The sequence below is a fragment of the Nyctereutes procyonoides genome, unplaced genomic scaffold, assembly GCF_905146905.1.
Source record: "Nyctereutes procyonoides isolate TBG_1078 unplaced genomic scaffold, NYPRO_anot_genome, whole genome shotgun sequence".
Classification (NCBI taxonomy): Eukaryota; Metazoa; Chordata; class Mammalia; order Carnivora; family Canidae; genus Nyctereutes; species Nyctereutes procyonoides.
In genome coordinates, this window is record NW_026575144.1 from 13,915,640 (window position 1) to 14,059,818 (window position 144,179).

Here is a 144,179-nt window from a genome sequence, read left to right on the forward strand (position 1 = left end):
CATAAATTTATTGAGACTTTTTTTGTAGCCTAACATGTGATCTATTTTGGAGAATGTTTCACATAACATGCACTTATAAAGTAGTGTGTTCTGTTTTGGATAAGGTGTTCTGTATATATCTGTTAGGTCCACCTGGTTTAATGTGTCATTCAAAGCCATTGTTTCCTTGTTGATTTTATGTTTGGATAATCTATCCGTTGATGTTTCTACTATTATTGTATTACTGTCAGTTCCTCTCTTTATGTCTGTTAATAATTGCTTTATGTGTTTAGATGTTCCTATGTCAGTTGCATAGATATGTCAGTTATAATTGTTACATCCTTTTTTTGAATTGTTCCCTTTTATCACTATTCAGTGCCCTTCTTTGTTTCCTGCTACAGTCTTTATTTAAAGTCTATTTTGTCTGATATAAGTATTGCTACCCTAGTTTCTTTTTTGCTTCCATTTGCATGGTAAAATTTTTTCCAGCCCCTCATTTTCAGTCTGTACATGTCTATAGGTGTATAAGTCTTTAGGTCTAAAGTGAGCATCTTCTAAGCAACACATAGATGAGTCATCGTGTGGCTTTTTTTATCGGAGCATTTAGTTCATTTACATTTAAAGTATTTATTGATAAATAAATACTTATTGATATTTTATTAATCGTTTGATTTTTTTCTTGTAGTTTTCTGTTCCTTTCTTTTTTCTTGCTTTCCTCCCTTGTTTCTTTAATGTTATGTTTGGACTCCATTCTTTTTGTATTTTGTGTATCTGTTGTAGATTTTTAAATTTGTAGTTACCATTAGATTTATATCTTATGTGTAGAACAGTCTATATTAAGTCAATGGTTACTTGAATTTGAAGACATTCTAAAAGCACTAAATGTCTACTCCCCATCCACATTTATGTATATTATATCATGTGTTTATATCTTTTTATTTTATGTATCCATATTGATTTATTTTTGTAGATATAATTGATTTTACTGCTTTCGTGTTTTAATCTCCATGTTGGCTTTATAAGTGATTAATCTGTTTGCTTTTACCTGTGAATTTTTTTACTTTCATTAATTTTCTTCTAGTTACGATCTTTTATTTCAAATCAATTCTCTTTAACATTTCTTGTAAGGCTAGTTTAGTAGTCATGAATTCTCTTAACTTTGGGAAACTTCTTTAAATAAAAAAAAAGTCGGCTCAGGCGGTGGCTCCATGGGAAGGAGGCTGCGTGACCCCGGAAGTGATTCCAACAGTGCAGGCCCCGGAGCCCGGGGTGCGGGGGACACAGCCCAGGATCCTGCGCTCCCCGTGGGACAGGCAGAGGCCGGGAGGGCCCAGGACAGCAAGGACGCTCCTGCCAGCGGGCGCCCCCGAGCTGTGCAGATCGTGGCCTGTGCCCCGGAGCATCCAGGCCCCTGCGGACTGCGGGAGCTGACTCCAGAGCTGGAGAGCTGGCCGCCATCACTGTAGTTCCTACTCCTGGTGTCACCTTGTACCTGGGACTGAGCAGGGATGTCACAGGATAAACAGCTCCCACTGAGCCTTGCACCTGGCAGGAGGCTGGGCAGCTCCCTCAGGTGCACACACCTGAGAATCAGCACAGCAGGCCCCTCCCACAGAAGACCGGCTGGAAGGACAGGGGAAAAGCAAGTCATTGGCCAAGCAGTGCTGGAAAGTTTCAGGGGAAGTCGAGGGATTTACAATATATAGAATCAGAGGATACTCCCCCTTGTTTTTTGTTTTCTGTTTGTCCCCCCTCACCTTTTTTTTCTCTCTTTTTCTCCTTTCTCCAGTACAACTTGTTTTTGGCCACTCTGCACTGAGCAAAATGACTAGAAGGAAAAACTCACCACAAAAGAATCAGAAACAGTCCTCTCTCCCACAGAGTTACAAAATTTGGATTACGATTCAATGTCAGAAAGCCAATTCAGAAGCACAATTATAAAGCTACTGGTGGCTCTAGGAAAAAGCATAAAGGATTCAAGAGACTTCATGACTGCAGAATTTAGATCTAATCAGGCAGAAATTAAAAATCAATTAAATGAGATGCAATCTAAACTGGAGGTCCTGACAATGAGGGTTAACGAGGTAGGAGAACGAGTGAGTGACATAGAATACAAGTTGATGGCAAGAAGGAAAGCTGAGGAAAAAGGAGAAAAACAATTATAAGATCATGAGGATAGGTTAAGGGAAATAAATGACAGCCTCAGAAGGAAAAACTACATTTAATTGGGGTTCCAGAGAGTGCTGAGGGGGCCAGAGGGCCAGAAAGCATATTTGAACAAATCATAGCTGAGAACTTCCCTAACTTGGAAAGGGAAACAGGCATTCAGATCCAGGAGATAGAGAGATACCCCCCCCCCAAAATCAATAAAAATCGCTCAACACCTTGACATTTAATAGTGAAACTTGGAAATTCCAAAAATAAAGAGAAGATCCTTAAAGCAGCAAGAGACAAGAGATCCCTAACTTACATGAGGAGAAATATTAGATTAACAGCAGACCTCTCCACAGAGACCTGGCAGACCAGAAAGGGCTGGCAGGTTATATTCAGGGTCCTAAATGAGAAGAACATGCAGCTAAGAATACATTATCCAGCAAAGCTCTCATTCAGAATAGAAGGAAAGATAAAGAGCTTCCAAGATAGGCAGAAACTGTAAGAATATGTGAACACCAAACTAGCTCTACAAGAAATATTAAGGGGGACTCTGTAAAAGAAAGAGGAAGTCCAAGGAAACAATCCACAAAAACAGGGACTGAATAGGTATCATGATGACACTAAATTCATATCTTTCAATAGTAACTCTGAACGTGAATGGGCTTAATGACCCCATCAAAGGGTGCAGGGTTTCAGACTGGATAAAAAAGCAAGACCCATCTATTTGCTGTCCATATAAGAGACTCATTTGAGACCTAAGAACATCTACAGCCTGAAAATAAAAGGTTGGGGAACCATTTACCATTCAAATGGTCCTCAAAAGAAAGCAGGGGTAGCCATCCTTATATCAGATAAATTAAAGTTTATCCCAAAGACTGTAGTAGGGAGATGAAGAGGGACACTATATCATACTTAAAGGATCTACCAACAAGAAAACCTAACAATCATGAATATTTATGCCCCTAATGTGGGAGCTGCCAAGTATATCTATCAATTAATAACCAAAGTTAAGACATACTTAGATAATAATACACTTATACTTGATGACCTGAACACAGCGCTCTGTATAATCAACAGATCTTCTAAGCACAACATCTCCAAAGAAACAAGAGCTTTAAATGATACACTGGACTAGATGGATTTCACAGATATTTACAGAGCTTTACATCCAAACGCAACTGAATACACATTCTTCTCAAGTGCACATGGAACTTTCTCCAGAATAGACCACATACTGGGTCAGAAATCAGGTCTTAACTGATACCAAAAGATTGGGATTGTACCCTGCATATTTTCAAACCATAATTCTTTGAAACTAGAACTAAATCACAAGAAGTTTGGAAGGATTTCAAACACGTGGAGGTTAAGGACCATCCTGCTAAAAGATGAAAGGGTCAACCAGGAAATTAGAGAAGAATTAAAAAGATTCATGGAAACTAATGAGAATTAAGTTACAACCATTCAAAATCTTTAGGATACAGCAATAACAGTCCTGAGGGGGAAATACATCGCAATACAAGCATCCGTCCAAAAACTGGAGAGAATTCAAATACAAAAGCTAACCTTGCACCTAAAGGAGCTGAAGAAAAAACAGCAAATAGATCCTACACCCAGCAGCAGAATAGAGTTAATAAAGATTCTAGCAGAACTCGATGAAATAGAGACCAGAAGAACTGTGGAACAGATCAACAAAACCAGGAGTTGGTTCTTTGAAAGAATTAATAAGATAGATAAACCACTAGCCAGCCTTATTAAAAAGAAGAGAGAAAAGACTCAAATTAATAAAATCATGAATGAGAAAGGAGAGATCACCACCAATACCAAGGAAATACAAATGATTTAAAAAACTTATTATGAGCAGCTATATACCAATAAATTAGGCAATCTAGAAGAAATGGATGCATTTCTGGAAAACCACAAAGTACCAAAACTGGAACAGGAAGAAATAGAAAACCTGAACAGGCCAATAACCAAGGAAGAAATTGAGGCAGTCATCAAAATCCTCCCAAGACACAAAAGCCCAGGGCCAGATGGCTTCCCAGGGGAATTCTATCAAACGTTTAAAGAAGAAACAATACCTATTCTACTAAGCCTATTCTGAAACATAGAAAGGGTTGGAATACTTCCAAACTCATTCTATGAGGCCAGCATCACCTTAATTCCAAAACCAGACAAAGACTCCACTAAAAAGGAGAATTATAGACCAATATCCCTGATGAACACAGATGCAAAAAGTTTCACCAAGATACTAGCCAATAGGATCCAACAGTACATTAAGAGGATCATTCACCATGACCAAGTGGGATTTATCCCCGGGATGCAAGGCTGGTTCAACACTCGTAAAGCAATCAACGGGATAGATCACAGCAACAAGAGAAAAAACAAGAACCATATGATCCTCTCAATAGATGCAGAGAAAGAATTTGACAAAATACAGCGCCCATTCCTAGTTAAAACTCTTCAAAGTGTAGGGATAGAGGGAACATTCTTCAATATCTTAAAGGCCATTGATGAGAAGCCCCCAGCGACTATCATTCTCAATGGGGAAAAACTGGCCATCAGGGAAATACAAATCAAAACCACAATGAGATACCACCTCACACCAGTGAGAATGGTGAAAACTAACAAGGCAGGAAACCACAAATGTTAGAGGATGTGGAGAAAGGGGAACCCTCTTGCACTGTTGGTGGGAATGTGAACTGGTGCAGCCACTCACGAAAACTGTGTGGAGGTTCCTCAAAGAATTAAAAATATATCTGCCCTATGACCCAGCAATTGCACTGCTTGGGATTTACCCCAAAGATACAGATGCAGTGAAACTCCAGGACATCTGCACCCTGATGTTTCTAGCAGCAACATCCACAATAGCCAAACTGTGGAAGGAGCCTCGGTGTCCATCGACAGATGAATGGATAAAGAAGATGTGGTTTATGTATCCAATGGAATATTACTCAGCCTTTAGAAATGACAAATACCCACCATTTGCTTCAATGTGGATGGACCTGGAGGCTATTACGCTGAGTGAAATAAGTCAATCGGAAATGGCAAAACATTATATGGTCTCATTCATTTGGGGAATATAAAAATTAGTGAAAGGGAATAAAGGGAAAGGAGAGAAAATGAGTGAAAATATCCGTGAGGGTGACAGAACATGAGAGACACCTAACTCTCTTGGGAAATGAACAAGTGGTAGTGGAAGGGGAGGTGGATGTGGGGGTTGGGGTGACTGGGTGATGGGCACTGAGGGGGGAACTTGATGGGATGAGCACTGGATGTTATACTATATGTTGGCAAATTGAACTCCAATAAAAAATTTTAAAAAAACAGTTATTTGGTTTCACAGGCTACTAAAACAATATTCTCATTAATATAAGGACTCATATCTAATTAACGTGTATTATTTCTTTAGTGATTGCTTACTTTAAATCTGCAATTTTTATTTTTCCTGTTTTTCAGATTTGACATTAATTTCTGTGTTGCCCGTTCCACATGGACTAATGCCTGTATCTTGCTCCCAAGCAAAGATAACTCCATGTACATCTCTTATTTAGAACACTGGTCATCCAAGAGGGGTGTGTAGTCCGTAATAGATGTATAATATGCTTTTTAGGGGATCCCTGCATGGCTCAGTGGTTTAGCACCTGCCTTTGGCCCGGGGCATGATCCTGGGGTCCCGGAGTTGGGTCCTGCACCGGGCTCCCTGCATGGAGCCTGCTTCTCCCTCTGCCTGTGTCTCTACCTGTGTGTGTGTGTGTGTGTGTGTGTGTGTGTGTGTGTGTGTGTGAATAAATAAATAAAATCTTTTTAAATAATAAATAAGTTTCTTATTTTTAATTTTTTTTTTGTAATCTCTATGCCCAACATGAGTCTCTAACTCATGACCCCAAGATCAAGGCACATGCTCTTCTAACTGAACCAGCCAGGGGTCCCTAGGAAACTCTTTATCTCTCCCTTTCTTCTGAGTGTTAATCTTCCTGGGTAGAGTATTCTTGTTTGCAAGTTTGTTTTCCTTTTAGCTTTGAATATATTATGCCACTTTCTCCTGGACTGCAAAGTTTCTGCTGAAAAATCAGCTGATATCCTTATGGGGTTTCCTTTGTGTGTAATGGATTTCTTCTCTTGCTGCTTTAAAAATTCTCTCTTTATCATTACTTTTTGCCATTTTAGTTATCACTTGTCTTGATGTAGAGGTCCTTGGATTACTCTTGGTAGGGGCTGTCTGTGATTCCTGGATCTGGATGTCTGTGTCCTTCCCTAGATGAGACAGGTTTTTAGCTATTATTTATTGATATAAGTTTTCTGCCCCCCTTCTCTTTCCCTTCTTCTTCTGGGATCCTTTTAATGTGAATGTTATTGTGCTTGATGATGCCACTGAGTTCCCTGAACCTATTCTCATTTTTTAATTATTCTTTCTTCTTGCTGTCCAGCTTGGTAGTTTTCCATTACCTTGTTCTCCAGATCACTGTCTGTTCTTCTGCCTCCTCTAAACTGCTATGGATTCCCTCCAGTGTTTTTTGTTTGTTTGTTTTTTTGTTTAGTTTTAGTTATTTTTTTCAGATATTTTTTATTTCTTCAAATTTATTTTTCAGGAATGACTGAAAAAAACATAATTGAGTCCCATCAAAATGGAAATGGCTTTACAAGAAAACTGGTCATATGAATATTACTGCTTCACATTTTCAACTAGTAAATAGTTGCTGTTGATAAATAGTCAACAGTCCGTCAAGAATGCTCAAGATATGTTATATAATACAGCATGCCTGTTCACAGGGGCAGGGAGGACCTACGAAATAACTTATGTAAACTTCTTGATTTCATCAGACAAGACAAGCATAAAAGCACCACCATGACTCTGAGAACACTGGCATATGTGCCCTTGAAAAAAGCTTTGGCTCCTTCATCATGAGCAATCTTCCTCCAGTAGTCAAGCTTGCCTGTGTACATGACGTCAGTTACTTTGTACCCTGACTGTATCAACATATGGTGATGAACAATGTCAAATGCATGGGAAGTCAACCCAGGAATCACTGCTAATATTATCTAACTGATGAAGATATGAGTATTCTTGGGACCTGGAAGCATTCCTTTGCAGTGTCATATATACCAAAGTATAGCTCAGTAGATGATAATACTCTGCACAGACACATTAAAGCCTTGGCACAGACCCTTAATCCCATCAGATTTGTAGATCTTAGCCAGACAGTCACAATGGTCTCTGAATTCCCTTTCAGCTCCAGCTTTGCCTACTCAGTAGGGGCAAAATCAAGAGGATACACAAAATGCAAGGATGTGGCCAGTGGCACCACCTGACACTAGATTCCTTACAAAGTAGCACCAAAACTGGGTTCTCTTGTCCACATAACCCTAGAAGATCTGCTTGTATTTATCTTTGAAGGCAAAGTTGAGAGCCTGAATGGGAAGTATCTGATGACACTGGCCAGGTTATCATGTCAAAAGGAGAGGATTACCTGCTCCCTGGGTATATAAGCCACGAAGTCTATAATGCCCTTGTATTGCTTATCTGTGGTGATTTGCTTGCTGGCATACTCCATCTACAACAGCAGCTTGACATACTTGATGGGTACTGCTGTGGTCTTGGAGATGGCCATGATTACTTCACCCACCAGGAAGTCCTTAGCAAAGGACACAGCAGCACCTGTCCTGTTGAAAAAGGAGGTGGGCAACTGCCTAGTTATTGAATTCTTCATGGTCTGATTGGTTCTGTTTTATATTTTCTCTGTCTTTGTTGATGTCTCACTGAAATCTTCCACTGTTTTCTCAAGTCAACCATTACTTTGAATTCTTTATCAAACATATGCCTCTCTCTCACTTAGATATTTGCTGTGATATTGCCCTGTTTTTCATTTGGGACATATTTCTCTATCTCCTCATTTTGTCTCTCTGTGTTTGTTTCTATGTATTTAGGAGGTCAGCTTTGCCCCCTGGTCTTGAAAGTCGTGGCCTTGTGTAGAAAACATCCTATCATGCTCTTAGCATAATGCTCCCTAGTCACCAAAACCAGATGCTCCAGGAAGTTCTCCTAAATGGGCTGCATGCACTCTACTCTTGTGGCTGAGCCACATTTGCATTCAATCCTGTCTTCTAGAATAACTTGCTTTGCCCATGGAGTAGGGTCTGGTCCTTGCACTGTTGGGAGGTCCGTTGGAGACCTCTGTAAGCTCCTCAGTGGGTGGGGTCAGCAGTTGGGCTAAGTGTCTGAAGTTAGCCTTTCTGCTGCAATTGTAGCTAAACCAAACAGCAGGGCTTTCTCTTGCATGGCCAGCTTAAAGGCTTAACTCTTGGAACTGCAGATCTACTGGTGAGTTGAGTTGTCTCTGCCTCTCCCTCAGTCTTTAGGGTGGCACTAATCCCTGCAGGGGCTGCTTGCAGGGTGTGGGATGGGTGCCTGACTAGGTGGGTTGGATGGAGTGGGGCCATAGAGGAATCCAGTGGCAGGTCATATGGTGCTAGCAAGCTCAGTGGAGAATGTTAGGGCTGATTCTCACAAGTGTGTTGCTACCTAGTAGGCTGGGGTAGAAGAGAAAAGGCACCTACCAGCATTCTTGTTCTTGGAGAAGTCTCCTAAAGATCCCTGTCCCTCCAGCACATGTTCTGAAATTAGTAAATAAGTCTCCTTTATGTATATATACCTGAGGTGCTTTTCAAACTGCTGCTTCTGTGCTGTGCCTCAGGCCAGGTTATTTATTATGCTGGCTCCTAAGAGCATGGACTGTTTCCTATCTCACTCTGGCTCTCTTGGAGTTAAGCCTGCTGATTTTTAAAATACCTGGAAGTAAGCCTTGCTGATCTTAAAAGCTTCTGAAGTTAAGCCCCACTGATTTCCAAAGCCAGATCTTATGGGGACTCATCTTCCCGGTGTGGAGCTCCAGTACCTGGGTGGGATCTGCTCCTCTTGCTTCTCTGTTTCTCTGCACCTGCAGTGTCTCACCTGGGATTTGGATCGCAGCTGCATCCTCCCCCCTCCAATGCCCCTTCCTGTGTGGCCTCATCTCTAGGATTAGCTGTGGAAAGTCTGTTCTGCCACAGACTTTGGCTCATTTTCACAGTTTGTTGCAGAAAGTGACTGTTTGCTCAGCGTGTCTGTGGGATGAGGTGAGCTCAGGATTCTCCTCCTCCACCAACCTCCTCCTGTCTCTTGTGAAAATACTTATTTAGAAACATAATTTTGCTGAAATGATGGCAAGAAAAATGTATTTTGTAAAATAAATATCTACTTCTGTATAACTTACATATCACTGAAATATTTATGCCTTCCCTCCCGCCCCAAACTCGTATGTTGAAATCCTAACCCCTAAGAAGTTGAGGCCTTTGGGAGTTGATTATGTCACAAGGGTGGAGCCCTCTTGAATACAACCAGTGCCATTATAAAAGAGATCCCATAGAGCTCCTACCCTCTGCCACGTGGGGATACAGAGGAAGTCTAAGACCCAGAAGAGGACCTTTACCTGAGTCTGCTAGCACCCTGATCTCAGACTTCCAGGCTCCACAACCATGAGAAAGAATTTCTGTAGTATTCTGTATTCTGTTATAGCAGCGCAGACATCCATCCACTGGACCTCCAGATATGTAATAATTTAATTCGTCCATCTTTTTTTTTTAATATTTTTTTTTATTTTTTATTTTTTTTTATTTTATAAATTAATTTTTATTGGTGTTCAATTTACCAACATACAGAATAACACCCAGTGCTCATCCAGTCAAGTGTACCCCTCAGTGCCCGTCACCCATTCACCCCCACCCCCCGCCCTCCTCCCCCTCCACCACCCCTAGTTCATTTCCCAGAGCTAGAAGTCTTTATGTTCTGTCTCCCTTTCTGATATTTCTCACACATTTCTTCTCCCTTCCCTTATATTCCCTTTCACTATTATTCATATTCCCCAAATGAATGAGAACATACACTGTTTGTCCTTCTCCGGTTACTGTGGCCAAGTTCAAAAAGGGTGTTGCCTGAGTTCTCCTCTGGGATTTTGATGGAATCTTGTCTCACATTTAGATCTTTCATCTATTTTGAGTTTATCTTTGTGTATGGTGCAAGAGAGTGGTCCAGTTTCATTCTTCTGCATGTGGATGTCCAATTTTCCCAGCACCATTTATTGAAGAGAGTGTCTTTCTTCCAGTGGATCGTCTTTCCTCCTTTATCGTATATTAGTTGACCATAAAGTTCAGGGTCCACTTCTGGGTTCTCTGTTCTGTTCCATTGATCTATATGTCTGTTTTTGTGCCAGTACCACACTGTCTTGATGAACACAGCTTTGTAGTACAACCTGAAATCTGGCATTGTGATGCCCCCAGATATGGTTTTCTTTTTTAAAATTCCCCTGGCTGTTTGGGGTCTTTTCTGATTCCACACAAATCTTAAAATAATTTGTTCTAAGTCTCTGAAGAAAGTCCATGGTATTTTGATAGGGATTGCATTATACGTGTAAATTGCCCTGGGTAACATTGACATTTTCACAATATTAATTCTGCCAATCCATGAGCATGGAATATTTTTCCATCTCTTTGTGTCTTCCTCAATTTCTTTCAGAAGTGTTCTATAGTTTTTAGGGTATATTTTGAGAACCATTTGAATGGTAAATGGTTCTCCAGCCTTTTATTTTCAGGTTGTAGGTGTCCTTCTGTCTAAAATGAGTCTGGGGCCCCACGGGGTAAACAACCCCCGCTGAGCCCTGCAGCAGGCAGGGGCAGAGCAGCTCCCCCAAGTGCTAACACCTGAGAATCAGCACAGCAGGCCCCTCCCCCAGAAGACCAGCTGGACGGACCAGTGATACTCCCCCGGGTTCCAATACAACTTGTTTCTGGCCACTCTGCACTGAGCAAAATGACTAAAAGGAAAACCTCACCTCAAAAGAAAGAATCAGAAACAGCCCTCTCTCCCACAGGGTTACAAAATCTGGATTACACTTCAATGTCAGAAAGCCAATTCAGAAGCACTATTCTACAGCTACTGGTGGCTCTAGAAAAAAGCATTAAGGACTCACGAGACTTCATGACTGCAGAATTTAGATCCAATCAGGCAGAAATTAAAAATCAATTGAATGAGATGCAATCCAAACTAGAAGTCCTAACGACGAGGGTTAACGAGGTGGAAGAACGAGTGAGTGACATAGAAGACAAGTTAATGGCAAAGAGGGAAACTGAGGAAAAAAGAGACAATCAATTAAGGGACCATGAAGACAGATTAAGGCAAATAAATGACAGTCTAAGGAAGAAAAACCTACGTTTAATTGGGGTTCCCGAGGGCGCCGAAAGGGACAGAGGGCCAGAATATGTATTTGAACAAATCCTAGCTGAAAACTTTCCCAATCTGGGAAGGGAAACAGGCATTCAGATCCAGGAAATAGAGAGATCCCCCCCTAAAATCAATAAAAACCGTTCAACACCTCGACATTTAATAGTGAAGCTTGCAAATTCCAAAGATATAGAGAAGATCCTTAAAGCAGCAAGAGACAAGAAGTCCCTGACTTTCATGGGGAGGAATATTAGGGTAACAGCAGACCTCTCCACAGAGACGTGGCAGGCCAGAAAGGGCTGGCAGGATATATTCAGGGTCCTAAATGAGAAGAACATGCAACCAAGAATACTCTATCCAGCAAGGCTCTAATTCGTCCATCTTTGACATTTTTGCACTTCTTAGTCATATAAAAATCATATCTTTAAACATATTTCATAATGTCACCATATGAGGCTACATTTGTCAAGGTAAAGGATAAAACATATTTTGTTTTTAGCTTGATTCATAACTTTTACTAGCTATGTGGAACATGGGCTTCCATTTGTCCCAAGTGACTAGAAACAGGCCAGGATAGCCTGGAATAATTTAAAATATATTTGTAATCCTTATGAATGAAAATATATTACAGCCACCCATTTAAAAACAGATTCTATGCTACACATAGTAGGTACAATGACGACAAAATGACAGGGGAAAAAGAGGTTAAATATAAACGATTGAAAAAAATATATATATACTGAGGAAATGCTACAAAAAAGAAAGTAGATGAGATAATATTAGTATTAGATAATGTAATAGAATTCAAGGCCAGAAATATTAACTGCATATATATGGACTTTATATTGGTGGAATATATAATTATATACACCTAACAAGACAGCCATCAGCTGTTATAATAGTTTCAAAATATAAGATAAATAGGCAAATTCATAATTATAGTGATATATTTTAATATACCTCTCTGAGTAATCAACAAATAATTCAATAAGAGAAATGTATGGGGTTTGAGCAAATAACCCAGTAGTTTAGCAGTCTAGATGGGTGATAGAATCATAGATACACAAAGAGGTACATTTATGCATATGTGGTAGGTAGGTAGGTAGGCTGACTGATTTACCCAGTGGGGGCTATAAATATTACAAACACCCATGGATTAATTTGAGATCTTACATCACATGCAGCAAGAATGGAATGTTTGAACTGGCATTGGGATAATAGAATGAAGGAGGTAGGGGCAGATTTCCATTTAAATAGGGAGATCTGAGGACTGCCTGGGTGCCTCAGTCGGTTAAGTGACCAGCTCTTGGTTTTGGCTCAGGTTGTGATCTGAGGGTCATGAGACTGAGCCCCAGGTCAAGCTTCACACCTTGCCCACAGTCTGCTTGGACTCTCTCTCCCCCTGCTCTCTCCCTGTTCTCTCTTGCTCTCTCTCATTCTCTCACCCTCTGTCTCTCTTTCTAAAATAAGTAAATAAATCTTTAAAAAATGAATGAATGAGTGAATGAATGAATGATAGGGAGCTCTGAGTAGGATTTGGTGATCAGTGACTTGCAAGGAACAGGTGGTTGAGAGGAGACATTCTGGGCAGAAGGACCTGAGGGACCAGCCTGCGCAAAGGCTCTAGAGTAGGGAAGTGCTTAGTGAGTTTGAAAACAAGTAAGGCAGCGCTTAAATCCCTCTGACAGTGCCCTTCACATGTGGGTCTCTCTGCATGAAATACCCTCTGCCCCCTTCATAGAAAATGTCCACACATCCTACAAAGTAGGCTCAGAGTTCATCCTCCATGAAGGCCCTTGGTTCTCCCAGGAAGAATGTGTCCCTCTGTCCTTCATGCCCACAGCACTTGGCCCATAGCTCAATCTCTGTGTATATCACATTGTGGCTTTTGGTTTTCATGTTTGACTCCCACCACCAAACTAGAACTAATGAAAGGCAAAGACTTAGTTCTGCTTCCCAGTAGGTCAGGCTCAGTACCTAATACGCTCAGTAAGTATTTATGGATCAAATGAAAGATGTCCTGTATTAAACACTACAATTCCTCTTTTTGCTACTCGTTTCCTGTCTTTCATGCAAACATCAGGTGTGTTCCTGAGCATCTTCCATGTCTCTGTATTATGAAGAGCAAATGGAAAATTATCAATCCCTGCTCTGGTAGAGCTGAGAGGATCGATACAGATGTGATGGGAGGAGAAAGGTAATTAACAGCTCTCTTAGGAAAACACAAAATGGATGTAATCTCCAATCGCTGAGATTTCTTGAAGAATCTCCATTGGCTGAGTCTGGCAGGATGTATGGGATTGGCTGCTGAGCCGGAAGGAGAAAGGTATCAGGGTGACACAGAGGTAAGAAGTAGTAAAGCCAGGGCAATGAGGGTGTGGGTGCAGGGCCACAAGGGGCCCGAGTGAAAGAGCAGAAAGGAGTGGGCCTAGCCAGGGCAGCTGGGGTTGGAACCCCCCCACCTCAAAGTGAGGCCCAGAGACCAAAGGGCTGTTTGTTCTCTGGGAATGGAGCCACACAATGCAGTCTGCACTTTGACAGCTTTGTCTGAGGGTGCAGAGTGGGCTTGATGGGAAAGAAAATATGGAGCTCAAACCACACAGGATCTGTTCCCCAAGGCCCTGGGTCCTATGGGGCGTGGCAGCAGCCTGAGGTCAGGTCTGCATCACTCAGCAACCCCAAACCCTACTGAGCACGTGAAATGTGACTAGTCCAAGGTAAAACACATTTTAAGTTAAAATACACGCTGGACTTAGAAGGCTTAGCATGAAAGAAAAGTATCTTATTAATTACAGAGTGAAATGATATATATCATTTAAATTTATTTATTTATTTATTTATTTATTTATTTGAGAGAGAGAGAGTATATGGGGAGGGGAGAGAGAATATCCAAGTCGACTCCCTGCTGAGCATGGAAACGGATCCAGGGCTTGACCTCAGGAGCCATGACATCAGGACCTGAGCTGAAACCAAGAGTCAGTCGCCTAACTGACCAAGCTACCCAGGCGCCCCACTGATAATATGTTAAATCTATTGGGATAAAGGAAATGTATTACTACACTTAGTTTCACCCAAGTCGTACTTTGTTTATGTGGCTACTAGCAACTGTAAAATTACATGTGTAGCTTGACTTATGCTTCTCTTGGATAATGCAGCTATTAAATGGGGATAATTGAGTGCCTACTTCAGTGGGTTGCTATAAAGATTAAATGAGGTCATAATTATAAAAGGTTTAGCCTGGTGCCTGACAAAGAGCAAATAGTCACAAAAAAGAGGACCACCAAGCTATGACTGCACAGTGTATTTCATTGCCGCTATACATCCTAATTTTTGTTCCCACATTTCTGCAGCTTGGACACCAGGATGCACCCTACAGTTGACAGTGGAGTCACCTGTTCCCAGTTATAAAACATATTTGTCCCTGCCTGTGTACCCAGGTGCTCTACACTTCTCTTCCTTTAAATCCAAGATCAAATGACCCCTAAAATATCATAATATTAATGACTAGCACTTATCTTTTTCTTTGTCCTATGACTCTTCTCTATCATACTAACATACAGAATTTCTTTATGTTTGTTGCTTATTGTCTCTCATTTAGACTGAGCATTCCATGTTCATCTAGGTGGTTCTTTGCTGTCTCTCGAGCCCCTAAAACAGTGCTTGGCACACACTGAATAAATGAGCAAATGGCGATGCCTGGGTGGCTCAGTGGCTCAGCAGCGGTTGAACATCTGCCTTTGGCTCAGGGTGTGATCCTGGGGTCCTGGTATCAAGTCCCACATCAGGCTCCCTGCATGGAGCCTACTTCTCCCTCTGCCTATGTCTCTGCGTCTCTGATGAATAAATAAATAAAATCTTTTTTTTAAAAAATGAGCAAATGAATGAAATCCTTTTATGTGATAGGCATTGTTCTAAGTGTTTGGCAGGGATTATTTCATTTAACATTTACAAGAAACCTAAGGTAGATATTACTATCATTCACATTCTCCATTAAGGAAACCAATGTATTCAAAGTTCCGGTCACCTGTCCACGGTCACACAGCTTGTCATCAGGGGAGGTAGGATTCAAGCCATCTGGCCCCAGAACCTACACCTTTATCTGGTACACTTTGCTGCCTTTCCAATAGCTCCTACTCTGGTTCGTTAGAGGACAGTATGGCCTATGGCCTATGTCTTCCACTAGACTGAGCTTCTCAAAGGCTGAGATCCATTCTCATTTGTCCTTTTCCCCCACAGCCTAGCACTGTGCCTGGCACTGAGCATGTGCTTCATGTCTCTGAAATAAGCCAGCTATACGAATATAGAGCAAGAAGCATGAGAGAAATTTCACAGGTTTCTAACTGGCAGACAAAGGACCAGTGAAAAGGAAGAGTATAGAATGGGAAACTCTTATGGAGAGAGGACATTATGGGTCCAGTTTTGAGCTTATTGGAGTAATGGAAGGACAGTCCAAGAGGGATTGGGAAAGAGAAAAGTGGCCCAAAGTTTCCTTTAGGACAAAAACGTAGACTCACAGGTCTTTCTGGCAGAAGTGGTAGCTGAAGCTAGGAGAGTGAATCAGCCTGCCCAGGAAAACAGAGCAAAGGAAATGCAAGCAAAGAAAAAAATGAAGAAGGGAAAAGGATGGCTCCTTGGAGCATAGCTCTAGTTCACGGAAGGAAAAAGACCAGGAGCTGGTGCCGAGATGCAAAGGAAATTCAGAAGGGTCTCTGCAGCACCGCTGAAGTCAGAGGATCTTTCCCCAGTTTCTGTCCCAGTGTAGGTGTCTGTGACACTGTTTTGTAAAACAGTACAGATTATAAATAAAAAGTCCGTGGGCAGCAACCGAAAAAACAGCACCTATATTTTCAGCGCTCCCGGGTCTGTCTGGCCCTGCCCAGCAGTGATTTGAGGGATATACTCAGTTCTGACTGGAGCTGTACCCACAGGAAGTTTTCCTCTGGGTGGCAAGAGCCAGCACAGCCCTCCTCCCACTGACTTCTCCCCGCCTCCTCTCGCCTCCAAGCAGGTTGGGAGACTACACTCCCATGTGTCAAGACAACACATTTGATATCATCTTTTGGCACTCCCTTTCTTACTTGCCCACAGCCTTCCACATTTTATAAGGGGAATCTAGCCTTTGCAGTTCTTATCCAGAATTGTGTTTTTGTTCATTTGCCTTATCGGCATCTCAAAATTTCTCTTTCCTTAGTTGTTTTGGCTCCGTTGGAGAAATCTGTGTTTCTCAGTTGGTGAAGCATGGACTCTTGATTTTTCACCTAGAAGAGCATGTAAGATATTAAATCTATTAAAAATATAGTAGACACATTGTAAACGATCTGGGCAATCATTATTTTTATCTTTCTGTATACTAAAGATGACCTTTTTCAGACTAAACAATTACTCTATTTGTTTAAAAATTGTGACATATAGGAGGGCACCTGGGTGGCCCAGTTGGTTGAGCATCAGACTCTTGGATTTGGCTCAGGCCCCACATTGGGCTCTGAGCTCAGTGGGGAGTCTGTTTTAGATTCCCTCTCTCCCTCTCCCTCTGCCTTTCCTCTCCCACCCCAAATAAATAAATAAATCTTCAAAAAAGCTATGTATCATTCATACAGAAAACTGGATAAAACACACTTGTACAGTTTATTTAAGGAATAATTATAAAACAAACACCCAAGACCAGAAACAAAACTTTGTCAGCACCTCAGAAGGTCCCTGTTCATTTCATCCTGATCATATCCCATTTTCCTTTTGTTAATGATTTTACTACTTACGAATGTATCCAGGATAGCTGAGTTTCGCAGTTTTTGGACCATATGTAAGTGGAAATACACAGTATCTATTCTTTGGTCGACTTGCTCTTTTTACTCCATAGGAGATATATCATATTATTGTAAATAGCTATAAATGCTCCTTTCATTGCTGCATATTTCAGAATATGACTATACCATAATTTATTTGATTGTTGGTGTAAGTTTGGGTTGTATGTTGTTTTTAGCTATAACAAAGATGCACATGTATAAGTGACTGTGCAGAATAGAATTTGAGTCAGAGTGAATGTGTATCTTTAATCTTTAAATGTCACACTCTTGTCCAAAGTATCAATTGTATCAATTTATAGTATCATTTGTGTATGAGGATCCTTCCTCTTCATCCTTCTCAAACTTGTTACTAATTTTTAAATTATTATTGGGTCTGGTTGGTGTCTAACAGTGTTGCATTGTGATCTGAATGTTCATGTTTGTGGTTACTAACAAGGATGTATGTACCTTCTTATGTTGCTCGTTTGTATTTCTTCTTTGGTACTAGCCCATTTAAGCCTTTTGCCTATTGTAAAAACTATATTTGTCTCTTTCTTGTTAATCTCCAAGTGTTCCTTATATAACCTGGGTACCAATTCTTTGTCTTACAAACTTCCACGTTGTGGTTTTGTCTTTTCCACTTGCTTTATGGTATTATTTGGTAAACAAAAGTTCTTAATTTTAATGTAGCTGAATTTATTGATCTTTTCCTTTATGGCTAAAATTTTTTTTTTCTTGACCCCAAAGTCATAAAAATATTCTTCCGTAGGTCCATGCATTTTCTCTGACATTCTTGGAGCCAGATGTGTTTTGTTCTTTGGACATTGGAAAGGTACTATGGAACACATACAACATATTTATGTAACATTCTCAAAAAGAACTGGGAGACTACCTATACTCAAAAACCAATATTTAAACATTACTATTTCTGTAGCAAAACCTATGTTACCTAACTAATATATAAATAATGACTATAAAGAGCTTCCTATCACTAAGCCACATTTTTCACCTAATGAGTTCCAGAGTTTGGTGTTTCTGAAGTGTGGGGATTTTGTAATCAGCACAGGTTATGGCAGCCTCATACAGTAAGGATGGAATTATTTTAAAGTTTAGAGGAAACCGCTGGTGGTGACATGGACCTGGAATTTGCGTGTGAAGATTCTTTCCTACTGATTTAAATTATGGTTTAAGAAGATTCATATTTTCTATTCTTGAGTAAGCCAGTTGCTTTTCTTGAAATTTGTGCATTTGTCTAAATTTTTTTTGTCTAAATGTTAAATTGTTTATAAGATGTCCTAACTTTTTTGACGTATATAGCTTTCATTATTGATAATAGGTTAAATCTTTTATTGTTCAATACTAAGATATTTATCAAAATTGACTAATAGACTAATAAAATTACTAGTCTTCTCTTAAGAAAAAAAAAAAAAAAACTTCCGGATTTTTAAATCATTGTGTGCTGTGGTCTGCTAGAGGATTGGCTCTGAACATACCAAAACAAAACACCAGCCTGTTTGTTGATTTGCATAGAGTGAATATTATCATGGACAACTTCAAGCCACTAATTTCATGTTAGTGGCCATGGAGTAGGGGAAATGTATGCACAGTTGATTCTTCAGAGCCAGTAACAGATGGTTTCCCACACATTGCTTTTGTTACCCATTTTGTTCATTCCTGCTCTTAATATTATTTCTGTCATTTTACTTTTTATTTTCCTTTTTCTGACTTCCTGAAAAGGGATGTTTAGCTAAGGACTTTTTAAGCCTCTTTTCTAATATATTTTGGGCTATAAATTTTCCTCTATGTCTTGTTTTAGCTGCATCCCACAGGCATCACTGTTGTATTTTATTGTTCATCTCTTGTTATCATTATGACTCCTTCTCTGACCAGGATTTATATGGATTTGTTATAATTCTTTATTGATTTCTAGCTTAGTTGTGTAATGGTCAAAAAACATGCTGAATGATTTCAATCTTTAAAATTTATTAAGACTTGCTTTACAGCTAAGGATGTGGTTGATTTGGGGATGTTTTGCTTTCAAAAAACATATTCTAATTTTGGTTGTGTTCTGTGTATATTCATTAGGTCAAGTTTATTATTCATATTCAAATTTTCTGTATCCTTACTGATTTTTCTTGTCTTAAAAATCACTGAGAAGGCTTATTAAGGTAACCTGACAGAATTATACTTTTTTCTTTGTAACTCAGTCAAGTTTTATTTATTTTACATATTTATCACTATGTATAAACTTAAAAATTTAAATATACTTCTTTTTTTCAACTCAGAAGTCATCCAAGACCCTTTCTTTTTATATGTTGATTTCCATAGAGTGAATATTATATCATCATGGGCAATTTCAAGCCACTAATTTCATGTTAGTGGCCATGGAGTAGGGGAGAGGTATACACAGTTGATTCTTCTGAGCCAGTAACAGATGGTTTCTCCCACATTGCTTTTGTTTCCCATTTCATTCATTCCTGCTCTTAATATTATTTCTGTCATTTTACTTTGTTTTTGTTTTCCTTTTTCTGACTTCTTGAAAAGGTTCTTTTTTTTTTTTTGTATATCATCAGTCATACTTAGCAGATATTATCTTTCTATAAACTGCCCTTGGTAGACATAGTGCAAAAGAAATGAGTGACTTTGGTAAAGATAACACATTCTACTATCCTATAGAGTCCACTAACTTACAGAAATACTAGCCATATTGTAGAACATATGTTTGGTGGTACTTAACTTCACATAGCTGGTCTGAAAATCTGCATATATTTAATTTGGAAAGGATCAAACACGAGCACTGAATGCAGAGCTGTACATTGTCATGAGTTTTATAAGCACTTCAGACCTTCAACAGGACTAGATGATGCACATGGAACCTGTTAAAAAAAAGACCAGACACCAGATGACTAACTGATCTTTATCCATAAATGTGCTTTTAAAGATTCTTCTCAGACTTATCAATTTGTTTATATATTTGAAACAACATCCTATAAAAAAGAAAGAAAGAAAGAAAGAAAGAAAGAAAGAAAGAAAGAAAGAAAGAAAGAAAGAAAAAGAAAGAACATCCTTTTGGGCACCTGGGTGGCTCGGCTGGTAAAGCGTCTGCTTTCAGCTCAGGTCCTGATCCTGGGGTCCTGGATCCAAGCACATCTGGCTCCCTGCTCCACCGGGAGCCTGCTTCTCCCTCTCCCCTCTGCCTACCACTCTGCCTGCTTGTGCTCTCTGTCTCTCTATCAATCAATCAATCAGTCTATCTTTAAAAAAAAAAATAGCATCCTTTCAAAATATCTGGAGCAGCTCTTTTCATTCCTTTTTTAAAAATACCTTGGTGTTTGAGGAGTAAAAAAGCCATGAGTAAAAAAAATTTTTTTAATGCAACGATTTATTTTCTACATTCCCCTGACCGACTTGTACTGCCTTCCACAAATTTCAGATCTAAGTCCACAGATCCTGCCTGTAAACTCTCATCAGGCTCCCATTTTAGCTGTCACATCGCTGCGGAATGGAACTTAGGTTTCACATTCTTTCACTAGACCTCTCCCAATCTTCCATCCAGAGAAGCCACTGGAGTTCAAGGTAAGGTGCCGACGTGGAGAAACGAACCAGGATGAAACCTCAACCGGGGGACGAGGAGGTCGAGGCCTCGGGCTCGCAGCTTGGTTCACCTGCTTGCAGACTCTCCGGGGTCGAGTGCCCCCCGCCCCACTTCCTCCGACCTCCCCTCCCGCCCCCGCCCCCGCCCCCCCCCCACGCGCGCGCGCGCACCTGTACGTAGGAAGCTCGGAGTTAAGCTGTCACCTCTAAAACTCTGTCCAGCTCACATCCCTCGGGTGCAAACGTCCACGCCAAGCCGCCTTGTCCAGCAGGGCTCCAAAGTCAAGCCTTCCGGGCGGCGCGGGGAGAGATACACATAGAAAATTAGATTCCCGAAAGCACAGTCCCTCACAGTGGTTAAAAGCCTCGGGGAGGGGATCCCTGGGTGGCGCAGCGGTTTGGCGCCTGCCTTTGGCCCAGGGCGCGATCCTGGAGACCGGGATCGAATCCCACGTCGGGCTCCCGGTGCCTGGAGCCTGCTTCTCCCTCTGCCTGTGTCTCTGCCTCTCTCTCTCTCTCTGTGACTATCATGAATAAATAAGTAAAATCTTTTAAAAAAAAAAAACAAAAGCCTCGGGGAGAAAGGCACCGGCCCACCGGTAAGGAAGAGGCCGCCGGAGCTGCGACGCCGCCCCACCCGGCCTCCACCGCCGCGCGCCCCAGGCCCCGCCTCCCTCGGCCGCCCCGCAGGTCCGGAAGGAAGTCGCCGCCGTAGGTAAGACAGCGGCGCCGGAAGTCCCGCCCTCCTAGCGCGGTGGACGGGGTCCCGTCGGGGTCACCCCGAGCCGGCTGGCGGGTTCGCCGCTTGAAGCGCGCTCTTAGGTGGTGAGTCCTCCGCGGTTCGAGCCCCCGCCGGGCGGGGCGGGCCTCCCGCGCCAGGACGGCCCCGCACGGCCTCCTTTCGCGGTGTGTGGGCTTCATGGCCTTTTCCTCCCGTCGGCGCCGAGGGGAGCCTGGCCCGGGCGGCCGTGCGTGCGGCAGGTGGGCCCGGCCCGGCCCTGCCGGCTGGTCGTGCCCCGAGCGCTTGGGTTCCACCTTGTGAGCGGGCGCCGCGCCCCGAGCCCGAGCCGCCAGCGGCCCCGCGTCGGTGTGGGAGGCAAGCCTGGGACGCGAGCGCCCTTACGGCCTCGTGAGCTTGGACGCGGCTTGGACGCGGCTTGGACGCGGCGGGTTTCAGGTGCATCGTCGCGCCCGGACGACAGGTTCCCCGTTAACGCCAGTGCTGGTTTGGCCGACAGCCCGAGCGCTCGGAAATGGCGGCCCCGTCCATGAAGGAGAGGCAGGCTTGCTGGGGAGCCCGGGATGAGTACTGGAGGTGTTTAGATGAGAACGCGGAGGACGCGTCTCGGTGCGAGAAGTTAAGAAGCTCGTTCGAGTCCAGTTGTCCCCAGCAGTGGGTAAGGCTGTCCCCGCGCGGGGGCTCGGCGCGTGCGGGAGGCGGTGGAGGCGGTGGAGGCGGTGGAGGCGGCGCGCGCCGCGCGGGGGTGTGTGAGCAGCCGCCGAACCCCTGGTGGTGGTGGTGCCTCCGTGGTCAGGCCGGTAGTCGGCGAAACGCCACCTCACAGTTCACAGGTTTGTTTTCGGTGATCTTTAAACAGTAACCAGAAATTCCGATCCTCTAAGTCGGTAGATTTCTCCAGCATCTTAAGAACGATATTTGAACTTGGGCGAGAGTTGGGCCGTCCACTGGCGTAGCGCTACTATCAGAAGTCAAGCATTCCCTGTTGCCCGCCCAAAATCGTATGGGCAGTGGTAACCAAAATATGAGGAGTGGTTTAGGAAGTAGGAGGATGTTCCCATGATGGAACTGCCCCCCCCGCTGCCCCCCGCTGCCCCCCGCTGCCCCCCTGACAGGTGTTCCCCTGCTCTGCGCGGCACGGCACGTCCTTCCTCTGGGAGAGGGCTGGAGAGGGGAACTCACGCTGAGCTCAGGGAATGTCCTGTTTGCAGGGCGTGACACTCCTGTACCCACGTCCTTTCAGGTGTCTGGTTTGCTCTCCGTTTCGGGGGGAGGCCTCCGAGGGTCAGGGCACATCGTGTTCAGTATTGGTCAGAGGCAGAACTGTGATTCTGAGTCAGGCCCGGCTGGCCGACGTAAGATTGAAACCTCAGTTTGTGCTTTTCCTCTCCGTCATGCTGCTGCAGAGTACGCCACAAAGCTGTGAGGGCAGCTCACCTTACAGAGGACATGGTTTAGGGTCTTCACGGTCACACCTCACGTTTTCAGATGAGGTGGAGGTGGCGCGCAGGAGACCACGAGGGGTGGGGGTCATCCTGGAGGGCTGCCCTGGGAGTGAATGCAGTCACGAGAGGTTGCTTTAGATGAAGTCTTCCGTAGAATAGCATAATGCAACCGATCTCATGGGATTCCTAAGAAGATTCAGTGTCTTACTTGACTTAGAAACAGAAACCTGTTAACTATGGGGTTTTGTGATTGCACTGTATAATGATTTAGGCAAAAAAATGTTATACATCCCTGGTTTTCCCCTTAGGATTGATGCACCGAGAACTCGTGATTTAAGAAGTAGGTGGAGAATGTGGGCGCTTGGGCTGACGCAGACCCAAGTCCTTGAGTGGCCTTTACTGCCTGTGCTTTCCTTTTCTCACTGGGCTCTCCAGTCCCTTGGTCACTGAGAGCAGGGCAGGACAGGGGCCGTGGGGGCCAGGGTGTTGGTGGTGGATTGTTCTCACCCCATCCCCACATTTTCCCAGGAGAATTTTGTCCCCGTGAGACTTGACTTTTGCCAGCCTCGCCATGATTTCCCACTCAGGTGGCATGTCATAATTATGTGGAGATTTTTTTAAAGAGTTGTGTGCTAGACCTCACCTCAGATTTACTGAATATCTAGAAATAGAACTTGAGCTTTTGAAACAGCTCTGGCTCTACAGGTGATTCTGATAACCATGGATGGGGATCTCTGTCTCAGCCGCTCTGGAAAGTCACACTTCATCCTGTTTTTAGCCTTTCTCTCTCCTTGGAAACTCCCTGCTTTCTCTGGAGCCTGGTGATTAGCAGACCCTCCCACTCCCCTACTTTCTGGGCAGCTCCTGTTCTCTGTATCATAAAAGATTTTTTACAGCCAGTCAGTTGCTTCCTTATTCTCCGTCCCTTCCACTTGGCACTGGTTGAGTGCCATGCCCAGGGGGCCGCACCGTTCCAGGGTACTCTGTCCTGGGCACAGCTCATTTACTGAGTATGTGCTCTGAGCACTTCGGAGGTGTCCTCCAACTCTGCTATTCCTCATGGTAACTGTCACCTAGTTTTGCAGACAAGGACACAGGTGCATTGAAATGAAGTCACCGGTAAGTGCAGAGCCTGGATTTGAGCTTGGAGGTCTGGACCTCATGCTTTTCCTTTCTCCACATATTCCCTCCTGGACCTGTCATGCAAGAAGAGGATCCATGAGAATAGCCTGCACAAGCCGCATGGTGTTCTAGAAACTTAGTCATAACTGTTAGTTATTTAAATACAAAGTGCTATCTCCTTGGATGCCATTATGATTCCTTCCCCTAGTCTTCCTCCTCCATGTCTAGCGGCCATGCCTCTTGGGGAAATATCCTGTGCATCTCTTAAATGCCAGGGCTCTTCTAAGCTGTTCACTACCTCAAGGCAGTCTGGTCTCAGGTGTTGATGCCTAGCCTGCAGCTCCAGCCTGGCCCTTTCTCCAACCAGAGGCACTTGCTGAGCTAAAGCTGCTTAACAGGTTCAGATGTTTAGGTGCTCACAGGACTAACTTTGACCTCTGCATATATGAGACTGAACGCTTATCCATCCTGTACCCAGCAGGCCTCTCGTCTGTGCTCCTAACCTCAATGAAAGACACCAACATCAGCACAGTCCCAGAGGCCAGGGCCTCTGCCTTTAACTGAGTGAGCATCCTCAGGAGGGAAGCAGGACAACACAGCAGCCCTGCAGTGGGGGCAGGCCCAGGTTGTTTAAGGAACAGCAAGGAGAGAGTAGCAGAAGTTAGGGTCAGAGAGGTGATAGGAGGCCAGGGCCAGTGGTATTTACTCGGAGTGCTATAGGAAGCTACTGGAGAGCTCTGAGTTTGGCAGGAAGGGGACCTGGGAGGATAGAGAGGGAATCCGTGGAAAGGTGGTGGGGTCAGTGGGTTGTCAGCATTAGGGTCCTACAGAGAAAAGGAAGAAGCAGTGATTGGAGAATTGGCTACTCAGGATGGGGCGGTTAGGGATAAGCTGGTGAGGCCAAGACTACACTGTGATCCTGGTATGAGACAGGTTGCCGGACAGGATCACTGACGAGGTTAAGGAGCTGAGAGATCCAAGCTGCAGCACTGACCATGCGGACATGGAGCCATGCAAGCAATAGGACAGGAGTGCTGGTTTAGTGAGCAGTCTGCAAAGATGTAGCAGACCCCAACTGAGGAGGGAGGCAGTGTAGCCAAGTGTTCCAGCTGACTTCTGCAGCTTTTGATAGTGTTGTGTTTGTTGTAGGTGTTTAGAACACTCTCACAGTTCTTCCATAGTGTTCCTTCCTAGCCTGCTCCCACCTCACCTATGAGCTCTGCTCAGAGATTGCCTGTTGAAGTCGTACCCAGTAGGCATACACTAGAAACGGAGAGACTTTTCCAGAGCCAAGTGTGAGAAGGGGGAGGTACGTGGGGGGAAGGGGGGTCATAAAAGTATTGTTTGGGTCCAGTCTGAGGCATTTTTTTTTTATTAGCTTTAATTTTCATTCAGTCTCGTACTTGTGTGTTTTATACAGTAGGAACTAAGGCTCAGACTTTGTTCGAGGTCAGCTAAGCAGTAAGTAGTAAATAAATGTGTTACATAGTAAGTATGCCATACAACTAAAATGCTGTCACCAGAATGAATTTCTCTTCTCTAGTGCTTTGCTGCTTTGATGGCGCTCAGTAGCCTAACTTATGTAACAGGCCTGTTGAAAGTCCTGTTGGTTCTTCACTGAGGAAGGAGCAGGGATGAGATCCATCATTCATCCCAGCATTATCCAAGACACTTGATCCCAATGTCACTTTCAGAAATCCCAGTGTTCTGGCATTGGTGTTGGTGCTGCTTTCTGCCTCTCCTGTAACAGCTCAGGGATACCAGCATCACGTGTATACAGTCCTTCTCAGTCAGTGCTCCTTGGCTCCTGAGCCTCTAGAGAGGTTACATGCCCCATGTTGAGGATCCTCGAATGTTAACTGAGAAGGGGAAAGCTGGAGTAGAGAGCGGTCCAGGCAGAGTGTGGGCCATGCAAAGGCATAGAAGCACGGCGCACAAGAAATAAGCACATCCGGGAACCAGAGCAATGCTGAACGGCCAGCATTTCAGGGGCTGGTGGCAGATTCAGAAAGGACTGACAGGTGGGTAGAGAATAAGCCATGGACAGCCTTGTTTGAGAAGTTGGATGTGGAGCTTAAAGTCTGTAGGGGTTGCCCTGAAACACCTTCCAGCAAGGGACATGACCAGATTTGGGTTTCACAAAAGATCATATTTGGCAGCGGTGTGGCCGGTGAATTAAGGAGGGTAGAGAAACTGGTTCAAGTCCTATTACAACAGTCCGAATGAGAAACGAGGGCCTGTCTGGTGTTACGGAGAGGGAGTGGGATCGAAGCATTTAGGTGGACAGAGGTGCGTTCACTGAAAGAAGTATTAAGAGAAACACATTTGAAAAAGAGCTTGGTTCGGGATGAGTTGGGACCAACGTGCTAATAGGACATCTCCATGGAATTATTGGATAGGCAGTTGGAGATGTGACAGGATCTGTCGCAAAGATCTGTTAACACAAATGTACAGACACTGTCCACTTCTTCCTGTGGTGTCTTTTATGCAGAATACCCATCCTAGCCAACGGGGGGAGGTACCCTGGGGTCTGGTAACCAGGGAGAGTGCACATCAGAGGAACTGTGCGCATCTCCCAAGCACAGGAAAGGAGTCATCAGAGGATTTCAGGGCAGGGTGGAAGTTAGGTAAAAGTGAAATGAAGCCATGCTCTGATAAGCTCAAAGCAGTGCTGCATATAAACAGGTCATTGTCTGCTCTGGACTGAGAAGGGACCCAGGGTCCTATTTTCTTAAAGATGAATGTCATGTTCAGAAATCCCTTATCTGAGATCTTGCTGCTGGGCTGGAAATCAAGGCTGCTTCCTTGTGTTAGATTGCCTTAGATCCCCTAAGCAAAGGTAGGAGATTTCATTTTTATTGATATAATACATTTCTGATAGTCTTTGGTTTTCAGAGGACAAGGTTTCTTGGCCAGCAAGAAAGCCATAGTCAGAGGGGACTGTTAGGACATTCCATGGCTATTGTCTCCTCAGGAGAAATTTTAATTCTATACCTGGCTTATCTGTCCCTCTCATGTCAGCTTGAGACAGAAGTATACATTCTCAGTCTAACTTTCACATGGACTTTAATTCTTAAGTTATTCAGTGGAGTTAAAAAGCTTTTAACAGAAGAACTAGTGTTTTTTTTTTATCCTGACAATGAGAATGGTGTTCTGTCTCTGCCTTGTTTACAAAGCAGCTCAGATACAGAAACTGTGACAGTTTTGTCTGTGACCTTGATTTTCTACGGTAGTTTTACTGTTTCAGGACATGGGGCTTTAAGGTACTTCAAATTCCCTATGGCAAGAGAAGGATATAAAAAAGGTAAAGTCTTTATTAAAGTTTTACCATCCACTCAATTTATAAATACAATATTTAACTATTTGTTACAATGTGTGTTTCTGGATGAGATAAATGATCACAGCTTATAAACTACAAAATTTGCTGAACTTACAGTTGATAAGAAAAACTTGTACAGGGGCAGCCCTGGTGGCTCAGCGGTTTAGCACCGCCTTTGGCCCGGGGCCTGATCTTGGAGACCCAGGATCTAATCCCACGTCAGGCTCCTTGCATGGAGCCTGCTTCCCCCTCTCCCTGTGTCTCTGCCTCTCTCTCTGTCTCTCATGAATAAATAAGTAAAATCTTAAAAAAAAAAAATTGTACAGTGTCTTTAAATCATGAAGTTTTATGGTCTATGAACTCTCTGAGCCCACATGGCAAGGTTCACAAGTCCAAGCACCTTTCTCCAGAAGGTTCATGGGTTATTTGAATTCTCAACAGGATCTATAACTCAGAAAGGGTTAGGGCTCACTGGTCTACACCTTCTGTGGGGACTCTTCTACATCATAGGCATTGATTCAGAATGATTTCTAGAATACAAATCACTTATGCCACTTACTCAACTTATGTTGATAAGTTGTTAACATTTAAGTCAGCTGCAAAACTTGCCCTTATTTCAAACACTTTTTTCTCAACAGATAAAATATTTTGATAAAAGAAGAGACTACTTAAAGTTCAAAGAAAAATTTGAAGCAGGACAATTCCAGCCTTCAAAAACAACCGCAAAGTCCTAGGCTGTTCCTGAACTTTTCAGAATGGTTGAAATTATTATTTCTGACCTTGCAAAAATGCTCCATGGACTATGGGACAGTAGTAGTTTGAATCATGGTGAACAACAGGACTGTTCCCACATATACAGCTCTTTAAAATGATCAACTAATGGATTCCATCATTCATACTATGAAGAATTGAAATGGTATGAAATATGCTTAATTTTAGCAAGAAAGGTATATTTCAAGAAAAATTAAAGCCTATTATAAAAACCCATGTCCTTTTTTTTTTTTTTTTTTTCCGGTTGGAGTAGTAGGTGAATATTACACATCTAAATACAGGCATACCTTGGAGATATTGCAGATTCAGTTTTAGAACACTACAATAAAGCAAATATCACAATAAAACAAGTCAGGTGAGTTTTTTAAATTTCTCAGTGCATAGAAAAGTTATATACTATACTGAAATCTTAAGTGCACAATAGCTTTAGGTCTAAAAAAAAATGCCCACACCTTAAAAAAAATGCCAACCATCATCTGAGCTTTCAGCGAGCCATACTTCTTTTGCTGGTAGAGTGTCTTGATGTGGATGGCTACTCAAGGTGGTGGTTGCCAAAGTTAAAAGTAATGAAGATGGACTCTTCCTTTCACAAGTGATTTCTCTTAACACCTTATGCTGTTTGACAGCCTTTTACCCACGGTAGAATTTGTTTCGAAATTGGAGTCCTCTCACATCCTGCTACTGCTTATCAACTAAGCTTAGGTAATATTCTGAATCCTTTGCTGCCATTTCAACCATCTTCACACCGGGAGTAGGTTCCATCTCAAGAAACCACTTTGCTCCTCCATAAGGAATAACTCATCCCTTCAAATTTGATCGTGAGATTTGCAGCAACTCAATCCCATCTTCAGACTCCAGTTCTCTTACTGCTTCCACCACAGCTGCAGTGACTTCCTCCCCTGAAGCTCTGAACCACTCAGAGTCATCCATCGGGGGTTAGAATTCACTTCTTCCAAACTCCAGTTAATGCTGATTATTTTCACCTCTTCCCATGAGAGTCATGGATGTTCTTCATGGCATCTAGAATGGTCCTGCATCAGGCTCCCCATGAGGAGCCTGCTTCTCCCTCTGCCTATGTATCTGTCTGTGTCTCATGAATAAATAAAAACTTAAAACTGAGAAGTTCCAAGAACTAAGTGAACCTTAGATGGCAAGAAACAAGGTCAGCATACAAAAGAAAACCTATTCCTGTAAACCAGAATGGAATAATTGGAACATAAGATAAAAAATGTACCATTTATAGTGGCACTTAAAAAAAATAAAAGGAATACTTGGTATAAATCTATGTATAGGACCTATATCTGAGAACTATTAAAGCACAAAATACTTAAAGTCAGAGAAGATCTAATTAGATACACTGTAGTCAAGGACTGGAAAACTATTCATAATAAATGTTAAATTCTCCCAATTTGTTCAACAGAATCCTGATCAAAATCCCAGCAAGCTTTTTTTTTGTGTAGACACTATTGACAAGCTGACTCTAAAACTTGCATGGAAAGGCAAAGGACTGAAATAGCGAAAACAGTTTTGAAAAGAACAGACTTAGATGATTCATATTACGTGATTTCAATGCTTATTCTAAAGGTAATCAAAACTATGGTATTGACAAAGGACTGACCTCTAATTTAGTAGAACAGAAAAGAGAGTTCAGAAATATACACATGAATAGAGTTGGCTGAGTTTCAACAAAGGTAACTCAGTGGAGAAAGAATCGTCTTTTCAACAAATGGTGCTGGCAAGTACACATCCATATGAGACAAAATGAACCTTAACACACCTCACACCTTATTAAAAACAAACTCAAAATGGATTATAGCCCTAAATGCAAAATATAAAACTTCTAGAAGAAAACAGAGAGGAATTCTGCATTTTAGGTTTGAAAATAATAAGTTTTAGATCACAATATCAAAAACACAGTCCAGGGATCCCTGGGTGGCGCAGCGGTTTGGCGCCTGCCTTTGGCCCAGGGCGCGATCCTGGAGACCCGGGATCGAATCCCATATCGGGCTCCCGGTGCATGCAGCCTGCTTCTCTCTCTCTCTCTCTCTCTCTCTCACTATCATAAATAAATAAATTAAAAAAAATTAAAAAAAAAAAAAACCAAAAACACAGTCCATGGGAAAAAAAAAAAAAGCTGAACTTTATAAAAACTAAAAATGTTTTCTCTGTAAAAATTCTGTTAAGAAAAAGATAAATTACAGACTAGGAGAAAATATTTATAAGTCAGATGTCATAAAGACCTTGTATCCAATAAAGAATTCTTAAAACTCTTAAAAGAAAATCACCCAGACTTTAAAAAATGGACAAATTATGTGAATATTGTCATATGTCTATTCATAGTACTGAATAATAACTAATATATTAGGAAAAGATCCTCCATATTAGTAGAGTAAGGCAAATTAAAACCAGGATGCTCTATCACTACCCACTTATCAGAATAATTTAAAAAGCTGACGGTACCAAGTGCTAATAGGGCTACAGAGCAACAGAAACTTATTTTCACTGGTGGGAATGAAAAACAATAAAAACCCCTTTGGAAAACAGTTTGGAATTTCTTATAAAGTTAAACTTATGCTTACCTTATGACCCAGCAATCATACTCCTATTCTACCAAAGGAACTGAAAACAAAACCTATGTCTATAGCAGCTTCACACTGGAAACAACCCAGATTCCTACAACAGAGGAGTGGAAAAAACAGCTACATCTAACAATAGACTACTACTCAGCAATAAAAAGGGAATGTGTATCGTGTAGCAACATGGATGAACCTTCTATATATTTTTCTGTAAGAATCCAGACCCAAAAGGTGATGTAGTATATGCTTCATTTACAGGATTTTGGAAAAGGCAAAATAAGTACAGAAAACAGATCAGTGGTTGGGAATGGGTTAAAGGATCAACTATGAGGGGGTCACACCAAGGAATTTTTAGGTGTTTAAATGGTCTTTATGTCACTGGTGGTGAATTTGCGAGTACACACTCGAGTGACTATGATTGCATGTATATTAAAGTAAGATCAACCAGGATTTTGGAGGGATTCTCATTTAGAATGTAGACTGTGATAAATGAATATAATTATATTATAAATACAGGACATGAACTCACGGGAGGTAGATAAAAATGAAGCTGATCTAAATAACTTTGAAAAACGGTGTTCTGACAGGATCCTGTAAGGCTACAGACCAAAAGAACTTATAAACTCTGCTAATTTTTTTTTTAACTCTGTGAAATTTAACAGAGTTCTGGTTCAGCAACTCTCAAAGTACACTAACGAGGAGTGTGTTTAAGTCAGAAAAAGCAGTTAAAAATAAATGTCAGGATTAACCTTGTGGAGCTAAGAATTCACATTCATATTCACATCTAGACATTACACTTGTGCACACATGGGCTGTAGACACCTAGATTCCCTAGCTCCACCACCGAGAAGGCCTGCTTCTCAGTGCAGCAGCAGCAAGCACGTCTAGCAACCAGTGCTCCTTGGAGAACTATTGGATTCTAGAACTGGGGGGGGGGGGGGGGGGGGCAGAAAATGAAAGTGCCTGGAACACTGTATACTACCAGAGAGTAAGAAGTTCTAAAAGAAAAAAAAAAAAAGAAGAATTAGAAGAATGGGAACAGGTCGAAAGGACACAAGATCCAACCATCCACACTCATCTGAACAAATGACTGAATCTGGGACTAGTATTCCTTACAGAAGGATCCAAAGCCCTAAATGTAGAAGAAATGAGGGAAACACCAATTATCACCGTGAGAACACTGCAGGGAGCATCCATGGACGAGTACTAGAATGAGTGGGCAACACAATCAGGAAAAAGTTGATCAGCAAGCTTCCAAGTGTGTCTCTCACAATACTTCTTAATTACTGTGGTACTTTCAGCAACTACCCCCAGTCTTTCATACTCCTCCTTCCAAGAGGTGAAGTTTATTTTCTACCTGTGAGTGTAGGCGAGGCTTAGTGACCTGGCTTCTAACAAAGCATGGAAACTAAGAAATAGCAACTTCATTGAGAAGAACATGGCAAACACTGCCTTGACAAATGACCAGGGGAGTACGTCATGCTGAAATGTGATCACCAGGGGGTCCTTCTGAAAACCCCAAACCTCAGTCTGACCATGAGAAAACAAACATTAGACAAACCCAAATCATGAGATGTTTACAAAATACCTGACTCAAAAGTGTCAAAAGTCAGGGAAGACCATGAAAGATGGAAATTCTGGCAGAGATTGCAAGAGACTAAGGAGACCGGACCACCTAATGTGATGCAGTGTCCTGAAACAGAGAAGGGACATTAGTGGGAAAATAAGAAATCTCAGGATAGGTCAGATCTGTAGACTGCAGTTTAGTGAACAGCACCATTCCCAATGTTAATTTCCTAGTATGGGTTAAGTGTCCACAATTCTGTAAGACCCTAATAGAGGCATCTGGGTGAAGGCCATATGCAAACTATGTACTATCATTGCAACTCTTCTGTCAAACCCAAATTATTTTAATAAACCTACAGAAGACAAAATATATATATATATATATACTGGTAACAGATTCTGAGGTTTAAATATTACTAGAAAGGTCCCAGACATGATTGAAGTTCATTGCTGGATGGTAATAAATGGTCACCATTAAATTTTAAAGTAATCTCAATATCAAAAACACCCTCAGAAGAACAGAAACAATAAATCAGACTTCCTGGGCTCCACTCTTACTCTTGGTGATGATGTGCAAGAATAATTCACTGTCTTTGCGTCGATGTGGACATTTGTCAAAATACAGACTATTTCTAACCATTATCTGAACTCTGAACAAAGGCAGTATATGAAAATTTTCCAAAACTTTGAATGATATGAACGATAATGGCCTATTTCATGGCTTTAAGAGGAAATTAAAACCTATTACCTATTATGAATTCTATAGGGAAGCTGCCTTAACATCTTGCCAAGCGTCTTTCCTCCCTGGATTAAGCACATATAAAGCAGCAAACAGAGGCTAATGACTCCCCTCCCCACAGGACTTTTGCGTCTACCCCACTGTGCCTCCTGAAGATGGAAAGGTATGGTGTTCAAAGGTAACAGCTGCTGTAATTCTCCTTACTGCCATCACAGTCCGCGTTTCTGACAATACCAGTTTCTATGAAAGGAGTTATTTTCTTAAAATACATTGTTTTATTTCCACAATTACTTAAAATATTTTATTAACAAAGCAATGCAATTTAGCTAAAAATATTTATTCAAGGAGACAACATATAGTGATATATTTAAGGCACATGAAAAAGTTTTGGCATTATGTTGGTAAGAAAAAAATACAAATTATCCTAGTAAATTTTATAATCGATTTCATTAGTACACATAGTTTTTAAAAAATGTTTCAAGAGCACCGATAATTCATCTCAGATAAGGCACAAAGTTCATGACTCGGTGTCCTCATGCCTAAGCAGCTGCTGTCTGGTATATTCCCAAATCAGGAGAGCCCCACTCACATGGACGTTAAGTGAGCGGATAATGCCCTGCTGAGGAATTTCCACACAAACATCCAATTCCTGGATCAGATTGGCTGGAATTCCCTCACGTTCATTTCTGATGATGAAAAATGGAAGAAGAATGGTTAGTTTTCTTGTAATAAGTTTTTTTTTTCTCAGATATCCTGAATGTCACTGAAGAGTCAGATTAACAAAATGAAGTAAAGTCTGTGGCACCAGGGAAATAAGTAACAGATTTGTGGGTTGATTTAAGGTTCATGTGACCATCCCAAACAGGTGAAATAAAACAAAAACTAGAGATCTTTCCATAAATGTAAGTCAAAACTCCTGATGTGGCTATAAGATCAGAAGTCACGCTGAATTGTAAAATTTCTGAAAGCATTTTCTACACTGAGACTCCAAATGAATCTTCTTACCCTAACAAGAGCAGAGATCTCTCCGGAAAGCTGTATTGCGTCAGGTCCACACTTTTGGCAGTCTGCTCCACGCCAATGACAGTGTAACCTTCTGCTTTTTTCTGTTGCAGAAAGTCGATGAGCTGAGGTGGTTTCACCTTAAAATGAGTATAAAAAGAGGAGAATAATAAATTATTCATTTACAGCTTTGCTTGGAGTACAACCAGAGTTTCAAAATAACTTTTATGAAACTAAGTCTTTTTAAAAGAATAATACTCTTAAACTCCCCCAATATCAAATACATTTATAAAAAGCATTCCTGAGTTGCAACAGGACAATTATTAAAGAAAAGAATTCTAAAAATACAACAACGTGAAAGATAATAAAAGGAATGAGAGGATAGAGGGAGGTGTATTTTGCTGAGTATTATTTTAAGCTATTAAAGCTGGACAGATGTAGTACCCATAAAAGGATGGATACTGGAAGGCAGCGAATTACAAAAATTTGGGCAAATAAACGTTTTAATAATGAATTACTTTCCACCCACCTCTACTAAAGGAAGCCACTGTTCTGCTGAAACACTGAGGCTCTGGAACTGTTTGTCTCTGACGCACTGCAGGCTGTCCACGATGAGTGCCGAGACCCCGAACACCTCACAGGTCCGGCATAGCCCTGCAGAGGACAGTCCAGGCCACCACTGAGCTCATTTGGGCCATAACCCTCTGAAGCTCCCAAGCAGGGTTACATATGGAAAATGGGCACAGTGGTACTAGACTGAATAGAAAACTTCAGGAGCAAAAGATTTCAAGCAAGCCCTCTGGCAAACTATAATTTTACCTCCTAAATTAGTTGGCTTATCAATGAGCGAGGCCACTACAATCAGTCTGCTAACTGACTTTCCAAGTCTGGCAACACGATCCTGAAATACTACCTCCAGATCTAAATCTGGAGCACTGTTTTTCCAGGGGATAATCTTCTTCTGAACATCAGTCCATTCTGATTGGCTATCTGCCTCTCCTGAGTGAGAGCCTGGGAAGGAAAAGGAAATAATCCCATATATAAAAATCTCGTTGTGTGTATATATATATATATATATACTATATATTACACACACACACACACACACACACACACATTTAAAAGTTTAAAAATAATAGTTTAGAATGAGATTTATTAACTAAAAATTTTACTTAGATTCAGGTACAACTGCCATTTTCAACAGTAATTTTAAATTTTCAAATCCAACTCCAACAACCAATATACTATATTTGATGAAAATAAAAGATACACTTGTTGTCTACATTTTAGCATATCCAAAATTGGGAAGGATCTTTGAATCCAGAAGGTATCCTAGTTTGGTATGATTTTGGCATTTTTTTCTTCAAGGTCCATAAAATAATGGTATATCTTACAAACAATAATATATTCCTGAAAATAAATCTACACAGTCGTTATCCTAAATTATTTTACAAATACTTGGGGGAACTTTCCTAAAATGAAGCCTCAGAAGCAATGATCTCTTAGTCAATGCAACATGTACACAGAATGTTAGTAACCTGTCTAATGCAGGGTTCTGAGCTGCAGCCCAGGACTGAGACTGTCCTTCCAGGCTCTTCCTCAACTGCTCTACTCCAATGTGTTGACTGAGCCATCAAGGGGCACTTAGTTTACCGGGATGGAAGAGACATGCAAACACTAGAACATGGTACCAGTGTGAGGATATGTAAGGTCTGAGGGAGGGTGGGAAGGGCAGAGAGAAAGACCCAGGAAGGCTCAGGGAGGAGTCTGCAAACAGCTCAGGAAGGGCAGTGCAGACTGGAGACAGTATGTGCACGAGCGCAGGATGCAGGAGTGACCCAGGCAGCAGCAGAACTTTGGTATAACTCACAGCCACGGATGAAACGTGATGGCTCAGACCATAAAAAGATAATACAAAACTTGTATATAATAATGAAGAACTGACTCTACAGATAGGAGTCATTAAAGGGTTTTATGAAGGGGGAGAACAGTACTAGTTCTGTGTTTTAGGGAAAAGCCTCTTAAAAGTGAGGTGGAAGACAAGTTGGGGCCTTTGCACCAGTCCAGGCAAAGACAAAAGACAGTCTAAATCAAGTCAAGGCAAGAGCAGAAGCAGCAGCCTGATCCAGGAGACAGAATCACCACAATTTGGTGATGGATCTATGTGGCATGAGGGAACAGAATGACTTCTGTGATGACTGAGGCGCCTCATTAACAGGTTTAGGGAGGAGGCAAGTGTGGGCAGAAAGGGAAATCCAATTTGAATATGTTGAATTTAAAGAGTTTATGGCATATCTGGGTGCAAATGTCCAGCAGGCTCAGGAAAGAGGCCAGGCAGGGATAAAGATTAGAGATTACATTATATAGGTGGTGGTCTCGAGTTGGGGAAATTAATAAAAATGCAGAATAAGGAAATCAGGCCAGTGAAAACATTCAGAGGATGCTAACACTAAAGTCTTGGCATAAAAACCATATTGCAACACCCTTCTCAGTACCACACACCAAACAAAACAGAGACTTCCCCTTAGCCTGTTCCCCACCCAAGTGACACCTGGCTTCTCTGTTCCGCTACGTGGCCCAAGGCAAACCAGCTGCCCACATATGTTGTCTTTCTCTGTTCTGTCTCTGCTCAGCCTGATGTCCTCACCACACTGATGAAATAGCTTTTGTAACCATCTTTGCCCCAAAATCTCCCTGTTTGATGTCCTGTTTTGGGAAAGCTCTTCCTCCAGATCTCTGCTCAACTGCTCTCACTTCACATGGGTCTCTACTCAATGTCAGCTCCTGAGAAAGGTCTCTTTGATTCTTGGTCACTATCTCTACCCTGCTTCATTTGTTTTCATGCTACCACTTATGCAGGAATGAATGTAAGCTGTACAAGGGCATGGACTTGGCCTAATGCTAGTTTACATGAAGCAATCAGTAAGTCTTTGTTGAAAGAATAAATAAATCTAAGGTGATTATGTCTTAAAATGTATTAGTGAACCATCTAGAGTGTTTGATTTAAAAAATGCACTTTCCCAGAACTCTCTTCCAGACATACTGAATTAAAATTAAAATCTAAGTATCTCTACTTTGCACAAGTTGTCCAAGGATTTTTGAAAACATTATAGTTTTAGGGAACTACAAATGTACAGGACAAAGAGGAGAAGAGTCAGACTGAAGAAGAAAATCAGGACAGCCAGAAGCTACCAAGTTAAGGTCTCATAAAGGGGAGGTATGATAAGAGAATACCCACTCAGGCTCTGTGAAGGAGACCATTTCTGATTTTCTGAAAGAATCCTCGGTGGTTCTGGGTCAGAGAGAGCCAGAACGAGGACCAAAGGAGTGACAGCGATGAGGATGATGGTAGATGACCACTACACCATCATTAACATGAGCTGTGGTTTCAAAAACGGGTGGGAGGCTTGGTCCTTGGCTTTTCTGGGCATAACTGGACTGTGGGGATGGGGAGGAGGTGAGCCATAGAAGGAAACATGGGTCCTTAGGAAAGCTGAAGGGAAGCAGTAAGCTACGGAGGGGTGGAGAAACAGGAGGAGGAGGTCCAACAGATGAGTGAGGTCCAACCAGACTCACAACTGATGAGAAACCAGAGTTCTGCTTTATTCCTAAATGGGTCAAGAAATGAGATTTCATAATCTGACCCTTTTTAAAATCTGTATTTTTATATTAATATATGATGGAAGAGTAGTGAATATTAGTTAATAATATTTCAAAGAAAAGAGAAGCTACTAAGCTTTATAGAATAAAGCAGATCAGGCTCTCTTTGGCTTGTTATAGTGAAGCCAACCAATTAGAAGTCCCAAAGTTATACCACATTTTTTCCACGGTCTTTTCTCTAAGTGGAGGAGCAGAGTTCACCACATCAGTGAAGGGAAGTATCAACTCCCAGTTCTCAGTAACTGAAACAACTCAGGCTAATCAAGACAAACAGACGGAGAAAAAGAAAAGTGTTGTACCTATGTCCTGCTGAGCCCAGTCACCTGGTTTTAGTTCACAAAGGTGAGTTGGAGAAAGGTACCATTGAAATCCTGCATCCAAAGGGATATCCGTGAATCTGGTGAATTTACCAATGGCGATCCATTCATCTTCAACCAGGCCTGAAAGGCGTGGAAAGATGTAAAATATGGTCTGAAAAGAGAATTGTAAAATCTGAATGTTTTTCCCTTAAAAAATAACAAAAAAAAATACATGGTAACATGTTTAAGATACAACTTATTTACTGTGATTGATGTATTCTCCCAAACTATCACAATGATTATATTACATACTTTCATTTATATCTTGTAGCAACTATATCTATACATATTTCTCATCTTCTCTAAGCAATCGGGATTAATTGAGGAAATTCTTGAGGCAGGCAGATCGTCTACTTGGGTATTTCTCACTGAATGTAATAAACTACTGTGCTCTTAATAAAAGCAAAAAGTATTTTAGGATTAATCACTATTAATGCTGGGCAACATTTAGGTAAGTGCTATTTGTTGATAACCGAACACCTCTGTAAGCGATCAAGTTCAAGCTCTTTTGATGCCAAATATTTCCTCTTGCTACCATTAGACAAATTTGGAATCTGAACTTTGTCTTGACTGTGTATTAGTAGCTGTGATTCAAACAGCCACTCAGCCTTTCCTGGCTTCAACCTCTTCATTTGTAAAACGAGGATAAAATTGGGTTAAAAGAGCACATCGAGGTGTGTGTGAGCTGCACAGCGTGACACCACTGGACCTGCTAATTACTGCCATTACATAAGCAATCCTCCTGGCCTTTTCTTAACCTACTGAAAGAAACAGAACCAGAAAGTCATCCAAGGTGAAAAGGCACATACAGAAGCACAAGTAACAGGCAATTTAAAACTGAAAATAAACGTGACAACACACAAGTCTTCATAATGGTTTTTGGAAGGAATAATGGCTCTCTTCACACTGGCACTATTTGTGCAATGTAAATGGGTGTGACGATTGCCACGCAGTGTTTACTGTCTAGGAACCAAGTACAGTCCAAATGCAGAAAGAGGCCGAGTCCTTTGAGCCAACATGTTACACACACATGCACCTACAGCTCATATCATTAACAGAGGAGAAAACACAGAAGGGAGGACAGGAAGGCGTCAGGGACAGAATGCAAGGGAAGTGGGAAGAAGGGACTTACTCCTGCTGGACAACAGAACAGAAAGGGCTGACTTAACACTAGAGAACTATGACAAGTCCTTCAGGAAGGCGCCAAAGAAAGCATTCTGGGGCTGAAGAACATGTTAAAATACTTGAAAAATCCTATATTTTTGCAGTGAAGCAACAGAAGTGCACAAATGCCCAACAAAGTGCATTAATATTCTGTAGTGAGTATCTCACAATATATAGATTGGTATTGTTTAAAAGGCTAGTTTATGAGTAACCGACCCCCCAAACTGCATTTGCACAGCAGCTAAAGTTCCTGTGTAAAAGTCCTAGGTCACATGTTTTAAATTCAAAGGCAGAACATTAATTATATTTATGGTTGAAAAAGGGAGAAAGTGATACAACTCATACACATTTTAATAATTTATATATTAATTCACATGCAAATTATAATAAGTATATTTATGGTTCCTAAAATTATATGACACACTCGGATAGAAGGAGGTGATGTCTCATGTGGTATGATTCCAGTCACCCAGAATCCAGACACCAGAAGTAACAAAAGGACAGATCTCTCTGCTCTTTCATTAACAATGGGCTTCATTACAACAAAATCTCACCTGCACAAATGTTCTCACTCATCTCCTTTTAATGTCAGAACAGATTTCTGTTTAGAGTTAAATATTCCCCCTTCCAGGGTTTACAAGCCAGACACTGCCTGAGGAATAGAAAGTGACAATGACTAGCCAATTTTCACTGCTTAAGAGTGAACTGCAAGTCATCTGCACGAAGGAACAAAATTAAACTTAGAACTGTACAACTTGAGGGTGATATGAAATTTACCTAATTATAACCCTCCGAGAACAGTGGCAGAAGGGCAGGCCAGGATTAAAGACATACTCAATAGTTTACAAATGACACTCTCCGCTCACCTCCAGACAGTAATCTTGAAGTGGGTGAAACGTTGCAAAAAAGAAATGCTCTTGGATGCGTTGCCAGTTCTTCTTGGCATTCCTGAGGGTGAAACATACAGTATGAGGTAACAGACAAGTGAGGCAACTCTGGGAGGGGAGGAATTAGCTAGGTAATCACAAAGAGGTACTGCAGAGTTTAGACGGAACAGGAAGTTTGTGAATTTTATCCAAAGATTTATACACCCCTCCCCTCCAAGATCAACATACTTTAAATAAACAGACACTGATCTGACATTTTGAAAAGAAAGTCAAAGATAGAAGTAACTGTTTTACAGTGATAAAACAAACAGTGACTCAACAAGAAGCAAACCCCGGTCTCTAAAGGGATCAATCCAGCAGGCTGTGCAGAGGCCCACACCCCATCAAAGGTGATGGGAAGCAGAAATGGCCATCAACTGGCAACGATGGGAAAACCACAGGAACAGCTTGGGCAATGTATGACTTACATGCTTGGGGAAAAAGAATTCTAAAAGGGAACTATGTAAGAAATCAGGGGTGTAGGGTGGGTGGGGAGCCTAGGTGGCTCAGTCGATGAGCATCTGCCTTCGGTTCAGGTCATGATCCCAGCATCCTGAGATTGAGCCCCACATTGGGCTCCCTGCCTGGGGAGAAGCTGCTTCTCCCTCTCCCTCTGCTCCTGCTCATGTTCTCTTTCTCTCTCTTGCCCTCTCACTCTCTCTCTTCTCAAATAAGTAAAGAGAAAGAAAGAAAAGAGAAAGAAAAAGAAAGAGAGAAATTGATTTGGGTTGGAGTCTTCAAGTCTCCGTCTGGCAGTGAACACTTCGATTCTGAAGATCCACAACACAGAGCCAAACTGTACCAGCATTCCTCAACCAAACAAATGTGATTTGAACGGGCTATAAAGTCTTAATACATCTGCCAATTTTTAAAAGGCAGAGGGGGTAGGGATAACATTCTATAACACGACCAGCAGGCTTCAGTTTAAATCCATGACCAAATGCAAAGCAGTAGTTTCGAGGCATCTTCCTCCAAGAGCGCTCACCTGTGACGGCTGCTAGATCTTCCTCACCCCCAGGGTCCCCAGCCGCTCTGCTCACCTCTGCTGGCTGAGGCCCTGCAGCACTGAGAGGAGAGCCGCCCTCCTGCACTCTCCCCCTGCCCTCTGTCCCCTCGCCTCAGGAGTCTCCTCAAGGGACAATCCCAGGCACGTGCTCTAGATCCCACTTCCTGAACTGTCTCCTCATTGCCTCTAGCCTGTTCAAAGGGCTGTATGTCAAACCTTAAAAAAGAAGAGACTGAAGTGCCATGAGGTGAGAACTAGAGAGAGCTGGGGGTACGCCACCCCAGGGAGCAGCAGGTGGCTGTGGAGAGGAAACCCACTCACAGGAGAGACACCTCTGCTGGAAAGAGGGGCAGGGACGGGGAAGGAGACGGTCTGGCCTTTATGTGACACCTTTCCACACTGTTCAGCTTCCTAATCATGAATCCTTAATTGAAAAACAACGAATGCTACCAAAAATAAAATAAAAGCCCTCCTCTGACTGTACATCCACCACAACTGTTCTTCCTGTGACATTTCACAGAGGAGTTTTCGGAGAGAATTATCTACACCACATGGCTGTGTTTTACCTTCTTCATCGTCCATTATTTTTTTTAATTAAAGACATGAAATATTTGAAATAGTCAAGAAAAGAAATGAATAGACAGCTCTGAGACTATCACCAGACTGAACAGTGATAACACACTGTCCCAGCCCCTAACCCACTTGAATTTGGTGTGGGCCCGCCAACAAGGCTACTGACGGGCTCTCAACGAAATCCAGCAGGTGCTTTTAAGCTCTCATTTAACTTACCTCAAACCTGGTATTTCTCTGCACCCACATAATCTAACACACGATCTCCTCCCATTTTCTACTGCCTGCCTCTGCTCTCTTCTTCATACTTTATTTTTTATTTATTTTTTCTTCATACTTTAAAAAATGGCAAAAGCAAACCAGGCAAAGTCACTCTTGAGTTTCAACAATTACCTCAACAGGAGCTGGCCGTTGCCCTGCCTGCACTCACTGCTCTGGGGCCAGGCCACCCCTTCCCCGGGCTCTGAGCACAGCCTCACACACCCTCGGCGCTGCCCAGGACTCACTGTGCCCCACTTGTCATCTGCCTAGTTCCTGCCCATGCCCTATGTTGTAACACACATATTGTGTTGCTCAGAAAAGCCCTCCCTAGCTCACCCAGCCTAAAGAGTGCACGTTCTCATCATAATCTTTACTTCTCCACTTAGAGTGAGCCACATGACGTCGGGGAATCTACCAGGCCCATGGCTGACGCCTCAGAACTCAGCCTACACAAAACGATTCTGCTGTGTACTTGAAGAGCAGACGTGGTCCAGAGCCCAGGGCCCTTTATTTTTATGGGTTCTATCTCATACCCAGTACTAGGATTTTAAAAAGAATAAGTTACTTTATTAACTTATTTTGTTTTACTGCTTAATAAAAAAAAAAAAAAAGAGCTGAACCAATTGTTTATAGAAATCAAAACACAGGGCAGCCCCGGTGGCGCAGCCTGGGGTGTGATCCTGGAGACCCAGGATCGAGTCCCACATCGGGCTTCCTGCATGGAGCCTGCTTCTCCCTCCGCCTGTGTCTCTGCCTCTCTCTTCGCTCTCTCTGAATGAATGAATAAATAAATCTTTAAAAAAAAAATCAAAACACAGCTACCAAGGAACATAGCAACACTGAACAATAAATCATGATTTCATCTTAGAGAAAACTCTAAACTGGCAAAAGCCTATTTGCATGTAAAACTCTAGTTCCCTCAAACTTCCTTCCACTAAGGGGATGCAGTGGGTAAACACCCACTAAGGAGAAATGGGACGTTTGGGCTTGCCTAAAAAATATCAGGAATTCTAGCTGTCAGAACATACCTGGAAAGGTGGGAATTCTAGGCATTGCTATGGTGAACTACTAATTTTAATTACTAGCTTAGTTGGGACCAGAATTTGAGGCAGCTTTCTATACACCCAACTATGCACAACCTATCAGAGGTGTCTAGCCCCTTCCTTTGTGCTTTTGTCTTTCCCCTATAACCTGTCCTTTGTCCCCAACCTAACTCTCTTCTCCAGTTTTCTCTATCTCATGTAATTATATTTTAGTACTTATATCTGAATTGAGTATCCTCCTCCTAAACTGCCAAAACCTCCTTTACCCACTCAATGACCTAAATGCCTCTTAACCAATGTGCTGAGTAAAAGCAGACAGAGGGGCTAGAAAGTAGTTTGTGGCCATGGAAGTCCTGGCCTCACATGAAGCTTCGTAATGACTCACAGTCTTATTTACACCATCTGTACACTTGATGGTCAAGCAAAGACCTTCTGTATGTTACTGGTTTTCCAAACACTATTTCATATGCTTAATATGCTGCTTCCAACCTTTATCTGTTTGTTTATAAAAACTTGTGCTTTTAGAGCGGGGGGAAAAAAATTCAGCCACCAGGCAACGCTTGGGAGACTCCTGCCTGCCTCTGTGTGGTGAGTTTTAACCAGGGCTGCATGTGGGAGAAGAAGCCTAGACGCATGCTGAGCCACATAGCTCTCCCCTGCTCCGTCCACAGCAGCAGCACCTTATCTGCTTGATTGTGAGCATCTGTGCAGGATTTTGTTTGGGAAATAAAGACAATCTCTAAGAAAAGACAAAGAAAAAAGCTTTCATTTTTAATTAGTACAAGTGAGAGGCCAGATCATTCTGCTTCTCGGAGCTTCTTGGACAACATTGGATAATAACATTCAGCTCTACTGAAGACAAGTATCTAAAGGCATGTAAAAGATTATTTATAAAACAAAGGACCAAAACTAAGAAAGCAAAGAAAGGTCGAGATGGGGCTGACAGCAAATAGAACTGTCATAAAACCACACATCAAGTAGTGCACTGCTTACTCTTTGCCTTGTCTGAGCTCTGATGTCTGCACACAATGGAATAATGAGAAGCAAATGAAGCCAAGGCACCTCTTTGGCACCTCTACATCTCTCTGTGTGCTCTACTGGAAGTAAAGCAAAGGGTATGAGGTTTGCTTACCCTGCTCCAGGCATGTTTTCCACTTCATTAAGACTGGATTCAATAACAGAAGTCAAAGCATCAAATTCTTCCATGTTCAGTGTCTTACACATGCTCCAGATCTTCTTAAGAGCCACTAAGGCATACAGTCGAATACTAAAATTGTGATTAAAACACCACTGCAGGACGATAATAAGGGCTTGCTTCAGAATTGGTTTCTGGAAAGAAAGGGGAAAAAATCCTTCAAATGTACACATGGACCATTCCACCCCTGACGGTGTGACCACACACAGTAGGCACAGAAGATAAAAATGCTGCACAGTCCTGCTTATTTCACTGGATATGCCTTAGCAGGGTTCCTCCTTCCTTCTTAGACACATTAGGTATGCTGGCATTAGTGATTTCCTCAAGAAAAGAGATCCTCTCAGCTCTGTAGTTTCCATGGACGAGGCAGCTGCAGTACACTTTCCCCACACTCCAGCACCTGGGCTAATGTAGACAGAGAGCCCCATGCTAATCACTATGCAACCACAATGTGTTAACAGCAGCCCCTCCACTTACCACCTCACCCCGGGCTGAAGAAGTCAGGAATGTTCCCTGAGGGCCCCACTTCTACCAAAGCCAGGTTCTCATATAATTCTGTTTTCAGTGTGAACAACTGTTTGCCTAACAGTTGCTCTTGGACCTGGACAGGCATGGAGTGGTGGCAGGATAATTAAGTAGGAAGAAAAATAATAAAAGTTTACACTTCCCTGTAGTCTTTTCCTGTGAATTCACAGACTGTTCCATCTTCACAGCCTGGAGATCTCAGGCAATGACAGGCCCTGACTTTCAAACCACACAATTCCATAGACAGCTGAAGGCAAAGGAAGTGACACAGATTCATGTGGAAACCAGATGGGCTGAAACTTTTAATAAAATATCAGGGGCTACCCTGATGCTCGTACCAAATGGCTCATCTGTATGTGTTCCTGGAGCTACACCTAGCAAAGAGTCCTAAAAACAACTGTGATCACAGAAGACTTCACTGATATGCTGGCACGGCCACAGCATGCTTTAATCTCCAAAACTTCTTCAAGAAGGACGGAACACAGACAGAAATGATCCTTTCAGTCCTTGATTCAAAACATGATCAACATTTATCAAGGCCACTGCGCTGTCTGCATCCTATGGACAAGCCTGGGAAACACATGAACACACACACACAACTATCTATAATCTACCTACGACCATCCCTGCATGATGAGCAGCCTGAACCGTGTGTACACAGCAAAGTCAAGCGCAGTAACAAGGCAGGTGGGGCCCGGCACGAAGGCTACAGGAGAAGAACTGTTAACGAGAGAGGCAAGGGAGGCTGAACCAGATGCATACCTGAGAAATCAGGAAATGCAGTACTGAAAAGAGGTATTTACTCAGCTGAAGGAAGATAAAGAGAAATGTCAGGGGTGGCAAAGGAAAGTGGCAACTTCCAAAGGATACATAATTAAGTATTTACTCGTATTTTAGAAGTTGAAAACCAAGACAAGTTATCCAGGACACATGAAAAGAATTTAAAAAGAATTTAAAAGAATTTAAAACGTTATCCAGGACACGAGAAAAGAATTTAAAAATTAAAAAAGAGGGAATGTTAATTATTGATTACTAACCTGTTATAGTCCCTTACAGTTTTACAAAGCATCCCTGTAAGTACTTACATATAAATACTACCGAGAGCATTAGCTACGGACTGCAAGGGCTGTGTACATTGTTTATGAGATGCACAGCGTCACAAGTGGGCCTTACCATCCACGAGCTACACATCAGAGGACATCAGAGGACTGGTGTGAAGATGATGCAAACCAGATAGTGTTAGTAAAAGGACAGCTGTCCCAAACATGACACATCCAAAACCAAACTCCTGATTTCTCTTATTCCCCAGCACCCCCTGACCTTATTCCATGACCAGCACTCTGACTTCCAGGCAGGATGAGAGCACTCCCCTGCAGCCCTCACCTGCTGTTCCCTTGGCCTGGAAAGTCCCTTGGACCTGTGTGTGGCTTGCTCACTTACTGCTTTCAGGATCACCTCCTTGGGAAAGGAACCTACCTCCTGAAATGGCCGTCCTGCCCAGACACCCCATCTCTAACCCGTTGTTCTGCATTTTCTTCAAAACCTGTTATCACCATCTGACAGTATAATGACTATTTGTCATCTGTGCCCCCACCAGAATGGCTGGTGGTGGGATGGTTTTGTTCACTGCAAAATTCCTAAGACCTGGGGCAACCTACCAGGACACATGAAAGGCACAGGACAAATACCAGAGGGAGGAGAGGGATGACTGCTCCCAAGTACCCCTCCAACGGGGCCTGTGGCCAACTACCTGCACTGCACATGCATCTCCAAGGTCAGTGCCTTCTCCCCAAGGAATAAGTGCTTCCTCTCCTCTGAGCAGCTTACACTGTTCTCCCCATCCTTCTACATCTTTCCACTGAGGTTTTGGAGCTGTCTTCCCAAGATGGTCCCCAAACCCTCACTGACTTTTCTCTGGGATCCTCTTAAGTCCCAAGAGTCTGCACCCATTTTATTCCTCAACACTTCTCTGCCATCACAGAAACAGTCACAGCCTTCTGTCCTCTGCCTATGCCAGAGCCCAGGCCTTGTCACAGACACTGTAACTGTTCTTCCTTCTAAAACCTTAACATCAGGTATTCCAACTTCTGACCCAAAGACCCTACGCTCCATCCACATCCCAGCCCTCCTGTTCCCTTCTGTATTCTTCATGGAACTGGTCCCAGTTGTAGCCTCCCTGCTGGACACTATGGATAAAGCCCACCTTTCTTGACTTTTCCGGGGTACTGAACACTCTTGGCCTTTCTCTCCTTGAAAAGAGCTCTTCCTATGACCTTTAGGACACCCCATTCCTAAGGCTGCCCCCTCATCCTGCTGCGTTCCTTCTCACTCCTTTCCTCTCCGGTCCCTTCAATGCTGGCACTGTTCTGGGCTCTGTGCCCAGCTTCCTGGTATTGTCAAGCTGCATTTGCTTCCATGGCTTCAGTCCAGATGAGGCTCCAAAGCTTGTGGGCCACAGCTACTCCTCCTCTCCCCACTGAAATGTTCCTGAGTTCACTGCAGAACTGATGCTGTACTGTGAATTGTCCAGTCGCCCCTCCTGCTAACATTTAACAGATCACAGCACAGCATTTGCACAGCCACCATCATTGTCACGAAACCAGACAGTTCCAATGCTCACGGATCCCTCCTGTTGTCCTTTTATCACTACGCCATCTCCTACCCACACTCCTCTCTCCACAGCCACCTTTTATACAACTGGCGCAGTGTTGTAAAAACTACATGGAATTTAATCTGTCCCAGTTTAGCTGCTGATACAGAATCTGGCAGCTAGTCTGGCAGAAATGGCTTTATCACAGAATCACTGGAAGCGCTGAAGAAATGGATTCTCAGCTGTCAGATAAGTGACTGGGAGCTACGCCACTGAGCCAGGCGACCACCTCTCTCTTCCACGGAAGCTACAGCTACTACGTGCAGACCCTCAGCCACACAGGCCTACTGCGATTCACACAAGCAGAGCAATGAGCTGTATTCTGCTTTTCCGCGTTCACAGGGCCAGGACACTAGACCCCAGCTAACACTGTTCCAAAGAAAACAAATACCTCCATGACTCTACTAGTCAGCAGAGGCCTGCTTCTGCCTTCTGAATCCTATGCAAGTGCAAACTACCTGATGCTCCTGCTACAGAATGTTTTCAAAAGAGGTTTTTGGCGGCACCTGGGTGACTCAGTTAAGCATCTGTCTTCAGCTCAGGTCATAATCCCAAGTCCTGGGATGGAGCCCCACATCAGGCTCCCTGCCCAGGGGGAGGTCTGCTTCTCCCCAGGTCACGCTCTTTCCTAAATAATAAAATCTAAAAAAAAAATAGAGGTTTTTATATTGAGGCTCTCCAGAAAGAAGGTGTGGTAAATCCTGACCCACGGCTCTCTGTATCTTCAGCAGGGGCACTGGAGCACCCAGTTCATCCGTGGTCCCCCACCCCCTCCCAGCCAAACTAACTGCAGCACTCACTGATCCTACATGCCTGCCCTTGAGGTATCAGGAGGTGTGCCCACTTTACATCAGAAGAAAACTGAAGGAATCAAGTCCAAACGTCTGCCTTCACCTTCAAATTCCTCCCCGCTCTCCCAGAACCTTAATCCTCTCTTTATTCAGCCTTCCTTAGTCTTTACTAAGGTTCTTGTCCTGTTCCTCCTCCATCCAGGACATGACGTTACCTCCAGTTATCGTGTCTCTTCACTCTCCTCTTGGCTGTGACAATTTCAAAAACTTTGCTTATTCTGATGACCTTGTCAGTTCTGAGGAGCAGTGGCCAGGTCAGCTGGGATCCAGGTGGTGTCTCTCCCATGACTAGCCTGGGGTTATGGCGTTGGAGAGGGAAACCACAGAGGCCATCTCCATCACATGCTAGCAGGGGCACACACTATGCTATGACTTACCACTGCTGTGGGCGCCCACACAGGAAGGACACTCTTCCCCTTCCAGACTCTATTCTTTGGAAGGCCATCACTAGGGCAGCTCACACTTAAGGACTGGCGGATTATGTGCCCCCTCCTTGAGGCCAGTGGCCACATAAATTATTTGGAATTCTGCACCAGAGGCTTGTTGTCTTTGCCATTTGTTTTTTGTTTTATTTTTTTTAATTTTATTTATTTATTCATCAGACGAGAGAGAGAGAGAGAGAGAGAAGCAGAGACACAAGCAGGCTCCATGCAGGGAGCCTGACATGGGACTCGATCCTAGGTCTCCAGGATCATGCCCTGGGCTGAAGGTGGCGCTAAACCACTGAGCCACCCATGCTGCCCTCCATTTGTTTATTCAGTATTCACTTGTATCAGAATAAACTCATGCATTATTTATTTTATACTTTGGGTTGTAATCCACTATTACTTTATTATGTTATTTGTTTCAGCTGTAGCTACTGAGAGGTCTCTCAGTGGCTCCTGTGGCCCTGTGCAGGTCCCTGTGCATGTCCCTGTGTGTAAAGCTCTTCTTTTCTATTAACTGTGTATATTTTCTGCCCCAGTTCTAGAACCAGCTGTTTCTCCAAGAAGCCCTGGTTCTTTTTATGAGAGAATGGTATTAGAAACCATGATCTGGGGGCACCTGGGTGGCTCAGTCAGTTAAGTGTCTGCCTTCGGCTCAGGTCATGATCCTAGAGTCCTGAGATCAAGCTCCACATCGGGCTCCCTGGTCAATGGGGAGTCTGCCTCTCCCTCTCCCTCTCCCTCTGCTGCTTCCCCTGCTTGTGCTCTCAAATAAATAAAATCTTAAAAAAAATCCAGTACAATTCTCAACAGGGAATAGAATCCTTTCATGAATTCTATACTCAGATGTGCTAGTACTACCTTGGGCAAGACTGAGATAAATACTGTTCAGGACTTGAACACCAGTAACACCATCTTGTAATTGCTGACAAGGTTTAGACACTTGGAACTATATGACACATGCTAAAGAGGAGCCAGGAGCATGCTAAAGAAGATTGTTTTTTCCCTTCTGCTTTCAATTTCATAAAACATTTAGTGTTCTGACCTCTGTCCTGACAGTAAGTTTTGAATCCCAACTACTCAGCACAGACCTGTGCCAGGTTAAGTGCACCTATTTCCATACTTTGAGGAAAATGAAAAGTCTTGACTTTTGAACAGTCTTGACTGTTTCCAGGAAGTCTTTAACAAAAACACGTTTTTTCAGGTAACAAGGGAAAAGGGACTTTACAACAGACGCTGTGAAGGACCTGGACACAGACAAACACAGTAAACTAGTCTGCTCTTAACTTAGGTATCTCCATTTGTTGTTGTTTTCAGAAGATGTTGAAATTGAGATTATTCTGTTCCACTAATCAGTATTCCTTCTTTTGGATGCTTTGAAAATAAAAAATAAATCTAAAATATGTAATATACAGTGAGTACAAATAGGGCTGAATGGAAAAATAATCTGTTATTGGGGCACCTGGGGGGCTCAGTTGATTGAGTGTCCAACTCTTGATTTCGGCTCAGGTCATGATCTCGGGGTTGTGAGATCAAGCTCTGTGCCGGGCTCTGCACAGAGCATGGAGCCTGCTTGGGATTCTCTCTCATCCTCCCCCTCTGCCTCACCTCCACCTCCCCAGCTCTGTCTCCCTCTCATAAGTAAATAAATAATAACCTGCTATTTATTCCAGGTCTAGCAGGAGCATCTTCTAAGATGAATTCATTTTCAGAACTCATCTGAATGGTTCTTGAAGACAGTTCCTTGTCCACCCTACCTCTCTTGGTAGATGACACACAAGCCTCTTTCCTGCACATAGTTAAGACAGTAAAGTAACACGTGATGTTACCTGACGCTAGAGCTTGCCTGATTTCACCAGAAGCTGTGAACACAAGTTTTCAGGGAACTGTAACACACACACTGCCATCTGGCTGACAGGCTCTGTAAGACACTGGCAATCTCAGGATTTTAAGAGCCAAATTGTGGTGGGGAAAAGATCTCGGGTCTTAGAATTAATGAAATAGGTTAACAACTAAACTTTGATTGTTCACTGTTTAAAGACAAGAACACTTTGCGAAATTCTAGGAAACCTCTTCTCCCCTGTACTTTTCTTTTGCTTCCAACATCAAACAACACTTCTTGTCCCACATATTCAGGTTTCTCCTAGAGGTCACAGCTCTGTTTCCTGAATTCTTAACAACTTTGCATAAGCTATTAACCAGAATTAGCTACAATCTCTATTTGTCTGTGGGGTAAACCACAAGGGAAATTGCTCAAAGCCTGAGAAAGGAAAGAACTGGCCTCACACTACAATGACCCACAGCACATCAGCCTTCAATTACCCAACAGCTTGTAATACTCTGACCATAAGAATCCTTTGCACAAGCATGTGTTCAAGAACTAAGTCAAAAAACATTAAATGCAATAAAGGAAGTCTTACTTAAATAATCTTTGTAAATACTTGTATAAAATTAAAAATCTGTCACTAGAAATTGCCCATCAATTTGTCTACAGATTTAGTATGTGCTCAGGCATACAAACCTCACTGAATATGTGTGAAAGTGGGTAGCACCTGCCTGTGTATTTGTATCTAAGTATGTATGTACAGCAGGTGAGCAGTCTGAGGGAAGAGAAGTGGCAAAAATCACAAGAAATACCCCACATTTTAAAAAATTAGTACAAACACATACAATTCTTTTTTTGATAGGTCTAAACTCTTCTACCCATTTAACCTCACCTTTTCTGGAATATTCTGAGTGATGATGTCCAAATGTGACAAAACTGATAAAAATGTACAAATGCTTGTTTTAAGGTTTTCTTCACCCTGAAAAAAAATCAGATAAATGAAACAGTCACTCTAGGCTTACAGGGGCCAAAGGAGAGGCAGTACGTGAGGCAGAACGTGACCCACGGCCTGGGCCGCGATCTGGGGTGAAAGGCAAACAAGGGAAGTAACTTCCTGGAACCAAACCCCAACACAACTCACAGACACCACAGGCAGGAACTAACTGTGAAGTAAGTGGTACAGTGAAGGGTACACTCACAAGAGGCGCGGGCGGCCCAGGGAGCGGGAAGGAAAGAGCACAGGTGAGAACAAGGTCAGGGATGCTGGATGGGAAGGCAGAGGTGGTGAGGCAGAGGGGAGGGGGCAGGAAGAGGTGGGTAGTGAGGGAAGAGGTGGGGGGGAGGGGTTGCGGGCTACATGGGACCTTGCAGACAACTTTAGAGCCAAGGACGAAAAACTATGTAGGTGTTCAACTGGGTGGCAGAGACTTTCCCCAAAACGGGGATCAGAAGAACACATCTCTGGTGACGATAAACTGATGGACTTCAGTTAGACTGGGGGGTATCAGACAGCATTGTCCAGAGACTGCTCCGAAAGCAGATCAGAGGATTAATTCAGTTACTGAATGTCTTCTATGTACCAGACATCAGGGAAAACAATTAGATAGGGTTCCTGCCTTCAAAGAACTTATTCTAGTGGGGAAGAAGGACAAAAATCACACAATACATTAATATTCCAGTTATAACAAGCACTCTTTACATGCTACAAAAACCTCTAATAAGGGGATCCAAACCACTGTTCCTTTAAGAAATGATACAAAGGACGTGTGGACTGAGATATAAAGGAAGAAAAACAGTTCTACAGAGGAAGAAGAAAAAGGCCATTTCAGGTAGAGGGAATGGTAGGTGCAAATGGCCTGAGAGCCAGAGGACACATGATGTCTATGAAAGATCAGAAAGGGTCAGAGTGACACCGTTGCATCTGTGGCCTCCAGTGACCCCGGCTTCTCCATGTTCATGCCCTAACTGCAGGCCCCTTCCACCTTGCAAGGTTTGGGCACATCATCTGCTTTGGCCCATGAGACATCAGCCAGCAGGATGCAACCAGAGGCTGGGGAAGCACATGCACACCACGACACATCTTCCTAGAATGCTCATTCTGGTAATCCTGAGCCACCACAGAAAGAGGCCCAGCCACCCTGCTGGTCACATGCATGGAGAGCAAGGCCTGGCCACCACAGCTCTTCCCACTACAGCAGCTGAGGTGACAACTGTGGAAGCCCAAGCCCCGGGAGGCACATGTGGAGAAAAACTGCCCAGCCAGGCCCACACCACCTAGAATCGTGAAATATTAAAACACTGTTGCCTTGGGTGCCTGGGTGGCTCTGTCGGTTAAGCATCTGCCTTCAGCTTGGGTCGTGATGTCAGGGTCCTGGGACTGAGCCCTGCATGGGGAGGGGGGAGGGTCCCTGCTCAGCAGGGAGTCTGCTTCTCCCTCTCCCTTTGCCCTGCTTGTGTTCTCTCTCTCTCTCTCAAATAAATAAAATCTTTAAAAACAACAACAACAACAACAACATGTTGCCTACATTCACGGGTTCTGGACTGTCCTAGCAATAGAAAGAGAAGCCCGTCAGAAAGACTAACATGCAGATGGGGAGTGTGGCACACAGAGGGGCTGGAGGGGAGGATGGTGTACAGTCACCTAACATGGGCAGGCCATTCTGAGGACTCTTGTTCTTTATTCTGAGAGCACTGTTTGAAGCAAGTGGATAACCTGATCAAATTTTCATTTTTAAAAACGTGCTCTGGCATCAGCATGGAGAATGGATTGAAATGGAAGCAAGAGTGGGTGCAGGTGGCCCAGCCAAGAAGCCCTGTGATAGGCAGCAGTGGCTTGGACCCAGACAGAATGGTTGAGGCAGAAGAAGGTAACCCAGGAACCCTCGGGACGTAGCGTCCACAGAAGCTGCTCCCGAGTCTGATGTGAAGCACAGAAAGCATCAAGGCTTCTGGTTTGTGACTGTATGGAGGGTGGTGTTCACTGCAGTTGGAAGATCATGTATGGGGGAAACATCTAATTCTCAGAGGGGAGTTTCCCCATTCAGGAGAACGTATGGAGAAGGGTCAGCTAGCTTTTACTGTAAAGGATCAAACAGTAAATAAAAGTGTGGCTCTGCAGGCCATACAGTCTCTGCTGCAACCACTGAACTCTCATTCAGCACAAACACAGCCTCAGACAAGGCTCTGTTCTAATAACACTGTGAGGCCAAACTTTGCCAACTCCTGATTTAGCACACAGGGGAAGATGTCTGGAATGCAGATCTAAGTTAGTGAGCCATTACATCAGATGAGAAGTGACCCCTGAGTATAAACAAGGACAGAGGGATCCCTGGGTGGCGCAGCGGTTTGGCGCCTGCCTTTGGCCCAGGGTGTGATCCTGGAGACCCGGGATCGAATCCCACGTTGGGCTCCCGGTGCATGGAGCCTGCTTCTCCCTCTGCCTATGTCTCTGCCTCTCTCTCTCTCTCTCTCTCTCTCTCACTGTGTGCCTGTCATAAATAAATAAAATATAACTAAAAAAAAATAAACATGGACAGATGAAGGGGGGGGCAGGGCCTAGCCTTGAGAAGCACTGACAGCAAAGCCCACAGAGGCGGCAGGCGTATGACAGGCTGCAGTGATGGCACCATATCTCCAGTGGGGTACAGTGGCATCCCCAGTGGACCAGGTCAACAGCAGGGCTGTGGCTGCAGCCCTGGGAGCCACTGAACCTCCTTTATTTTTATCTTCCAAGCCTGATTCTGCCCCGACTCTGGGCACTTTGCATGCCTAATTCCCAGCTCCTCCACTACTTAAGAATCCCTTTCTGATTCAATCAAAAGTTGTTTTATTTGCTTACAAGGAATACCCCTGACCAATGTCCAGAGAAAGAGACCTGAAGATGATATACAAAGTCTGAAAGCTCTTTATGATAAGAAAAGCGGTACTAAGTAGAAAAACTTCATAGAAGTGCCAGCTTTCTTGGGGATATAGGAGAGTGAGGACGTCTCAGAAGGACACCAGAGCCAGCCTGCCTTTCCTGAGACTTTCTGAGGCAGATCTTCCCCACTGGAGAGCAGACAAAACAATGAAGCAACAGACAGGAGAAGCAATTCAAGGAAAAATGACAGAGTATTTTTCCTAATTCCACAGACATGAAGAGAGGAAGAGGGAGCCAGATGAGGAATCTTGGAATAGTGAAAAAGAATATACAGCTTTGGGAATTACACAGGTGCTTGATTTAAAGCCTTCTTTCTTACTGGTGTGATGAATCACTTCCTCTCCCTGAACTTCAGTGTCTTTACAAGTAAATTGTAAAAAATAAACCAAAACCAGCCTGACCTAGCTGGTGCCACAGCTTTATGGGACAGCCAGGTTTCAAGCAAAGAGACTGGCAAAGAATGATACAAAACAGAGAAGCATCAGGGAAAGATGCTCTTGTCAGTTCAGGTGTGCGTGGTGATGCGAAGTGCTCTTGTGAGAAAGCCTGGCCGGTGGCTGGGGGTGCAGGCAACCGCAGACATGGGTTCATCAAGCAAGGGAAGTGCAGAGAGAAGCACCAGAGGCTTGATGATCCTTCTTGTTTTCATACTCATACAGAGATTTGAGTTTATTACAAATAGTATAGACAGGGCCATTCTTGTATATATATATTTTCTTTCTCATTAAATTCTTTTCTTAGTACAGCCGACACATAATGTTGCATTAATTTTAGTGACTCAACAAGTTTATACGTTTTGCTTTGCTCACAAGTATAGAATGATTCTTAAGATAAAACCCAGTGTAAGGATTGGGACAAGGAAAGGAAACACGTGAGAGGAACAAGGAAGTAATCAACCTGACAGGGAGGGGGCATGAGTGCATCACAGCATACATCGTGTCGGCTGTAGAGAAAGCCACTGCCAGTGTGAAACGTACAGAAGAGGAAGACCAAGAAAAAGGCTGTGTGAGCTGCACGTGAAATCCTCACAGTAGTTAACAACAGTGGTTTTAAGTAAAGCAAGAGAGGAAGGGAAAGATCACTCATCTCAAAGTTTAATACAGGCATACCTCGGAAATACTGCTGCATATAAAAGTGATGTTTACTAGACTATACATGTACTAGACTATTGCACACCAGTAAGTGTGCAACAACATTATACCTAAAGATGCAATGTGCATACCTTAATTTAAAAATACTGTATTGCTGAAAAATGCTAACCACGATCTTAGCTTTCAAGAGATCGTAATCACTGATCTGTTGACGTAACAGATACAATGAAAACGATCAATAACACCGTAACAAATACAATGAAAAAGTTTGAGATACTGTGAGAACTACCAAAATGTGAAGCCGCAGAGTGAGGAAATTGTTGTCGGAGAAATGGCACCAACAAATTGCCTGACTCAGTGCTGCCCCAAACCTTCCATTTGTCAAGGACACGGTGTCTTCGGAACGCAATGAGCAAATCACACTCCCAATGCGTGGCCATCGTAAAGGAAAGCTGGCACTACGGCAATGGCTGGACAGAGGAAAAGTCAACAGGAGAGTAAAGAATTGAGAGTAAATTCCCAAAAGAAAATACAAATAAGGACACAAGGACAGCTGTGACAAAGACAACAATTTCTTCCCCAGAAACAGGAAGGGAGAAATTGACAAAGCAGTACTTTGAGAAGGAAGGCATGTCCACTTCAATATGGAGTAGAAGGCAAGACCGTTTGTGTTAAGAAAGGGAAGTGTGCATCTGGGAACCAACAGAAAACATTTGAGGCAAGTCAGCAGGACCCATTTTTGGAACAGTTCACTATCAGGAAGCTGCAATTGTAAACCTTACTACTTATCTGTTCCTCAAAAACGATTTTCAAGATCTAAGAAATGTAGGAGAGACAGGAATTAGGGGTGTGGATGAGGGTACAGATGAAGTAAGAATGGAGATCAAGTGATACTTGTTCTTAGCTGGTGATTGGGGTTCCCTTTGAGTCTCTCTACTGTGCTTGTTCGAAACTTCCCTACACGAAAACTCTCTGTAAAGATTGCATTTAATCATCGTTCTTATTTCTAAAATCAAACAAAGATGTTGCTTGGTAAATAAGGATAGAAAAGGCACCCATTTCTCTTACTTCTTTTTGTTTTTTTAGACAGAGAGCCCATATGCAGGGAGGGGCAGAGGGAGAGAGAGAAGTAGGCTTCACACTGAGCATGGAGCCCCCTGTGAGGCTCCATCTCACGGCCCTGAGATCACGACCTGAGCTGAAATCAAAGAGTCAGATGCTCAACCAATTAAGCCACCCAGGTGTCCCTCTTAATTAATAACATAAACCTTTCCATATTCACTTTGCTGGCAGAGAGACAAGACTGATAACTCAAGATGAATGCCAGGGCGATTTCTGTCTTTTAAATTAACTCCAATCTTGCAAAGCAGAACTTAGGAAGTCAATACATTGGAACAGGACAACAGACAGTCAAAAAGCAAGTGTTAAAATGAAACAAATTTCCTAGCATAGCCAAAATCTTTTCATTTCAAAAATTATGAGAAATCTCTTACTTACATAAGAAAAACAATCCCAGAACTTCAGAAGAAATTGAGGGAATTTATGAAGAATCAATATAATAATCCATTCTATAAAATATTTTATGGATGCTTGATTATTGATGAAACCAGCCTGGAAAATCTTGTCAATAATTCTATTCAAGAAATTCTGAGAAAAATAAAGTTCATTTATTAAATGTTAGGTTAGAGTTATTACTTGTTTTATTTTATTGAGATATAACTAACATATAACACTGTGTAAGTTTCCAGCACCGTGTTGGTTTGCCATGTTCACATATCACAATACGATTACCACCACAGCATTACCTCTAGCACATCATAAAATTACTTTTATGGTGAGAACAATTCAGATCTAGTCTTGTAGCAACTTTGAAAATGGTTATTAATTATAACTTAAAACAGTCACTATTAAAAAGAAAACTCAAAGAAAGTTTTTTTATGTTTTCTGTTTTTAGTAAGCATTACAAAGTCCAATGTGCTGCTTGAACTCACAACTCTGAGATCAAGAGTTGCACACTTTACTGACTGAGCAGGGGCCCCAGAACAGCTTAAAGTTTTCGTTTAAGTAAATTATCAGATCTACAACTCTCTGTAAATATCAACCCTAAAATCTGTTTACGGGAATATAATGATGAAGTACTTTTACTGAGTACTTTACACTTGGACATCAGTTCTGTGAGGAAGATTATTACTCTATATTTTTACAGGGGAGAAATTCAGAAAAGTTAAGTGTTTTCCTCAAAACCTAGTAGGTGGCAGAATTCAGATTCAAACCAGCATGTGCCAAAATGTCACGGGCCTAAACCTTTAACAAGAATGACTAATGCCTAAGTCTATGGAGGTAAATGAGACCCTGGAGAAGCAGGCCTGGGGCCCCTCGCTTCTCTTTTCCGACTTTCTGTCGCCTGCCCAGTTCTGGCCAAGACATGGAGCTCCCACATCATCCCCTCCCGCCCCAGGCTTCTCCTCAAAATTGGAACTTCCATCTGGTAACTGAATATGTCCAAGTAGCAGGTAAAAATATATACATATATTTACTTATATAAGATATAAAAACATTTACTATGTATATTTCTTTATTTTAAAGAACAATCTATCTTTAAAAAAATTTCTAACTGGCAGAAGAGGAGCAGAAAAGCTCATGTGAAGGCCCCAAAGCACCTGGCTTTGAATTCCATCTCCACCATTCACCAGCCAGGTTATGTTACAAGCAGGGCCCCCACCACTCCCTGTGCGGCAGTGCCCCGCCGTGTACAAAATGGGAATACTCATGACCTGACGTGAAAGCCCGTTATGAAGGTTAAATGCAACCACAAAATACAAAAATTTAAAATTCTCAGCCGTGGCTGCTCCATATCATGTGGACTTGTGTTGCTCTTCCTGACAAGCCCGCCTACTCTGACAGACCCACCCCCACCCCCACCGCACGAGTCTCTCCCTGGGCACCTCTCCATTCCAAGACAAAAAATACTCTCAGTAACCTAGCCAAACGTTTCTAAAATATTTTACAGTTTAAATATAGTATGTACAGGATTCTAAAAATCAAATAACATGAAGAAGCCTGTGATGAAATTAGCAGCCCCCATATATCCACTAATGCTCCTCCTCAGAAAGAACTCTTCGCCATCTCTTCTTACCTTTATCCAAACAACTGATTTGGATATACTTCCATACTTACGGTTACTGAAATGTTTCTCTCTCACAGATATATGGCTTCATAAAATTGAATTAAAAAAAGAGTCTGATAGGTTTTTAAAATTCTCCAAAACATTTAAAAGAGTTTAAAAGAGGAGGACAACAAGAAACTCTGAAGTCAGAGGGAAACTTTAGAATGCAAAAAATGCTTTTTTAAATTATGTGAAATATACCATAACTTTCACATAATGATCTATTTTCTTACCAGGAATATCAAACTAATGTGATTAGAGAAATCAGACAGAGTCAATTCATCTGTTCCTTGCTTCCTTGGGGGAGAGAAAAGGGGACTCTGGGCAAAGACTGTTGTAAGAGATCAAGATCTCGGTTTCAGCTTAGTGGTTTATATTACCACGGTACCCGTGAAATTAAGTGGGGGGAGGGAGAATCAGCTACAGGAAACGACAATCTCATCCAAAACAAGAGTATTCCAAAATAACGCAGCTCTGGGAAACAAGAAGCTTGTGTGTATATGCTTTCTAATTGAATGGCACACCAGGAATTAAACAGTTAAAATGTTATGACATAAAATAACGAGAAAAAGAAGAAAAAACTATTAAGTGGTGCCCTGTAAACCAGTTTCCAATTTGTCTCTACAATACCTAATTGCCTTAGGATTCTTTCTAAAAACAAAACAAAAAAACCAGACATGAAACCAGTCTTGAATAACTTCAATCTTAAGAGCTAAAGTATAAATTTTAAGCAGATGACTTTCTCAATTTTAAGACCGCCCATCACAGTTTCTACTGGTATGTTCCATATGGAAACATGACGCTTGAAGGGACCAGCAGAGTAAGAATGATACCTGATCAAAGCTGGGGAAAAGCACCAGCAGCGTCTGCCATATTCGGTTCTTCACCCGATGCTGCTGGGAGTTCACATAGTACCGAGTCCTGCACTTGGACACCAAGTCATCCTGGGCAGGAGAGAAGCGGTACCAAATCACCCACTGAACTTGTGATCCATGCAAACAAAACCAATCACAACTTTAATTTTAAAAGCTTTAAGTGGAGTACAGGAGCTTGCTATCCTCCCAAAGGCAGAAAGATATGTTCTTATACACATTTAGTTTCCTTTCAAACAATGGATTTAGCTACTTTCATTTAATTTATCTGCTTCTAAAATTAGAACAGGAACCATAAAACTGTATTCGGTACAAAAAGTATTTGGAAATATCCATCTATATCTTTGTGGCCACTTAAGATGGAGACATGGAGTCACTGGGGTGGGGAGAGACAAGAAATGTTACATATTTTGTGATGCATCAAAATAGGCACCTCTCATTTGCTATACCCCTTTGTCCCGTGCAAGATGGCAGTAATGAGGTCTGCAGTAGGATGTGAACCCCACGAGAGCAGGAGTGCAGTAAATGGACAGTGTGATCAATACCTTTCACCAGACACCAGAGAAAGGCAGCACAGAGCCTTCTCCAGAGTTCTCTCTCTGATGTTCTTGCTGTGACAGTTTGTGCTGTCTATATTCAGCCAACTGCCAGGCTGACTTGTGTTCTATAAGTGCTTAGCTGCTAAGTTATGATCGCAGGTGTCCTAAAGATGAAAACATAGGCCATCCACCATCTCTGAAACCACCGTCCCCTAATGTAGACAATCCTCATTACTTGGTAAATTCTGCGATCTTTCTTCTGGTGTGATCCCATTCTATGCATCTCAGTGTGTATAAAATTTTATAACAATAGCTAAGTTAATGCAGATTTTAATGATTCCTAACCATGATTAAAATCTCCTCTCTCTCCATTATTTCTTGGGGAACATTTTCTTTTGGTAGAAGTGTTTCACGTTTCACATACTGCCCAGCCTTGATGCAGCTGAGAATGGAATCACCACTGGGGCAGTTCACACAAGCCTCTGGGAGCATCTGCAACCCAGCATACCTGCCATCAAGGTCCCACTGGAGTCGCTGCTCTCACTCAGTTCAGCTCAAAACCCTCTGTCCTTTTACTTGTTCTACTCACCATGCTCTTTTATATTCAGAAAGATCGTTCTTTTCTCTACCAACCTCTCTAGCTTCACACACCTCCTGACCTCATCTGAGCCCCAAGAATAATTTCTGCAGTATCTTCAAGAGTACATTCCATTCTTCTCACAACAACCTCAAACCTATTTGCGAGTCCTCTTCTTTTGAATCAACCCAGTGGTCTTAAATAATCTGATCCTACTTTCCAGTTGTCAGGATTGCTGAAGAAGAAAAAAAATCACCTGCCCTTCCTGACTTGATTAAAAGTACGGATTCTAACTTTGGCTGGACCCTCAGCACCATTAGCCTGCTGGTCTCCAATTCTGCAGGGCTCAGAATCACCTTGAGGGCTCGTGAGGACTGCCAGCCCTACTGCCAGAGTCTGTGACTCAGGAGAATGGGGATGGGGCCCAGGAATCTGCATTTCTAACACATTCCCTGGTGATATTGAAGCTGCTGGTCCAGAGAACAGAAGAATAAGATTGCATTCATAAATGGAATCTTAAAAAAAAAATGAATGAACAATCGCAGAACCAGAACAACAAAACAGGGAGCAAGCTGATGGCAGAGGGGAGGTATGGGGTGCCAGGTAGACCGGGTGAAGGGGGCAGGGGATGGTCCAAGCCTCCAGTTAGGGAATGAATAAGTCACAGGGATAAAAAGCAGAACATAAGGAACAGTCAGTGATACTGTGCCAGTGTCATAACAGGACAGATGGCAGCTACACTGTCCTGAGCCCAGCATAACGTGAAGACTTGTCAGATCACCTTGAACCAACCTAACGTGCATGTCTACTACATTCAAATTAAGAACAAACAAATGACAGTGCCAGACAGTCATTTTGCTCTTCTCAGGTCTCTTCTCATTCCCATGTCCACAAGGAGAATCTGAAATCTTTACCACCTTCATCACGGGCTTTAACCCAGTCCAGTTTCTTACACTGGCTATACGGTCCTTCCTACCTCAACAATCTTCCTTCAGCCTTCCTGATTGACTTTGTCTTCAACCTCTACCTTCTCGTATTGGAGGAAGAAAAGTCCTTATGTTCCTTTCAGAGGTTCTTCAAATCGACTTTTTAAAAGTACAAATCTTGCCTTGCATGTTTGCTGTCCCTTCACCTACTGCCAAATGGCCATACCCCCACGTGCTTCTGAAAACCCAGAAATCCCCCGAGCTTCTGTCCCCAGTGCCTAACCTGCTCTCGGTGACAGTGGTTCCCCCAGTGACGGCCACCTAGACACAGTTTGTGGTGGGACAGAACAGGCTCTGAGTTTAAACTTTATCATCATGGACAAATTCATGGAGGTTCCTATGCCAGATTTTCGACAGACAAGAATCTCCAACCAGATAAGTTAAGGCCACGAGCAACACCAGACCACCATTCAATTCTGGTTCTATCCTCACTTCTCTGACCTCTTTCTCATGATCTTTCTCTGGTTCCTTTTCCTATGAATACACTTCAAATGTTGGTGTTTCCTAATTCTCCATTCTTGGCCTCTCTCTACGGTCTTCACATTCATCGCTGGGTCTGGGGACTCCCATTTCTTTCCTACACAACATATTCCCACCTGCCTATTATTGGGTAATTTCACATGGATGCACAATAGCAATTCAAATTTAATACATCCAACACTATGTTCTCAGGTTTTCTCTTTCACCTGACCAAAATTGGAATAATTCAAACACTAATAGTAACTATAATGGACTGAAACACATCAATATGTTTAAGCTACAAATAAAGAAAAACAAAAACAACTCATCATCTTAGAAGAAACTAAAAGACACTAGGAAGCAAATCTGTTATTTTGAAAACTGATAAATAACAGAAATAAGGCAAGCACGTATCCTGTCTTTCCTACAGGAAATATATCCCAGGTATCTAGATACTTCATATTTGGATACAATGAACTTCAGCTAATAAATCAAAAAGGAATAAGAGAATTAGAGTATCACCATCCTGCTGCTCCTGAAGAATTCACAGAACGAGGGAATTCATCAGTAGCTAACACCCTGAAAGGAGAAACAGGTGAATATTCTATACTTCCGGATGGATGGATACTCTTGTCCTATATTTACCCCCAAAAAGGAAAATCAAACTTAAATTTGATCAAGACTCTTGATCTCGATACTGTCTTGTATAAAATCAGGGGCCAGAGAAACATAAAGGGCATCATGGAAATTCAAACAGCAAAATTCAGACTGTGAAAGTCCCTAAGATGAAAACAATCTGGTTTCTCCGAAAAATACATTTTCAAGTTTAAAGTGAATGAGACAAGTCTATAGATTAAGAGGCATTAGAGACATTTCAACTAACCAATGGCAGGGTATGGACCTTATTTGGGTCATATTTCAAGCAAAGAAACTGAAAAAAATGTAAAGCAATGGTAAATTTAAACACTGATGGATATTCGATAATACAAAGGAATTATGAATTTAGGTGTGAAAATGGTCTTGTAGTTATGACTAACAAAAACAATTCTTATCTTCCTGAGATGCATATTGAAATGTTTATGGATGAAACTGATGTCGGGATTGGCTTCAAAATAACATGTGTTGGGGGGGAGTATCAGAGGTACACCCAACAAGACTGTCCATTGATGGTAGCTGCTGAGGCTAGCCAGGAATGGACCACTTTTAAAGCTACTTTTTATAAAATATCAGCAAGTTTTCAGTAAAAACTAAGCAGAAAACTAACCACATTTGCCTTGGTAAAACTTAAGAGAATGGAGAGTGGGGAGGACCACAAAGGTGGGGAGCTCAATAACTGCTGGCCTGCTGGGTGGCCAGGCCGCCATGCGCCCAGAGCCAGGCTGCTAAGGCTCTGTGAATGCCCCCTGGGGTGCCAGGTGGGCCTTGAAGTACTCCCCAGCTTGCCACAACCTCCTCCTCCTCCTCCTCCTCCCTCCACCTCCTCCTCCACCATCACATCACCACCCACCAGCTTCATCTCCTCCTCTTCCCTCCACCACCATTCACCAGTTCCACTTCCTCCACCATCTCCTACTCCACCTTCTCCTCCTCCTCTACCTCAGCCCTTCCTCCTCCTCCACATCCACCCTTCCACCTCTTCTTCCACCTCCTACTCCTCCTCCACCTCCACCACCTCCCTCTCCACCTCCAAGTCCTCCTGATTCACTCTGTCCCTCCGTGTACTTGAAACTGAACCTCTAAAGTGACACATTAGACAAACAGCATGGAAGCAGTGACACAGCAGTGCATAGTCCCCACCCTCTGTGCTCTCTGCACTCTGGATGGAAAGGCCTGCTTTAAGCATTACCAGGTATTAATTCTAACTGAGGACACTGATAGAACTTCAACCTTCACCTTGGTTTTCAAACACTAACCGTGTTTCTGCCTCTTCTCTTTAGAAACAACCTGCTTCCTGGCTGAGAACACAAGTGTCCCAGGCGTGCCCTCCTTCAACCCTGCCCTGCTCCTTTCTCCAGCTCAGAGGGCGATCACTCCTGACCACACTTAGAAGGCCCACTCCGCCCTGGATACAATCTTTTTCTACTTTCTCTAGGATTATTCTTTCATTTTTCTTTATTTTCAAATTACCTTTTCATTTATTAGTTGCTCTGTTCATTTTCGTCATCTTCAAAAAACAATTTGGCATGAGCCAGTGTCTAATATATAAATTTTCTGGGCAGTCCCAGTGGCGCAGCGGTTTAGTGCCACCTGCAGCCCAGGGTGTGATCCTGGAGACCCAGGATCAAGTCCCATGTCGGGCTCTCTGCATGGAGCCTGCTTCTCCCTCTGCCTGTGTTTCTGCATCCCCCCCCCCCCCCGCCCCGTGTGTGTCTCTATGAATAAATAAATAAATAAATCTTTAAAAAAATAAATAAATAAATTTTCTGTCTTTGCTTTTCCATCTCCTAAATAAAGCTGATCCTTCTAATGGACATTAGAGCCAATCTAGATTATTCAAGGATTTTTAAAAAATATATAATTCACAAATCATAAAAATCACCAATTTAAAGTGTCCAATTCAGTGAGTTTGGGTATATTCATAGAGCTGTGCAAGCATCACCACTCTCTATTCCAGATCATTCTCATTATTCTGAAAAGGAATCCTGCGCCATCGCTTCCCAATCTCTCCTTGCCCCCGCCCCCTGGCCCAGCAGCCACTAATCTATTCTATCTCTGCAGATTTGCCTATCCTGACACTTCCTATAAATCTCACAGTGTGTGGCCCTTTCTGACAGGCTTCTTCTCACCTAGCATGATGATTTCAAGATTCACCAGTGCTAGTGATTTTCAGGCTGTTATAACAGCCATCCTCCTAGTGGTTGTAAAGTGGCAACTCAAGGGTTTCACCTGTGTGTCCACTTCCAGCCTCTCCATAGCTATCATTTCTCCTCTCTGTTGGATCAACTCTTTCAACATACAAAGGAGCCCTTAAACCACATCTCCAACCAGACATCATCCCAGCCACTCCTCCTCTCTCAGAGCAAACTCAAGAGTCCCTATACTCACCGTCTCCACTGGCTCCCCAACCATGAGGTTCTCATTTTCACCATCCCAGGAAAAGGTCTTTGTAGAGGTGACTAATGACAGCCTTTGTGCTGAATCTAACAGCCAATGGGCAGCCTCATGTCCCTCCACGCCTCCAGCAGCACTTCCTTCATTTGCCTGGGGACACCAGCCCTTCCAGGCATTCCCCAACCTTGCACAGAGTTCCGCCAATGGCATCCATCAGAGCAGCCCTTTATGACGCTCTAAATAGCTATCCCTCTTCCTTATTGTGCTTTACTTTGCCTCAAAACACCCTTCTATTTTTGTATTGTGCATCAATATTCACTATAATACATCTTTGTGTTCTAGATGATGGGACTATTCTGCTACCTTAAAGTCTACTCATACTATAGGGAATTAGTAAAACACTATTTCCTCTGAGACGTCTCCCTTGACTCCAATGGTGCAAAGGGAGGATTTTTAAATCAAAAAAAATACTTCTCAGACTGTGTATAACTGAAGCTTATCAGTTGCCTTAAGAAAATAAATGCATGAAGAATGCATGATTTCAACACAAGTGGATTAAGTGGGGGCTACGGTCATCAGTTACGTCTCAGTGTAGCCCAGAGGTGACAAAGCAGACCAGGACTCTGTCTGGTGCAGCTTCAAATTCAGAAGAGAGCATTGTGACTTAATCCGTCCTATCTTCTCCCCAGATTTATAAATGATTTTGCAGATGAAAAAAAAAATTCTTCACATTATGCCACTTGCTAAATTTTTTACCTTTTTATCCCATTTCTTACACGAAACAATATATGGATATATCACTCTAAACCTAACTGTTTCTGACTAGCAAATACACTGAGCAAAGTTTAGACAGTACAGGGAAAACCAAATATTTGGGTTGGACAATCACTAACCAAGAGTTAACTAAAACTAGGGAACATAAGCCTCAAGTTTTTTTCTGATAAAAAAGGTTTAGAATACATAGTGTGTCAACATACAGGGCAAATGTTTGATTTTGACTTGTTAACTGCACAGAAACAAAAACAAAGTAAATATAGTATATTTACTTTATCTAATAGCTTGATTGCAAGATCTTCCATAAACAACTTATGAGATACATTTGAGCCATGTAACAAACACAGGAATTTGACAGCACAAATTCTCACATAGTGGTCTTCTCTTTTAGTACTAAAAAAATGTAAAATGACAAACTATGTTAATACATTTTCACAACAGAAAAATATGTCAAGCATTCATTTCAAAATATCAAAATCTTCCAAGGATTTCTAAATTTAAGTAGCTCCATACTTAATGACAATGCTTTTTCAATTCAGGATAATGGAAGATAACAAATAAATATCTCAAAAAGAGAGCCTGTACAGAGTCTGAGCACATATTCCCCCAGAATTCTGGCAAAACAGTACACACACTACCCATTCTGGGTCAATGAGATCTTCTCTGTAGACAAAACAGATCATAGCTCATGAGATAGTTCCTTGCAGAAAACCATGGATGCCTGTTTGCTCAGGGGCTGAACACACACATCAAACACCTGATGACTCATATTTACTGTGCACGGTATATGCACCTTCTCCAAGTGCTGGGAACTCGGGAGCACTGCATGCTCTGAGCATCCCAGTACTTTCTGTATCCAAATGTGGGAAGATCAATTAAGTGAAACTGTTTATAGGCATTTCCAAAATTCACAGCAGCTGCTATAATGTGAATAAGTGTCACTTTAATTAATACTTTGTGATACATATATATAATTATCATTTTTAAAACATCTAAACACATTTTTGAAAATTATGTGAAATAATAAAATGAAAAATAGCCACATGACAAGTTCCAAAAAATTTAGAAGTTAGATAAGAAAAGTCTTATTCTAGAAATCAAAACTTTAACATAAGATGTTAAAAAAAAGCCTTTAAAAGCATGTTAGGCATAATTTTATTTTTGTGGGTGGGAGACTGACATGTTAAATGATGAACTATGACCCCTTTCTTCCCCCCAAAAAGAATAACGTGTGTATGCTGACGATCACCCCTCCACCTAAAAGAAGGAGAAGAATAGGGGTTTTATGTTCCCCATCTCATTTTCTTATTTTTTTTAATTTTTTTTTATTTTTTAAAATTTTTTATTTATTTATGATAGTCACAGAGAGAGAGAGGCGTAGAGACACAGGCAGAGGGAGAAGCAGGCTCCGTGCACCGGGAGCCCGACATGGGATTCGATCCCAGGTCTCCAGGATCGCGCCCTGAGCCAAAGGCAGGCGCCAAACCGCTGCGCCACCCAGGGATCCCTCATTTTCTTATTTATACTGGACCTTGCACCAAATTTTTTCCCCAAGAAAATATTCATTTATTCCCATCAACAATGTAGTAACATTGTAAAAAAAAATCTCATGTTATGTTAGAATTTCTTCTTACTTTTTCTTCATCTTTAAAGAATTTTTTAAGCTTATCAAATTTTAGCAAAGAATTTTAGGTCTGATATATTAGCAAGGGAAAATGATTTCTAACATGCTTTTGATGGCTCTTTCAGTATTTTGTAGAGATTACTAGTAAACATTTATTATATTTAACAAATACAGGATGTCTCTCATCTGATGTTAAATTTTGAATATTCCATTTATATTTAGATATGGAAAATTCACCATACTTACTTTTCAATAACCATGTTTGCTGCACAATCGTGTCCAAGATTTTCTATGTAGGTCTGTACATCCTGAATAAGTCTTCACATAAAAAATATTTGACAAAGAAGGTTTTAGATACAAAAAAATTAAAATGCCAAATTTAATTAATGCTTTATATTTTTCTAATTGAAAGCCTCAAAAGAAAGATCTAATTCTATTCCAGTAGGTATTCAGTATGAATTATGAAGGTTAAAATAATGGCATCTTTTACCTTTGATCACGCCTAAACACAGTTCCAAATATACAAGCCTCCAGGACAAGTTCACTATAATTTTTAGCACATGATAAAGATACTTGGGGCACATCTGAAACAGAAACTATCCAAGATTTGCAGCAATAACTTATCAGTGTATTGAAGACTCCAGTTTTTATAGCAGACATTTCAATTATCTTGTACATAATCTGGAATGAGAAACAATGGTCATTTTATTCTTTAGCCCATTTAGTTAAAAGAAAAAAAGTGTTACTGAAAACTCACTTGAATGGCTTCAAATGACAGTTTCAACATAACTACAGAGTATAAAAAGTTAAAAAATTATTTATTGCTAAAATTTTGTGAGATCATCAATAATCACAAAATGCTAATTTTTCACTTTCTCAATAAGAAAACTAAATAAAATTTTGATAGCGATATCCTTCTAGGACTTTCCAAGAGAAAGAACTGCCTAGAGTAACAGAATGAAAGGGAGGAAAAACGTATCACCCTCTACATGTACAGTTCTCTCTGCAATTTGTTAACACCCCCCTTCCCTGAGAAGCAATGACCTCAGTCTTTGAGTGTGTCCTGTGTGGCAAGAAAGGACAGAGGGACAGGGCAGGGATAGCAGCATAATAAAAAGACCTTATTTTCCATTTCCTTTGGATAACAAGGTATACATGAATTCTGAGGCATGATGGCATCCACCATGTCATGTTCCCTACTATGTATCAGTGGTCGTAAATGCCAGCAGAAACCAGGGGGATCTTTGGAGAAGTTTATATTCAGAGAAGTATTTCTCTATACAAGAAAAGCAACAAGCATAAGTGTGGTGACAAATGGCACCTGTGGTCTGCTTTTGGTATCCAGGAGGAGTCAAGGACTTGTTGTGGAGTACAGAAGTGGAAGGGGCATGCCCTCTCTGGACGGGCAACTCCTGGGAATGGCCGGTGTGGCCAGGGGGTCCAATTTTCCAACATTCTAAGAGAAGGGGAAATACAGATTTTCTTGCAAATTTCCCAATTCTTAAAAGTTGGAAACTAATTAAAAAATGTTTAAGCATTATGTGAATCAAATAGTTAATTTTTGCAGCACATGTGGCTCACCAGCTACTCTTCTGCATGTAGTCTTCCATCTCACAGTTTGTTCTAACTCCTGACACTGAAGAAGGTTCAAAATATTTAGGGACTGAATGTGTGAATACACAACAACAAATTTAGTATGTAATTACAAACATAACTCTCTTCTTCCTCATGTGCTACAGGTTACACAAATTAAAAAGAAAATAAGGGCAGCCCGGGTGGCTTAGCAGTTTAGCACTGCCTTCAGCCCAGAGCCTGGTCCTAGAGACCAGGGATTGAATCCCACATCAGGCTCCCTGCATGGAGCCTGCTTCTCCCTCTGCCTATGTTTCTACCTCTCTCTGTGTCTCTCATGAATAAATAAATAAATAATCTTAAAAAAAAAAAAAAAAGAAAGAAAGAAAGAAAAGAAAAAATGACCGCCTTTTCATCTAAAGTAGTTGAATTCACAGAAATAGGAAAGTAGAATGGTGGTTAGCAGGGGCTGGGGAGGGAAGAAAAGGGAATTAATGAGTTAAGAAAGTTGTGGAGACCTGATACAGCAATGTGAACACACCCTACTGAACTGTACACTTAAAATGATTAAAATGACAAATTTCATGCTATGTGTTTTTACCCCTGTAAAAAAAAAAAAAAAAAGTTACCTCTTTTATTTTGAAATATGCCTGGCCCTTGATTTTTGCAGCAATGGTAAGAACTTTGGTATCAAAAACAAACTGAACAAAAGCTTTTAAATTAGACCAGAATATCAGCTGAGTATTGCTTAAGGCAGATATAATTTTCCAAGCCGTGTCAAAAGACTCTACACAAAGTGATTCAGAGGAGGTCAAAAGCTGGAAGGAAGAAAGGAAAGAGAGAAATATGTAAGTATCACTTAATCTCTGCGTCTGCAGTTTCTCTTTAGTTTGCGCCTCACTGTATTGTACCTTGGGAACCAGAATTTTCATGCAGCGGAACACAGGCAAGACTTGATCTGAAGGCAGTACTGTGAGGGCCTCTAGCGCAGCCTGCAAAGTCCGGACTGGCATCTGAATAGCAGGCAGGATGGGTTCCAGAACCTCACCCTCTGACGCTGGTATCAGAGTGTGATATTTCCTCAGCAAGAAAGACAGGCAAATCCACTGATCATGGATATACTGTGCAACTATTTTCCCCCATCCTTGGGAAGCTGATGATTCTTCAAAGGAACTGAAACAAACACATTGTCACAGCTCCCTCATGTTGGGTCAGTACCTTCTGCATGCAGTAAAGACCTTTACCAGGAAAGAAATTCAACGGTCACTACTAAAGATCCTGTCTACCAAAAAGCAAGGAAACCACATAGACCTCAACCTCTTAACTATTCCTTCATGTCATTCACTGAAAACAACATGCAATAAAGTCAGTTGCTTTGCAGTAACAGAGATATGGTAATACATTATCTTCAGATTCCTATATTCTATAAACATGGCTGGGCAATCACTCATTATCTCAATGACTAAACAAGAATGAAATTTTCAACAATTAGCAAAAAGATGCCCTTCCCATATATGCTGACCTCTGGGGTGAACACACCTGCTCTGCTCCTCTGCATGGGGCTTCTGCAGTGTACAATTGAGTGGGAGAGAGGAGAGGAACCTTTCTGTAGGTCCAGCATCCAGAGAGTCGAGCTGTAGTTCCGGCTTCTGATCAATGGCCTCACACACCATAGCCAAAGCAGCCATACTAACAACCCTCTGGATCTGCCTTGCAAGTGTCGGATCCTAAGGGAAAAATGGAAGTCTTGTTTCCCGTGAGCCAATCTTAACCATCAGGACCCGAGCTCCCAGCCTCTGGATGCCTCACACCCTCCTTCCCCTCTCCCTGCCCGCTACTGAACATCAGAGGCAATAAAAGGAAACCCAGTATTATTAGTCAATCAGTTTCACCACCCATGTACAAATTGGCTAGGAACAAATTTAAAGTGGCAATAAAAATTCAGCAGTTCCAACTAAGATGACATTTGATCTCTTCAACTTGACGGGTGGGTTCCTGGAAGTAGGAGTAGCTACATACTGAACCTCCACATGTATATGAAGCCATACTTCTTGGTCTTTTTCCTATTCACATACCAATCTAGATACATTTCTATGGATGAGTTTTAACTTTAACTGCTTGGCTGAAGTATGTTAAGAAAAAAAAAAGAAAAAGGCTCCAGGCATCTGTGTAAATAACTCCTTTGCCAGCTGTATGCTGCTCTTGGGGAGGTGACACAGCCCATCAGCTCAGAGCTACTCATGAACCACAGGGACGAGGCTGTGGACACATCCTCACCTGGGAAATGGGGACAGTAAGAGAATCTATTCATAGGGTTACTGCGAAGATCACAGAAATGGGTGATTTCATGGAAAGCACTTGAAATCTACCTGGAGGAACACAAAAGAAGGAAACCAAAACAGCCTGGTTTTGTACTTGGGAGAGAAAAATCAGTCATCCTAAGCTAAGAAGCCAGGAGTGCCAGTAAGAGTCCACACTTTGAAAACAGCTGCCCGGAGAGACTGCAATAATGCTCCCATAGGCTGCCAGCCAGACACGTCCCCACCTGAGAGGAACTTTGTACTACTGCTCCATGCCTTCCCTTACCAACTCCCCTAAAATAAAGCAAGTATCTCTATGTGTAAATTTTATATAACAACACCCTCAACACAAGAAATAATTTAATGTTACTTTTAGCCAGTATGGTACCCATCAACCTTAATGTAACTCACTGAATTACTAAAAGCCATCTTTAAGAATGATTGTGTTAAAAAAATAAATAAATAAAAGGTGTTATGGTTCATGATTTGGGTCTACATAAAAATTCACAATGTCCTTTTACAGCACTAACACAATAAAATGTGCTAGACAGGATGCACAAGTAGTAACTGGGCCTCTTTATCATTTTATTTTGGGACAGTTCTTTAAAATTACTTTAAAAATTAGATTATCGGAGCACCTGGGTGGCTCAGTAGGTAGAGTGTCCTACTCTTGATTTCATCTCAGGTCATGGTCTCAGAGTCGTGAGACTGAGCCCCTATGCTGGGCTCTGTGCTGAGCGTGAAGTCTGTGTGAGATTCCCTTCCTCTCCTTCTGCTGTTTATCTCCCCCTTCCCCATCTCTAAATATATATATATATATATATATATATATATATATATATATATATATATATATCAAGATGATTAAAGCAATCAAGGACCTTCCCTGCTTTAATCAGCAGCCTGGACTACTCTATGAGTCACCTCAATCTTATTAAACAGTTATGCTGTGTTAAGGTAAAGTAGCTAACATTCAGTGAGCCCTTCTATGTGCCAGGCACTGTTCTGAAGTTTTAACATGCATGACCTCACTTTAATTCTCATTATCAACTTAATAACCCTCATTTTGCAGATGTGGTAAATGAGGCACATAGAGGTTAAGTAACTTCCTTAATGTCACACAGCTAGCAAAGATGAAGCCAGGATCTACACCTAGGAAGTCTAACTCTAAAGTCTGTGCTCATAACTATACCTTCTTATGCCATGTTTAAGAAAAGCTTCCAGGTACTAAAATCCAGAGGACAAGACATCTACATGTAAGTTATTCCAAAAACAAGATAAACCCTATGATGGAAGCATAAAGAACAACAGAGCAATGAAGGAAAGAATGAGACATCGATCCAAGTTGGGCCCTAAAGAATTGACCAGACTACTGACACTACTGACACACGTATACTAGAAGAGATGGTGTCATCAGCAGAAGGACCAGACTGAAGGAAAGGCTAGATGAGGAATGATGTGGCATGTGCTTGTGATCTGTGAGGCTCTAGGAGGTGCCCCCTGTGTGACTGCAGCATCAGGGGTACTGTGGGATGCGGGGAGGGCAGCAGAAGACCGGGGTAGACAACAAGGTAGAGAGCCAAGGATGGGGGTTGCTGGATGTACATATGTTATGTCACATATTCACAATTACATGTCACATTATCATATATCATATCTATTTACATATATTAAACTGTCCCTTAACGGTACCTGGGCAAAGACTCTGTACAAATCCACTATCTGTATCCAAATGGTTTCAAGATTAAAGTCACCATACCTTTGTTATATACCTCATATTAGAACAAGAGTCCCAATCTTCATCAGATATTATGAACAAAGGACACTATTTTAAATGAAATAGCAGATGCTTATATCAGAATGTTAATAATCAAATATGTATTCTATGTATGCCTTATTCAACATAACTATACACCTTGAATCAAGGATTACCTGTCCACTGTCCAACTCCTGAAGATGCTGAATGGATGCATTTTTCAGAGGAGAAATAACTCTCCAAATGGGGTTGCCTCTTTTCCACCCAACCTTCAAATGGAGATTTATAAGCTCAGTTAATACCATCAGGTATAAATGGCAACGATCCAGATCTGAAACCTAAAGACAAACAATAAAACACTTAACAGATGGGGTCTGTGATTTCACAAAACAATGAGAGTTCAGACAAGAAAAAAATTACGGGGATCCCTGGGTGGCTCAGCGGTTCAGTGCCTGCCTCTGGCCCAAGACGTGGTCCTGGAGTCCCGGGATCGAGCCCCGCGTCAGGCTCACGGCATGGAGCCTGCTTCTCTCTCTGCCTATGTCTCTGCCTCTCTCTCTCTCTCTCTCATGAATAAATAAATAAAATCTTTAAAAAAAAATAAATTACCTTATTTAAAAGTATTGAAACAAGATATTATGAGAGAAAAAGTCATTTCCTCCAAGAAGCCCTCCATGATCTCCCCACACAGAACTAAGGACTTCCTCCTCTGAGCTTATAGGGAGACTGTGCATTCAGCACAACTGCAGCACACATCAAAATTTACTCATCAGCTCAAGCTTTGCTCAGAAGACCCTGGAAGTCAGAAACTACTGATGCAACCAACTCTTGCATCCCAGGGCTAACATGTCATAAGTAACAATTAGAGCAGTGACAACTGCCTTTGTTTCAGGCAGGTGAGGATCCTCCACTCTTATTAGAGAGGTTATGATCCCATTTTCCTAAGATGATGACTAAGTTCTGGAGAGGACACATAGCTCACCTAGCCTCTCAGAGCTGGTAAGTGCAGAGGCAGAATTAACTGCATCTCCATGACTTATAGACAGAGAGTTCAGTCTAGCGCTACCACCCACCAGCTGTCACCCAACCTCTGTAGGCCTCAGATTCCTCATCCACAAAATGGGGACTATTAAATCCATCCACCACAGGGTTTTGAACAAACTGAGAGAAAGTATGCTAAGTGGAATAGCCCTGAGTGGTGGCCCTAAGTATTATCAGTATACCAATTACTGATAATCAGCAGCCTTCCAGGACACCCAGAAACACAGAATTCATCCACTCTATCAGTTTTTGCTGAGCAACCACGACATGTTAGGCATGTAGCCAAGTGCCAGGACATAATGCAAACAGAATAACAACTGCAGGACCTGGTATACACCAAAACCAGTACTGAGAGTGAGAGGCAAAGTGTCAGAATTCCTAAATTAGAGGCTTGAGAAATTGGCTGGATGGTAGAACATTCCTGGGAAGGGAATGGTAAGGGCTTCAGTTCTGAATGGCTTAAGTGTGAGAAATTCAACTGGAGTTGTCCAAGGGCACTTGGCTGACAGGGCAGGGAGCTCGGGGGAAACAGCCTGCAGTAGAGATGGTCATGTAAGGTCCCTGGCACAGCTGACACTGGGGGTGCAGTTCAGACTGCCTCGCAGCAGGAGTGGGGGAGAAGGGCATGAGCCACACTTTCTAAAGCTCTGATGTACAAGGCTCTCTAATAGAGAACACACGTTTGAAGGGAAGGTGGGGTTATGGTGGAGAGATGGGGTTGCCCCAGGAGAGGAAGGTGTCAGGGATGCTCAGGATGGCTAGTGATTCGAGGGGGAAGTGGCTGATGAGTCCACTGGGGCTGAGGAGTCACGAAAACTATGGTTTGAAAAGTGTCCATTAGGTTTATGAGAAAGAAGTCACTGACAGCTTCAGAGAGAACTGTTTCTGAGCCATGACCGAGGCAGAAACCAGATGAGAGGGGAGCTACAGAGTGTGTTTACGGATCAGCTCAGGGAGAAAAGGACATCAGGCACTGGAGGGACCGGGGAACAGACACAGGGTTCCTTGAGATGAGGGACTCTCAAAGCTGTTCTGATGCTCATGAAAAGAACCCAGGAGACAAGGAGAGACTGAAAAAAAGACAGAGGACTCTCACCAGTAAGGTCCTGGAGCAGAGGGAAGAGGACGAAGGCCAGACTGCTGCAGTCAGCAGCACCAAGGAGAGAGCAGGAGCTGGGCTCACAGTCTGGGGGCTGCTGCTCCCTGGGGGGCTGAGGGCAGGGGGCTGCAGTGTGCCCAAGCAGCCTGCAGCAAGCCCCAGGCCCATCCTCACTCTCCAGGTCCAGGGCCTCCTGTTTGTAGCTTGAAATCAGCCATGGAAATGGGTAAATACTCAAACGAGGGCTTTTTTCCCTGAGAATGTTGTTAAACAAAAGCACATGAACCCTTCCCCCTTTTAAAGGTATTTTTAGCTTTAAATTCCAAACAAATAGTTATAATCTACAATGGGTACACAGAGGTCCAATTTACTTCTTTTGTGTATGCCAGAAATTCTCCCTAATATAAAGGTAAGATATTACTGTTGAAGCAAAACAAACCAAAGTTCTTCATTAAACCCCTTCTTGGAAATGAAGGTGTAGCAAAACCACTATTAATAACTGCTTAGTAAGAAGACAGTTAACATTCCCCACTCCAGAGAGCTTTTTTTTTCAGTTGCCTTGCCTTCCTACCAAAACAGCTCAGGTCTTTCAGTAGACAACCTGCCTTTTTGTATTTTCACACCTGCTCACGAGCCTATCAAATGTACTTGAGTATTCTAATAAAAATTAAAGTAAGTATATTTTCTCAATTTATTAACAACCTACTGATTCTAAAGCTTCGACATTTGTCCCTAAAGATTTCAACCAAAAAAAAAAAAAAATCAAGCATACTAAACATTTCTAGAAGGATAGGCATTTTCAAAATATTTACGAAAAAGGAAAACTTTTTTTTTTTTTTGAAATCCCAGTGCAGTTACCCTGAAGTGTTTTTTTTTTTTGTTGTTGTTGTTGTTGTTTTTAAAGATTTTATTTATTTATTCATGAGAGACACAGAGACAGAGAGAGGCAGAGGGAGAAGAAGGCTCCATGCAGGGAGCCTGACATGGGACTTGATCCCAGGACTCCAGGATCACACCCTGGGCTGAAGGCAGGTGCTAAACTGCTGAGCCACCCCAGGATCCCACCCTGCAGTGTTTTCTTAGTTTCAGGTACTCTTTTTCTCAGCTGTCCTACAGGGAACAAAATATGTGGAAAGCAGAGACAGCAGAAAAGGATGCTCACCTCAGACCCACTAATACCTATTCTGTGTTTCAGAATCGCTTATAGAGCTTTAAAAACAGACCCATACTGATGGCTGGTCTGGCCCCAAACCTGCCAAATGACACTCTGGATGCTAGGACCTAACCTGCCTAGGAATGCTAAGTATTCCAGGCAGGTCATACCATGTGGATTCTCACAGCCCAGGGAATGGATATATTATCTCCATTTTGCGGATGAGAAAGCAGAAGTTCAGAAAGGCTCCAGAACTCTCCCAGGGCCTCGGTTATGACCCAGGTGGAATGGAACGATGAAACTCCAAAGCTTAAAGTTTTTTCTGCTTCCTAAGGTGGCTTTTCCAGAAAGTATCACATTAATAGTCTAAATTTCATATAATGCCTGCCAGTAAGTAATCACTCAAATATTAATGAAGAAAAAGTTACTCCTGTGAGTACTTACACTACTGAGTTCATTCATAGTGAGCCGTCGGAGGATAAATTCTGAAACACTTTCGGTAGTAGACAGGACAAAGCTCTGAAGAAGCGTGAACACTTCATCTGTACGGGGAGAAAAGTGGAACTGAAATGCCAGAATATAAGTTCCTTGGTCCAAAGTATGCCAGATTTTCTAGTAAAAGTACAACTATGTGAAGCATATGGGTGAGTCACTTACCAAAAATGAATTCCAATAACATATTATTCCAGTACCATATTAATAATAGTAATGTAAGGTAATATAATTAGTACCATGAGGAAATCTCTAATTCACCTTAAAAATCACTCAGGAGTTGTAGTTGTGCAGAAGATGGAAGAGGAACACACCAGCCTCTCTCACTATAAAACCCGGACAGAATATCTAAGCATCTATGTGGAGACTCTAAAAGGTAAAAAGTAGCAGATGGATCCAGAAAGCAGCTAACACCCAACAGCAATGAGTTTACCCTGGTCCTCCACAGACTGAGACCACGTGCAGCAGCAATCAAGAAAGTGGGCAGCACGAAGGGCCCCAACCTTCTGATCAGAGAATGGAAAAGGGGAACCCCAGAGACACAGAAAGTGAGCCCTTAGGAATTCCAGAGCAGGAGGCGCTCAAGAAAACAGCCCCAGGGTGGTCCGTGAACTGTTGGGCTCACCCCGTGCTGCTACGCACGGACCTGCTAGTGAGCAGCCTTCCAGAGACTTTCCAACCTGAACTAACAGAGAGACAGCTGCCCAGGTCCCAGACCGGCCACATGGATCACACGTGACACAGGTCAAGACCACACCACAAAGTTGACAGTGGGAGCAACGTGCACAGACACTGGAACGTGAGGAATTAAGGCCTAACCCGAAACCGACTGCGACACAAGATTATCAGCATTCTCCACAGGATTTAAATAAGACCAAGAATCTCATAATATTCAAAATATCTAGGATTCAATACAAAATAACAGGGCACGTGAAGCATCAGAAGATTTCTAGCTCATGAGGGAAAAAGACAATCTACCAGTACCAACAATGAGATGATGCTGACTCCAGAAAAACCTGACAGAGACCTCAAAGCAGCTAATGATAAAAATGTCAACATAACCTGTTGAAACATACGGGAAAATAAAAAGTGTCATAAGATACACCGAAAAACCAAATAGGAATTTTATAATTAAAGAGTGTGATTACTGAAGTTTCAAAAACTCACTGAATGGGAGTAACAGAAAGGAGAAGCAGGAGAAATGAGTCAGTGAACATGAAAATAGATCAATAAAATAAATCATATGCAATATAACATAGTATAACCGAACTGCTGAAACCTAAAGATAAAGAAACAATCTTGAAAGCAGAGAAAAACAGCATGTTACCTAGGAGAAAAACACAGTGAATTACTACAGAATTCTAATGAGAAACCATGGCAGCCAGAAGCAAACGGAATATGTTTAAATTGCTTAAAAAAAAAAAAAAAAAGTACAGCATGAGAGGTCATTTTCAAAAAGAAATCTAAAATCAATAACCTAAACTTCCACCTTAACTTTTTAAAAAAGGCAAAATAAACCCAAAGCAAGCAGACAGAAGCAAACAAAAACCAGAAATCAATGAAATTGAAAAAAGAAAAAAAAAATCAAGAGCAAGAGAGAAAAAAAAAAAACAATGAAACCAAAAGCTGATGTTTTGAAAAGGTCAGTAAAATTGATAAACCACTACCCAGTCTTGAGAGAGGCAGAGAGAGTGAGGAAACAAATTATCACAGAGTCCAGATGCTGCACACATTTAAAGGAGAAGGGAGTACCATGGACAACTCTAGAAATAAAAATATTCCGATTCACAAAGGATATGATTGTCTATAAAGAAAAAATCCAGGGGCAGCCCAGGTGGCTCAGCGGTTTAGCACCACCTTCAGCCCAGGGCCTGATCCTAGAGACCCGGGATTGAGTCCCATGTCAGGCTCCCTGCATGGAACCTGCTTCTCCCTCTGCCTGTGCCTCTGCCTCTCTCTCTGTGTGTCTGTCATGACTATATAAATTTAAAAAAAAAAAAAAAATCCCAAGGATTCTATGTTTAAAAAAAAAAAACAAAAAACCTCATAAATAAGTTCTTCAGGAAGGCCGGAGGATACAAGATCAATACACAAAAATCAATCTCATTTCTGTATACTAGCAATACACAACTGAAAACAAAATTTTTTTTAAATTTATCATCTACAATAGCTTCCCCCCAAAAGACATACTTGGGCACAAATCTAACAAAACCTGTCAAGATGTACATGCTGAAACCTAAAAAACTCTGATGAATGAAAGATACTTCAGTAAACTGAGAGACACACTATATTCATGGATCAAGGGCCCCAATATAATAAAGGTAATTCTCCATAAATTATCTATAGACTTAATGTAATTCCAGTAAAAATTCCAGCAGGATTTTTTTTTTTGGAAATACAAGCTGATTATAAAGTTTATATGGAAAGACAAAGGAACTAGAATAGCTAGAAATATTTTTGACAACGAATTTGAAAGTACACTACCTATTTAAAGTTACTATAAATCTACAGTAACCAAAACAGTGTGGTATTGGTCAAGGGATAAACATACAGATCAGAAGAGAGTCTAGAAGCAGATCCACACAAATGTGGCCAATTGATTATTTTTAAACAGCTTTATTGACATAATTCACATAACATAATTCATCCATTAAAAGCGTATAATTCAGTGGTGTCTAGTACAGTCATAGATAGGTGCAACCATCATCAGAGCCAATTTTTTACAATACTTTCATCACCACAAAGAGAAACTCCATACCATTTAGTCATCACCCTCATAAACCCATGGCCCCCTTCCTGTCCTACACAATCACTAATCTACTTTCTATCTCTTAGATTTGCCTATTCTGGATATGTCATATAAATGGAATCATATAATACATGATCTTTTGTGACAGGCTTTTTTTATTTAACATGTTTTCCAAGTTCAACCATGTTGTAGCATGTATCAATAATTTATTCCTTTTCATGGCCAAATATAGATATACCATTTATCATTCATTTATCCATCTATTTTGGATTATTTCTGCCATGGCCACTACCTGCTTTTTTTTTCCCACAAAAGTACAAAACAACAAAGAAAGGACAGTCTCACCAACAAATAGTGCTGAGTAACTGGATATCCACAGGCAGGCAAAAAAAAAAAAAAAAAAAAAAATCTCAACCTAAACCTTACACCTTAAAATTTAACTCAAAATGTATCATAAATCCAAAAATACAAAACAAAATATTTAGAAGAAAAAAAGAGAAAATCCTAAATTACCTTGGATTAAAGCAAAGGTTTCCTAAACATGATACCTAATGCACAATTCATAAAATAAAAAGAAAAGCAAACCAGACTTCATCAAAATGAAAATTTTTGCTCTACAAGAGACATCTAAGAGACTGAGAAGCCAAGCTACAGATGGGGAGAAAATATCTGTAAATCACATATCCAACAAAGGACTTGTATCCAGATTATATAACAAATTCTCATTATATATGTTTCATACAAGTATATGAAAACAACTCAATTTTAAAACAGGCAAAAGATTTGAACATTTTGCAAAATGTAGTATCTATCACTTTTAGAAACATTCATTTTTTTTTTTAAATTTTATTTATGACAGGCACACAGTGAGAGAGAAAGAGGCAGAGACACAGGCAGAGGGAGAAGCAGGCTCCATGCACCGGGAGCCCGATGTGGGATTCGATCCCGGGTCTCCAGGATCGCACCCCGGGCCAAAGGCAGGCGCCAAACCGCTGCGCCACCGAGGGATCCCAGAAACATTCATTTTTTTAAAGATCACACAGCATTAAAAATTACAGCATTAATTTTAAATTTTCATGTTAATTATTAACAACACTATCTGGCCTCTGAGGAGGTCATGACTCACTTGTCAGGTCAAGAAGCCACAGCAAATGGTTGAAAAGTAAAGCTTTCTACTATAAAAGTAAGCATTATAACCAACAATATGGAAGAACAGAATACTCTTTCCAGATTCTCCATCTTTTCTTTTCCTATATGTATTAATAATCACATAAAGAAATTAAAGTTAATCTAAGGTTCCCAGGGAAAGCTAAAGGCTTGCAGGACAAAGAATGAAGAGACATGAAGAAAAGCAGGGACTGTGTTTCCAACATCATCCTCACTCTCAGGGTGTTTCCCATTAGTTACCTCATACAGAAGAATCTCCCAGACCCCTAGTCATGCCCACCTCTCCAATTTAACAGCTCATCACGATACACAAACTGTGCACGAAGCATCAACCAAAATGGGGTATACGGTTTTGTTTCCTATTCTGTGCCTCATATAATCAATAGTGGCAAACTGAATCCCAAAAGTGGACTCAGAATTGGTCTAAAGCTGCCTTAGTCAAAATCACGATGATACCACACACACCCATTAGGATGGCCATTATCAACAAACAAACAAGTGTTGGCAAGGATGTGGAAAAACAGATTGTGTGTACTGCTGACTGGAATGTGTAAGGGTGCAGCCACTGAGGAAAACAGTATGGCGGTTCTTTAAAATGTTCAACCAAAAAAAGAACGGAAGGCAGGGACTTGAAGAGATATTTACACATTTGATGTTCACCAGCTCCATTATTCACACAGCCAAGAAGTGGAAACCACCCGTGTCCATCAGCGGAGGAATGGGTAAACAAACTACGGCATGCACATCCAATGGAGTCTTAGCCTTAAAAAGGAATGAAATTCTGACTCATGCTCCAGGATGGATGAACCTTAAAGACATCACAGTTTGTGAAATAAGCCCAACATACGAAGACAAATACTGTGTGGTTACACTTGTCTGAGGTCACCAGAACAGTCAAAATCACAGCAAAAAAAGTACAAAGGTAGTTGCCGAGGCTGGGGAGGGAGGGAACAAGGAGGAGGCACCTAGCAGGTACAGAGGTTCAGTTTGGCATGACAAGAAAGCTTTGGGGAATGGATGGGCACTATGCGAATGTCCTGAATGTCACTAATGGTACACTTAAAAATGGTTAAAGTGTACATTTTATGCTATGTGTATTTTATCACGATTTAAAAAAGATAAAAGCTACCTCCAGAAGAAAAGTTCAAGGAGACACAGAGATTAATCAGGGCCCAGGGATGCCTGGTGGCTCAGCAGTTGAATGTCTGCCTTTGGCTCAGGGCGTGATCCCGGAGTTCAGGGATCAAGTCCCACATAGAGCTCCCTTCATGGGGCCTGCTTCTCTCTCTGCCTATGTCTCTGCCTCTCTCTCTGCATCTCTCATGAATAAATAAATAAAATCTTAAAAAAAAAAAATCTGGGCCCAAAATCAAAAGCCACTGGGAGAGGAGTGGGACCCTGCACAGAGGACTGCAGGCCCGCCAGGGTGTGTGTAGCGAGCAGTCAGGGTGCAAGGCGTCCATGGCTGAAGGCCAGGTACTCGGGTCCAGGGGATCCAGTGGAGCCAAAGGGGGAGCTGCTATGCAACTAGAGGGCACTTCCACACTTATAAGCAGCATGCAGTTATCTTGAATTTTGGGAAAAAAAAAAAAAGATTGGAACAGCATTTTACAAAAATTCCTCATTTATATGTACTGTGGATGCACCAAAGGAGACTCGCAACCCGAGTCCAATCCCATTAGATATGGTCTGCAATGGCAACAAATCACAGACTGGTGGCAAACAGCCACACGCCTGCTTCCATTTTATGTTCAAGAGCACTAGCTGCACGTGCACCCTCAGGCCTTCCCAGCAAGCCTTCTACTCCTCCCCAGTCCACCCACTAATTATCCTCTCCCCCAATCACCCAGCTTCCTCGTTCACTATGAAAACATAGCAGCTAGCAAGGGACTGCTGTAGCCTCCTGCCTCTGCCTACCCACCTACACCTACACCTGTCTCCCCATCAACACCCTATCTAGGGCCGCCCCTCCACTGGTGCCCCAGATCCCATGTGCTTTCGCCATCTCTCAGCCATCAGGAAGCAAATGTCCCCTGGTCACATCTTCAAAAGTCCCCTCTACTGAATCGTTTCTATCAGCATAAGACACTGCGATTTTCTCCACCTAAGGAAATGAAACTTATCCTGTCCCACAGCAACAGTCCCATTTCTCTGTTCCCCCACACATAACACCCCTTGAAAGAGCTCCCCAGACTTTGTACCTCCTTGCCTCCCTATGAGCTGTGCCCAATGCCACCCAAAACACCCTGATTTCCATGTTGCCAAAACTAACGGTTACCTCTCTTCCTTTGGCTGACCAGCAATATCTGGTGCAGCTACCACTCCTTCCCCTGGCTTCCAGAATAGCACATTCTCCTGATTCTTTTCTTCCCATGCTGTAGTGAGTGCCCTCCCCCAACCTCTCGACACTGGCGCTCCCCACGCATCTGGACCTCTTCCCCAACTACACTGGCTCCCTTGGTGTTCTCGTCCAGCATCATGGCCTTACATACCATGTCTGTGCTATGATTCTCAAATTTATATTTCCACCCACACTTCTCCCTGAACTCCAGACTCAGGGGCTCACCAACTCCACCAGGATAGCCAGCAGGTCCCCTGCACTTAAACTGCCCTTAGCAACTCAACTGTTTCCATGGCTAGTACCTCATGCAAGCCTGGAAGTTGGTCTTTGGAGCTCTACCCTTGCCCCCTGCCTAGTGCACTCTTAACACTAGGGCAGAGGGAAACATTTAGAGTCTTTGCTTATCTAACTGTTCCCTTCACAGGGATGTCTTCCTCAACAACCTAACTATACCCACAATCCTCGAGCTCTTCCCCAGCATGCCCCATCACACGTCTCTACCTTGTTTCCCCCAACACCTGTGCAACTACCATATATGGTATGTAATCACTGCTTATTATTCCTCTTCCAACCTTGCCCCAGTCCCCTGTAATACATGAAATTTCGACAAGGGCAAGGATGTTCTGTTTTTCATGGTGACATCACAGTGCTCAAAACAGTGTTTGGCATACAGATCATCAATACATATTTGCTGAATGAATTCCCCAACTCCAGCTCAAAGGCTTTTCACAGTTGGCCCCCTCCCCTATTAAGATTTAAATATCTTCAAAACTTGAAGATCAGCACAGTAACCGCTGCAGGTTAAGGGGAAGAAAAGGGGAAAGGCACCCGGCCAGAGATTCCACACTGAGCCCCTTCTTTCCACTGCTTTTGTCCCCAGGTGATGTTCTGAGCGTTAATAGGTTTTAAAAAAAAAAAAAAGGGAAAAAAAAGGAGTAAAAATGGAAATCACAGTAGTACTCTCTCAAAGACATAAGAATGACAGCTGTTTTAGCTATGATGGAGATTTATTATGGCATCCCCATTTTTTTTGTACATTTAAGGATTTCCATAATAAAATCCTGAAAATTAGATTAAAAACCTTTTAAACAAAAGGCAGTGTTGCCTCAAACAGCAGCATACTGCCAAACCTCAATCTCACCTGCTCACAGTAAGCACTCCTGGGTATTTCTGACTTTACCACTATTTCTTCATTGACCCTGGTATGGTAATGAATTCTCAGACTGCTTACTCATTTATAAAATGGACATAACTATTTTCTATTTTTCTCTTGTCTCAATAAAAGAAATCTTTCAGGATTAAGATCTATTTACAGTTAATTAAGCTTGATATGGTTTACCAGTTGTATGAAAGCCAACAGCTACTAAAATTAAGCAGGTACTTCTTTGGCTCTAACTTGGTGACATAAATTCCTGCATGAAGTGCTATAGGAACTCATGTTCTGCTGCTGCTAATAACATAAGATGTGCACACATTTTGGAACAGAAAACTGGAAAAACAGTTTTCATTATAATATGAAGCTGAATATGCACAGAACCTACGAACCAGTATACATGCTGGAGAGACACACACCCAGGCCCAGAAGACATGTACAACATGTTTGTGACAGCATGATACATAACAGTATTAACTACAATCCAAAGTTCAGCACTGGGAAAATGCATGAACTGTGTCATCTCTGTACAAAGGATGATTATACAACAGGAAAAATGATGAAGTCTAAGAAAGGATGTGGATGAATCTTAGAAACACATGCAATGAAAACAGTTACAGAAGACTTCCTACAGTGAAGTAACATTCCTACAGAGCACAAAAGCAAGAAAACGAGACACTACACGGTTGGGGAATATCTAAGGATGAAGTGAAGACATTTTTGAAAGTACTTGGAAGTGATAAAGACAAAAGTCAAAATGAGGCAAAAGCGGGGATTGAGGAGTAACAGGTACATTTGTTCTTGGGTCAGGCAATAAGCTCACTGGTGTTTGATTACTTGGCATCAAACATATAGAACCATCACACACACTCGTGTGTGTGTGTGTGTGTGTGTGTGTGTGTGTGAAATATCACAATTTTCTGAAGGGTACTTGCGACCCAGTCCCGCGCTGGAAAGCACTAACCCTATTTTTACAAATAATCAAAACATGTCAAATGAAACTAAATTTATGCCCTTAAGGAGACAAAAAGCTTATAAAAATTACTGTTATTTGTACAGCATTTGATTCTGCTGCCGTTCTTAAAAATATCAGAATCTGTAAACTAGCTTTAAAATTTCATAAGCATATATTAAAATCTAATCCTATCAATGTTAACCTCAGGGTGAGCCTAATACCAATGTTTCCCTAGGATTCTCAAACAGCAAGTTTCTAAAATTCCAAGTGAAACTGCTGGGAAAAAAATTGAGAATCAAGGCTCTACTGTGAATAGTGTCTCTAGTGTCCGTGGGCTTTCAGCTCTTGTCTTGCATGCGTCTTCATTTAAGGAAAGAAGAAAAGGCTCCATGCTTCTACTACCACCATACTTTCTGTATGAAGTATATTCTACTTCGAAGGTGCTCAGAGACAAACATATTTAAAAATAAGTAATTATGAAACTACCATTCTTGTTGCTTTAGCTTAATCTCTGCAACTCTAGCAGAGTGGCCATTAGAAATGGATCTTGCTTAAACATATATGAAACAGGGACCATTTTCATGTCTGCAAATCAATGAGTGAGCATCAATGAAAAATAAAATCACATTCCAAAATCAACAGTAACCCGTGACTGTGAACATTATGATGTTCGCTCCATGAGGGCAGAGGATCTGTGCCTCCGCTGTGGTATCCCCAGCACCACCAAGGGATACTCAGTCAGGAGCTGCTGAATGCATGAGGTAATCCTTTTATTTGAAAAGATAAGGAATTTCCTCTCATTCTAGACACCAACCATATACCAAGCAAGACACCAACAGAAACTCTGTATCCTCACCATCTTGGGTACTGGAACCTTTCAACATGCAAGTGTGCAATAACTTCAACAGCAACTGGAGGCATCTGTCAGTTTTCAGCAAGGGCATGTAGGCATTTGTACCAAACTTCATAAGGGATTCCAGAAGAGGATCTAAGAATATCCTTAATACATTCTGTGTTCTCCGCTTTTCACTAGATATTAAAAGACATGCCCAAATCAAGCATTTCAAAAGCATGAAGAAATTATTTTCCATCTCTAATTTGTGGAGCTGTTTAGCTATTGGACTCGATTAGACAGAATGAGTCTTATGGACGATCCAGACACCTAGCACCTATTGGAACTGATCTTCCCCTCTGGCCTCCTCGCTGACCCTTCAGTCTGTGCATTCTCAGTAAATTTTCGGTGTGCTCTCAAAGAAAGCACAGGGAAGCACATACCATGCTCGACTCTAGGCACAAGTAGGAAGAAAATCTTAAACCCAATTTATTTGTAAATTGAAATGCTGAGACCTCGCTATAATAATTCAAAAAAACAAAACAAATATATGTTCACGAAGGAAATGAGGAGTTAACAAAAACTACAAAGAATCATAGGGGTTTATTAAAAAAAAAACCCATTAGAATCAACTTTCACACTAAAACTCTGTCTACAAAAGAGATTTGATGTTAATCAAATTAACTGCCTATTGCACAAATACACTAGCAAATGGAGCTATTTTGCAATGATTATCATCTGGTGAGAACTAATCTGGGCACATTCTCAAAATATAAATGAGACTGTTTTATCTGTATTACTTTAAAAAAAATTACACATTTTACAAAGGGGTCAAACCCTGTAAATTTCTTTACCTGATCTTATGCTTGAGTCTTATAATCCTCTCTTGTAATATTCTTATACAAAAGCAGTGATTACTGTACATAGTGTTTTTTGACCTTCTCTAATAAACTTACCTCAAAAGATTAACAAGACCCTATTCCTATCCATTTATTAATTTTAAATAATTCCTTAGCGTACTGCCAGAATTTCTAGTTTCTCCCTTTAATATACTGTGATCAATTCCATACCAATCATGGAAAAGTCTGAACAGGCACCATAAATTGGATTAGTCTTTTGTAAAAAAAAAAAAAAAAAAAAAAAAAAGGCTTTCTTTACAAGTTTAGAAACACTTACCTATACTGAGATTTCATTCCTTCCACATCTACAGCCAATAAGACCATCATCGCAACTAGCTTGGCTTCGAACCAGTCAGGCATAAAGCGGTCTTCTCCTGCTTAACCAATGAGAATTGAGGTTTGCAAAGCATTAGCAAAATCCTTTAAAGATGATGTTTCAAGAAGAAAACAGCCAAATGATTATGTCGTATCAATATCAAAGTACAAGCGCTGAGATAAAATGCAACGGCCTCCAGGATAGCTCATGGTTATAATGAGAGTTGTAGTGAGTGGTGTAAAATGGGTGAAGGGAGTGCACACGAGGAGGCTGTGCCCTCATCTGTCCCAGGAACAAAAGAAAGTCTCATGAAGGACAACTGGGCTGAGCAAGAAGACTGGGAAAGGGGACGCCTGGGTGGCTCAGTGGTTAAAGCGTCTGCCTTTGGCTTGGGGCGTGGTCCTGGAGTCCTGGGATCAAGCCCTGCATTGGGCTCCCTGCAGGGAGCCTGTTTCTCCCTCTGCCTAGGTCTCTGCCTCTCTCTCTGTCTCTCTCATGAATAAATAAATAAAATCTTTAAAAAAAAAAAAAAGGCGGCTGGGAAATGAATAGTAGGGGGAGATAGACAAGGCTTTCCCAAGGAAAGAAGAGCATACTGAAGGCCCTCTGGAGGGCACAGCGGGCCACATTCCGGGGGATGGAAGGATGCCAGTGCAGCAGGGGTACACGTGTGGAAAGGAATGCCAAAGATGAGGTGACATAGACAGCTGGGGAAGAGACCCCAGACCTTAGCAGGCTATACAAAAGAATTTGTTTTACTCTAAAGGCAAGGAGAAGCTACTTGAGGTTAAAGTGAAGAAATATAAAGGGAGGGAACATCTGTAGATCCAAATTGGTAGTTTAAAAAGATTTCTCCAGATACAATGTGGAAGAGAGATTGTAGGGGAAGCAAGAGGAGATTCAAGGAGATGAGAGGGAATTCTGGTTATTTCAGTTGAGAGAAGAGAATTGGCTAAAAGGAAAGCAGAGGAGGATGGGATGGGTTCCAGACAAAGGCTCTGGAGCCTCAGACCTGTGTCTGACCCCAGTCCTGTGCTTTTCAGCTGTGGGACCCTGGACAACTGTTTCTCCTCTCAGAAAGATAAGGTCTACGCTGAAACTCACAACAATATGTGTCAACTACACTCAAAAAAATAGAAAATAGGGCAGCCCTGGTGGCGCAGCGGTTTAGAGTCGCCTGCAGCCTGGGGTGTGATCCTGGAGACCCGGGATCGAGTCCCATGTCAGGCTTCCTGTATGGAGCCTGCTCTCTATGAATAAATAAAACCTTAAAAAATAAAATAAAAATTAAAAATAAATTAATTAAATTAAATTAAATAGAAGAAAAACCTAACAAAGTTTAGGTCACCTTCTATGAAATCAAACTAATAAAACCTATGACTCTCCTTGGGTTTATTATAAAAATTGAATTTACGCAGTTTCTAGAATAAGTTGTGGAAGAGAGAACATGGTAAACAGATTAAATGGTTAACAGATTAAAATGAATATTTTCCCATCTCTGAAAGCCAATTAAATGAAAATAAGCTATTAATAGATTTCTTTTGCATTCGTGGTATATGATTATAGTGAAATCACACTTTTTACCTCAATTCTCAAGAAAAATTTAGGTAGCACATCTAGTTTTCCAGCCCAGTAGCTTAAATACTTAAACCATTTTCTTAAACATCCTCATATACTTTGGAGGTAATTTAATATATTTTGACATAAATGCACTAGAATAGTACAGAAGATAGTAGTAAAAACATACTTGCACTGAGGACAAATCAGTTAAAAATACAACAAAATGATAAACTGTTATGTATTATTTATTAAAATGCTATAAATGTGACTTAGGTACAATCAGTAAAAAAATTTGCATATTAAAAAAAACACCACCACCCAATGTGGGTGCTATTCAGAAAAATGTAGTAGGCTAAATTTCTAAGTGTAGTAAAGATGAGTTACTGAAACTTGTTCTCAGAAACATTTTCCTCACATTAATGCTTTCATCCCCACATTTACATTAAAAAGTCATTCATAAACACAGACTAAGATGAAGTCATTCATGAGCAATCATGTAACCAGACACCCCTGACCTCAGGGGAGGTGGGGGTGGGGGTGCTACTTGAGAATGAGAGCTCTCCAATTATAGCCCCACTCCCACAGCATGTAAGCAGGAAGCCTTGGCCTGTAAATACTACCCTTGTCGTTATGACCCATACTGGAGTTGAGTCCTCAAAGTGGCTAACCTGACTGGTTTCACTCCCTCTAGCAAAATACAGCAGAGTTCAGAAACACAGATCCTGTTTGAAATCCTAAGCAGTTTTTCATCTTCGATACTGAAAGGGAAGGTTATACATCAGAAGTGTAGTGGATTTTTAATGACTTTTGCCTTTTTTTGACAGGAATGCCACAGTACCAGACCAATAATAACAGAGTACCTTGCCCCTCTAATGGAAGACACACTCTGGCAGGTATTTCTGCTATAGGCTGCTTCCTCAGTACCCTGCCAGCACAGGAAGCAAATCCACGTTAGAGAGCAGTGGCTCTCAAAACTTCAGCACATTGTAGAATCACCTGGAGGCTTTGTTAATACAGAGGGTAAGCCCCCTCCCAGAGTTTGATTAACAGGCTTGGGACAGAGCTGGAGAATTTGTTTTTCTAAATAGTTTCCAGATGATGTTGGTGTTGCTGGTCTGAAAACCATACTCTGCAAAGCACTGATGGAGAATACCTCTTTACACTCCCTTTTTGCTCACTGAAGCCAGACAAGTGGAGGCAAAAAATGTTTTTTTTTTTCTTAAAGATTTTATTTATTTATTCCTGAGACACACACACACACAGAGAGAGAGAGAGAGAGAGAGAGAGAGAGAGAGGGGCAGAGACACAGGCAGAGGGAGAAGCAGGCTCCATGCAGGGAGCCCGACATGGGACTCGATCCTGGGTCTCCAGGATCACACCTGGACTGAAGGCGGCGCTAAACTGCTGAGCCATCAGGGCTGCCCAAAAAATGGTTTTAAAGAAACAAAGGAATTGCTGGCAATAGCACCCTAATGCACCCTAATGCATTTTATCCCTGAATCACCAGTCAAATCATATTACCACGAAATTTAAAAATTGAATGTGATGCGAATTAATCTACAGTGTTGGAGAGTATAGGGGGCTCGTCCGGAGCATGGAGGAAAGAAAGGTGAAGAGGATTAAAAAGAGGTATGAAAACACTTTTGAGCATGACAGATATGCTCATTACCTTGCTATGTGGTAGTTTCATATATACATAAGTCCAAACCCATCACACCGTACAGCAGTGTAATGTATGTCAATGATATCTCAAGGCTGTTTTTAAAATTTGTTGTACAACTGCAATGTACTACTTCAGGGCTATTCTGTGTCTCTAGATTTCTTGGTTACATTTTAAGTAGGCACATCATTTAACTACAAAATCTTTCTACCAAATATCCTTTCTGAGGGACTGATTTAAGATACATTTCTTCAAATGTATTTCCCTCTTTGGTTAATCTTAGCACTGTCCAAGGTCTGACAAGCTTTTAGTGCTACTTGCAAACTATGTTTCACTTTCTGTACTTCAGAAAGCCTGTCCTGAAAGCTCTTCAACATTTTTGTTTGTTTATAGGTGATGCTGGTTTTGTGTGATTTTTGCTGCTATTGCTTTGTTGTCTTACATAACGTGTCTAAGACAGTATTATGTGCCCATATGCATACACATGTAGACATAATGTGTGTGTGTGTGTACCTCATATCCATTTTTACCTTTACCATTCCTTCTGGGGCTCCATGCCATAGACAGATGATGGATCTATAAATACAGAGACAGATAGATGCCTACCTACTTTCAGCTCCTTGGATGCAAGCTCATCCCAGCCTTGTGGGATATTCCTTCCCACTTTTCACCTTTAATCTCTACTCACTCGTCAGATGTCACCCACCTGGTGGCCTCCCTTTACCTCTGCTGGTCTATCCATTCCAAATAGGTACTGCTTACAAGGTTCCCCATTCTAGTGTTTATTATGTCTTTCAAGGCACTGTGCTGGGATTACCTGCTTACCTACCAACTTCCTTGCTAGATGATGCTCTCTCTGAGGGCATAGCTTTTGTATCTCTGAGGGATATAGCTTTTATATCTGACTCCAATGCCTGATCCTTAGAAAACAATTGATATATGCTTGCTGAATCAACAGTGTAAAATCTATCTATACTAACTGTGCCAAACCCCCCCCAAAAAATCTACTTTAGATGTAGAACCTGATTGTATATAGTGTTTTGGGCAATTAAGTCCTCATATAAAAACAAAATTGAATAGTACGTGTATTTTACGTTCAGAAACTCAAGCTAAATTTTGTTGCTTTGGAATTTATTAACTTGCTCTGAAAACTGCCCCAGTAACTGCTAATTAAACCTCATAAAGGCACTCAGCCAAGGGCATTAAAAGTCAAACAAAAATACTAAAAACACACACAAATGTCTCCTTTGCACTTGAAATCAAATTTCAAGTTTTTTAAAAACTTAAAATGGTATATATTATAAACAGTATATTTTAAGTCCTAGAAATATTACAGAAGAAATTCTAAAAATCTTGTTTCATCTGATTTTGAATATTTACTCAGATCTGATGCTATTATATATTCTGAATTATAAAACAAGGTTGTAAGTATTTTAAGGACTTTAACATATGTGTACTCTACCAGGGACTATAATTTATTTATTATTATAGGCCTAACAAAAGAATCTTCCAAGTAACAGCACAGAGAGAAAAAAAAAAAAAAAAACAGGAAAGAGAAATGTTCTAAGAAGGAAGAACAGATAAACTCTTGTATTTCGGAAGGATAATTATCTGATCATTTAAAACCTATTCCACGATCAGATTAAAGAAATCGGTACATGAAAATGACTTTGTCTGAGACAAAGCCAGGAAACTTAAGATGCGTTAAATTCAAAGATGCAATTTACCCAAATTATCACTAAGGACTTTAATGAAGAAGAGGCATTAGAAATGTAAAAATAATCCTAATTAATGAATCTGCTGATTGTTCTTCCCTCATGGCAGTCTTACACATTTCTCCCAAAGAAGCTAGAACACTGATCTTGGCTAAGTATCCGGTAAAAAGAAAAAAACTAACAAAACAATCCTTTCAAACATAATATTTCCTAAAACTACTTTTCACAATCAGCTCATACTGCAGGTGATGCTTTGAAAACAAATGCACAAAAGATGCATAGATTTGTCTACAAATATTTCCACCTACAGAGGCTTTAGAAACATGGCTGCAGTAGCTAGCCTGCAAAAACTAATTGTAGAATAAATTTGTCTGTGTCCAATTCCTACTCTGGCAATTTACTAGTTTCTTAAAACATACAAAAATAGTTTAAAATCTCAAGTCCTACACTAGATAAAGTACAAGTTAGGAAACCTAAGTTTACATTTCATTATTCACATCATTTGGCTGAAAACCTAAATTTGATTATCAGTAAATTGGCACACATTTGGTTAAGCTTCTATCTTGATCTGAAAAATTAGTTCAAAGTTCTCTGAAAACAATTTGGTGATATTAATCCATATAAGTGATTTCAGACTTACTTTCCCAAGAAGGTGACTTAATACACTCTTGAACTAGGTTCTTCACATAAGCATTTAAAGAGGATGTCTCAGGAAGTCCAATGGAGCTACAAGCCGAGGCATGCCTAAAACAGTTTTCATTAACACGCAACCAATCACAGAGCTAGGAAAGAAAACAGTTATTTATTTTAAAAACCTAAACGAACAAAGGGTTTCTAATTTCCCTGAGACAATTTTCTTTCTTCCACAATAACCTGAAATTTAAATATCTGAACACAACAGGGGCACCTTGGTGGATCAGTCAGTTAAGTATCTGGTCATGATCTCAGGGTCCTGGGATCTGAGCTCCACATCAGGCTCCCTGCTGCTTCTCCCTCTCCCTCTGCCCATCCCCCTGCTCCTGTGCTCTCTCTCAAACAAGTAAATCTAAAAAAAAAACATAATAAAACATTTAGCCATGACTGTGCACAGTGCAGATAGAAAAAAAAAGCGTATTTGTATGTATGTGTACGCGAGTACATACATACACATGAATATATAAACTTAACAGGCAAATGTTTTAAGGTATCTAATATATAGTGCACATTTTCATAAGGTCTTCTAAAGAACATCTCTGTGAAAAATGACACACTATGTAAACCAAATTACAACCTTAAATTAAAATTAAATTAAAATTCATTCCTACTTCCTATACTAAAACAAGGATATGTTTGTTTTTGAAAGAATGTAGAATGTATCAGCTATAATTAAAGTTCCTACCTTCCTCACAAGTCTATCATATGTGCATTTTAAAATATAGTAACTAAAAAGAGAAATCCCTATCCTTCTCCATGACACCTTTTAGAAGATTTGCAGAACTAAAAGTCCACAGAATTCATCTTTGGTCACGTGTAATTGTGAATTTTGTTTTGAAATCTAATTATGTTCTCAGTTTTCTTTTTACAGATCTCTTCCTGTACAAATTCAACATATGAATTTAAATATGAAGTAAATAATTATGAAATAAGTCTTTCTAAAAAATAATAATTTTTTTAAATAATAATTTTTTAAAAGTATTCCTTGCATTAAGGTTGTCCAAAAATATATATAAGGAGACAATAATACATCACCTGACCAAAGACAAACTTGATGAACAAATGAATCAGTCAAAACTAAAACTGACATACCTTAGGTGCCAATGAACGAGTAGTTCAGAACACTAAAGAAGTTGCTCTATGTAGGTCTTTATCAAGTTGGATAATCGTGAAATCTAACAGTGAGGTCAGCCAGGATACTGACCTTGCAACAGGATATACTTTTTCTTTATGTTTCTCTCAAACTGGCCAGCTAAGTTTCTTAATTATCGCTATAAAATGTGTGAGGTTTTGCAAATCTTGCATTTCCCACAAGCACCATCCTATTATAGCAAAACAACTGACAAACTCAAATTCCTATTTGCTATTTCTATTAAACCTGGCACAAGATTCAAGATATTTTTCTCTTCAAAGAGTTTTCATTTCAGGATGTTGGGTTAAAATGGCATCTACCTAGCAATCCCTGGGAGATAGGTTCCTTTGATTGTCCTTTGAAATACAAATCTCAAAAGTTTATTTGGATACTGCCAAGACAATGAGAAGATGCCACAGATTGGGAGAAAATATTTGTAAAAGACACATGACTGGTGAAGAATTGGTATCCAAAATATACAAAGAACTCTTAAACTTCACATTAAGAAACCAGACAACCCCATTTTTTAAAATGGGCCAAAGATCTGAACCAACACCTCACCAAAGATATAGAAAAAGCAAAGAGCATATGAAAAGATGCTATCATAGGTCACTAGCCAATTGCAAATTAAAACCACAAGATACCACTATACACCTCAGAGAATGGCTAAAATCCAAGCCACTGACAATACCAAATGTTGACAAGGATGTGGGGCAACAGGAACTCTCATTCACTGCTGGTAGGAATGCAAAATGATATATCCACTTTGAAAGACAATTTGGTAGCTCCTTAGAAACTGAATATTTTCTTAACATATAATCCAGCAACTGTGCCCCTTGGTAATTATTCAAATTAGTTGAAAAGATATGTCCATACAAAAACCCATATGTGAATGTTTATAGCAGCTTTAGCCATAATTGCCAGAATTTAAAAACAGCCAAGATGTCCTCCAGGAGGTGAATGAACAAACAGTGGTACATCAGACAATGGAGTATTATTTAGGGATTGAAAGACATGAGTTATCAAGCCATGAAAGGACATGAAGAACCTTAAATGTATATTTCTTAGTGAAAGAAGTTAATCCGAAAATGCTTCATAGTAGATTCCAACTATGACATTCTGGAAAAGGCAAATGGACAGAGAAAACATCAGTGGCTGTGGCTGTGTGTGGCGGGGGGGTGGGGGGGGAGGCACGAGAAAAGAGAGGGATGAATAAGGGGAGTGCAGGGGATTTTTAGGACAGTGAAACTAACGGGTGTGATACTGCAATGGTGAATACGTGTCATCTGTCAAAGTCCGTATAACATACAACCCTAAAAGTGAACCCCAATGTTAACCATGCACAGTAGTTAATAATCCTGTATCAATACTGGTCCATCAATCATGACAAATGAAATGCACCCCATTCATGCAAGATGTTAGTACCAGAGCATTGGAAGGGAGTGGTGAGGAACTGTATGGGAACTCTCTGTACTTTCTGTTCAGTTTTTCCATGAACCTAAAACTGGCCTGAAAAATAAAGCCTATTATTTTTAAAATGTTACTCAGCTTGAGCTACCGGAAATTGCCATTTCCATAGGTTAAAAGTGACTGGATATCAATGATCTTATATGGGTCAAAATAATATTTACACAATAATGAGAACACTACCACCCACCAAGTTATACACTATAGACAAGTCTACAGTAAGGGACACACATGCATATGTAATTTCTTTTGTTTTTAAACCAAAAGAATTAAGTTTGGGTTCAGCTATAAACCACCAGACGAAAGCTTCCTGAGGACAGTGGCTGTTTATCTTGCTGATCATGTATTCCCAAAACTCAGCTTGGAGCCTGGTGTATACAAGATGTGCAATAAAGAGTTTTCAATAAAAGAAGACATAAAGAGATAGCTAATATACCAAGAGAAAGTTAAAAAGAAAGAAGAATATGAAGACACTGAATTAGAGAACAGAGAAAAATCAGAGGAACAAGTTAGAAAATCGGGGTGTGGGGGGGGGTGTGATCCTTTCTAACAAACAATAAAATAACATCTGGCTGGCCAAAGGGAAAAAGACCATAAAGTGTGCTTACATTCGGTGTGGACCAAGCATAGTCTGAAACATCTTCACATGCATTTTCTTAATGAGACCTCACAGCTCATACCATATGTCAAAATAAATTCCAGATGGGTTAACCACAATTTACAAACTAGACTTATCAATGAATAGACGTCATTTGAATACTTGAACAAAGCAGAATATCTGAACAAAATGCAAAGAAGAAATATATTTACTGGACATCTGGAGAAATTTAAACACTGAGTATTTGAAATCAAGAAATGGGTCGTTAACACTTTTAGGTATGGTAAGAGCCTATTTAGGCCCTTTCAAAGCCTTTACCTTTTAGCTGCATATATTTCTAGATGAATTGATAAGATTAAAAGTCCAACAAAAGAAACTGATTAAATAAATTATAAAATATTTAATCGACTGAATTTTTAAATATTACATAGTGGAGATTTAGCAACAAACATGTTAAAATGCTCAAATGTGGGATGCTTGGGTGGCTCAGTGGTTGAGCGTCTGCCTTTGGCTCAAGGCATAATCCCAGGACTCTGGGATCGAGTCCCACGTCGGGCTTCCTGCATGAAGCCTGCTACTCCCTCTGCCTATGTCTCTCTCTCTCTCTCTCTGTGTGTGTGTGTGTGTGTGTCTCTCATGAATAAATAAATAAAATCTTAAAAAAAAATTTAAATAAAATGCTCAAATGTGAAGATGAAAAATAAGATTCAAAACAGTATAATCATAAAAAAAACAAAAACAGTATAATCATTATTTTTGTTTAAAAAAAAAATCATACATGTTGGGCAGCCCCAGTGGCCCAGCGGTTTAGCGACTGTCTTCGGCCCAGGGTGTGATCCTGGAGTCCAGGGATCGAGTCCCACGTCGGGCTCCCTGCATGGAGCCTGCTTCTCCCTCTGCCTGTGTCTCTGCCTCTCTCTCTGTCTCTGTCTCTCATGAATAAATAAAATCTTAAAAAAATAATAATAATAAAATAAAATAACATACATGTTAATAATGTATCATTTAAATATACATATATAAAGCAAGACTGAGAATATGTATACTGAAAAAAATAATTAAGCCAAAAAATATGGATTTAATTTGATTGTAGGCATTACAGCTGATTTTTATTTTCTTTACATGGTTCTGTATTTTTCAGATTCCACCTAATTAGATGCATTATGATCAAGAAAATAAAATGAAATTCATATTTTTTAAGACCCCAATTTTCTTTTTCTTCATTCCCTCTATTACCCTACTCTATGCCTCATGATTTCACACCTGAATTATTTTAACACAGTTCAAGCTGATTTCTCATTTCTCTCTGTGTGTACACAGATGGACCTGCCTCCTAAAAGAAATGATCACATCCCTACCCTCAGTGAGCTCTCACGTACTGGAGAAATAGAATTCTTTTTTAAAAAAGCTCCCTGTCCTCAAAAACCATATAACCTGTAGAGGACACAGATTAGAATTCAACCAGCTATACCGATGGGTAAGAGCTAACAGGAGCAGAGTGAATGAAGTTCCTTGGTTTCAGACAAAACAGAGAGGAGGAAGCAGACCACCGAGGACCCCACACAGAAAAGCAGCACCAGGAGGCTAGTGGGACTGCAGGGCCATCGTGGGGAAGTAGCACCCGCCAGGGTCTCCATGAGACCAATGGCTGCAGATGAGGAAGGGTGTTCAGGATTTCACGATACATTTGATGCACCAAGTCAGGAAGAATCAGGAATTACCCTAATGTCAGACCTGGGCAACTGGATAGAAGGAAGTGTCATTAACAGAAAAAGCCAGAAGGAGGAGGTCCTATGTTACTATTTCTGAGTTATCCAGACTCGAGATCTGCCCATAAGGACTACCTACCTTCTCTTCTAAGTGAGTCTGTCTCTATCCCAAACATTCTGCAGTCTCCCTTTAAGATTCTTGGTAGCATTATTAGTTAGGTTCACTCAAAGCAAATACACAATATTTAAAAATCTCTGTCCATAGATAACAAGGTCAACATATTTTACATAAGTGGCTAGTGGTTGAGTTCAATTAGAAAACAATTTTTTATAACTCTCAAAACACCTTATCATTAAATTATTTTCAATCTTACCTCTGTCCACAGTGAGGTTCCTCGTCTTAAGGACTCCTCTTGTCTCAGAGACATGAGAAAAGTTGAAACATCAGAAAGTGACACCTTTTCCTACAAGGGGGGCAGGTGGGGGGAGGGTGTCAGGGCAGTTTAAAAAAGTTAAGTTACTCATTTAAAAATTTTTAAGTGAATAAAATGAAATCACTGTAAAAGCAAGCTAACATACTATTTAAAATAGAATGTTACTAGTTAAATCAAAAGAAAGCTATCTTTTTTTTAAAGAAAATAACTTTAGAAATGAAGATACTGACTACAAGCAATCAATACATTGTCATATAAAGTGGAAAATTATTTTATAAATATGTTCCTTATGATCAAGGCTACCAACTTAGAGACAAGATGGTCACTGTCTAAAAGCAAAAACAAAAACATCCTATAAAAAATTACTTATTACTTAAGTTGAAAAGTGATGCTTACTTTTCAAAGCCATGAAAATGACCCCCTATCTTACGAAACCACAGAAATCTTTTCACTCTTTAGGCTGTATATCTTGAATTAAGATAGCTTGCCCTAGGCCAGGTGTCAGCAAAACCACTCACAGCTCTTTTGTAAATAGTTTTAGTGGCACACAGCCACTTTATTTATAAACTGCCTATTGTTGCTTTTAAGTAGTTTTAACAGAGACTATGGGATATACAAAGCCTTAAAAAGTAAACTTTATCTGGCCCTTCACAGAAAAAGTTTGCTGACCCTTATTCTCAGCAAGAATAGTGAAGGGGCTCTGTAAAAAAAACAGATACTACATACTCCTTGAAGATCAATTTATAGGAAGATGTGCAGAAGAAGTATAGAGGAAACCAGGCAAAAGCTTCCAAGAGTCCTCTCCCAGTGGAGTCCACCAAGATGGGTTTAATTCCCCCAGCAACAAGCTGTGACAGCATGTGAAATGCTGTCTGCCAGCGATGCTCCTTACAGACTCACGGCCCAGGGTTTTTATTGGGAGCTGGTCACAGCAGCACCCTTGCATAGCACCTACCAAGACTCCAGACCCCGAGAAGGAAAGCAGGGGTTCAGTATAACCACCCTGGGTAAATAGCAGGCACAGTACATCACTCTCCCTAGTAGCACAGGGAGAGCCCTGTTGAAACCCACATTCCTGGCCTCCAGCAAAGGCTCCCCCAACCCCCGAAAGCAGGGCTTTCGAATGATAGCATCACAAACTTGTAAACTGAAGTATCTTAAGTAAAAAATAAATGAATAAATAAACCTACCACATCTACCAAATTCATAGCTGTTTGAAGAAGATAGCACTGAGCTGCCCCTCTCAGCAGAATCTGATGGGTGATCATAGTGCACTGAAGAACATCCCTGATGCCAAAAAACAGAAACATGCATTTACATGCTCCCAAAGACAGTTCTGGTACTTTGTAAATATTGACAAAATTATTCAGAGTATCTACAATGCCCAACATAGAAAGTCACCATCAGTACAACTTCAAAGCTATTATCTCCCATTAAGATCTCTAGTAGAGCTCAATTTTAATAGGGCATATATCTCTTTCAAAGACTATACATGAAGATACTATTAAAGTACTAATTTTACGTTTTTTGAAATCCTTTGCAATCAACATTACTGTTTGATATTTTACCTCTAGTTTTCTACATATCAATGTAATTTGAGAAAACCTTACTGGCCTTGTTTTAAAATGATCAAAATCCAAAATCATCATTCGTAAAACAAAATAAGCTCAATCATATAAACATATTTTTTACTTCTTAATATAAAATTAAGAGCTCCAAAGGAAGAGCTCAAAGCCCAATGCCAATATTAACCAAAACCACTCACTACAGACTAAAGCAGAGGGGAAAACAGAATTTACTGATGGAAAGTGACTACAGATATAACCATATGTGAACATAGAGTAAATTACCTGAGAGCAAGAAGCCCGTCTACACCCAGGGCTTTACATCTTGGGACATTTGCCAAAGCCTTAGACAGAAACAAAATGGGAATGCCACACCAATGTCTACTTGTCATCTTCTGAATAAACTTTAAGAGGAAACTACCTGTAAGAAAATGTTTTAAAACATCACTGTTCCCAAGCAGCACACGGAAAGCTGCTCAACATCATTAGTCAGCAGGTATGAAAATGCAAATCAAAAACCATGAGATAGAACTTCACACCGGTGAAGACAGCAGTGGTCAAAAGGACAGACAATAACTGTCTGGCATGGACAGAGAGAAGCTGGAACTCTCACACACTGCTGGTGGGAATGCAAATTGGTGCAGCCAATGTGGTAAACAGCTAATGAGCTAAACTGAGTTAAACTGAAAAGTACCATAGGAGCCAACAATTGGCACTCTCAGGTATAATACACTCAGGAGAACTAGAGATTATGTTCACACAAAACCTGCATGTGAATATTCACAGGAGCATTTTTCCTAATAACCAGAAGTGGAAACAATCTAGAGGTCCACCAAACTGATAAACGGATAAATAAAATGTGAGGTATCTGTACAGGAGAGTATTATTCAGCCCCCCAAAAAATAAAATATTGATACATGGATCATTACTACTCATTCATGGATTATTCTTAAAAACCTTATGCTAAGTGAAAGAAATCAGACATAAATTAAAAAGCCACATATTATAGGATTCCATTTATATGAAACGTCTAGAATTAGGGAGTGTGTAGAGAAAGATTAGTGGCTGACAAGCTGGCAGGAAACGAGAATGGAAAATGATCGATGATGGTGATGAAAATATTCTTTCTGGGGTGATGCAAATATTCTAGAATTAGTGGTGGTAGTAGAACTTTGTGAATGTACTAAAAACCAACGAAACGAACACTTTAGAAGGGCAAGTTTTATGGTATGCAAATTATAGCTCAACAAACCTGTCAGGGGGAAAAAAAAAATCAATGTTATTTCAATCTCATTCCTATAAGATAAGTACTCTACTATATTGCAGAGATTCTGATACCTGTGCATCTATAATTTTTTTAAAAAAGTTTAAGGTGTAAGATCAATGTTTTTATTGTTAGAAACCATTCCTTTGTTGGAGAGGTTAAAGAAAAACACGGTAGGAATTATTGATGGTAACTGGCCTCTGGTATTGCCATATAACATTAGATCCTTCTCATTCGCTGTTTCTTACCTACTCTGGATCTGATTACTATTCGCCTATCTTGAGATACCAACATAAGGTGCTCTGTTGTGCCTCCTCTGCTAGTACGTGATTTCGTACAGACCCTCAAATCATGCAACTAGTATGATTCTGTTTCCTCTGATTGTCACTATAGAAGACTTAAGAAACCCTTGGAAGCTCCTGAAAGGAGCTTGTGTTTTATTTATAAAATAATATTTTATATTTATTTATAAAATACCATGTACTTTAGATCTTCTAAGTACCCAACACAAAATTAGACACATTTAAGATACTCACTGGAAACTTGACTGAAAAACCTACGAAGTAGTAACTTGAGTTAACATTTTACTTGCTCTCTCTTCTGTTGACTAAGTTCCCACTTTTGTCTCATACCTCACTTGTGGCACAGGGAAGATGGTGATGGCTGAGCTACCATTTCACATTCATGCAACACACTTATAAATGTCCATGTGTGCCAGGGCCACAGACAGCAGGTGTTCATACTCTAGGGGTGCTCCTACCATCCCCTCTCCCCCCCAATCTCTCTCTCTCTCTCTGTACTGCTGATCTGGGATGTGCCAACATGGTCAGCAAAGTAATCCCCAGATGGCTTACACTTCTCTGACTTCTGGCAAACCAAAGAACACCTGAGTTAGCTTCCCCATGAACTAGCTTTTTAAAAAAGTAATCAAAACAATTTTCTAGAAACCTAAAGTTGAGACACACACATCTTCTTTTTCCTTTTTTATCCCTGATTTCTGAATAGATATTACCATTGGTCATTGTTTCACCCTATTTGCAGATGGAATACAAAAGGAAATGTGTTTCCTACCCAGGCTTGCTTTATAAGCCACAAAGCCACAAGTGAAAAAAAAGACCCAGGAAGGAGAGTTAAATCTTGCTGCTGCTCAACAAACAAAATAACAATAGTTTTGCTCTTTGTTTACCAACTTAACTCATCAGGAAGGAAAATAAATACCTAATCTGAAGAAGTGGGTATTTCTAAGACACAAGGTCTTACATAAAGCAAGTACATTTTTCTTGTACCTGTTAAGTTCCTATCTATATAGGGACAGTTTACCACAATGGATACTCTGTTTACAACTTTTTCCTAAACCCAGGTCTTCAATCAATTTTGCTAATTTTTTGGAAAGCAAATACAGAAAACTAGAAAAAATGACCAACTACAACACACATTCTAAAATGACTTCCATACTACTCATGCCAATGCTGACAATACGTTATATATAAAGGCAAAAATGTGTACCCAATTACAATGAAAACCTGCATAATTCTGATAAAATGTGTATATTCTGGAAAAAGGATAACACTGATTATAATAGTCACAGGATAGTGCTTTATCACAATATACTAAAAATTTTAAAGCTAGTAAATTAAAAAAACTAAACTTTACTGACACATACTCTTTATTTCTTCTGGAAGAAGAGATACATAAGTGACTAAAAACTTCTGCAATTTCAGTCCCAACGGAGAACCACTTCCTATCAGCTGGCCTGGGGACCTATAGACAAATGAGGAAAAAAACAAATACTTAAAATTTATAAATAAGTATACTGAAACTAAATGAACTACGGCTCAAGAGTCTTTCAACAATAATCAGACCATTTTTTTTGAACTTGCATTTTATTTTTCAGTGAAATTTTGAATATCCTTCTGAATATAAAATATCAGGGTCTTCTAGGAAAATGGACATGAGTTAGTATAGTAACATACTAAGTAGACACAGATTTCCTTTTTATGTTACTTTTCCTGACACATATATGAATCTTGCTAAAATAGCATAATTTTTTAAAACTCAAAAATGATCATTTTCATTTATATTTTATTGTTCCCAACATGTAATCCAATGATTTTAAATCTTTAAGTATTAAATAAAAGAAATAACACTCAAAGAAAAACATATATGAGTAATTAATGACTTCTGCAAGAACATTTGGTTGTTAACATCTACTAAAGTCATTTTTTTTCCTGCTATATGCTTCTACCAGGAACATTATCTGCTAATTGAACACATTACAGTGCAAGGAAACTGAAGGCATTTCATAATAAATGTGTCTGTCGACTCCTTTAGAGGCACCAAGCAGGTTTTACTGCTTCTCCAGCTGTCTAATTGCTTCACAGAACTATTCAATAGTAATGAGTTATTTGAAAACTAATTGGCAAATCAAGTATTGCTATGCTCTTTCAATATTTATTAAAGAAGATTAAATATTAGTATAACTTAGCACAAACTAAATTCAAACATTCTAAAGAAACTGGCAGTGGGTGGGGAGGGTGGTCTGTTTAGAGCTATTCAGAACAGAAGACTTGCAAGTATACATTTAGTTCATCAGTATTCAAAAAACAACTTAAGTTCAAAGGCAGGGGAATATTCTGAAGGTGTAATTCAAGGGTACAGATAATGCTCAAAAAAACGAGGCTCTGGCACAATACTGACAAACTCTCCTCGCTGTCTAACTTTCTGAAGGGAGAGAAGAGGCAAAGAAGTGACAGATTCTTGGTCATGGCAGCCTCTGTCACATTTGCAGAGCAAGGTTAGTGAGCCCTGTGGCATCAGGACTAGAATCGGATGTACTGCTGGGAACTTGTGGCTTTTCATATGGATGGAGGTGGATGGATGGACAGATGGACCCTGAAACAGACACAGATGAGTAAGTCTGCTCAGCAGACATAGCTGGGAAACCGAGAGAGAATAGTTAAGCAAATGTGGTAACAAGTTAACATCGGGGGAACGTGGACAAGAGTTACGTGGGAATTCTCTGTATTATCCTTCCAGATGTTTCTAAGTTAAAATAAAATTTTTTCAAAAAAGGGGAAAAAAGGTGTAGAATGTTGGTTAGCCAAAGTCACTACCATTTCCAAGAGAGCAGGAGTCAGAGCAAGGGGAAGAAAGTCAGCTCAGCGAGACATACTCTCCATAAGCCCAAGAGTAGAAGGGTTCAAGGTCAGAAAGACAACAGAAAACAAAAAGAGAAGAATACTTGGTACAACTCACAAAAGAGCAAAAAGAACAAACACAGAAGGGTTTCAATAAGAATAAGAAAAAGTTGAATGTCTATTCAGCACCATGTGTGATGTACCAAATATATGGAACAGCCTGGTCATATTTCACAAACGTTCGATTTCTATATCAAGAACATATTACTACATGGCTGCTAGATAACACAATGTTTGCTTACCTGATGTACAGAGAGCTTTCTGAAAGTGCATCCATTAGTGGTCCAATGATAAACTAAAACAAACAAAAATGTAATTAATAAAAAGTTTCGGCTGCAACTTTGAAAAGTTGGCTGCCCTGGCTGCATATCCCAACAGGGCTGCAGACGAGCTGTTCTGAGCAAAGCTGATCTCTTACACTGTAGGCTAATTCAAGGCTTATTCTGGAGGGTACTTTAATTCCGCCACCACAACAAAATAGGTACAGAATTTTCCCACCTGATAAAGACTTAGAAGAAAGATCACACAGGACCAGAAAGGAAGAAAGGAGCCCAAAGGAGAAATACATGGTGGAAAATAAGCATAGTTACAAAGGAAAAGCAAGAGAAATACTCAAAAGAAAATGTAAACCCCTGTGCCTGGGAAATAAAATGGGAAAAAAATGGTATCTTCAAAAATATTAAAAGACATTGGGTCAAAAAAGCAAGTGTGTAAGAAGTGCAGGAAGGACAGGAGAAGGTGGAAAATGATACATATCAAACCATGACAGCATGTGATCAATCAGGAGGGTTACTAGGTTTACTAGAGGGTATGTACCCTCTAAGTGAGGGAAAATACTATACCCTACATGATCATGTGACTCATCAGCGCTACAGGATCACAGCTACAATTATTCAGTCTCTCCTTTGTGTGATTTCTGACAAATGGAAGTATAGATGCTAATGTAGCTCAAAAGGCAATCTCTGCTTAGTATCACAGCTAACAATAGTTCACTGGCTCAGAATGGGGGAGAAGTATCACTAAACAGCAATAATTCAAAGATTCGGAATGGTGAAAATAGCATCATTAGGCAAATCTATAAAATATCACTTGCTATGAGAGAGCCTTTGTATATTTTTTTGAAGATTACATGATGATGCAGCAAATGTCTTTACCTCTCATCTCCTAACAAAGAGAGCAAGGGGGAAGAAAAAGGCTGTCATTACCTCAGAAAACTCTGGTGAAAATGGAAGAATCTTTGTTTCATACAGCTCCAAAAAATGGATAACACCTTCTTTGGTCAGGATTTTATTTTCACTTTCAAACATTCTTTTATAAATACACATGTGCCAGGATGGGTGAAACAGCCAACATCCTGTGGAAATAAATGTCTGATGTTGACACTGATTCTCACACTCTTGCTCTACATAGACTATAGTCTCATAAATCAACACAGTTACACACAAACACGCTAACTTCGTTAGAACGTATAGTGAATTTATAAATCCATCCAAGGGTGTTCACTGAGAAACCACATTCAGGCATTTCACTTAGAAAGACTCCAAGCAAGCATCTGTCTGCCTTTGGCTCAGGGTGTAATCCCGGATTCCCAGGATCGAGTCTTTCCCCGAGCTCCCTGCATGGAGCCTGTTTCTCCTCCTTCTGCCTGTGTCTCTGCCTCTCTTTCTGTGTCTCTCATGAAGAAAAGGAAAAAGAAAGAAAGAAAGACTGCAAGCAACTTTACTGAGAACACAGCACACAGAAGTTAACTATTACCCCATGCACACAGGTTGGAGCTTCAGGTTTGGAGTGATTTCAAACAATCCTTGTCACCCTACTTCAATCCACTTCTCCCATAGAAATCTGAAACTGTCACTCCTCTACTTAAAACCCTTGATGGCTTCTCATACTCTTGAAAGAAAATCTGAATGAGTCATGAGGCAACCCTGACAATAATGCCAACATTACCCCACCCTCCCATGGCCCCCACCTGCGCCACCCTGGTCCTCCGGGGCCTCTGCCTCACTGAGCTGTTCCCCCCTCAGGGCTTTTGTACTCTCTGCCATCTCAATTCTGAGCTCCGATGTTATCCCTGAGGTGGGCCTCTCTCCAGTACGCCCCCCCACCCCAATGTATATTCCATTTCAGTCCCTTGTTTGGTACCTTCATACAATTTATCATTACAGCTTTTTCTTTTCATGGAAAAGAGCCAAAACTTAAATGAAAAATAGTTCATCTGTCTCGCCACTTTATCCCTAGCACTTAGCATATACTGGATGCTAAATGAATTTCTAAATGAGTCAAAAAAAAAAAAAAACAACTAAAAAATGGAATAAACCTGCACCTTGGAGATATTTGTTAATTCTTTTGAAATATCTTTTAATTCTTCTAGAAAAAACTTATTCAGTATTTTTAACTCGTGACATTCTAGATATGAACTAGTCCATTATTTGTCATTTATGCCAAGATGCTTGCTTGTTCAACGCTTTGGCAATGGTAATTTTTCCACACCTGTCATTGCTATTTGATTTGGTTTGCCAAGGGCTGTGGGCAAAACGTGGTAATAAGAGAATTATTTTAATAGTAAATGCATAAGTGAAGTCACAATAGGATTCAATTAAATTCTAGCCCCAGGTGACTATAGATTCTCACGGTCTGTGAAAAATCCCAGTCTATCAGAAACAACCACAGCACTCGACTGGATAAAGCTCAACTCCTAAGGGGTCGAACTATTAAAGTTGTAATTATCTGGAGTAAGCACTAAAATCCATTTACCCAGGTTAATTCTCACGGGTAAACACAATAATGTAGCAGCTGATCATTTATACGCATGCGAAACACGGTCAGCCTGCATTTAGCTATTTTGCTAATACAAACTTAATCTCATAAAATAATTTTAGGAACCTCCAGTTTTTTTCTATTCCTCCTAAGAAGCTCTCGAAACACAATACTGATTAAAGGCTTAAAAACCATACCTAAAATCATATCATGGCATTTCCTATGAAGTCCAAGATACAGAATAACCGAAACCCCCAAAAAGTAACTAACAATGAAGCAGATACAGAGAATGAGAATGGAAAGCAGTTAAAATATATAATACCAAAGAACCACTATTAAAAATGTAGAATATATCATCATTAAAACATTCCTAAAGAGCTCTTATCTCTTGAGGGTGTATACTCAAATAATGACAGATAACATGATATGCTGTTGGGGGGTGACCGTCATGGTCCATGGTAGGAGAGGCAACAAAGGACCAAGGCACAGGCTGGTCACATGCCGGTCACTGCTGAACTGGATGGTGGGATAAGTTTACAGAATTAACCATACTGCTAAACTCCGCAGCCATTTAAAGGTATGTTCTAAAAGACTATTTGAGGACATAGGTAAATGCATCTGGACACACTGCAAAGTAAGACACAACGTTATGAACAATAAATCCAGAAGGCATGTGTCTGGAATGTTAACAGTTGTTCTCTTGGTGGGAGCAGATGCACGTTTTCTGTTTTACACTTTGATAGTTTTTCCAAATTCTCTATAATGAATGGTGGTTAGTTATAATATCAAGGGGGGAAAAGAAAACTATAAATGTTACAAAAATCAAAATAAAAGTAACCATTACCATCTTCCTCTGACACTGCATATTCAAACAGACTCTTCAGCTTCGGTAAAACTGGCTTTATAACATGGATCTGAAAAAAAAAAAAAAAAAAACCCTATGAAATAAAGACTCACCTTTAAAAATTAAGATGAACTTTAAAACTTTAAATACCAAGACAAAACTTAGTTTCATCTATTATACAACAGTAGTCCTTCTGTTTTCTCCCCACATAAAAACTGTGCAGAAGGTGCCTGATTCTTCCAGTTTTTATATCACATAAATTCCAGTATATGAGACTCAGTGTGGCAAAGCTAATAAATACAACCTAGGATGTAGTGACAGGAATGTCTCATTTGTAGAGTGAGTATCATAAATCATGTCATGTAATCCTCAACTGTCTTGGGGAATACGCAGGGCTGATAATACCACCAGCTTACAAAGAAGGCAAAAAAAAAATACTCTCTTGAGTTCCTCAAGTGATGTTCAAGGTCACACGTGTAGACTATTGTAGATAAATGTAGGTAAATTAGAGTTTCTAAATAAATTACAGGGGTCCTAGGTATCCACTGATTAAGGAAAACCATAAAAGTGTATCTGAATTTGGAAATGCTTTCTCTGTTCCTCATGTATATTTAGCACATGAGCAATTATTTTGGTCCACAAACAAAGCTTGGTGCTCACTTGGGGTGATACCTAACAATGAGGACACAGATGGCCAGCCCCCCACAAGTCTGCTGCTGACACACCAGGGGGCCTGCACCACCACAGGTTCTCCAGGAGTGATCCCAGAGCAGCAGGGGCATCCCTGGGAACTTGTAAAACACATGAATTCTCAGGCCTCACCCCCAGATCTACGGAATCAGAAACTCTGGGGACCAGACAAGCAATCTGTACTTTAATGAGCCATCTGGGTAATTCTAAGGAATGTTAAAGTTTGAGAACCACTGTACTAAGGTGAGGTCATCTTAGGAGATTCCGCTCAATTTAAAAATTCTGTAAAAGTTAATTCAAAGGTAACTGAAAAAGATTTTTCAAGTTTCCACTTGCAGGACCAGGTACACAGATCTAAGAACTAAAACAGGAAGGAAGGTAGGCAGGCCAGCTACAAAATTAAAGGGCAATTATTTACTTAACTTTACCACAAATTGCTTAAGTAACATTTTCCTAAGTCTGTATTTCTTTGGAGATTATTCATAATGCTGAGAAAGTACAAACTAACACTTCAGAACTCAAAGTCAAGACTAAAACTCTTTGAGTGGCAATTGAAGTCAATTAAAAAGTATGCTTTAATTTCCTGAGTTAACATTCAGATTTAAATTGCATTTATGCCAGAAAACAAAGTACACATATCTCCTATTATTCTTTACTCAAACTGGTCTTTCTGCATTGCTTTTACAAATGTTTGAAAAAAAAAAAATCAACACTGCATCGACATAGGATTCGTTAAAATATGAAAACGCTTACCTGATTTCCTTCTAGAGTTTCCATAATTAGAATATAGTTTTCCCAAAACTTTAGAAGCTCATCCTTTTTCTTCTCAGACCACCAAAACAGACTTGGGCCTGATGTGGTTTAAAAAGGAAAATTAGTTACTCCTTTTGTAGATTTGATAAGTTTCTTAATGACAGTCATTTTTAAAATAATCCCACTACTACCAAATATTGTATTCTCTAACAATGGAGGGTGTCCCTGTATCAAAGTCTAGATAGGAGGCTTGGGATAATAAGAATCTCCAAAAGTTTGGTTTTGTTTTCTTTTAATTAAGATTACTGTTTTAGAGCTTTTGGTAGGAGTCATGGATTTGAACACATAAAACCCTATTTTCTCTCCCTCAGAACCTCATTATAACAGTCAAGGATTTTTCGAAGGCAAAAACCCAGAAGAATGGAGATAAAGGGAGCACACAACAGTAGTGAAACTTAGTTTGAAAATCAGAGAAAAACCAAGCAGTCTCAAGTAAAGTGAATATAAAGCGGCAAATGGTAAGCCAAGAAAAAAAACTGATTTACACTTGAACATCTTCCCATACCTAAGGAACTGGCAGCAAAAGCTACTCTGTAAAGTAGAGGTGAAAAGCAAGGCTAAACTTAAGGGAGTTTTGTTCCGTGTGTTTAAGAAACAGACCCTCTGTGCCCTTTCTGGTGCTCAGACTAAGGAAAAAGCCTGGAATTTATTTTCTGGAGAAGGTAAAGTGGTAGGTCTCTGGATTCAGATGCATCAGACCCTACTAGGGTTGGGAGTAAGTGAACATGTGTGCTCCCAGGGTGCCAAGACCCCCTTCTACCTGCCCCTTCCACCATGTGAGCCCCTCAGGTGCCAGAATGCTCACCAGGCCCTCACTACACGGCAGGAGCCTAGAAGGTCTCCATGGAATCTGGCCAGCCCAAGAGGAAAGACATGAAAATACCGCCACCGGAGATTACCCAATCTGGAGTGGCCAGATCAGCTTGCAGTGAAGTTCACGGTTGGCAAGCACCACGTACATGTTCTGAGCTTTAAACTTGATTTGGGTTCCTTATTCTTTTTTTTTTTTTAATTAAAGGTTTATGTATTAGAGACAGAGGGAGGGAGAGCTCGTGAGCAAGCTGGCGGAGGGGCAGAGGGAGAGAAATCCTTAAGCCAACTCCTGCCAAGCGTGGAGCCCAAAGCAGGGCTTGAACCCTTGACCCTGAGATCATGACCTGAGCTGAAACGAAGTTGAAGCAACCCAGGCACCGCACTGTTTCCTTATTCTTAAATATAAACAGGTATCTAAGGATCATGAGCTGTCTGGGGAAACATCTACATTGAAGATCAAGACCAAAACAAAAAGAGGAAATCTGGAGAGAACAAAACTATGCAGGAGGAAGAAAACCTCACGCTGTCTTAAGAACAGGATACTACTAATAAGGGGACTTTGTAAGAACAAAAAAGATCTCATGAGAATAAAAATTTGATAGTAAAACCCAGAAACTCAGAGAAACAAATGGAAATAAAGTTGACAGAGTTACCCAGGAAATAGAACCAAGAGACAAAATCCTAGGAAACAGGACAGAAGACATGTTTTGATAACCAGTCCAGGGGCTTCAATATCCAACAAGAGAACAGAATGCAGAGAGGAAGGGAGGAGAGAAAGTAATTCAGGAAAAGTTCCCAGAACCAAAGAACATGACTTCCAAATTGACTAGATCCACCACGTGCCCAGCACAAGATGAAAACTGACCAGCACCAAAACTGTGAAATTTCAGAATGATGAGGCACAGTCCCCACTAACTTCCATGGAAAAGAAAGAGAGCACATATAAACAAGCACAATTCGGAACGGCTTCAGATAGCTCAGAGCAACACTTCAGATAGCTTCAGAAGCTCGAGCTACAAAGACAATAGATCACTGCCTTCAAAATTTTGAACGGAAACATTTTCCAAGCTAGAATAATATACCCCATTGAACCATAAATCAAATGTGATGGGAAAACAAAGGCATTTAGACATGCTTGGTCTCAGCTTCCACTTAGGATAGAGGAAGCTACAGAAGAATATTCGTGCCATACTAACAGAGAAAAGGCTGGATAATACACATAATCCTAAACCCCTGAGACTGCAATGCCATCAGGGGATCGGAACTCCAAAGGACAGGAAAACTCTCTCCAAGAATAGACAGGACACGTGAACTGAATCTACCTCTGGCCAAGCGCAGGAAGAAGAGGTGATTACCAAAAAGTAGTTTTAAAAAGACAATGAGGGCCACCTGGGTGGCACAGTTAAGTGTCAGTCTCTTGGTTTCAGTTCAGGTCATGCTCCCAGGGTCGCGGAATCATGTTGGGCTTTGTACTCAGCAGGGAGTCCGCTCTCTCTCTCTAAATACGTAAAATCCTTTTTTTTTAAAAAAAGGGATAGGGCAGCCCGGGTGGCTCAGCAGTTTAGCGCCTGCCTTCAGCCCAGGGCATGATCCTGGAGACCTGGGATTGAGTCCCACATCAGGCTCCCTGCATGGAGCCTGCTTCTCTCTCTGCGTGTCTCTCATGAATAAATAAATAAAATCTTTAAAAAAAGGGGGGGGGGTAAAAAAGACAATGAACATTTGATGAGTTTTTCAAGGCTGGGTGTGGGCTAGTTTGACAGCTGAGAACCCTGGGAACCCCAAGGGAGTCTGCAACCACTCACCAGTTTGTCTCCTTGGGCATTCCCCAGGTACTCTAAGAAAGACTGTGGGAAAAGCAAGAGACTTTGGAGCACAGGTATATAGGCCCGCCTAGGTTTGAGAGGACAACAGGTCTAAACCCATCCCAGCCCTACAGGAGTACAGGTGGTGGTCAACTACTAAAGCCTATCTGCATCCAGGACCCTCCTCCAACAGGAGACCAAAGCTGTCTGCCCCTGGAGGAAACCCTGCCACATCCCCCACGCCTGTCCCAGTCCTGACACAGGCAAAACCTGGCTGCCCTAGGGGATGAAGAGAAAACCTGCTTCCCCAACCCCATACTGGCATGGAGGAAACCCTCCATGCCTGGAGTCCTGCACTGATACAAAGCTGGTCGGCTGCTGTGGGGGGAGGGCAGGAAACCAGAAGTCAAGGTCCCCAACACAGATAGAAGCAGAATGCAGCCACCACAGGAGGGGCTGAGAGAATCCTACACCCTTCCCTAAGTAGGGCAGAGTGGCAGAGGTTATCTGCCACTGAGGAGAGAGCAGAGATGGCAAAAAGGCTAGAACCCTGAGTTTCAGGCAAATGGGGCCTAAGAAGAGGCTGGAATGGAAGAAATGAAAAGATCCCCTCACCTTCACCCTCCATCTCAAGCCTTGCACTAAGGAGTAGACATCAGCGGTCTACCCGCCAAGGGAAGGACCAAAGAAAGCATGAAGCAAACCCCATCTGTGGTATTAGCAGCAACAACTTCAGAAAAACAAGAACAGTGAGAAAAACCTTTAGGGATTCCTGGCTTCACATTAAACACAAGGTAGCGACACCCCACAACCATACCAGTAAAAAGATCCAAATACAACTTCCCCATAAACTAGTGTGACCCAACCCCCAACACTAACAGTCTCACAGAAGAGGAAGAGCACCCATCTCTAGGAATAAATAGCTACTTCACTCTACTGAAAAGAGCGATCCCACTGCCCAGAGATAAAAGGAAAAACAAAACCAAACTTAGAGACGGCCCACATAGAAGACTTATACATGACAACGATTCACATGTTAAAGGATCTAGTGGAAAAGGTAGACAACCTATAGGAAGAGATAGGGAATGGAATTAAATGTCAGAGGGAAATAAAAAAATAAAAATGTACCAGGGGTGCCAGCATGGTTCGGTTGGCTAAGGGTCTGGCTCTTGGTTTCGGCTCAGATCATGATCTCAGGGTCCGGGGATCAAGCCCCCGGCCAGGTTCTGTGCTCAGCGCAGAGTCAGCCTATCCCTCTCCCTCCCCTAGCTCATACTCTCTCACTCTCTCTAGAACAAATAATCTTTAAAAACATATCAGACACAAAGGATCCTTTGACGGATTTATCAAACATGCTCTGATCAAAATTATCTCTGGAAGATGCCTACATCAAAACGAGTGCATAACCCAAAAAAAGGGGAAAATACGAATTTCAGGAAACAAAAATTCCAAGTGAAGGCAGACCTAAGAACGGCAGCTGCACACCAGGCTGAGCTTTCAAGAGACTTCTTCATGAAAGTGATCTGGCTTGTACAAGGGAGATTCAGGCAACTAGCTAACACTTTGAAGCCGAACTAGTGATATAGAGAGAACCAAACAAACAATTTTTTAAATGACATTATTCCAGGAAAACCTTGCAGGAAGGAAAAAAGATAATCACAATTCACTTCATAGATGATCTGTGAACAGCATTATCAGTCATAATTTTGTAAATGTTGAAATCACATTAAACCAAAGTGTAACTATTGCAAATGATTTTGATGTGTCCAGATTATTGGAAGACACAGAGTTAAGTATCAAAATAATCAGCTAAAAGAGGTACAAGTGGTTCCTCTCTGAGGGAGGAATCCGGCCGTGGCCAGGGAGCAAAAACTATTGCGTATCTTTAAAACTGCAGAATGACTCTCTAAAATAAATGACTTTAATTTTGGTAATTTAAAAAGTGTTCTCCAGTGAAAACTCTTTGTTGGATGATCAGGGACTTGTGGACTGTCAAAAATATTTACAGTCTAACATTTCAGACAAACATGAAAATCTACTCACAACTTCAACCAAACAAAAATCAGCTAAGTTGAAAAAGTCGAAATCTTCTATCTATTGGGACAATTTTGAATCAATCTGTTTTGGTCTTGGATGACTCAAAAAGATGACTGAAGCAGGCTTTCACACAATTCCGTGAACAAACCAACCAACAGTAAGTACCAAACTGAAGGGAGTCATTTCTAGTTCAGCCACTTGTGTAATAAAGGAGTAGGAAGCATAGTCTCAAAAGGTAAAAAAAAAAAAAAAATTCCGACTCATCCTATTAATTAAATCAACAGCGAAAATATCCTCAGAAGGTCCACTTAAGGACCATACACTTAATAAACTGTGGCTGCCTCTCAGCAAGAGAATTGCCAAGGTTAACTTCCAAAGAACGTGATGATTTCTAGGGCAGAATTCTAACATTCAAGACTCAGTGTTCAGTACAGGTAAATAATCTTCCTTTCAATCTGACGGATGCTAACCCTTCCTTCCTACTAGGGTGGGCCTACCACGAGGTGCGCAAATTTGGGCTGCAAAATCCTGCCCGGGGGCTCAGTCATGTTCCTGATCATTCCCCGGGGGGCAGGGTTCCGCCCTGCTCCGGGTCCGAAAGGTCAGGAAATGCTGACGGTCCTCGGCTGCAGGGATTTGGGTCACCGGGCGCACAGCCTCCGGGCGAGGCTCCCAAGGGTTCCGGGGAAGACGCAGCAGGCGGGCACGGAGGCTGGAAGCAGGACCCCGCACCCGCACCCGCACCCGCACCCCAGAAAACCAAGCGGGGCTGGCGGGAGCAAAGAGGCAAGTACCGGTTCCTTCCTGGGGCCCGCAGGTGCAGGGGGCCCCCAGCTCCGCCGACACCTCCACCGCCCGCTGCAGGAGGTAGCGCGCGCGCCTGCGCGTCAGGGCGTCCTGGGCCTGGGCCAGCCCCGCCTGCACCGTCCTCCAGAAGCGCCCGCAGCGCCGCGCGTCCGGGCCCTCCTCGCGCGCGCGCGGACCGCGGCCGGCGCCGGGCTCGGGCAGCAGCCTCTCGGCCAGGGCGCTCAGCACCAGCAGCTGCGGCCCGACGCGGCCCGGCCCCGAGGGCGCCCCGGCCGCGACCAGCCCGCCCCAGACGGCCCGCAGCGCCGCCCCGCCGCACTGGCCCAGCGCCGGCAGCAGCCGCCCGGCCGCCAGCGCCGCCGCGTCCTCCGCGCGCCCGGCCCCGGCCCCGGCCCCGGCCCCGGCCCCGTCCACGCCCAGCGCCAGGCCCAGGGCGGCCCGCGCCACCCGCTCCAGCAGCGGCGCGTCCTCGCGGGGCCGCAGGCAGGGCCCGACGGCCGCCAGCACCTCCACGGCCGCCTCGGCGCCGGGCGCGGGGCCCGCGGCCAGCAGGTCGCGCAGCGCCTCCTCCGCCAGCGTGGCCGCCAGCTGCGGGCCCCCGGCGAGGCGGGCGCAGGAGCGCAGGGCGGCGCCCGCAGCCCTCAGCACGCGCCGGCGGTCGGGGCCGCCCCCGGGGCGCCCGCGCAGGCCCCGCAGCAGCGGCACCAGGTACCCCGCCGCCACCTCGCGCGCCGCCTCCGGGAGCGGCCCCGCGCCCCCGCCGCCGCCGCCGCCCCCGCCCGCGCCGCCGCCGCCCCCGCCGCCGCGCGCCGCCTCGTCCTCCAGCCGCTGCAGCAGAAAGCGCAGCGTCTCCACGCGCTCCGCGGACGCCTCCCCGCGGCACAGCGCCGCGAGCAGCGCCCGGGGGTCCCGGCTCTGCGACAGCAGCGCGTCGGCGAGGACACACTCCATTTGCCGCGCGCGCCGCCGACACCGGGCGCCCACACGAGGGGCGGGCGAGGGCGAGGGCGAGGGCGAGGGCGTGCGCGTGCGCGTGCGCGGCCGGCCGGGGCGCGCGTCTGCAGGGAGGGGGCCTGCCGCCGGCCCAGCGCGGGCCCCGCCCGCTGCCCGATCCGCCTGGCCCCGCCCTCACTAGCCTTTAGGAGGCCGGAGGCCCCTGTTGAACGTCGCTGTAGGTGGTGCGTCAGCTCCCGCCGCTCCCTGCTTCCCTGGGGGTTGGCCTGCCCCGCACCCTAGGCCAAGCCTCTGTGCCGCGCGAACGCGGGCCCTGGGCGCACCCGAGTGCCCTTCACAGCCACCCAGCCGCTTATTTTCACCAAGGCGCAGGCTGGCGCCACCCACAAAGATGTTGACACGGTGGGTCTGAGATGGTTAGGGACACGTGCGGCGCTGAAAAGCTCTTTAGCTATGTTTCGGGGACAGGGCTGGGAAGAAGAGGCGCACCCCTGCCTTTGCCAGTGCCCAAACTGTAGCATGCACATGTTTCTTTCTGCACAGTGCTCGTGTTCTGTGCGATCTCAAAAATTGTCCATCTATGTCTTTCCTGTGTTTATGACAGCATCTACTGCTACGTACAAGAACAAGGCCTCACATTAGCATGACCCTAACTGGTTTGACTCCTGGCTTAGTCCCAGGCAAACTGAATCTGTGAGTTGGGTTTCCTTTGCCTTCTAACCATAAAGATCTCTCCGGTAGTCAATGGAGAAGACACTATCCCACCTTCGAAGAGCCTGACGTGTAATAGACATAATTGGTGAGGTGTAATTTAAAGTTATCTAAAATTAAGGTTATTTTATATCATTTAAAGTCGTTTTTCTAGTTTTGATTTTGTGTAATTGAAAGTTATTTAAATTTAAAATTACCGGACATCTTAGATGCAAGATTTTTTCCCCCTCTTTCAGTCATTCAGTTTTTCATTGACAGAATGCACAAATGGTTCTATTGTAAACCCACTCGCAATAGGTCAATAAATATCAATTGCCTTCAACATATAATATGCCAGTAAATAACCAGTGTCCCTCAACATCCATTTTTCATATACCTATCAAACAAAAATGGACAAAACTCTCAGAGCGACACCAAATGAAGACAAGAAAATGGAGACCTCTGAAAAGTTATTCGTTGTATCACACAGATACCTCTTCACGCCCATTAGAATGGCTGAATTTTTCAAAATTGAAAAGAGCCAAGGATGTGGGACAATTGAAACTTGCATATATTACTGATGGGTGTGTAAATGGCACAGTCACTTTAGAATGCTGTTTCTGGGATCCCTGGGTGGCGCAGCGGTTTGGAGCCTGCCTTTGGCCCAGGGCGCTATCCTGGAGACCCGGGATCGAGTCCCACGTCGGGCTCCCGGTGCATGGAGCCTGCTTCTCCCTCTGCCTGTGTCTCTGCCTCTCTCTCTCTCTGTGACTATCATAAATAAATAAAAATTCAAAAAAATTATAAAAAAAAAGAATGCTGTTTCTGATGAAGTTAAAGTGCACCTGCTTTATAACTTGGTAGTTCCACTCCTAGATATTTGCCTAAAATAAACGAAAACATACTCCCAACAAAAATGCTTGCGCAGGAATGTTTTTGCCGACATTAGTCATTAAAACCAAATGTTCATTACCACCTAAATGTCCATCGATGGAGGAATAGATAAATTGTGATCCACTCCTATGATAACGCTTGCTATTCAGCAATAGAAAATGAATTACTCATCCAGGCAACTACATGGATAAGTCGCAAAAACATTATGTTCAACCAAAGAAGCCAGAGAACGAAGTTTACGTACTGCATGATTCCATGTATATGTGAAATTCAAGAAAAGACGAAAATATTTTGGGTAGAAATAAGAATGGTAGTTGCCTATAGAGAATAGAGTTTAAAACAGGACACAAAGGAACTTTCTGAGGTAATGGAAATATTTTATCTTGATGAGGATGTAGGTTTCACACTTGTCAAAACTCCTGGAAATGAAAGCTTGGGATCTCTGCATTTCACTGCGTGTAAGCTTTGCCTTAGTTTTTAAAAATGACTCATTAGGGAATCCCTGGGTGGCGCAGTGGTTTGGCGCCTGCCTTTGGCCCAGGGCGCGATCCTGGAGGCCCGGGATCGAGTCCCACGTCGGGCTCCCGGTGCATGGAGCCTGCTTCTCCGTCTGCCCGTGTCTCTGCCTCTCTCTCTCTCACTGTGTGCCTATCATAAATAAATAAACATTTAAAAAAATAATAAAAAAATAAAAATGACTCATTAAAAACATGCTCATGCATTGGCCCGTGTATTCATCCCGTTACCTACAGGATAAAGCCCAACTCTGGAGCATGCACTGAAGGCTTCTCGGCATCTGGTGAAAGCCAGCCAGCCAGCCTTGTTATAATTCCCCCTACTCGGCCTGGTGTTCCAGCCACATGGAACTCCTCCCGATTCTCACATGCTTGCACTTCTCTGCAGGAATATCTCCCACAGCCACCGCTTCACCGGCTCACCAAGGTGGGCGAGTAGTCTCCTAACCACAAAAGCTGCCTTTTCTGTCCTTATACTTGACAGTTAAGGATTTCCTTTTCCTAAAGCACAAAATGTCTTCCCTCTGCTTCTCATTACGTAGCTTCTTCCTATTGTCTTATTTTCCCGACGTTCCCAGCTGTTTCTTCTCCACCTCTTTGGAGGAAGACTCCTCTTCCTCTTCCTAACCTGTTTCCAGAGTTATATCTTCAGACCTCTGTTCTTCTCACTTTATAAATTCTCCCTGAATAGCTTCATTAAAACTGTAGATTGGGCTACCATTTACATGCTAATGATGGGGAGGAAAATCTGCATCTCCTGCCCTGATCTCTCTCCTGAGCTCCAAACCTGTCTACCCAACTGCCTACCAGACATCTCCATTGGCATACCACTCAGGGCATCGGTCTCAGTTTACACTTTTACAAACGTGAGTCCATATCCTCATTCCCCCAACATCCTTACTTCTTCCCACTAAGGGGAATGCCTGTATTCACTCAGTTGCCCAAGTCAAAACCCTGAGAGCCCATAGGCTTCTCACTCCCTTCCTTGATTCTCACATACATCACTCCTCAAATCTATCCATGAATCTTTCTAAAATTCTAGTGTCCCTCCATCCCCAACTAATACCTTAGTTTTTGACTGTTCTCTTTTCTTACTAAGATAACAGCAATGATCTCCTGCCTGAGTCACTCTCCACTCCAATATACACTCCCTGTTGCTACCAGGGTGATCTTCTTAAAATCAAACACCGACCCTCAGAATAATGTTTCAATTTTTTAGCATGACATCCAAGATGTCTTATGAGGTGACCCCCGCTGGTTTCTCCAGCCCTATCTCCACATGTCCAATATACACCAGAATTTTTGAAGTCCCTAAAACATGCCATGTGCTTTCACTTTGTCCTTTCAAGAGCCCTTCCATCATCTGGAAAGCCCTTACCTCTACTCCACCTGACTAGACACAGTTCCTTTCAAGACACTGTTCAGGGCAGCCTGGGTAGCTCAGGGGTTTAGCGCTGCCTTCAGCCCAGGGCCTGATCCTGGTAACTTGGGATCGAGTCCCACGTCGGGCTCCCTGCATGGAGCCTGCTTCTCTCTCTGCCTGTGTCTCTGCCTCTCTCTCTCTCTCTCTGTGTGTGTGTGTGTGTGTGTGTGTGTGTCTCCTCTCTCTCTCTGTCTCTCATGAATAAATAAAATCTTAAAAAGAAAAAAGACACTGTTCAAATGTTGTCTCTATGCAAAGTCATTTCTTAATATCTCTCACCACCAACACCCACCCCCACTTAAGTTAGGTAACTCTCTTCTAAATTCCCCAAACATCCTAGCATCCTAGCATATCACTAACACTGCATTTGTCATGCTATGATGTAATTGCAGGTTTACTTTTTTTACCTGCCTCCCCACCATGAACAATTTGAGGACTGGAGGTGACGGGGAGGAGGTGTGGAGTTATGTCTTTAATCACACTAATCCCAGCACTTACACCTCTAGCTCTATCATCCTCAAGAAATGCTATTGAGGGACACCAGTGGCTCAGTTGGTTAAGTATCCAACTCTTGATTTTGGCTCAGGTCATGATATCACAGTCGTGAGATCAAGCCCCAAATTGGGCTCCAAGCTGGAGTGGAGAGTCTGCTTAAGATTCTCTCTCTCTCTCTTCTCTCTCTCTCTCTTCCCCTCCCTGCCCCACTAGAGCTCTCACTCTCTCTCTCTAATAAATAAATCTTAAAAAAAGAATAAAAGCAATGCTTATTGACTGACCATCTCTAATTCCTCCATGAAGACCCAAATTACAAGGCATCTCCAGGAAGCCACTCACTCCCAAAGCCCTGAATCATACTGGCTTCTACTTCTGTAGTCTCTAAACCTTCAGTTGTAATAAGAATAGTGGCTAACAGTTACCCATCATACTTACTATAAAGAAGACGTGGTAATATTTTTCTATATGCATTTTTACATTTGACCCTCAAAACAATTCATAAATGAAGTGCTATTATTATTCTCATTTTACAGAAGAGCAAACCAAGAATGGAAGAGGTTAACTTGGGGTAACTTGCCCCAATGTTACACGACAAAAAAAGCAGCAGAGCTGACTTAAAGCCGTGCACCCTGCTATGTCACCTCTAAAACATCAAGAGACAAAAGTATAAAATCAATATGTCAGGTTTACTGCCTCATAATCTCTGCACTTCCTGTGTTGCACAGAGTAGCCACTCAGTAAATTATTGTTGTATGAGTGGATGAATATGTATGTCTCTACCACAGCTTATGAACCCCTTAGGAATTAGGATTTTGCTTTAATTCACATATTCTACACACCAAACAAAGTACCAGAAACATGGTAACCATGCAGTAGGCACTTGAACCTGGAGAAATAAGAATTCAGTATTTTTAGAAAAGATTTTATTTGTTCACTTTAGAGAGAATTCTAGTGGGGGAAGAGGCAGAGGGAGAGGGAGAAGCAGGCTTCCCACTGTGCAGGACCTTGAAATCAGGACCTGAGCCAAAGGCAGATGCTGAACCAACTAAGCCACCTAGGTGCCCCAAGAATTCAGTGTTTTATTGTGACAGTATGATAAATTCATTAGAAAATTTGAAGGGACACAATTACTCTGACAATATGAGCATTTGAAAGTTGATGTCCTTGTCGCCTAGATCAACATGTAGTAATAATATGCTGCTTTCAGGGGAGACCCAGAGTCTCTAGCTATTCTTACTCATCCTGGTGAAGGTGAATGTTTGGTTGCAAGTGATAGAGTGAAGTTTAGACTCATTTGTTGTCTCTAATCCTGGCAATTTTCCTGCTTCGTCCATAAATGAATAGAGTCTATGACTAGCAATTATTTTAACAGCAAAAAGAGGTGCCAGTATAGACAAGTTTTAGAGTCTCCCCTGCTTTCTTAGCTACTTTAGTTCATGTATTCAGCATTCTCTCTTGCATCCCTTACACCCAAAGCCTGTCACATGCTGTTTCCTCCAGCAACAGTATGCTTCTGAGAAAGAGACTCTGCCCATGCCTTGTCTGGTGGGTGCAAGAGTCTGGAGATGGCCCCTGAGGGGCTATTTCCCAGGATATGCCCCCTGCTCCACCTCTGGCTCTCACAGCTGAATGACCACCATGCTTAGGCTCTCACAACACAGGTTGCAACATACAAATAATTCAAATTTATGGGCTTTAGCTGCCTACGCCATGTATTTTAAATCTTCCCATGAGATCTCTAAAGATGGATATCCTGGATTCCCTTCTAAGCTGAAATAGTGTGCTTATAAATGTGAATGTTGGCGGTGCCTCTGAATTTTAATACTGACTCTTCTCACGTTTCCCTTTTACAAATACTGCTTCCTCTTAGTAAGGGTAGTGAAGAGAGGTGAAGGGGGAAGAGGAAGTGAAGTTAAGGAAAATCATCCAGGTAAATGTTTTCTCAAATGTCTCTTACTTATGGGAATGTTTATAGGAGCTCTCTGTTTGCAGTTGCTGAGGCACCCTGCAGGTACTTAGCTGGATCCTTCCCTGCTGCTGCCAGGAATAAGTGAGCAAGAGCATTACAATATTGTGGACAGTAGATATCCACAAAAAATAGTGAGTGTTGGTCACATAACACGAGATAGGAACACAGGGCTCAAACCCACTGAAAAAGTCCTCTTTTAAATGCCTGCATCTTGTATGCACACGTGCTCTGGAGTGGATGCATAGTCGCATCACCAAAACCCATCTAGTTAGAAGCTGACATTTCTCTGGATAGAGGATGGTGCGGTTGTCAATGCAGTGTGCTTTTCCATCCTTGATGCTCACAGTTGCAAAGCGGAAGACATGTATAGAAGGAAAGGATAGTCACTACTAGCAAGATTTCAGCTGGCGCCTTCAGCTGTTTACCTCTGAGGGTCTAAGAATGGGAGGGAGCTGCTTGATAGGTTCTATCTGAGATTTTTGCTTTGTGATGTCTCCCAAGAAAGCCCTCAGAGAATCTCCATGGAGCAAATTGCTGTAGCAGTATCAGGAATAGGTTTGTTTTAAGGACAACATCCAGAAGACTCGAATTCCTTTGGGGTCTGTGGCAGACACCATTAGTTGTTAATCAAATATCTATCCTCCATCCTCCCTTGCTCACAAAAACCTGATTTTGTTCCGGATGGTGGCATGTTAACTCCCGGGGCAACAGTTCATGCTTAGGCAGCCAGCAGGATGATCTTGTTCTCTATCCTTAGATTTAGGGAGGAGTTAGAGTTAGGGGGCTGGCTGGGAGTGTCCCAGTCCTTGAAAAAGAGACTTCAGCAGAAATCTGCTAGCGATACATCTGGGAAAGCTCTTGCTTTCTGATGAAAGGAGAGAGACCATCAGCGCCCCAACCTGCCTCTACTCCTTCTTGCCTTAACACTGTATGTTCCCTGGACCGATGGCCGCCATCTCAAGCCCATCAGAGAACAAGCAAAAGGTGAAAGACCCCACATTAAAGGTGGCAGAGAAGAAACCATGGGAGGAACCTGGCTTCCTTGAAGCTGTTCAAGCCCTGTTAGGAAGTATCTATGTCAGGACTTAACTATTATATGAGAAAAATAAGACCCTGTTTGCTTGAGCATCTCTCCTTGAGTTTCCATACTTACAGTCAAGTATGGAACAGTCAAGAACTCTTGTCCAGTTGCACATTATTTAGTAGTATTAGCTCAACTGATTCTGAGCATCTCACTGTTTCTGGACTGAGGAGCCTCTTCTAATCAACTGCCACGATCATGTCTTCCTTGAGCCCACCATGCACTGTTGCTAAGTCCTGGGACTGGTGGCCCAATACAAAAGGAGGGAACACAATTCATCTTGGCCATGCATCCCTCCTTCCTCTCTTTCTCAGCTTGTACTCAAGTGGGTGATCACAGAGAAGTTTGTGAGGGACTGCCATTAGCATCCCATGAAGATGGGCCTTTTAATTCTGCCTCTCTAGGAAGTCAGATCTTCACTTGTGTTGGCCTAACCCAGAATCTGCTGGCTTTCAACTTGGTGCCAAGAAGAATCACCAGGGATCTTGAATCCCCAGATCAGCTTGCTCATACAGAGCACCTGGACTCACTCTCAACCAACCAGAAACTCAGAGAGGGGGGTACCAGCGTCCATGTTATTTTTTTTTTTTTTTAAAGCTCTACAAGCTGGCTGAGAACTGCTGGCCTTCCTCATGCATTTCCCACTCTTATGGTAGATATTCACCATAAATTAGGGGAGGAGGAGAGAAATAAACCCTTAAATATTTGGGGACGAGCCATCCTTTTGATAGCAAAGCAGCCTATTACAGACCGACACTGTCTAACCCCCTGCCTGGGACTGCCTCACTCATTTGAAGATGCCTAGAAAGAGAAATGTGAAGAACCTAGAGAGTCAGTGGACTAACTAAGGGGAGGGAAGGAGGTGTGACCATGTTCACAGCAGTCCCCAGGAGGGACATGTTCATTCTCGGTGGGCTATGTGTTGTCTCTCCTAAGATCCCAATGAAACACTGAGATGCTATGAGGGCTATGAAATTTTCAACCATTTTCAGCCATTTCAGCCATCCATCCAAATTTTCAGCCATTTTCAGTTTATCTTTTTTTTTTTTTTAAGATTTGATTCATTTATTCATGAGAAACGCAAAGAAGCAGAGACACAGGCAGAGGGAGAAGCAGGCTCCATGCAGGGAACCTGATGCGGGAATCGATCCCAGAACTCCAGGATCATGCTCTGAGTCAAAGGCAGACGCTCAACCGCTGAGCCACCCAGGGATCCCTCAGTTTATCTTTTAAACACAATCTAAGAGCTTTCGGTTTTTATATTTTAGTTTTTTAGGATTTTATTTATTCATTTTGAGAACATAAGAGAGAGAGAGAGCATGAGTTATGGGGAGGCACAGAAGGTAAGGGAGAAGCAGACTCCCTGTTGAGCAGCAAGCCTGACATGGGGCTCAATCCCGGGACTCTGAGACCATGACCTGAGCTAAAAATTGTCTTTGCTTTTACCACTAAGTCCTTTCCTCTCCTTTTTTGTTTTTCTGCAAAAAGAAGGGGTTCTGGGTAAATGTGCTTCCCCATTCAGCGAATGCAGCATGCCCCACTGAGGCTGCTCTAATCCCTAGGCCTGCATCCCTAGGAGTTTGGCAGAGGGAGCAGGATTAAGCCTGCTCCTCCTGTTTCTGAGGCCAAATCAGAATTTTCAAACTTTGCTCTTGCTGTCAGCATCTCTCCTTTTGCTGCTGCTGCTGCTGCCTGGGAGGTGATGGCAGGATATACAGTCACACGAGGATCCTTTTAAATGATGCATTGCTATTCCAGAGCAGGCACTGCGTCACTGTGGGGAGAATGTGAAGTGGAGGGAGTTCTTGCCAATGCCAACCTGTGAGCATGGGAGGGGCCTTTAATGGCTGCATTTGCAATAAAGAAGGGGGTAAAATCCATTATGGATTGTCTCTATTTTGCCAGCCCACTGATAAGCGATTGAACGGTTGCATTCAACCAAACTTGGACATACGAGGCCAATCAAATTCTCACCAATCGTAGCTGATGCCCAGGGAGATTTTTCTTGAAATACTGGAAATTTCCTTTCCATCATAGACATGGAGGTGTCCTTAGAGATGGTTTGGCATATGGATTTAAATTTTTATACCTGGGATCAGAGCCAGAGGGCATTAAGTAGATATTGCTGATTCTTCACTGGGGGTGGGACAAGGTTTTTAAGGTGAACTATTGAGACATTTTGCAAGATTTCATGCAAAGATATTGTGTGGTTTATTTTGTTTTCCTGTTGAGTTAGGGCAAGAGCAGTTTACACCCCACAAAGTATGCCAGAAGTGTCACTTCTGTAAGGCACCTCTCAGCCTTGGTCCTAGTGTGTAGTGGGGCACCTATATTTTTTTTTTTTTTTTTTTTTTTTTTTTTTACTGAACTATGTCCTCTGCTGGGTTCTCTTTTTGTGTCAGTGTACACATACAAGATGTGATGGTTAATTTGATGTGTCAACTTGAAGGATGTTTTTGGATGAGATTAATATTATGTGATGACTTGGAGTAAAGCAGATTGTGGGTGGGTCTCATCTAATCAGTCAATGGCCTGAATAGCACAAAAAGGCCAGCCTCCCTAAACAGGAGGAAACACTGTGGCAGGCGGCCTTCAGACTACATCTCTGCACCACTGGCCCTCTTGGGTCTCACACTGAAGGCTTGGATTTGCCAGCTTCCACAATCACATGAACAAATTTATCATAAATCTCTTTCTCTGCATATAACATACACATATCCTATTGGTTCTATTTCTCTGGAGAACCTTGACTGATATACAAAAGCTCTCAAACAGTTAAGTGCTTCTGAAAACATTGTTTGCTAAAGCAATGCTAAGTAAAAAAAAAAAAAAAGAAAAAGTATTTGCTGAATGTTAGAAGTTCATTTGAAAGATTATGGTGTCTTTCAGTTGATAATCTCATATCTTTCTTGTGATGGCTAGCTTTATTTTTTAAGTTCAGCATTGCTCTCATTGGCTAATAAATACTACAGTGTTTCTGAGTCTGTAAGAAATAGGTGTTATGTCACTATTTAACTTTTCTCAATCAACCTATCAATGGAGATAAATTGGTTCAGCATCCATCCACTCTATACTCCCTTAAGCGGTTTATAGAAGCCAGTGTGGTTTACCTCTCAGGTGGCTCTTTCTCTGCTTCCTCTGTGCTGGAAAGAAGGGAGCCTTTGTAATGCAAGGCAAGGCTTGAGTGGTAGGAGACAGAGTGCCACTTTACCCAAGACCATATGGGAGAAATGCTGAAAGGAGGGTTGATTTTTTGGTGCAAAAGATTGAATTGTTGGGATCCCTGGGTGGTTCAGCGGTTTAGCGCCTGCCTTTGGCCCAGGGCATGATCCTGGAGACCTGGGATCGAGTCCCACATCAGGCTCCCTGAAGGGAGCCTGCTTCTCCCTCTGCCTGTGTCTCTGCCTGTGTGTGTGTGTGTGTGTGTGTGTGTGATGAATAAATAAATAAAATCTTCAAAAAAAAGATTGAATTGTTTTTTTTAGGTACTCTACCCAGAGACCTGACTTTGGCGGCCCTCTTCTTGCTTCCTTCCTCATCCTCAAAACTGAAGACCACCCTACCCTTTACACACACACACAGACACACACACACTCAGTGCTCTACCCCTTATCCAGCAGCAGATGGTGAGAACAGAGAAAGGATGATGTTCTAACTTTGGGAGACCTGATCCAAGAGGAAGAAGATATTGGGAGCAGGTGGAGTGGGGCAGTGAGGGGGGTGGGGGGAGGAGAGGAGAGGTGTGAGCAAAAGTGGTAAAAAGGACAAATAAACAGTGGGAGAAAAACAATGGTAAGTTGTTATGGAATGGACCATCCCATCACCAACACCAGTTTCTTTTGTGAAGAGGAGCAGAGTGCTGGGGCTGTCTGTAGGGGAGGTGGAAGAAATAGTTCTTGATCTTGTTTGCATTCAATTTGAAAATTAGCTATTGGTAAACTAACATTTAATCTAGTATTTGGGGAATTTCTTTTTATATCTGGAGCCGATGTTGTGACAAATATCAATGTCTGTGTGAATAAGCGGGGCAGTGAGTGAGTTGAGCACCTGACCACAGTTCTTTACAAGTATTGATTCCCCTTGGTTAGGAATGATGGCAGAACTTGTTATTGCCTGTGACTTTGACCTTTTTTCGCATTAGGGGATGACCGATGGCTGGCCTGAAATGAATTTACTTTGCCTGGGGTCTTAGCATGTGTCATACCTCTGACAGTGGGGCTGGCAGAAAGAATCTACAACACAAAGGACAATGTGACATCAGGCTGGTTCATCTGGCAAATGTCTGATTGCCTGTGATGTGCCAGGGCCTGTGCTGGGGGCCGTCAGTGTCTGTCCGCACAAGAGTGTGAATGTGCTTAATGCCAGGGGAAACTGTGAGGAAACTGTGGAAACCATGAGACGGAGGGAGTAGGAGGAAAGACAAAAGAATAGGATGCGTGTGTGAGATGAGGCAGGCCAGGAAGGCCAAAATGTTGGGCTAAGAATTTCATAATTGATTCTAGGTGGGAAGCCCCTGTAGGGCTTTGCAGGGGATAGGAGGGAATGTTGAATGATGTGATTTGCCTGTTAAAAGATTGTTGAAAGAGCAGGACCGCACAGATGCAGCAGAAATCATTCAGGAGCTCCCTAATTCAACATTTAGCCCTTGAAGGTGATTTCTTTTTCTGTTCTAATCGTGGTAAAATACATCAATGTAAAATTTACCATCTTAATCCTTGTTCATTGTATGTTGCACTGGCATTAAGCACATGCACACTCTTGTGCAACCATCACCTCCAGGACTCTTCATCCTGCAAAACTGAAACTCTGTCCCCATCAAACAACAACTCGCCTTTCAGCCTCCAGCCCCTGGCAGCCACCATTTCACCTTCTGTGGATTTGCCTCCTGTCAGAACCTCCTATGAGTGACATCTGACAGTATTTGTCCTTTTGTGACTGGCTTATTTCTCTCAGCATAATATCTTCAAGATCCCTCCATGTGGCAGCAAGCATCAGGATTTGCTTCCTTGTAAAGGCTGAATAATATTTCATCATATGGATGCAACACGTTTATGTGTCAACTCATCCATCAAGGAGCACTTGGATGGCTTCCACCCCTTGGCTGCTATGAATAATGCTGCTGTGAACACGGATACGCAGCTCTCCCTGAGTCCCTGCTTTTGAGGAACTAGAAACCCTCAAATATTCTTTTGAATGTATACCCTCAAAATCGATTCCTTGAACCTCCTTTCCAGGAATGACACCACACTCAACACTGCGGAGGTTTAGACAAATGAATATTCCGCTGCCTCTGCCATCCTGACACAGGCAGGAAGACTGAGAACAACCTGAGCGGGAGTGGACGACAGACAAGTGATTTGGGGTCCATTAGTAAGGTGCACTGGAGTGGGCAAACCTAGATACAGAGGACCCAGCTGAGAGGCTATGGGGATGACCCAGATAGGAAAAACCAGTGTCTTAAACAGGATGATATCGGTGGGGATGGAACGAAAGGCAGTTTCCTTCAGAGGCAGCGTGAGTCAAGGCCAAGGTCCGTTTGTTCTTGGTCGAGTTCGGGGTGGTCCGGTCATCTGAGTTTGCCTTCGGGACCCCGGCTTTGGCGGAGGTCGAAGGTCTCCTCCTCTAGGGCCACCTACGGCTCAGGAGCATCTCCCTCCGCTCCAGCCCCTGCTTCCTGCGCGCAGGTGGGAGGCGGGCGGGAGAAGGCGGTGGCTCCGCGCACCCGGGGCTGACCACGCAGCCAGGGGCCCCCGCGGAGCCCCACTGGGCAGCTCCAGAAGCCTCTGGGCAGCTCCGTCCCATTAGCTATTTTTAGTGTGACTTTTAGATCTAGAAACAGGCAGCATTCTCTAAAAATTCATTTTTTCAGCTTCCCTCAGGCAGAAAATTTCAATCCCAAACCTTCACGCTAAATGACACAATGTTTGAGAATTTAGCTGCCTTCTTCCTTCATTGATACCTTGCTGTTCAGACCTCTAAGTATGCGAAAAGCTCCAAATTTTACAGTCCCAACTCAAGTACCAGACGAATTTACAATTAATGGGGTCCCTAACTGTGTGAAGGCGGTGATGCCATTCTGGGGGGGGGGGTTAATACAATATCTGTACAGTAATCGAGAGACACAAACCTCATTGCCCACCCTCAAAAGTAGTACGGTAGGCTTGAACATGACCATCTTCTAAGTGGTCCTCAGATCCTGGGCTCATTTGAAAATATTTATTTTATTTTATTTATTTATTTTTCAAGATTTATTTATTTATTTATTTATTTATTTATTTATTTATTTATTTTTTTGAGAGAATACAGAAGGAGGGAGAGAATCAGACTCCCAATGGGGGAGGGGGGCTCCATCTCAGACCCCGAGATCATGACCCAAGCCGAAGACAGATGCTTAACAGTCTGAGCCACCCAGGCACTCCAATATCTATTTATTTTAAGAGAGTTCTTTAGGAATATGAGAAATCTAGTTTAAAAAACCCTACCTTAATATCTTGTTCACTTGGCACCATTAAGGTCTCTAAAGAAATGGAGCCACATGACAATAGAAACATCAATGTTTCATTTGCCTATTCTTTGTGGCACCAACTCCAAAGAGTCAGAGCTAACAAAGATCTGTAATTGGCTACTCTCAGAAGTACTGAAGAAATAGAGGCACTGGGGTGGCTCCGTTGGTTAGGCATTTGCGTTTGGCTCAAGTCATGATCCTGGGTTCTGATATTAAGCCCTACATAGGGCTCCCTGCTCATCTGAGAGTCTGTTTCTTCCTCTGCCCCTCCTCCTGCTCATGCTTTCTCTCTGTCTCTCACTTTCTCTCTCAAACAAATAAAGTCTCAAAAAAAAAAAAAAAGAGAGAGAGGTACTGGAGAAACACCCACAGACACAAGATGTGAGGTTGGCTCCATGCAGAGCTGGGAATGTGACATAATCTTATCCCTCCAATTTTTTATTTAGAAAATTGTCAAATCTACAGAAAAGTTGAAGGAGTAGTACACCATTCTAGTGCATCATGTGGCTTTCACCTAGGTTCACTGGCTGTTAATATTTTATCGTGTAGCCTTTCTCTTTCTCTCTGTCTTCCTCAACATGCACCTTATATGTATGTGAATATGTACACACATGTGTATATCATACATATATGCCGAACCACTTGCAAGTAAATTATAAGTGTCCTGACATTCCCTCCTAAATGCTTTGGTACGCATCTTCTGAGAACAAAACCATCGTCCTTCATAATCCCAATGCTATTATCAGACCCGAGGATAATAACGTTGATGTGTTTAAGGAAAACTTTCAAAAAGGTTAAATTATGACTCTCATCCAGATATAAAATGAATATATGTCAAAGATTTTATTTAACTCATGATTAATGAGGGCACTGCAAGGTGTCACAACGAGTTCAAAAGAGAATCCAAAGAATCATCACATTTATAGATGAGGGATGTTGAAAGGAACGAGCAAGTGGAGGCAGAACTGGCTTTGTGTCTATGAATCAAGATTGTTTTGCATTGCTCTCTACCATCTACAACTTACTGAGTTGTAAAACAGCTCAAACGCAATGAAAGTGACAGAGCCCCTGCAGAAATGGAATTAGATAACCCTGAGGGATGTGCTCTAGACCAGGCATTGACAAGTGTTTTCTATAAAGGGCCAGATAGTAAATATTTTAGGTTTTTGCAAGCCAGATGGTATTTAAACACGAAAGTAACCATAGACAGTCTGTGAAGGAATGAGTGTAGCTTTGTGCCAATAAAACTTTGTTTATAAACATAGGTGGCAGTCCCTATCTGACACCCTAGCTATAGTTGAGGGGATGCTTCCCTAAAGAATGCATAATTTCCCATTGATGCACAAATTTTCTCCAACAGATATAAAACTGAGATGCCATCATGAATTGAATTGTGTCCCTCTTCAAAATTCATATATTAAAGTCCTCTTCCCAGTACCTCAGATTGTGACTGTCTTTAGAGGTAGGATCTTTAAAAAAGTAATTAAGTTAAATGAGATCATGAAGTTGGACCCTAATTCAATAGGACTGGTGTCCTTATAAGAATCAGAGATTAGGACACAGACACATACAGACAGAAGACCGTGAGAAGACACAAAGAGAAGATGGCCCTCCATAAGCCAAGCAGAGAGGCCTCAGGAAAAAACAACCCTGACCACACCTTGATCTCAGACTTTTAGCTTCAGGATTGTGAGGAATAAATTTCTGTTGTGTAAGCACCCCACCCCCACCTCTGCCTTGAGCATGGTACTTTTGTTATGGCAGCTGGGGGAGACTCACACAGATGTCTTCCACTTGTGAAAAGATGGCTATCTAATTAAGAGGGTAGATTAGACACTTTTCTCCCTAAAGTTATCTTGTCAAGTCAATATGTCAAGAAGCACTTCAAAGTAAGGATGGGGAAAAGGTTTTGATGTCAAGTAAGTTTAGCAATATAGCAAACAGTAGTTCCTTCTTAAAAATCTGCTCTGATCTCTGAAGGTCAAAGCTCTTGAGATGTCCCACATGTTTTAACTTGGTATGACCAAGAGTTTCCCAAAGTGGAATGCCTTTTTTTAAAGATGTGATTTTTAAAAATTTTTTTAAATTTATTTTTATTTTTTAAAGATTTTATTTATTCATGAGAGACACACAGAGGGAGGTAGAGACATAGGCAGAGGGAGAAGCAGGCTCCCTGAGGGGTGTCTGATGCAGGATGCCATCCCAGGACCCTGGGATCATGACCTGAGCCAAAGGCAGATGCTCAACCACTGAGCCACCCAGGTGCCCCTGAGTTTTTTAACGTTTATTTTTTTTAAAGTAATCTCTACGTCCAACTCAAACTCACAACCCCAAGATCAAGAGTCATATGCTCTTCCAGCTGAGCCAGCCAGGCGCTCCAAAGTTACAATTCTTAATAATGAATCCAATATTCTTGGAATATGCTTTGGAAACATAAGGGTGAGCAAAAGGTATTCTGGGGATGTAAAGGCACTTGTGGACTGAATCTTGGGAAGTGGAGGATCCAGAAGGCTAAGACGAGAATGTAAGTCTGTTCCAGGCAGGGGCAAGAGGGGGACTCTTGTGCCCAGAGCTGGGAGATGGTGACATGGGAAGGAGAATGTGAAGGGCCAGACAGCTCAGAGATGATTGCTCACGGTGCTGTGTCAGAGGAAGGGTAGTTATCTCTGTTTTCCGGGAGAAACTGGGGCCTCAGTATCCTGTTGTAGAATAAGTAATGGAATTCAGAACACCTGGCCTTTGGTGTCTTCCTCTGGGGCCCTGGTGATCACCTCCCAACTGGACTTCAAAGCCCTCTAAACCCTCCTGGCGGGAACGACGCCTCGGTGGGGCGAAAGCGGGGATGGTGCCTGCAATGCAAGCCCGGAGCCACCAGATGGCGCGCGGAACCCGCAGTGCCCGAGCGCCGGCCTCTGGTGGGTCCCGGCGCAGGCCCAAGGCCCAAGGCCCAAGGCCCAAGGCCCGTAGGAAATGTGTTCCTGTGTCTCCTCCTACCAGCGTCCTGCAAGGTTTTCACTCTTTAGAAAGCTCATCTCTAGAGGAGCCCGTGAAACCCCATACTGCACAGCTGTGCTTTTCCTGCCCTTTCGCTCCTGGGGACATGTCAGCAGCATATCCCCTTGTCTTGAGGGTTTCAGAGCCGAGTGTCTTCTTGCCTGTTTGTTCTGCTGGAACTAGAAGTAGGCAGTACTTAGCTTCCATTTTGAAACCCCCAATCCTGATGAAATGTAATCGCTGGGGGAAAAAATATCTCAAGGATTGTTTATTAGGGCAACCACATCTGGCATGAAAAGAGACTGCAAACACTTTGTTACTCTGGTATTCTGACTGCTAACACGGGGGGGGGGGGGGGGGGGGGCGGGAATGGTTTTTACGTAATCCCAAACCTCAGCCTCGAAGAGTTAATGATGTTACTCATGCCACTGGGGCATGAAAGAGAAGCTTGCATTTTTGGGTGGTTATTGCTTGCCCAGAGCGTTGGAATGAGCCATCAGGCTGAGGGCCAAGGTACTCGGGCCACCCATGCAGTGAAATAATCCTCAAGAAATGCACTGCCTGGAATGGAAATGAAAGTAAAGCGAACAGTCATTCCAGGGCATTTACTAAATATTCCTGACAGTCATTCAGTCTAAAGTTTGCCTGGTTCTCAATGCTGCAAATCTGAGATTTGGAATATGTTACAAAGATCACAGGAAATGATTGAAATCAAGCAGTTGGAAAACTCTGTTCTTGTCAAGCTCCAGGTCGTAACAGTGAGCTCTGTTCTTATTTCAGTTCCAATAGGAATGAATAATTAATAACCCACTTTTTGAATGGAAAGTACATTTCAATGGATGAGTGATGCTTTCAGAAGGCCCTCTGAGGGTTATTGTTTATTTCCTTATTTCCTTCATTCTGAAGTGGGACCCTGGGTGAGAAGAAAGAAGCAATATTCAAATGTAGGATGGCCTACATTTTTGACTCATAGGACACGCATGTGAATACAGAAAAGCAGAATCTAATGTTGACATCGGCATCTACTGTCTAGTCATTCTGTTCCAGGTCTTGGAAGTACTTGCTTACTCTTCAGTGTGATCGTTGGCATTGGCCTGGTTTTTCAGATGAGGAAATCAGGCTCAGAGAGGTTAAGTAGTTTGCTTAAAGTCACACAGCTAGTAGATTCAAGGACTACAAGTTGGAACCATGTATGCCTGACTTCACAGCCCGGGTCCATTCTCCTTCCGCCACGGCATTTAGCAAACGCGCAGGAGCGCCACGCTGGGAATGATCTAGGAGGTCATTTAGGTGAACCCTCGAAATAATGTAGCCATTCTTCTGGTGTTCTCCACTAAGTCAAAAGCCAAACAGGTATAAATATGCCTGAAATCCAAAGCTGAAGCCTAAAGAAATAAAAGCAACTCTTCAGAATGCAGGCAGAGGGCAACACATAAATGCTGCTATGAGTGGGATGGCCATGGCATCCTGAGGTTCTGTGTGCTGTAAATTAGAGACTCGGGGGGAATGCTACCATCTCAGAGTCCTCTGCCCTGGATCCCCCCTACAGGTCCCAGAAGGAAAAGTCATGCTCAATAGCACCCACTCAAATCTACAGAAAGCCACCTAAGTGGAGTGAGTGTGGGTGACGGGCTTCAGGCCACACAAGTTGGTGGCAGAGCCAGAACTATTTCTGCCACTTACTGCCGTGTCTCCATTGTACCCTCGTGCTGCTTGTCCTTGCTACCTCACACGTCTCTCACCATGACTAGCTCTGTGTGAATTTGGTGAGGAAACCCAAAACCAGGTTTCAGTTTTCATTACATACCGGAAACTTGGCCTCAGATCACTAAGAGGTTCACTGTGGTTTGTGAACCTTTTAAGCAGATGGAGCCAGGCTCCTGCCATACTTCTGCCCCCACTGATGCCAGCAGGGATTTATGGGTGTGAGCGGGAAGCGGGACCTGTGGAGCACACATTGCCATGTGCCAGGTGCAGGCTGGCCTGGTGTGACACGGGGCGTCCAGGAGCCTCTGCAAATCACAGCTGCGGAGTTTCTCTGAGCTCTGGGTTTGGGGGGAATGGCTTTCCGGAGAGAGAGGAAAGGAGGGGAGGGGATGATTTAGGAGGTGTGCCTATTCATTTGCAAATGAAGTTATGGAAGTTGCTAGTGAGATTTATATTGGTAATTAAGTGATAATGGCTGTGTAAGGCTGCTTGAGTTGGATTTCCTGTAAAACAACTGAAAGGACCAAGGCCTTTTTGAGCAATGTCTTATTGTTTAGCATTTTCAGAAACAATTTCGGTTTCTACAGTACTTTGTACTTGCTAAATAGTGACTCCTCAAAGCACCCTTGGAGGGCATCCCCCAAAGACTGGTGGTCTTCATGCAGGGCACATAGTAGATCACCCCCACTCCCACCCCAGGCGATTGGAGGAGGGACAAGAAGACATCCTTCAAATGGCCTGGCTAAGCAGAGAATGCTTTGTTTTGTTTTAAATCATCAAGATCCTCTGAAAAACCAGCCTGGAGTGATCCAGTTTAATTAAGGGGACCAAGCAAACTATGAAGAAACCAGGTACAAACACTGTGCAAGGATCTTGTAAGAGTTCAAGTCCAAACTGCTGTGTAAAGAGTGATGGCTGTCATCCCAAACCAGCTGTCCATGGGGGCCAGGATATCCACTAGAGTGGGAGAAAAGAATAAAGGAGAAAAGTGAGAGTCTGAGTCCAATCCAGACTGGATAATCAGTCCTCAATTAAATTAATTAATAGCTGCTTTCTCTATATATATATTATTTTATATTTGGAAAGACAGAAAGACTCGCTTATCTACATATGTGTGCCAGAATGAGGGCCATTTCTTAGAAAGTGATGGGCCGTGGCTTTCTGATTTCTGATTCTTTCTTTTCCTTTGGTGGAAAGGAAATAAACGGTGAAAGTCGAAATAAATATTCAGCCCCAGGACGAAGCGTGTAGAAGACACTTGAAGAGATAATGTACTGTTTTGAACATTCGAGGTGCAGCCTGCTTAATGGGGAGTGCTGAAAAGCTCAGCTTCTTTTCATGTTTGTCCTCTTTTGGGGTTTTAAAATACTCTTTCAATTCTTTCGGTTCTATGGGCGAGGGCTCGAGGGCTTGCACGTCTGTAAGCTGAGAGACAGGTTTTGAAAATTGTGGTGCACCTTGATTCAGTGAAAGAAGGTAAGTGCTGACTTTTCCCTTTGCGTCTTTGGGTTGGTATCTGCAGCCAACATCTATAAATAAACCTCGTAGTAGGGGATTCAGTGAGGCACAAAAGCACTGCGGTGGTCCATATCAGACACTCGCTCGGTATCTATCTAGTTGGAATAGAAAAGAAAGTGCCAAACAAGAGGCACCGTCAGAAGTTCAGAGGGGGCCTCTTTTGGATGCTGTGGCAAGATGAGGGAAGTTCAAAGAGAAGAGGAGGTGGTCGTGCTGGGTCCTGAAGCAAACCTATGACTAAGGTCGCAGGAGGGAGAAAAAAGAGAGATCCAGGAATCAAAGCTGGGCTGGGACCGCGGGTGCCTTGTCAATACTGAGAGGTCACTGGGAGAGGCAAATCAGAGGGCCGGATGCCGAATAAGGAATTCCAAACGTGCCCGGGTACTCAAGAGGAGACTTTATTGTCCTCAGAATCTGAATAGAAAATAAGCCAAATTATTAAATGTGTCATCAGATGTCTAAAAGTGGAACGTGCCAACGCAGTATCGCAACGGAACCCAGCCATTGTGTAGTTATCGATTGACGTGGAGGGTGGGGGTGTTTGAACATGACTTACATGAAAGGGGAGGGGGTGCCTCCAAAACTAAGAGCGACTGGGGTCCAGCCCTTGGCTATGCGGGCAGGAGAACTGGAAGAATGATGACAGTGGTGTCAGAAATACAAGGGGAGAGAATATTTAGAATCTGGGAAGACATTTCGGGGAAGCACCTCATTGCTGAAGATCTGTGCTTAATCCAGAATGTTATGGCATGCACCTCCTCTTTCTGGGGGTCCCTCGATTCTAGTCTCCTAAGCCCAAATGGTGTAACGCTCTATGTTCTCAGGAGCTTTCCTTTGTCATTTCCCTAGTGTCATACTGTTGTTTTGAGACTAAAGTGACATTGGAGATCTTGAAGGTAAAGAACATTACCAAGGCCTGTTAATTATAATCTGCTGTGTATATATAAAAACACACACACACACCATATATATATACACACACACACACACACATATATATATACATGTATAAATACGTATATATACTTAGGACCTATATATAATACACACATACATAAATACACACATATACACACATATTATCTACATATATATACATACATATATCATATATAGATATATAATACATATATATACTTAGGACATATCCAACACATACATAAATACATATATATACATGTTATCTACATAGATACATATACACATGTACCATATATATATATATATATATATATATACTCACACACATAAATACAGATATACTTAAGGTCTTCACATACACCACATATATGTGCACACACATACCATATGTATACACATATGAATGCATGTATATACTTAGGGCCTCTCTCTGTATATGTATGTATACACACAGAGACATATACATACATATATACACATACACACGTACATACCTTATATATACACACTTACGGCCTGTATACACATACATACACACGTGTACATACATACTTAGGACCTATGGTAGGCACATATATATACTCATATAGGAGCAAGATCTTCATTAGTGCAGAATAGTATGTGAAGTATATTTTGAAGATGACTGTTTGCTAGGGATTTCCAGAGATGAACTGAATTGCCACATCATGTTTAGTATAATTCCCTACATTTTTCTTCTCTTGCTTGGCTAACTCAGGTTCTTCCCCAATGATGATGGTTTTACAAATTTATTACCAATCTCCGAAACTAAGCAGCAGGCCAAAACCTTGGTTTTTAAAAGACTGTAAAGCACAGTTACCTTTCAGAATTACCCAAAGACACATCACAGAAGACAGGAGGAAAAGATGTCAGGAGGGAGTCTGAATGCACAAATGCATTTATAATGGTGAACCACCCATCTAAGGCTTACTGTGTGGCAGACGTGTTCCTGTGGGCTGTGTACACAGGAGTCTCTTAATATGGAATAAGTGATTGGCCAGCCAGATGGATCGCTGTGATTTCATTGCTGGCTCCTCTTTTCCCTTACCCGTGGCTCCCACTCATCTTTTCACTTCATCATCGAGAATTTAAATACCTGCTTTTCCTCACTCCTCCTCAATTTACGTTATTTTCTGTGTCTTTTCTCCCGTGGCTACAAGATGGCTTTACCTGTAACATGAAAGAGGGGAGAGAGCGTTCCCAGCACCAGCTCCCTGTGGGCAGATGGCCTGGCGGCCTGCGTCACTCCGTGAATCTCTTAGCTTCAGCTCCCTCACGAGTGAGAACTCACTCTCTGGAGCAGTGTTATGGGTTGAGCTGTGTCCCCGAAGGAGATGTGTTGAAGTCCTAACCCACAATACCTGTGAATGTGACCTTACGTGGAAATGGGATCTCTGCAGATGTAATCAAGTGAAGAGGAGGTCGGGCAGGAGTAGGATGGGTCTTTAATCCAGCAGGACTGGTGTCCTTGAAAAGGAAGAAGAAACACCCACCGACAAGTACTGCAGCCACAAGGCAAGGGTTGCCCACATCACCAAAAGCCAGACAAGGTGAGGAACAATTCTCCACAGGCTGCAGAGAGAGCAAGGTCCTGGCAATACCTTGATGTCAGACTTGTAGCTTCCAGAACCACAGGATGGTAAGTTTCTGTTGTCAAAGCCACCAAGGTTGTGCTACTTTGTTAGAGCAGCCCTAGCCAACTAACAGACATGCGTGCGGGCACTATGGGGGAGCGGCTGGGTACCCTGGGCTTTGAGATCAGACAGATCTGAGTTTGAATGTAGGTTTAATTACTTCTCAGCTGAATGCTTTGGGACAAGTTTCTCACTGAGCCTCATTCTTTCCCGAGACCGAAATGGCTTGTGAAGGGGGACTCCCCCTGAATCTGGGCACACCTGCTTCTTCCGTACCCCCACTCTCTCCCTCCCTTCAGACCCACTACCTCTACTTTTCCAGTCTTCCAAACGTTGCCCCTTATAGCTCCAGCCACCAGGAAGAAACTCATCAGAATCACCCTGGGTTTCCAAGTCCCAAAGTCCAGCCTCAGGGCAGGTGCCCCTGACCCTCCCCCGAATCAGCTTCTGCTTGAAGAGTGGGGCCATAGCTTCCTAAACTTGTCAAGAAAGGTTGACAAGTTGTGGTGTGTGCTGACGTCACAGGATGCCATATGTGAAGTGACTTGGAGACCTGTGATAACGTAAAGCAGCACTGTTTTCTGTTTTGACTTGTCACACCCTGGTGAGGACTTTCCACCCTTCTGGCTCTTATACCCTCTATTCTCTCCACGTCCTTCCTCCCATCTTCCTTGCTCTCCCCCCACATCCATCCCAGGCTTCTCGTACCTTCTTCAGGACTCTCCTCCTGCCAGAAGCTCCTTCAGGTACCTGCATCCACATCTGTCTCTTCTTTTTTAAGTTCCTATTACCCTCATGGTTATTTTCATGTAGCTTAGCTTCTAAGTGCCTTCTACTTGGTCCCTGGCCTAGATCCGAGGCCACCTGAGGGTGGGAAGCCCGCCTTACTGCGCTCTTAGCCAGTGCTGCTTGGCCCATTTTTAGGCATCAGGAGGTGCTTGGCAGTGACTGTGGCCCAGCCACAGCCTTGTCTCCTCTTCAGAAGGCCGTGGGGCTGCTGGCAGGCTGTCCCCCCACTCACCTGGAAGTCCAGACAGGCTCCTTGGTAAACAGAACAAAAGCCCCTGTATCTGCCAACCTGCAATAGACTTGCTACTCTTCTTCTAGGTCCAAGAGCTGTCTCCCCACAAATACTGGGCACAGTAGCCAGTTCACCTCTCTGCACCCCATTTCCATTCCAGGCTCTTGGAGCTTCTGTCTCCCTGAGGAACTGGATCTGGGAAAGCTACCACCTCTTCTCTAAACCTGCTGGGGGAGTACCCTCCACCTGTTTCCTGCTTTGTCCCTGGGTCTGGTCTCACTGGGGAGGCCAGGGCCGTCTGGATGGGGCCCCCTAGGCTGCTACTGACATGAGATCAAACTGGGGAATGTGATCGAAAAGCTGCATTATGAGGGCAGCAAATTAGGACCTTTGTCAAGAGGACACAAAGCGTTTGCCTGGGAAGAAGAGAGCGCATCTGTGAGGCCAGGACAAAGCCTAGCAGGCCAGCGCCACCGGAGACTTCCAACCCCAAGAAGGTGACGGGGCCCCTCTCCAAATGTAACTTGATACAAGAACAACACTAAACATAACATACAAACTGTTCAGGCTGAAATTAAAACAGCTTCTCACTAGGCTTTTCTGTCAATGAAATTCTAAATATGTTCATTGAAGCTGGACTTTGGTTTCCTCCCTCCCTCTCTCCTTCCCTCCCTCTCTTCCTCTTTCCATGTCTCTCTCCACCCTCTTCTTTCTTTTTGTCCTTGTTTGTAATTTCCCGGAGCAAGAGCGTAAGCAATTTATGCGGAATGCTGGAAAGGGATTTGTGCCTCACTTAGAGGGCTCATCTAGATGATAGTCCAGATCCCTCCCAGTCTGGAGGTACTGGGAGTCTATGAAATGCCTCTGATGGTGGAGAACAAATCCTGCCTTCGAAGTCAGACATACCTGGTCCCTACTCCTAGCTCCCATGTTTACTCACTGTGTGACTTCGGGCAAGCTACTTAACCTCTCTGAGCCAGGGTTTGTCATCTGAAAAACTGGCCCTTTGCTGATCACAAAATCACTGCTGCGAGGATGAAATGGAAAAATACTTATGAAACACACAGCAAGGATGGAAATGGAAGAATGGGTCAGAAAAATCTCCTGCTGGGGCAGCTGGGAGGAGGCCTGCCTGAGCAGAGAAGACTGGCCACGGGGGTGTGGTGTGTGGGGACTCAGAGACTGAACGGCGAGTTCCCTTGGCTGGTGCCCAGGGGATTCAGCGCTGTTGCTGAGAGGAGCTACTTGGGTCAGCTCATTTCCCAGGGCCTGGCCCTGCTTCTGTTCTCTTTGTCCTTTTGTGGCCCCTGGGTTCTTGTGAACAACCCAGGTCTGCCTCTGGGACCTCTTGCCACCATTGTGTTGTCCCTTGGAGGCCAGGTACTCCATCACGCCATGGTTTCTCCTGGGCTTTGCTGCTCCTAACAAGACAATTTATCCCACACCTGTTTGGACTTTCTGATTATCGTTCCTTTTTTTTTTTTTTTAAGATTTTATTTATTTATCCATGAGAGACAGAGAGAGAGAGGCAGAGACATAGGCAGAGGGAGAAAGAGGTTCCTTGCAGGGGAGCCCGATGCAGGACTTGATCACAGGACCCCAGGATCACCACCTGACTTAGCTGAAGACAGATGCTCAACCACTGAGCCACCCTTGGGCCCATGTCATTCCTTTTCATTTACTTATTTCATTCATTCCATCAATGTTTTTTGGGGGGTGGGAATATCCACAGGGCACCAGGCCCTGTCCTAGGGTTCCAAGGCCCCCAGCACTTGTCCATCTTCCCCAGGATCCTGCTGCTCTCCATGGGCTCCAGAATACCCCCCAGGCTCAGAATTTCTCCTCCCCTCTGTTCTCCAAGGCTGGCTACGCTGCAGGGTGCCTTACACCCCCTGCCAGGAGCAAATCCTGACACTCAGCCTGATATTTGTTGATTAAATGAACACATAGAAAAGGATTTTTTTTAATTGCTACCTCTTCCAGATCCCCAGCCCCCTTTCAGACTGATGTAATCCAAATTACTGTGCACGTGATGAGTTAAATGCTGGCAGCTTGGTGATTGTGCATATGCAAGTTCCAGCTCTCAGGCAGCCATTATCAGTACCTCTCTGAGTTTCTGATTTTCAAGTATCCCTAGGGCTTAAAAATGCTAATGGTGGCTCTCTTCCTATTACTGTAATAATACCTAGCACTTGTGTCCTGCTACATAAAATCAGTTCAAGTGCACCCACACCCCCTGGCGAGGTAGGTTCCTTATTAGCACCCTGTTGTCAACAGAGCAGCTGAGGGGTGCCTGGCTTGGCTAGGGCACACTTGGCTTTGATCTGAAATCATCCTCCCTACTCCTGCCCCCAGGTCTCTGTGGCCCCTGAGAGTGTAAACAGGCAGCACTCTTTCCAAGACCCCAGCCCCCCAGAGGTCTAGCAGGAAGGTGGCTGGCTGTTCCTCTTACTTTCAGAGGCAGAAACCCTGTTAAAGATGTGATAGCACAATCCCCCGTACATTGCATTAGCCACATAAATCGTGCCGATTAAGTTACAGTTATAATGACTGGCAAAAGCGACTTTTCCAACGGGGCTGAAAAAGTTAGTGACCTGTGGGAGAGGGTGAATGGGGTGCCCCATGGTCACAGGTTAGGAAAGCATCCTGTCGGGAGTGGCAAGGATCCAAGTCACCCAGAACGGTCCTGAGGACTGTAAAGCCAACAACTCCTTACCTGGCAGGACCTGTGAAAAAGTGAGAAAATCTGTGTGCCCCAAAGCGTCCCTTCACCACCCCACCAGGAGGTTGGGGCTGGAGTCCCGTGGCCTCCTCTTCCCTGCAGCCTGCCTGGGAGTCTGAGCTCTTGGCCTGGGGCAGCAGAGCTCTGGGAGGCTGGGAGGTCAGCCTGGTAGAGATACCTGAAGGAGAGATGGAGGGGGAGGAGGGGGGAGGTTGGGAGAGGGTAGTGAGCAGAGTCCCTAGAAGGATCTCAAGGAGCCCTTGGCTACCTCACAGTCAAGCCAACCCAGGTACACTTCAGGACTACAGATTTTTTTTTTTTTTCATTTGAAGGAACTAGAAATATCCTGCTCTAATTGCCTCCTTTTACAGTGGGGGAATCTGAAATTCAAAGCCTTTAAGGGACTTGCAAGAAGTCACAGGCCATATTAGTGCCAGACTTAAATTTTATATGAAGAATATTTTCAAGATTATTAATAAAGTTGGGACACATATCAGCATGGCAGTTGAATCAGAAGATGTTATTCCGTTAAAGTTAAAGAGACGGGAAAGGATAATCACAAAAAGGAGCAAAATTCATTTAAAAGCAAATCTATGAAAACCATAGTAATGAAAAAGAGGAGTTCCAGTCAGGTCAGCATTTTGACCCCAAAAGCAAATCAGTTGATTGTCCCCATGTTAGTTTACAGAGTTTAAGGCAATTTGTTGTAGTGTGAGCTCTATGTGGGTTTTGACCAAACAGGATTTAGGATTCCACAAGTCCCTGAAAACTTTTGGCACCATCTTCTGTAAAAACAGAAACCTTTATGCCACTTGAATTTGCACTGCCTGACTTATTTGTCTACAAACTAGAAACTTGCCCTCATTAAAAAGATGTGAGTCAGAGCTAGGAAATGCCAAAACCAGTGTGTAGAACAGAGGATTCTGGAGAGGTGGCCTTGAGGTCTGGCAGGGGCTCTTCCCTGGTCATGGTTGCTTTCCGATGTGTCTCCGTGGTAAGGAGGACAGGGGTCTCTGCTCTGGGAGCCCACAGGCTGTGTCCTAATGAGAATCAGCCATGTCATCCCTCTAAGGCTGCCTCCACCTCTGTCAAAAATCCTCCAATGGCAAAAACTAGGTGCTCGGTGTGACTGAACAATGAAAAAAAAGAAGTTCCTATTCTGAAGCTGCCTGCTAATTATTCCAGGGACATTCTTCCTGTCAATCTTTTATTAATTATCCAGGGGAAGTGATTCTATAAAGCAACACACAGTGAAATGATTCATCTGACATAACTTCCTTCGTTTCCCATCCAACTGAAACAGGTCCAGAAGCCTCAACCAGGAATGGAGGAGAGAGCAAACGAAACTGAATGTCCTCCAAACACACAGCCGTGTCCTGAGTTGAGATCCCCAGCAGCATCCCTGGCTCGAGCTCAGGCACTCGGGAAGGTCTATGTACCTTCCCTTCCCCAGATGTTTATAATGAATAATGGATTCTATGAATAAATTCTAATAAATGACTGAATACATTTTAATAACCAATGACTAAAATTAGGAGTAAGAACACTGCAGGGTCTTAAATATATATTTAAAGTGCTGCAAATTACAAGTAATTAAATTATAAGCTTTCAAATATTATAGAGGAAACTTTTAAAAATTAAAAAAAAATTTTGTAATGTAAGCATGGTGATGTGATGAACATGTACATTGTAAAAGAAATCCCACAATTGAGTGAATGAACACATCCAACATCTCAGATATTAACTTGTTTTTTTGTGAGAATACATAAATTCTACTCTCTCAGAAAATTTCAATTACACAATGCAGCATTATCAACTATAGTCACTGTGTTATACGTGAGATCCTCATAACTTGTTCATCTTATCACTGAAAGGCTTTAACCCTTTTACTAACCTCTCCCATTCCCCCATCCACCCTAGCCCCTGGAGATCACCATTCTGTTCTGTGTTTCTGAGACCCAATTTGTGTGTGTGTGTGTGTGTGTGTGTGTGTTTAAGACTCCGCATAAAAATGATCCCACGCATTATTTGTGTCTCTCTGTCCGGCTTGTTTCACTTAGCATAATACCCTTCATGGGTGAATACCCATGCCGCAAATGACAGTATTCTTTTAAGGCTGAATAATATTCCATTGTGATATCTATATCTATATACAGATATCACATTTCTTTAT

At 42.3% G+C, this 144,179-nt stretch overlaps 2 protein-coding genes, 2 long non-coding RNA genes and 1 pseudogene across 6 annotated transcripts; 2 read left to right on the forward strand and 3 right to left on the reverse strand.

Moving 5' to 3' along the window:
- Window positions 1-7,248: 7,248 nt before the first annotated feature.
- Window positions 7,249-7,841, reverse strand: LOC129499118 (ADP/ATP translocase 2-like; annotated as a pseudogene).
- Window positions 7,842-14,205: 6,364 nt separating this feature from the next.
- LOC129499139 (uncharacterized) lies at window positions 14,206-21,336 on the reverse strand. The gene is made up of 2 exons (XR_008662304.1): window positions 20,935-21,336; window positions 14,206-20,045 (listed from the first exon to the last, which is right to left on the reverse strand). It is a non-coding gene; the product is annotated as an uncharacterized LOC129499139 (long non-coding RNA).
- A 160-nt stretch (window positions 21,337-21,496) lies between these two features.
- LOC129499138 (cytochrome c oxidase assembly factor 6 homolog) lies at window positions 21,497-29,281 on the forward strand. The gene is made up of 3 exons (XM_055308765.1): window positions 21,497-21,588; window positions 22,002-22,160; window positions 28,027-29,281. Exons 2-3 carry the CDS (start codon window positions 22,017-22,019, stop codon window positions 28,120-28,122), a joined length of 240 nt encoding a protein of 79 aa, XP_055164740.1. The 5' UTR covers window positions 21,497-21,588; window positions 22,002-22,016; the 3' UTR covers window positions 28,123-29,281.
- A 4,187-nt stretch (window positions 29,282-33,468) lies between these two features.
- On the reverse strand, window positions 33,469-115,960 carry TARBP1 (TAR (HIV-1) RNA binding protein 1). Of its 3 annotated transcripts, XM_055308762.1 has the most exons (30): window positions 114,933-115,957; window positions 109,424-109,521; window positions 107,981-108,050; window positions 105,585-105,733; window positions 104,622-104,674; window positions 102,846-102,943; window positions 100,204-100,339; window positions 99,544-99,640; window positions 98,294-98,383; window positions 92,961-93,102; window positions 87,347-87,446; window positions 86,195-86,367; window positions 76,926-77,023; window positions 73,365-73,526; window positions 70,672-70,859; window positions 70,044-70,305; window positions 69,762-69,950; window positions 68,051-68,241; window positions 67,807-67,878; window positions 66,209-66,329; window positions 59,512-59,622; window positions 57,010-57,159; window positions 51,395-51,481; window positions 44,164-44,360; window positions 40,092-40,173; window positions 38,002-38,173; window positions 34,862-35,053; window positions 34,572-34,696; window positions 34,046-34,182; window positions 33,469-33,726 (listed from the first exon to the last, which is right to left on the reverse strand). In XM_055308762.1, exons 1-30 carry the CDS (start codon window positions 115,894-115,896, stop codon window positions 33,558-33,560), a joined length of 4,875 nt encoding a protein of 1,624 aa, XP_055164737.1. In that variant the 5' UTR covers window positions 115,897-115,957; the 3' UTR covers window positions 33,469-33,557. The 3 variants fall into 3 exon arrangements, 1 of the variants encoding a protein (XP_055164737.1); XR_008662303.1 differs by lacking the exons at window positions 33,469-33,726; window positions 34,046-34,182; window positions 34,572-34,696; window positions 34,862-35,053 and adding an exon at window positions 39,780-39,877 and having other exon boundaries at window positions 38,050-38,173; window positions 114,933-115,960; XR_008662302.1 differs by lacking the exons at window positions 33,469-33,726; window positions 34,046-34,182; window positions 34,572-34,696; window positions 34,862-35,053 and adding an exon at window positions 39,780-39,877 and having other exon boundaries at window positions 38,050-38,173; window positions 40,003-40,173; window positions 114,933-115,960.
- On the forward strand, window positions 33,674-64,476 carry LOC129499140 (uncharacterized). Its single transcript, XR_008662305.1, has 3 exons — window positions 33,674-33,753; window positions 62,542-62,706; window positions 64,049-64,476. It is a non-coding gene; the product is annotated as an uncharacterized LOC129499140 (long non-coding RNA).
- Window positions 115,961-144,179: the final 28,219 nt, after the last annotated feature.

Excerpts from the sequence above, each read along its gene's own strand:
- LOC129499138 (XM_055308765.1), top strand. The coding sequence starts at position 22,017 with ATGGCGGCCCCGTCCATGAAGGAGAGGCAGGCTTGCTGGGGAGCCCGG. Across the intron at positions 22,161-28,026 it reads CCAGTTGTCCCCAGCAGTGG|ATAAAATATTTTGATAAAAG; the intron begins GTAAGGCTGTCC and ends TTTTCTCAACAG.
- TARBP1 (XM_055308762.1), bottom strand. The coding sequence starts at position 115,896 with ATGGAGTGTGTCCTCGCCGACGCGCTGCTGTCGCAGAGCCGGGACCCC. Across the intron at positions 70,860-73,364 it reads AGGAGTTGGACAGTGGACAG|GATCCGACACTTGCAAGGCA; the intron begins GTAATCCTTGAT and ends TTTTTCCCTTAG. Across the intron at positions 51,482-57,009 it reads TCTGGGATTGTTTTTCTTAT|GGTGAAGAAAACCTTAAAAC; the intron begins GTAAGTAAGAGA and ends ATTTTTTTTCAG.